Consider the following 134396-nt stretch of genomic DNA (forward strand, 5'->3'; position numbering starts at 1 on the left):
TGGAACCACAAAAGGCCCCGAATAGCCAAAGTAATTTTGAAGAAGACCAAAGTGGGAGGCATCACAATCCCAGACTTTTCCCTCTACTCAGTTGTGCTTTTCTTACATACCTAAAAATTTTTGCTTCATCTAACATCACAAATACTTCCTAGGTTTTCTTCTAAGAATTTTCTTCTAAGCTTTTTTTTTAGAGTTTTATAGTTTTAGCTCTTACATTTACAACCAATTTGAGTTATTTTTTATGTATCATAAAGATCTAAATTCATCTTTTTACATGTGGATATCCAACTGTCCCAGCATAATTTTTTGAAAAGATTTCCTTTCCATTCTGAATTGCCTTGGCTCCTTTGTTGAAAATCAATTGAGTCTATTTCTAGATCCATTTGTTTATCTTGACGCCAATAGCACTGTGTCTTGATTACTTACTGTAGCTTTGTAGTAAGATGTGAAATCAGACACTATGAAGCATCCTCACTTTTGTTTTTCAAAACTGCTTTTGCTTGTCTGGTTCCTTCAAATTTCCATAGGAATTTTAGAATTAGCTTGTTAATTCCTACAAACACTCGCTAGGATTTTGATTGGCATAACATTGCATCTTTAGATCGATTTAAGAACTGACATCTTAACTATATTGAGTTTTACAAACCCACGAATATGGTTTATCACTCCATTTATTTTGCTCTTTGTTTCATTTTTATCAGCAATAGTTTTAGTTTTCAGTATATAGGCCTTTCTCATCTTTTGTCAAACATTTTTTCTGTCCCCTCCTGTCTCGTGTCTGTCTTGTTCAGAGACTCCAATTAACCCTATATTATGCCACCTGAAGTTGTTGCATAGCATCACATAATGTTCTTTTCATTAAAAAATGTAATAATTTCTATTACTGTATATTCAAATTCATCAATCTTTTCTTATATAGTGTATGATCTGATGTTAATACCATTCACTGTTTTTCATCTCATATACTAATTTTCATCTCTGGAAGTTCAACTTGATTTTTTTAAATATATATCTTCCATATTCCTACTTAACTTTTGAATACATGGGATACGTTTATAATAACTGTTTAATGTGTTTGCCTGCTAACTCTAAGATTTGTAGTAGTTCTGGATCAGTTTCAACTTCTTAATTTTTCTTACTTTGAACACATTTCCTGCTTCTTTGCAGTTTGCAAATTTTCTTTTTAACCTATCTTTGACTGTATTAAATTTACTTTTAATAAAAATTTAATATATTTAAAGTATACAGCACATTTTAATATAAATATGTAGGAAAATGATTACTAAAGTCAAGCTAATTAACATATCCATCTCACATAGTTATCATTCTATTTCTTTTTGGTGAGATCACCTGAAATCTATATCTTAGCAAATTTCCAATATAAAATAGAGTATTATTAACTGCAGTCATCATACTTGTACATTAGGTTTCTCAACTTATTTATCCTACGTAACTGCAACTTTTTACTGATTGACCAGTATCTCCCAACCTCTTCACCCCTGGTAACTACCATTCTTCTACTCTCTTCTCTCTTTTTGTATATTTCACATATATGTGAGATCATGTACTATTTTTCTCTCTGGCTGGCTTATTTTACTTAGCACAATGTTCTCTGAAGTCTATCCAAGATGTCATAAATCCCAGGAACTTCTTTTTAAAGGCTGAATAAGGGCGCCTGGGTGGCTCAGTTGGTTAAGCGTCCGACTTCAGCTCAGGTCACGATCTCGCGGTCCGTGGGTTCGAGCCCCGCGTCGGGCTCTGGGCTGATGGCTTAGAGCCTGGAGCCTGCTTCCGATTCTGTGTCTCCCTCTCTCTCTGCCCCTCCCCCGTTCATGCTCTGTCTCTCTCTGTCTCAAAAATAAATTTAAAAAAAGTTAAAAAAAAATAAAGGCTGAATAATGTTCCATTGTATATATACGCTACCATTCTTCTATTCATCTAGTGGGGGAATAGGTGCTACTTACATAAATGGGTTAGAAAAAAGCTTAGGGTGGAAAGCTGCTCCCACAGGGTGAAAACGCCCAAAGTTAGCTAGTGAGATATTGTAATGGGATCACAAGTAATTTGTTATATGACCTGCAGGAAATTACTTTCCATCTGACACCAATATACTATTGTACTCTGATCACAAACTCCACTTGCACCCCAGACCCTTTGCTTCTTACACATACAAGTTAATGATTACTGTCTGATTGTTTTCTTCACGTTCACCATGTTCACGTGTACAATCGTGTTTTCTTCACATTCACCATATGGGTAAGATCTTGTGAGCTCAATAAATACAGAGACAAACCACCATACCCGGCCCTTGTCTCCTCCCAGACATTAGCCTCTTTTGTATTCAATTCTGCATCTACTCTCTTGCTGGACAAGAGAGAACTCCAGACTCATAGTCTGGGACACATCTGCAAATGGAAACAGGTTTTTTCCATTTCTTAGCTATCGTGAATAATGCTGCAAAAAACATGGGAGCACAACCATCTCTTTTGAGGTATTGATTTCATTTCCCATATACCCAGAAGAATTGCTGGATTACATTATAGTCCTTTTTTTTTAATGTTACTTATTTTTGAGAAAGAGATCATTAACAGGGGAGGGGCAGAAAGAGGGGGATAGAGGATCTGAGGCAGGCTCCATGCTGACAGCAGTGAGCCTGATGTGGAGCTTAAACCCATGAACTGCGAGATCATGACCTGAGCTGAAGTCAGATGCTCAACCGACTGAGCCACCCAGCTGCCCCTACAGTCCCATTTTTCATTTTTTGAGGAATCTCCATAATGTTTTCCATAATGGCTGAGTCAATTTACATTCCTACTAACAGTGTACAAGGGTGCCCTTTTCTCCACATCCTCACCAACATTTATCTTTTATCTTTTTATAAAAGCCACCCTAACAGGTATGAGACAATATTTCATTATGGTTTTGATTTGGATTTCCCTGATGATTAGTAATGTTGAGCACTTTTCATATACCTGTCAGCCATTTGTATGTCTTCTTTAAAAAAAAAAAAAGTCTATTCAGGTTCTTTGCACATTTTTTGGATCACATTTACAAAGGAAAAAAAACTTCTGGATTAAGTCTGTAAAGTTGTGTGTTTTTTTTTGTCTTCTTTGACTCTATATTAAGATGCAATTAGTTCTATGACACTCATTAATGAGAGAGAGGAATCGTACTTAAATTTCTTAAGGTTAAAACAAAACACCTATAATTAATTCATAAGAAATCCTACATTGAGGGGCACTTGGGTGGCTCAGTTGGTTAAGCTGACTCTTGATTTTGGCTCAGGTCAGGACCCAACGGTTAGTGAGTTTGAGCCCCACATGAGGCTCTGTGCTGACAGTGCACAGTCTGCTTGGGATTCTCTCTCTCCCTCTCTTGTGTTCACTCTCTCTCTCTCTCAAAATAAATAAATAGTGCACCTGGGTGGCTAAGTTGGTTGAGCATCCAACCTCAGCTCAGGCCATGATCTTGCAGTTTGTGAGCTTGAGCCCCACATAAGGCTTGCTGCTGTCAGGGCAGAGCCAGCTTCAGTTCCTCTGTCCCCCTCTCTCTCTGTCCCTCCCCCGCTCACTCTCCCTCTCAAAAATAAAAAAACCATTAAAAATAGATAAAAACTTAAAGAAATACATCCTACATTTAAAATCCTATGCATGACTATTTCATAAACATTTATTTTATTATTATTTCTTATTAATACAGTATTTGTTTTCCCTAAGCCAACCACTTTCCCCAGTTGGCCTGGGGAGGTACAGGAAGAAGACTATGCAGGGTAAATGAAACACAGGAAAAAGACCTATCAGAGGCAGAGATGGCTCCTTCATGTGCTAAAGAGGATGAGAAAGGCCACCAGCAGGTAAAATAACCCATGTCTGAGAGGACAAAGCCCAGAATGGTGTAGGAGAAGAGGTGTTGCTTCAGAGAAGGGTTTCTGGCATAACCAATGATGAAACTCCTAAACACAGTCCCATTTCTAACCCCAGAGCCAGCCACCCCCACTGTGGAAGGCTTAGATTCAATGAACTTGGCTGCACTGTATCAATGCCCTATGAAATGATGCTGGCTTGGAAACTGCACCTAGTATAAATGAGGTCAGGTGACATGGGGCTGCCAAGCTGCTGAAGCTTTCATCTGTCAGTGATTGGCTCAACAGCTGAAAAGTGTTCCTGACCAAGAAGAGAGTTGAGACAAACTTTGTGCAGGCATACATTTTTAGGGGAGGAGGGCTGTAGCAGGAAAGCTGCTCCTAGTGCAGAGAAGACAGATATAGACAGTTATTTTAGTATTTCATCTACCTAAAATAATAGGGACAAAAAGCATACACATAAATTTTCCTCAAAAACAAAGAAGAGCTAAAGATGTTGAAGGGCCACATTTTTAAATTGGATTAGTTGAGGGGCTCCTGGGTGGTTCAGTCAGTTAAGCATCTGGCCCTTGATTTCAGCTCAGGTCATGATCTCACCATTTGTGAGTTTGAGCCCCACATGGGGCTCTGTGCTGACAGTGCAGAGCCTGCTTGGGATTCTCTTTCTCCCTCTCTCTCTGCCCCTTCCCAACTTGGGTGCACAAGTGCGTGCTCTCTCTCTCTCTCTCTCTCTCAAAATAAATAAACTTTAAAAAATTGGATTAGTTGATTTTTTGCTATTGAGTTGTACAAGTTTCTTATATATATATACACGTTGGTGCTTCACCCCTTATCTCACCCCTTATCTCAAGTATTTTCTCCTACTCCTTAGGCTATATTCTCGTTTTATTAATTGTTTCTTTGGTTGTGCAGAAACTTTTATATTTGATGAAGTCCCATAGTACTCTATATAGAAAACCCAAAAGACTCCACAAAAAAATTGTTAGAACTGATACATGAATTCAGTAAAGGTGCAGTATACAAAATCGACATGCAGAAATCTGTTGTATTTCTAAACACCAATAATGAAGCAGCAGAAAGAGAAATTAAGGGGGCACCTGGGTGGCTCAGTTGGTTAAGCATCTGACTTCAGCTCAGGCCATGATCTCACAGTTTGTGAGTTCGGGCCCCATGCCAGGCTCTGTGCTGACAGCTCAGAGCCTGGAGCCTGCTTCAGATTCTGTCTCCCTCTTTCTCTGCCCCTCCCCCACTTGCGTTCTGTTTCTCTCTCTCAAAAATAAACATTAAAAAATGTTTTAATTAAAAAAAAGAAAGAGAAATTAAGGGATTATTTACAATTACACCAAGAACAATAAGATACCTAGGAATAAACCTAACCAAAGATCTGAAAGACCTATACTCTGAAAACCATAAAGTACTGATAAAAGAAAATGAAAAGTACACAAAGAAATGGAAAGATTTTCCATACTCATGGATCAGAAGAACAAATACTGTTAAAATGTCTATACTACCCAAAGCAATCTACACATTTAATGTAATCCTTATCAAATTACCAGCAGCATTTTTCACAGATGTAGAACAAACAATTCTAAAATTTGTATGGAACCACAAAGACCATGAATAGCCAAAACAATCCTAAAAAAGAAATGCAAAGCTGGTGGCATCACAATTTTGGACTTCAAGTTTACTACAAAGCTGTACCTGTAGTGTATGTAGTAGCACAAAAAGAGACACAAAGATAAATAGAACAGAATAGAAAGCCCAGAAATGGACCCATAACTATATGGTCAATCTTCGACAAAGCAGAAAAGAATATCCAAAGGAAAAAAGATAGTCTCTTCAACCAAAGTGTTGGGAAAACTGGACAGCATAATGTAAAAGGATGAAACTGGACCATTTTCTTACACCATACACAAAAATGGATTAAAGACCTAAATGTGAGACAGGAAACCATAAAAATCCTAGTGGAGAAAACAAGCAGTAGTAACCTCTTTGACACTGGCCACAGCAACTTTTTTGCAGATGTGTCTCCTGAGGCAAGGGAAACAAAAGCAAAAATAAACTATCGGGACTTGATCAAAATAAAAAACTTATGCACAGTGAAGTAAACAATCAACAAAACTATAAGGCAATCTACTGAATGGGAGAAGATATTAGCAAATGACATATCCCATAAATGGTTAGTGTCCAAAATCTATAAGGAATTGATACATGTCAACACCCATAAAACAAATAATCCAACTGGAAAAGGGCAGAAGACATGAATAGACATTTTTCCAAAGAAGACACACAGATGGCCAATGGACACATGAAAAGATGCTCAACTATCACTCACCATCAGGGAAATACAGATCAAAACCACAGTGAGATACCACCTCACACCAGTCAGAATGGTTAAAATTAACAACACAGAAAAACAGATGTCGGTGAGGATGCAGAGAAAGAGGAACCCTTTTATACTTTGGTGGGAATGCAAACTGGTGCAGCCACTGGAGAACAGTATGGAGGTTCCTCAAAAAGTTAAAAATGTAACTACCCTAACATCCAGCAATTGCACTACTATTTACCCAAAGAATACAAAAACCCTAATTCAAAGGGATACATGCACCCCAATGTTTATTGCAATATTATCTACAATAGCCAAATTATGGAAAGAGCCCAAGTGTCCAAGAACTGAGGAATGGATAAAGAAGAAGTGGTTTTTATACAATGGAATGTTAGCCATAAAAAAGAATGAAATCTTGCCATTTGCAATGATGTGGATGGAGCTAGAACATATTATGCTAATAAGCAAAATAAATCAGTCAGAGAAGAACAATATCATATGATTTCACCCACATGTGGAATTTAAGAAACAAAACAAATGACCGTAAAGAAAAAAAAAACGGAGAGGCAAACCAAGAAACAGAATCTTAACTATAGAGGAACAAAGTTATGGTTACCAGAGGGGAGTTGGGGGGTGGGGGATGGGTGAAATAGGTGATGGGGATTAGGAGTGTACTTGTGATGAGCACCAGGTGTTGTATGTAAGTGTTGAATCACTATATTGTACACCTGAAGCTAATATTACACTGTGTGTTAACTAACTGGAATATGAATATTATAAAAATTCATTGACTGTAAATGCTTGATTTAGTTTTGTGCTCTTGATTCTGTTCCATTGGTCTACACGTGTGTTTTAATTACAATAACTTTGTAATATAATTTGAAGACATGAAATGTAATGCCTCCAACTTGCTTTTTCTTTCTAAAGATTGCTTTGGCTATTCAGGGTCTTTTGTGGTTCCAAATTTTAGGTTGTTTTTTTTTTTCTACTTCTGTGAAAAACACTATTGGAATTTTGATAGCAATTTCATTAAATCTGTATATCACCCTGGGTAGTATAGACATTTTAACAATATTAATTCTTCTAATCCGTGAACATGGGATATCTTTGCATTTTTGTGTCTTTGATTTCTCTTATAAATATTTTATAGTTTTCAATGTATAGATCTTTGGCCTCCTTGCTTAAATTTATTTCTAAGTAATAATTTTGGTGGTATTACAAATAGAATTGTTTTGTTGATTTCCTTCCTTTTCAAATAGATCATTTTTGGTATAATGAATTATAATTTTTCTTACATGTTTTTTTGTATCCTGCAAATTTACTGAAGCCATTTATTAGTTCTAATAGTTTATTAATGGAGTATTTAGGGTTTTCTACATATAAAATCATATCGCTTGCAAACAGATAATTTAATTTATTCCTTTTAGATAGGATGCCATTATTAAAAAAAAAAGTCTGGTTGCTCTTCTAGTACCTCCAGTGTGAAAGTGAACATCCTTGCCTTGTACTGGAAAAGTACAAGAGACAAAACGATCAGTTTTTTCCCACTGATAATGATGTTGGTTGTGGAATTTTCATAAATGGTCTTTATCTATGTTGAGGAAATTTCCTCTATACCTATTTTCTTGAGAATTTTTATCATTAATGGATGTTGAACTTTGTCAACTACTTTTTCTGCATCTAATGTGGTTATTGTGTGGTTTTTATCTTTATTCTGTTAATGTGGTCTTTCACATTGATTTCATATGTTAAACCAACAGGTTGGTAAGTTTTGATTGGATGCAAGGCAGTGAATTGTACCTGTTGGGTATTGGGTTTTTTGTTTGTTTGGTGTGTGTGAGTGTGTGTGTGCATGTGCGTGTGTTTGTTTTTGTTGTTATTGCTGTCTTACTGAGATTTAATCTGGGATGCAGTTATTTGGAAATTTTTAAGGTTTGTCAGGCAGGGCTGGAACAGTGCTTAAATATAGGGCTAATTACTCCCCTCTACTGGGGAAACACTCTGCTCTGTAGTCTCCTTAATGTCCCACGAATAACAATTTTTTGTTTTGTTTTGTTTTTTAACTTTTTGGAACAGACATTTTTCCGAGCCCTGTGTGAGTACTGGACATCTCTAATCCTTTCAAGTAATTCTATACCTAACCTCAAGTATTTCCCTACTACATATGTGCTGATTAATAGTCAGCTGAATACTTGAACTGGAGATCTCTGGAATTTTCTCTATGCAGCTATCTTTTCCAGTACTCTGTTCACTGAATTATAGCCACCTCAACCTTTCTAGACTCTGAATTTCATCTTCTTAACTCAGGGAGTCTACCAAGCTCAGCCTGGGTTCCCCCTTTCTGTGCCACAGCCTGTAAACTATTTCAACGCAATAATCTGAAGCAACCATTGGCTTACTTCTGTTTCCCATCTCTTAGGGATCATGATCCTTTGTTTCCTGATGTCCAATGTCTTGAAAACCTGTGTTTCATGTATTATATCCATTTTTTTTTTTACAGTTTCAAGTAGAAGGTAAATCCAGTCCTAGTACCTGCTACTCCATCTTAGCCAGAAGTAGAAGTCTCAAGAAACTTCTCAAACGTTAATTGGTCTATAAGTTTCCCAAAGTTTTGCCTATCCTTACACAGGTAAATATCCTTTTCTCTATATACCAGCCCACTTCAAATAACAGGTGGCTCAGCCTGTTAAGCTTCCAACTTTGGCTGAGGTAATGATATCACAGTTCATAAGTTCAAGCCCCGCCCCTTGGTACCCTTGTCTCTCTACCCTTTCCCTGCATGCACTCTCTCTCTCTCTCTCTCTCTCAAAAATAAACAAATATTTAAAAAATTACTTCTGGAGAAACTAATCCCTTATATATGTGTAACACATTATAACACATTATAGCTAAAAACATAATTTCACATACTGAGATAACATGGTTTTCTCTGGGGGAAAAAAAATGACCGGTGTCATGCTAATAAGAAATCCATTTTAATGTGAAAAAGAAATCCATCTTAATGTCAAAACTCATAGAAAAGTTTTCTTGAGTCAACCTTTTTGGATAGATCCAAATCTCTACATGTAACAACAACAATCTCATCCAGGGCTTTAAAACGAGCATTTTATTTTGAATTTACTCACTGTGGTGGGCACTGGTACTGCTTGTCTCTACCAGGTTGATATCATACTGGACTGAACTGGCCCTCTGCAGGTGGCCCTTCCTGACAGTAAAGAAGAAACACACAAATAAAAAGCAGGTAAGTGGAAAAGCAGAGGGAAGTTTAAACTTGAAAATTTGGAGGTCTGTTTTCTTCTCCAGAACTACCTGAAACTGACAAGGCTGCCCTAAAACTGTGCCCCATTATTCAACAAATCCACCAAGTCAGGGAGTTCATTATGGGGACTTCAGATGCTGATGATGCACTTAGTTCTTTTCCTTTGAAATTGGAAAGCTATTATTAATGTAATGTTTTTGTAATGTTTTAATGTTTAGTGTAATGTTTTTGCCCTTTTAAAAGAGGTTTTCATTATTAGCCGAGACATTTGTGATATGGGGTGGCTTTACTCACTATTAATGACATTGAAAACCTCATTTTGTGCCTTTTTAAGGTTGTAGTTCATCCATCTTTTAGGTCATCTGGCCAATTAATATGGGTTATAATTGTATTCAGATGATCATGAGAGTTTTTTTTAACTACTTTTAATATTAAACAAGATTTTGAAATGTACACTTGCTCTAATTTTTTTCAGTGTCAGTGCTTAGAGTATATATTAGTGAAAATGAATTCAAAACCATTTTACCACAGCAAAATGAAATGTGTCTTCTAAAAAACCCTGATTCCTCCTCATGAAACATTACTGATTCTAGGCTAGATTTCAGCATTAGTGAGGTATCATTTTTTACCTCATTCAAAGATCACACTAATTAGTTACTAAATTTCAAAAGACCCACATTTAAAGCAATTTCAACCACTAATGGACCCAAAAACTATTTTAGTAAACAGACTTGGTTTCATTCTTGAAAGCACCACTCTGACAAATACATTTCATTTGGTCAATACATATGAGCCCAAATCATAAATGTAGCTTCTATAAGCAATAGCGACTCATTTTCAAATTAATTCTATTCTTGGCATCGTTAAGGCCATGACTCTGCTTATGTTCTCATTCAAAAATGGGAAATACAAAATTTCAAACATATTGCAACCCTATCTGAAAAATTTTCAAGAATGCTATTTTCTTTAAGAATGGTAAGGATGTGGGGTGCCTGGATGGCTGAGTCGGTTAAGCATCCGATTTTGGCTCAGGTCACGATCTCACGTTCTATGGGTTCAAGCTCCGCATCAGGATCTGTGCTGACAGCTTGGAGCCTGGGGCCTGCTTCAGATTCTGTGTGTGTGTCTCTCTCTCTGCCCCTCCCCAGCTTGCTCTCTCTCTGTCTCTATCTCTCTCAAAAGTAAATAAACATTTAAAAAAAGATTTTTCTCTTTTAATATACAAACTAGATAAAATACATTAGTTAATAACTTTATACCAACTTTGTGTTCTTATAATAATGGAATAATTCCAAGATCATAGTTTTTTAATACATTACTGAACTTGGTTTGCTAATTTTTAATCTTTTATATCTAGGTTAAATGAATAAGATTGGCTCATAATTTTCCTTTTTTTTTTTTTTTTTTTTAAGTAGGCTTCATGCCCAGTGCAGAGCCCAATGTGGGGCTTAAATTCACTACCTTGAGATCAAGACCTGAGCTAAGATCAAGAGGCCAATGCTTAATCAACTGAGGCACCCAGGCGTCCCTTGGCTCATAATTTTTTTGTTCATACTGTGATGGTTAATTTTAGGTATCAACCTGGCTGGGCCATGGTGCCCAGATATTTGGTCAAACATTATTCTGGATGTTTCTATAAGAGTGTTTTTTTTCAATTAATTTTTAAACCTATGTATTTTGAGTAAAGCAGATTGCCTTCCATGACGGGGGTGGGCTTCATCTAATCAGTCTAAGGCCTTAAAAAGAACAAAGACTGACCTCTTTTGAGTAAGAAGAAATTGTGTCAGCAGATAGCCTTCAGAGCTGAACTGCAACACTCACTATTCTCTGAGTCTCCTGTCTGCCAGGCCACCATGAAGACTATTGACATGCCAGCCTCCACAACTTAATAAGCCAATTCCTTAAAATAAATCTGTCTCTCTGCACATTCTATTGGTTCTATTTGTATGGAGAATGCTAACACACATACTAGCCATTACAGGTTACACTCTATCTCCCAGAATTCACAAATTGAAGCACTTATTCCTAATGTAACTATGTTTGGAGACAGAGCTTTTAGGGAGGTAATTAAGGTTAAATAGGTTAGAACAGCATGTGGGAATGAGAGATATTGTAGCCATTTTTGGGAAAATACAATCTGATACAATGGGTTTCTATTGAATTTTTTTTATCTGAAGTAAAACATGAGATTGCTTAAATGATATATTTTAGAATAAAATATGTAATTATATGTTTTAAAAGAGCAGTCTCTCTCCAACTTTTAATTACTCTATGGTATAAAGTAATTCAGAAAGGAGGATTTTATGAAATATAATTTTACATATATATAAAACCTTTCCTAGAATATAAACTTCTTAAGCCCTTTTGCATCTCTTTTATTATTACCCGCAGCTCCATTTTCACAAGTATTACAAGAACATAGTATTAAAAGTATTTCACAAGTATTACAGTGTGCACTTAATAAATAGTAGTAATGAGAGTTATAATACCAGATAACTCCTAAACTTATAAATTCTATATTTATTATTTTCATAAAATTCCAGAAAAAGGTGAAGACCAAAACTAATAAATGAAAGTAAACTCCACCACATTTTATTGCTTCATATGAGTAATTTTTCCTTTTGTCTTATGAGTTACAAGTCTTCCCAAATTAACTGCCTCCTTATTTGTCTCTCTCCAAGTTGATTTAAGTCTCTACAACTAGGGAACATGTCTGTCTTGTTCACTATTGTATTCTTTTTTTTTTTAATATAATGTATTGTCAAGTTAGCTAACATACAGTGTATACAGTGTGCTCTTGGCTTTGGAAGTAGATTCCCTACTATTGTATTCTTTATTCTTAGCACAATGCCTAGCACATAGTAGGCACTAAATGAAGAATTAATCCTAGATATTAACCACAGGCCTTAAATTCATATTTACAATGTTGCATAAGTTGTTTCCTTCCTTTCACATTCAAAATGTACTTTAAATAGACCTAGCCCTAATATTTAGGTGCTTTGGCATGATTACTTTAGTGAATGTGGGTCTACCTAATTAGTTTACAGAAATCAATGCTTGATGTCAGTAACAAAGAACAAATAGAGACTATTTAAGATACTTTCAAAATGACTTATTAATTTAATAACAACAACTGTATTAGAGAACTTTAAATAGAAATCACTATCTGTAAAAATATCTAGATCCAAAGGGCATATTAGTTATTTAGTAGAAAAACTACTTTATGCATTACTTTTTTCTTTTCAAAAGTATGTTTCTATTTTGGTTACCTGAAAAGGAAGTAGAGGGCTCCAATGATAAGAGTTCCTAGAAGAATAGTCAATGACACAAAAGCTGCAAACAGGTCACTTTTAGTTTGGATGCTGGAGCTTGGGAGAAAAACCTCTTCACAACGAGCTCCTGTATAATTTTCAGTGCATCTACAGAATAAAATTTTAGGTAAAGAACTGCATTCTCTGTTCCATTAACTAATATAGAAAACAAAAGGTTTTCAGCTGGTATGAAGAGTAAAGAAGACTAATTTTTCAGGTTGTGAATATAAAGTAGGCATGCTTTCCTATAATGTTCACAGAGCTACAGTTATAATAAAACACATTAGCATATGCAATCTAATCTTTCTAATCTTCCTTTTCTGGTTTTCTCAGTGCTTAGAAACTCCAGAGAAATTAAAACATATTAAGTCCTCTTATCTTCTAGATTTTCAATAATGTAATTATCTACACTTAAATTTATCTGAGATTTATTTTGTTACATCCAGTATAGATGCGGGTTTAAATGTACTTTTCTACAATATTGCTAACTGCTGATTCTCACCCTACTTATTAAATAATCATTCCCTTTCCTACTGCTTAATAGGGCCTCTGTTAACATGTCAAATCTATATAAAGAACATTTCTTTCTATTCTTCCATGTTCTACACATCTAATGTTCTACTACACTGCTTCAACATGGTTGCTTTATAATATGTTTTAATATCTGGTAGTTCTATTTCCTATAATTTCCTTTTCTAGAATATTTTTTATATTTTCACTTGCCAACCAAATATTTTATGGCAAATTTTATTTTTTTATGTAGGCTCTATACTGAATGTGGGGCTTAAACTCACAACCCTGAGATCAAGAGTCACATGCTCTACCAACTAAACCAGCCAGGTACTTCTGCCAACCAAATATTTTAAAGGCAATTACTTTCAGCTCCTTAAAACTATACGGCAAAGGACTATAATCTTTCATATTATAAATCAGTTCCTTTTACCCTATTAATATGTTCAAAGAATTATAAAACACAGAGAGTGAGGGGTGCCTGTGTGGCTCAGTCCATTCAGCATCTGACTTCGGCTCAGGTCATGATCTCACTGTTCATGGGTTCAAGCCCTGCATCGGACTCTGTGCTGACAGCTCAGAGCCTGGAGCCTGCTTCAGATTCTGTGTCTCCCTCTCTCTTTGCCCTTCCCCTACTCTCCTCTATCTCTCTTTCAAAAATAAGTAATAAAAACATTTAAAAAATTTTTTAACTTTAAAAAAAACACAGAGATTGATATGGATTAATAAGAATGACACTGTTTGGCACCAAATCAATTTCATTATTTTGTAGTTGCAGTTAAAATAAATAATGGTATACATTGTTTAATAAACCTAAGAAGTTATGGAGTAAATTTCACTTAGCAATAATTCAGTGTAAAAAAATATATGTGTATGAGTGTATGTATGCATGGGCATGTACATGTATAAAAAAGTGTGTATATGTGTACATTATATGTGTGTGTGTGTGTGTGTGTGTGTGTGTGTATTTTTCTTCTTTAAGCTGGTATTACCAAAACTAGAAATGTTGATCTATCTCCTTTCTCCCACCTTAGTGAACTAATTACTAACAAAGTTTTGATAACTAATGTGATACACTAATAATATACATAGATATAAGAAAAGATCAAGATATAGTACAAGATATATCAATCTTACTTAAATGAGATATCTTACTTAAATATGAAAGATGGTTTATTAATCCCAAACCCTACCCACTGTGAGGCGGTAGCATTATTGGTTATAGAGTATCAGTTTGAGCAAAAAAGCAGTCTCAATTCTCTCAAACTACTGTAAAGATGGAGCTGAGACACAGGAAAAAAAGGTAAGGAAATAACATGAGTGGAAAACTGAAGTGGCAATAAAATTATTTGGGGAAAACACAATTATCTAATAAAATAGAAAATACTTTTTTTTCCATAGACTGAGTCAAATAAATAAATGTGAAGAGAAAAAAAATTAATGAAAATAACTTCTTTCTCCTATAACCCCACATCCCACTCCTCAAAGGGGAATAAATAGACACACACACACACACACACACACACACACTACCTGGAATGTCAACATAGCAACTGTCATAAAAACTGATACATATATCATCACAAAATAACCAAAGGAAAGGGGCATTCCACACAGTAAAAAAACAAAAACAAAAACTAGGTTCTAAATTTAGTTGGCCAAAGTATCTCTAAAATGACCAAAAAAAAAAAAAAAAGAGGAAAAACTCCTCTAGCTTCTTTAATTTTTAAAATTAGAATTCTAAATTTAGAATTAGAAGATAAATAACAATTATTTGTGACTTCTGAAGGTTTTTAAGGAAAAGGCTTAGCTACTGAAAGAAAGTTGGTGTCATAGCTTTATTTATTTATTTATTTTTTAATGAAATTTATTGTCAAATTGGTTTCCATACAACACCCAGTGCTCATCCCAAAAGGTGTCCTCCTCAATACCCATCACCCACTCTCCCCTCCCTCCCACCCAGTGTCATAGCTTTAAAATAAGTTTAGAAATAATGTGCAAATGGGGCTCAGTTTCTACTCTAGAAAAGATAATTAGAACCCTAAAGAAATAAATCCAGAAATGAGACAGCATAATTCTTCTTCATAAGTAGGATTTCTTAAAAGCCTATAAATTCATTACTCAAATTTCTTAATGCTGCTCAAGGTTAGGTAAGATTGAACTTGAAGGAAGATGACAAACTAGGTGATGGAACTAACTAAAAATATTTTACCTGGACGATAAAAACTTTGAGTTGAAAGGAGTCAGGGGAATGGTATAATAGACATTGAGCGGTCAGATCAGGTGATAAACAAACAAAAAGGAATATAAAGGAAATCAACACTAGAGTGTTGTTCTGTGGTCTTACAGCAGGGCAAAGCAAACATATACGCTTGTGGGAAAGTAAAAACATGTTGCTATCTTTAAATAAAGCAAGGTCAAGAAAAAAAAATCCTGTTATTTTTTAACTAGTAATATTAGAATTTAGAGAAAGGCAAAGAGAAATTTAAATATTATGTTGAAGAAGTAGGAATGATTAACCTAAAAATTAATTTTAAATTTTTAGATATTTATCATACAAAAAAGTAAACACAGCTTACCAATGAGTGTGTATATGGATTATGATTTTCTTTTTAAGATTTTTTAGTTTTTTAAGTAATCTCTGCACCCAACATAGAGATCAAACTCCTGACCCCAAGATCAAGAGCTGCATGCTCTACCAACTGAGCCAACTGAACCAGCAAGGCACACCTGGATTCCACTTTTAAAGCTCAAGCTCATTTATGAAAATGTTACAACCTCAGTTACAACATAAAAGTGAAATTTCAGGCAGACATTTAACCAATTATTTTATGGGTAAAGAGGGTGAATTAAGAAGATCTAGCCAGACAACTGGTAGTACTAGTTGAAGCAAGACAGAAAGGTAAGGTATTGCACCAGCATTTTACACAGAACTGAGTACACAGAACTAGGTAGCCTTCAGTCTTTATGCAACTATATTGCTAAATTATTTCTGGACCTCATTTCTGCACAGACCACCAAGTAGCAAACAGTTGTGACATCTAGTGTCTACCTAGTGAGGGAGATCATGTACATTCTCCTGGAACTGAAAGATGAAACCTGGAATAGATATAACTCCCAAGCCCCAAATCCGGTCATGATTTGGTTTTCTGGCTGAATACCACCAATAGTCTTTCCCTAAAACCAGAGGCTATGTATGGTACATTGCACATGAAATAAATTCATTAGATTATATAGCACTTAAAGTAAGTTGTTACACATTAGAGACCTTTACCATAATAAAAGAACCAAGTTTTTAATCATGTAAACAAATATAGTGCATTTAGCTTCAAGAAAGAGTATTCAACTATGAGCTAGAAAAAACTAATTTCTTGAACCCACACTTGTGCTTGTTGGCTGTGTGACCTTGTACAAGTCACTCAAACTCTCTTAAGACTCTGTAAAATCAAAATAACAACACCTGCTTTAGCTATTTCATAGGGCTATTGTCAGAATCAAACAATGTCTAAAAGTGCTTTGAATGTTGAAACACACTATACAAATGGAACTGAAATTAGTGACTTTATAAAGACCATGTTTACATCTCATATTGGACTATAGGGAATATAATGCCTAAGAAAAATTATAGCCAGAAAAGGTTAAGAGCATGACAACCAATAAATGCTACTGTTTATTATTAGTAGTAGTAGTAAATATTTCTCAGAAACAAGTTTGTATTATAGAATAGCTCACTAACCAAGTGGAGACTCAATGTCAATATCACTTTACTTGGAATAATCTATTCTGGAAAGCAAAAGTACAATATTGGCACACGCCAAAATTGAATTACATTGACCAATACTCTGTAGCATAATAAAAGTTCAACCTGAAATCCATGAAAGAAATATGAAAGAAATCCATCAAGAAATATGAACTGACAACATGAGCTTGAACCCCTTTAGTAGTCCAGGACATAAAATAATACACAAACACGCCAACATCCTATGAAACTCCTACTGGAATTTTGGAAGCAAGAACTCAATTAGGGAAGACTAATTCATGACCTTTTCCTCTTTTATTAACTAGTGCCATAAAGGTAACTTCATTAAGTATTTACTAGATTCTTAACACTACAGATACTTAGCTAATTAATATTCAATCCTGCAAAAATTTTGTTTAATGTTATATTTATATGATTACTAGCACCACAAAAAACAAATAATTACTACACTTCATATGTGTAAGTATAATCTAACCTTAGTTAAAAGCAAAATCTATTAGACTCTTTCAAGATTGACTATTAACCAGATAATTCATATGCTGAAATGGACTACCAATTAAATCTGAATATAAATGGATAAAACATTGCATAAAGAAGAATTCACATTTGTCATTTTGTAGGGCATTGTTATAGTTTTATTGTGGAAAGTTCTACTTTTTTAGCTTAAACAAATCACTGAAATATTGAAGTATTTTATTTACTAAAACAAGCTAAGGCACAATGAATGAAGGAAACATGTGAACAAATGGTGAGCTTATAAACTGGGAACAGCTGGAATGACTTATGCTCGTAAATCACCGGACACTCAATTCAACCACAGTTCTAAGTGGACAATATTCATGCTGGCATCTTACCTTCCCAGGCTTCAGGTCTCAACAACCTTCTAATGCAGGGAAAATCTCATGCCCCAACTTGGAATAAGACAAAGAAAAGCCAGCATCAGTTCACTTCCTGACAAAAGAAGTTAAGTATTAGAGCTAGGCAAAAGTCACAATTGTCACTTTGCATGGTATTCCTACACTGAAAATGAAATCTTACTGATGAGAAATGGGAATATTTTTCAGTTGTCTTCTAATGGAAATGGTGGATAATAAAGACACTAAAAGGGTAAGGGAAATTCATAAGCAAATGCATAATCTGATACAACTTCATTATGCAACAAATAAGAAAATGAAGGAGATTTAAAGATATATATTGTCTTTCATTGGCACTGTGCTTCCTAGAACAGCAATAAGCTAACCCAAGTTAGCTCTGAAGAATCATTTCTACTCTTGGACAAATGACACAAATCACTGAGACAAACTCAGAAGATAAGGAGACCTAAGAGAGAAGGAATGCTTCCACTGTTTCATAACCATATTCCACCATGTTTGATAAGCATAGTGTCTGATCTGGAAAAATGTGAGGTTTCAAGATTTATCCTCTTATAAGTTTTGTTCTAAGCATGGTAAAATCAAGATAGATGTATCAATTGTTTCTGTTGAGTATTCTAATGAACACTATCAGAAATAAGATTATTACTGTGAAAAGTGCTAACAAAATGCATAACTAAACAGAGCAACTGTTTTATGCATTTGCAAATAAGCTTCAAAGGTGGCTATTTCCCTTTTGTAATGGTGTTCTAAAGATCAGTTTAAATCCTGACGTTTAATAAAGTATATGGTACAGTGCCAAAAGTCAAATTAAAGAGGACTTTGTTGTGATTAATATCACAGTAGCATTTGAACTTTTTTTCTTTGTACTATAACCCTCTACTAAATTTAGAGATGAAAAAAACAGAAGTCTTATCTATAAAGAGTGCCAAGACTCAGCCTATTTTAACCAAATGGCCTTCAGAAAACTTTAAAACTTTCTGTGGCTAATAAAACAACTCATAAAATCCAGATTTCTTCTGGTAACTGAGTTTAGTAAAACATATAGTGAGGCCCAGCAAAACTACTGATAGACACAAACAATATACATAATTAAATGAGGCAACATGCCAAATAAAGAAACACAATAAATGTCGGTTTTCTTACATTTTCCAATTCTAAGTGATCCTCAGTCTCAATTATTTTACTTTTGAATAAGTATCCTTTCATACATTACACGTTTGTACTCCTTAAACTGCCTCTCAAATAGAATTCAGCCTTTTATCACCTGACAAATGGTGATTCCACCAACAGTGGGAATGCTACTGTTGCGGATAGGGGACAGAACTTGGCATCAGCCAAGGCAGCAGAGACCTTCCCAGGTCTGAGCTTGTGACTGTGTAGTCAGATACTTCTTGGAATTCCCCTCTGGGAAAATCCTGGTGATCAGGCTCAGGGAATCAGAGCTTACTTAAGTCACTCGGGGTAATTATTCCAACAGATATCCCTTCGCCAATTTAAACCTTCTGTCTCAGAGCTCCACCTCCACACTGTGCAATGGTTGGCTCTGAGGTGATTACAAGATACATGAAGGAAAGTGAGGCAGCAAGGAAAGTCCTCATCCAGCTAGTGAAGAAAGACAGGTGCAGACAAACCCATTTTCCCTAACCTTGCTCCAAGAACCTAGAAAGTTCTAGATGGGTGGTTGAAAGATTAGGGGCTGGCTAACCTTATGGCTAATTGGCCAAGAAAACAAGAGCTGGAAAGGGCTGCTGCCTGAACTGTTCTCTAGTGAAAGATTCTGAAAACGACAAGAAAAAAAGACTACTAGGTACCCAGTCTTAATGTACCTCCTTGGGTTATCTGACTCTCCAGGGTGTGCTTTTCACTGTATTTGAGTTACTTTACAACTTTGTAAACTCTTTAAAACTTATACTAATGCAAATTAAGTTTGTCCAATATAACAAAATAGATTGTCCTGTGGATATTAATCGGTATCTATTTGTAAATCACTTCAACACCTAAATGTGTGTGTTGTTTGAATTCTCCCTTCAGTCAGTTGTAACATTTCACTGGTTCCTTCATTGATTAATGAACTAAGTATATCTTTGATACACATTCATTTTATATTTGTATGAAAATCATTTTTCCTTTCATAAAAATTTATTTCAGGGCACCTGGGTGGCTCAGTTGGCTAACCGTTGAACTCTTGATTACAGCTCAGGTCATGATCTCACAAATAACTTTTTTATTTATCAGCTCCTAATTTTCCCTAACATGAGAAAATTTTAATTTTTTCTAGTAATTAAACTTAATATTTTCAAATCACTAATATATTGCAAAGATCTTTTCTTCATAGAATATCTTATTATATCTTACCATAGCTTTGTTTGCTTGGTGTTAAATATCCCTATTTTTTAGTGATAAAATTGTACATTCTTTTTTATCCTGGTTTTTCCCCTCAAAAATTTGCTCAACACATATTTTTATTTCAGTATTTTATCCCAGAACCTATACCGGATGCAGGCAATTCAAAGACATAAGAGGATGGGTCTGTCCCAAGAAGCTTATATTCTGTTAAAGAGTAGCAGATACATAAATCACTAAACAAAATAAAGAGCTATAAGACAGAAATGTATCTGAGTATAATGTAGACTTATAATAGTCAACCAAATTAATATTAGCTGTCATTTAAGGCAAACCCTCAAATATTGGTGGTTTAATACAATAAAAGTTTATTTCTGGCTTATAGTATAGTCTAATGCCCAATAATGGTCAGGCAGCCCTTCTCCATCTCCTGAATCTGCTACCGAGAAAACGGCCTCCAACATCAGTGAGGCAGGAAATAAAACAGGCTAGAGTTTTTCTGGATGGTTTACAACCCTTTTGCTCATAATCACATTATCCCAGAACCCAATCACAGAGCACAACCTAACTGAAAGTTAGGCTGGGAAAAGTAGAGGATCACATAGATATTTATGGAACACTAATAGCCTCTGACAAAGGGTGTTAGATGGAGAATGGTTAAGTCTACCTAGAAAAGCTTCATGGAAAATATAATGCTCAACCTTAGAGACTCTTAACGATAGAGAACAAATTGAGGGTTGAGATGGAGGGAGGTGGGTGGGGGACAGGCTAAATGGGTGATAAGGAGGGCACTTGTTATGATAAGCACTGGGTGTTATATGTAAGTGATGAATCACTAAATTCTACTCCTGAAATCAAAATTATACTATATGTTAACTAACTAGAATTTAAATAAAATATTGAAGAAAAAAAAAAAGGGCACCTGGGGTGGCTCAAGGGGTTGAACATCCAACTCTTGATTTCGGCTCAGGTCATGATCCCAGGGTCATGGGATCAAGCCCTGCAATGGGCTCTGCACTGAGCATGGACCCTGCTTAGGATTCTCTCTCTTTCCCTCTCTCTCTGCCCCTAACCCCACTCATGTGCACTCTCTCTGAAAAAAAAAAAAAATTTTTTTTAAAGAAAATTCTTTATGTACAAAACTGTTCATTCATTCCACAAATATATGTTGATTGCTCATTATGTGCCAAAAACATCTGTAAGCAACTTAATAAGATATAAATGCAGACATTAAAATAATCACCGTGAAGAATATGATATAAACATTTATGAGATAGTGTTAAAGGAAAAAAATTGACTACACTACTGTATCTCTTCTGGTTAAAAACAATTGGAAATGAAGCACAGTGTAAGAAATGAAATGATTTGAAAAGTTATGGTAATTTGGTATGGGGATTAAAGTAAATTTCTAATTAGAAAGTTTTCAATAAAAAAGATTTAATGAAACAGAAAACAGATATGTAATTGAGAAAAATCAACAAGACTTAGTTGATTTTGAAAAGATTAATCACTTCTAGAGTGATTAATCAAGAAAAAAGAAAGAAAACATAAAGAAGACATAAAGAAAACATAAAAAAGAAAACATAATTAGGAATTAAAAGGTGACCACCACCACAGACTTTTATATAAATTAAAAAGATATTAAAGGAATAATATAAACATTCTGCCAATACATTTTGACATCTAATAAAATTGAAAAATTCCTTAAACACAACTTACCAATACTAGCACTCAAATAAATAAAAAACCTAAATTTTCCTATTTCTGTTAAAGATACTAAATATACCATTTTAAACTGTCTCAGATGGGAGGCAAACCATAAGAGACTATTAAATACAAAGAACAAACTGAAGGCTGCTGGAGCGGTGTTGGGTGGGGGGATGGTCTAAATGAGTGATGGGTACTAGGGAGGGTACTTGTGATGAGCACTGGGTGTTATATGTAAGTGATGAATCACCAAATTCTACTCCTGAAACCATTATTACACTATATGGTAACTAACTTGGATTTAAATTAAATAAAAATTTTTTTTAAACATATAACTGTCTCAAAAAGAAAATGCCATTTTCAGATGGTCTCACCATAATTCTTGTAAGCATTTAACAAACAATACCAATTTCACACAAATTCTGTCAAGAGAATAGAGAGAAAAAAGGGTACACTGTCAAATTCATTTTATAAGACTGGCATAATCTTGATACCAAAATCTAGTAAGGGTATTAGAAGAAAAGGAAATTACCAATATACTCTTGAATGAATGTGTAAAAATCGCAAACAAAATACTTGAAAATCAAGTTCAGCAATACATAAAAAGAATAAATAAATAAGGTTTATCTCAGGAGTACAAGGTTGGTTAAACATTTAAAAAACAATGCTTATTTCCAGCCATGATGGAAGAATAGATACTAAATTTACCCTCCTATCTTAACTGAAAAATAAAGACAAAAATATGAAACGATCTTGGACAACAGGTACCAGAGAACCATGATCCTTGAGAGAGAGTAATAAATGAGGTAATAAACTCTATGATCACCATAGTTTACTGGCTAGAGTGTTTCCAGGGCACAGCACAGGGAAGGATATCCAGGTAGAAACAGAGGTTTTCCTGATTTAAGAAGAGAATCTGAAGAGGCCAATGCAGTTAGAATTTACATGGCAGAATACCAGACAGAGTACTGCCCAGAGAGAGAAAAGTCCTCATATCTGCACAGGATTCCACTTAAGCCTTCAACTGAATACAGATAGCAAATACATGTTAGGAAGTCAATCAATATTGGAGGAGAAAAAACACCGGAAAAAAGCAGGTAAAGAAAAATTCATGATCTTCATACAGGGGTAGAACAGTTCATGCCCCTGATAACCAGATTAGAAAGCTGGTAAAACATGGATATCAGGTAAAGTATTCAGAATGATACTGGGTATTCAGAATGATACTGGGTATTCAGTAGTGGGTTATTATAAATTATGTCTAAATTAAACATTTCTCTAGTCTCACCTAACAAAGTTTAAAAGAAAAGCTAAAGAATCACAAGATTTTCAAGTAAATCAACAAAGTCCTAGAAAGAAAGCTCAAAATTACTTAAATACAAAACAACTTGGCACCCAACAGTATAAAATTTACAAAGACTGGTAACCAATAAAAAATTACCAGGCCTGCAAAAAAGGCAGGAAAATATAACCCATAATAAGGAGAAAAATTAATCAATAGAAACAGAATAGAATTAGTGAACAAGGATATTAAAACAGCTATTATAAAAATATCACATATGTCCATAAAGGTAGAAAGTATGAGCATGTTAAGGAGATCTATAGAATAAATATTTTTCATGTTATAAATCTCTTTAAGAGCTAATTTCTGCTTATGCAAGATATTATAACAATGTATTGTGTTGGTTTATAACATATGGTGACCTAAAGTACACGTCAATGATAGTAGAACGACCAAAAGTGGGGAAATATAGGTATACTTTTGAAAGGTTATTATAGAAGGTGTGGGAGGGGATGCTGAGTAGGGTGGGATGGGAGGGCTCCTGGAATATAAATAAATAAATACATAAATATAAATAAATAAACAAATATTTTAAAAAAGAAAATTTCTTATAATCGAAGTGGTATAGTATTAACTGAAAGTAGATTATAAGGTATATATATATTTTTAATTTATATATTTATTTTGAGAGAGAGCAAGTGGGGGAGGGGCAGAGAAAGAGGGAAAGAGAGAATCCCAAGCAGGCTCCATGCTGTCAGCCTCTGGAATCTGATGCATGGCTTGATCCCACAAACCATGAGACCATGACCTGAGCTGAAATCAAGAGTCAGACACTTAACCAACTGAACCACCCAGGCACCCCTATGATAAGATATATTCTAAAACCCACAAGCAACCACCAAAAACAAACAAACAAAACACAAAGTGAAGCGAATGTAGCTAATACAAAGGCAATTAAACGAAATCATAAAAACACTCCATCTAAAAGAAGGCAGGAAAAAAGAAAAGGGGAACAAAGAACAGAGGGGACTAGTTAAAAAAAACAACAAGAAGACAACAGATTTTAAACCTAATTGTATCACTGTTTACATTAAATGTAAATAGTCTAAACACTAATTAAAAGGCAGGTTGCCAGATTGGATTTAAAAACTCAATTATAGAGAGGGAGGGGCCCACATGGCAGAGAAGTAAGGGGATCCATACTTCCTGAGTCTCTCAAACAAAGAAGTGCTGAAGCCAGAGGACTTTGAACCCCAAAAATCTGGGAGGAAAAGAAACTGAATCTACTAGGAAGAAAATGAGACAACTTGAGAGACCATAGGTGGGTGATTACAAACTGGGGGAGATAAAATGGGCTGCATAGGCATGAAGGGGAGGGATCCCTTTCTGCAGAGAGACAAAGGGAAGAGAAAGAGTGGCTGGGGACGTGTAGGACTGTATCTGGACAAGAGAAAAACCTAGGACTGGGACTGAGAGGGATCCCATCTCTAACTGTGGGGCTTTCTTCAGACTGGGGCTGGCTCCCTGTTCACATACCTGGGGAGGAGGGGAGCCAGACCTGGGTCCGGTGGTAGATCAGGGGCGCAGTCTGCAGTAGGAGAAAGTGGTCCTCTCCTTGAAGGGCTGTGTGACAGGACAAAGCCTGCCTATGTATGCCACTCCAGGCCCCCAGGCTCGGTGGCTAGGTCAAGGGTGCAGTCTGCAGTAGGAGAAAGCAGCCCCCTCCCTGGAGTGCTATGGGAAAGGACAAAGCCTGCCTGCCTCCACCACCCCGGGCTCGGCGGTGAGGTCAGCAGCCCACTCCTCAGCAGGAAAAGGCGGTTCTCCCTGAAGTGCTGCAGCACAGCCAAAGCCAGCCAGGACTACATACCAGGCCGCACAGAAAGGTGCTTCCCCAGTGCCAGAGCACATGGAGTGGGTCTTTGAATCCTAGGCAAGCACAGGGTCAGGGGAGTTAGCAGAGTGAGAAGGACTGCTCTGTCTATGCCCATGGCACAGTGAGGATGACTCAAACGGAGTCCACTGGGTCTGGGTCTGTGGAGAAGAGACTGGGGGATCTCCATTCCCCACTGCTCACCCACCAAGGCAAGGCTACAGTGATTGGCCCACAGTGGAGGGCCAACAGGCAGGGCCCACAGTGGAGGCGGGACCAGCCTACACCAAACCAGGCCCCTCGGAACCTGGTAACCGTGTATCTACGGGAGCTGGACAGACCCTGTGAACAGCTCCTCCAGACCAATGTTGCAACATTGGCTGGATTAATTCTAGGTCAATTCTGGATATATAGATATATTCTCCCTGCCATTTCTGCTCCTTATCTCTTCCCTTCTCTAGGCTGGTTACTCTGGTTATTGGTTTGTCTAAACAGATGTATTTAATCCATTCTCTTGATACATGTTCCACACCTCCTCTTTACATTCCTTTCTCTCTCTCTGGAATAATCAAGCCATACAGTTTCTCTGGGTAACTTTATCTTCATTCTTTTCCCCCACCTCCTTCCTTATTTTCCTCTCTTTCTTTCTGGATTAAGCCTTTTAGTCTCTCTGCCTAATCAATGTTTATTTTTTCTCTGTCCCCCTCCCCAGCTCCAGTCATTTCTCTTGTATGTGCTCTTCCATCAGCACGCCTCCACCCTGTTCTTTACTTGTAGCTGGAGTTTTGGTTTTTTGATTGTTTTTAGTTTTTTGTCTTTTGTTTTTATTTGTTTGTTTTGCTTATGTGTTTGCATGTTTTTGTCTCCTGTTTGTCTGTTTGTTTTCCTTTACAGGACTACTCCAAGGAACAAATCAAAGCACACCTGGGGGAGGGTCCAAAAATCACTACTAGTAGGGAAATAAAACAAGCAAAGTCACAACAACAGAGAACAAGTAACACTCCAAAAAACATCTCCTGAAGGTCCAGGCCCTGGACAGTGTATGACCCTTCTTTAATATAGCAGTGCTTGCAGGTGCAGAGCACACATCAAGCTTTTAAAACACATAAGGGACAGAAAACTAGCCAAAATTATGAAACAGAAGAATTCTCCTAAAAGAATTTCCAGGAGAAGTGACAGCTACAGAATTCATCAAAACTGATTTAAGCATTAACTGAACAAGAATTTAGAATAATAGTCATAAAATTAATTTTTGGGCTTGAAAAATGATAGAGGACAGCAAAGAATGTACTGCTACAGAGATCAAAGGACTAAAAAAAAAAGTCATGATGAATTTAAAAATGCTATAAGTGAGGTACAAAATAAAATGGAGGCGGCCACAGTATGGATTGAAGAGGCAGAGGGGAGAATAGGTGAATTAGAAGATAAAATCATGGAAAAAAAGGAAGCTGAGAAAAAGAGATAAAAAAATCAAGGAGTACAAGGGGAGAATTAGAGAACTAAGTGATGCAATCAAATGGAACAATATCCATATCATAGAAATTCCAGAAGAAGAGAGAGAAAGGGGCTGAAAGTGTACTTGAACAAATCATAGCTGAGAACTTCCCTGATCTGGAGAAGGAAACAGGCATTGAAATCCAACAGGCACAGAGAACTTCCTTCAGACGTAACTTGAATTGATCTTCTGCAGGACATATCATAGTGAAACTGGTAAAATACAAGGATAAAGAGAGAATTCTGAAAGCAGCTAAGGATACACAGGCCTTAACATACAAAAGTGGGCACATAAGGGTAGTAGCACACCTATCTACTGAAACTTGGCAGGCCAAAAAGGAATGGCAGGAAATCTTTAATGTGATGAACAGGAAAAACATGCAGCCAAGAATCCTTTATTCAATAAGCATGTCATTCAGAATAGAATGAGAGATAAAGGTTTTCCCAAACAAACAAAAACTGAAGGAATTCATCACCACTAAACCAGCCCTACAAGAGATCCTAAGGGGGACTCTGTGAGTGAAATATTGTAAGGACCACAAAGAACCAGAGACAACACTACAAGCATGAAACCTACAGACAACACAATAACTCTAAACCCATATCTTTCAATAATAACACTGAATGTAAATGGACTAAATGCTCCAATCAAAAGACATAGGGTATCAGAATGGATAAAAAAAAAAAAAAAGACCCATCTATTTGCTGTCTACAGGAGACTCATTTTAGACCTGAGGACACCTTCAGATTGAAAGTGAAGGGATGGAGAACTATCTATCATGCTACTGTAAGTCAAAAGAAAGCTGGAGTAGCCATACTTATATCAGACAAACTAGATGTTAAATTAAAGGCCATAACAAGAGATGAAGAAGGGATTATGTAATAAATACAGGGTCTATCCATCAGGAAGAGCTAACAATTATAGATGTCTATGCACTGAATTCAGGAGCCCCCAAATATATAAAACAATTAATCACAAACATAAGCAACCTTATTGATAAGAATGTGGTAACTGCAGGGGACTTTAATACTCCACTTACAACAATGGATAGATCATCTAGACAGAATCAGTAAAGAAACAATGGCCCTGAATGATACATTGGACCAGATGGACTTGACAGATATATTTAGAACTCTGAATCCCAAAGCAACAGAATATACTTTCTTCTCGAGTGCACATGGAACATTCTCCAAGACAGAAAACCTCCATAAGTATGGAGGGTAAAGAACACCCACTAAAGGGGCGCCTGAGTGGCTCAGTCGGTTAAGCAGCCGACTTCGGCTCAGGTCACGATCTCGCGGTCCGTGGGTTCGAACCCCGCGTCGGGCTCTGTGCTGACAGCTCAGAGCCTGGAGCCTATTTCAGATTCTGTGTCTCCCTCTCTCTGACCCTCCCCCGTTCGTGCTCTGTCTCTCTCTGTCTCAAAAATAAATAAACATAAAAAAAAAAAAAAAAAAAAAAAAAAAAAAAAAAAAAGAACACCCACTAAAGAATGAATGGGTAATTAGAGAAGAAATTTAAAGATATATGGAAGCAAATGAAAATGAAATTACAACAACCCAAACCCTTTGGGATGCAGCAAAGGCAGTCCTGAGAGGAAAATACATTGCAATCAGGCCTATCTCAAGAAACAAGAAAAATCCCAAATACAAAACCTAACAGCACACCTAAGGAACTAGAAGCAGAACAGCAAAGAAACCCCGAACCCAGCAGAAGAAGAGAAATAATAAAGATCAGAGCAGAAATAAACAATATAGAATCCAAAACACTAGTAGAACAGCTCAATGAAACCAAGAATTGGTTTTTTGAAAAAAGAAACAAAACCAATAAACTTCTAGCCAGGCTTCTCAAAAAGAAGACAGGACCCAAATAGATAAAATCATGAATGAAAATGGAATTATTAAAACCAATCCCTCAGAAATACAAGCAATTATCAGGGAATACTATGAAAAAGTGTACTCCAACAAACTGGACAACCTGGAAGAAATGGACAAATTCCTAGACACCCACACACTACCAAAACTCAAACAGGAGGAAATAGAAAATTTGAAGAGACCCATAAGTAGTGAAGAAATTGAATCAGTTGTCAAAAATCTCCCAACAAATGAGAGTCCTGGACCAGATGGGTTCCCTGGGAATTCTACCAGACATTTAAAGCAGATTTAATACCTATCCTTCTCAACCTAAACCAAAAAATAGAATGGAAGGAAAACTTCCAGACTCATTGTATGAAGCCAGCATTACTTTGATTCCCAAACCAGACAGAGACCCAGCAAAAAATGAGAACTACAGGCCAATATCCCTGATGAATATGGATACAAAAATTCTCAACAAGATACTAGCAAATCCAATTCAACAGCATATAAAAAGAATTATTCACCATGATCAAGTAGGATTCATTCCTGGGTTGCAGGGCTGGTTCAATATTTGCAAATCAATCAACGTGATACATCACATTAATAAAAGAAAAGATAAGAATCATATGATCCTGTCAATCAATGCAGAAAAGGCATTTGACAAAATTCAGCACGCTTTCTTAATAAAAACCCTCAAGAAAGCCGGGATAGAAGGAACATACTTAAAGATCATAAAAGCCATTTATGAAAAGCCCACAGCTAACATCATTCTCAATGAGGAAAAACTGAGAGCTTTTTCCCTGAGATCAGGAAGACGACAGGGATGTCCACTCTCACCGCTGTTGTTTAACATAGTGTTGGAAGTGCTAGCATCAGCAATCAGACAACAAAAGGAAATCAAAGGCATCAAAATTGGCAAAGGTGAAGTCAAGCTTTCACTTTTTGCAGAAGCCATGCTATTATATATGGAAAATCTGACAGACTCCACCAAAAGTCTGATAGAACTGATACATGAATTCACCAAAGTTGCAGGATACAAAATCAATGTACAGAAATCAGCTGCATTCTTATACACTAATAATGAAGCAACAGAAAGACAAATAAAGAAACTGATCCCATTCACAATTGCACCAAGAAGCATAAAATACCTAGGAATAAACCTGACCAAAGATGTACAAGATTTGCATGCTGAAAACTATAGAAACCTGATGAAGGAAATTGAAGAAGATATAAAGAAATGGAAAAACATTCCATGCTCACGGGTTGGAAGAATAAATATTGTTAAAATGTCAATACTACCCAAAGCTATCTACACATTCAATGCAATCCCAATCAAAATTGCACCAGCATTCTTCTCAAAGCTAGAACAAGCAATCCTAAAATTTGTATAGAACCACAAAAGGCCCTGAATAGCCAAGGTAATTTTGAAGAAGAAGACCAAAGCAGGAGGCATCACAATCCCAGACTTTAGCCTCTACTACAAAGCTGTCATCATCAAGACAGCATGGTATTGGCACAAAAACAGACATATAGACCAATGGAATAGAATAGAAACCCCAGAACTAGACCCACAAACGTATGGCCAACTCATCTTTGACAAAGCAGGAAAGAATATCCTATGGAAAAAAGACAGTCTCTTTAACAAATGGTCTGGGAGAACTTGACAGCAACATGCAGAAGAATGAAACTACACCACTTTCTTACACCATACACAAAAATAAACTCAAAATGGATGAAGGGCCTGAATGTGAGACAGGAAACCATCAAAACACTAGAGGAGAAAGCAGGAAAAAGACCTCTCTGACCTCAGCCACAGCAATTTCTTACTTGACACATCCCCAAAGGCAAGGGAATTAAAAGCAAAAATGAACTATTGGGATCTCATGAAGATAAAAAGCTTCTGCACAACAAAGGAAACAATCAACAAAACTAAAAGGCAACCAATGGAATGGGAAAAGATATTTGCAAATGACATATCGGACAAAGGGCTAGTATCCAAAATCTATAAAGAGCTCACCAAACTCCACACCCAAAAAACAAATAATCCAGTGAAGAAATGGGCGGAAAACATGAATAGACACTTCTCTAAAGAAGACATCCAGATGGCCAACAAGCACATGAAAAGATGCTCAACATCACTCCTCATCAGGGAAATACAAATCAAAACCAGTCAGATATCACCTCACGCCAGTCAGAGTGGCCAAAATGAATAAATCAGGAGACTATAGATGCTGGAGAGGATGTGGAGAAACGGGAACCCTCTTGCACTGTTGGTGGGAATACAAACTGGTGCAGCCACTCTGGAAAACAGTGTGGAGGTTCCTGAAAAAATTAAAAACAGACTTACCCTATGACCCAGCAGTAGCACTGCTAGGAATTTACCCAAGGGATACAGGAGTACTGACGCATAGGGGCACTTGTACCCCAATGTTTATAGCAGCACTCTCAACAATAGCCAAGTTGTGGAAAGAGCCTAAATGTCCATCAACTGATGAATGGATAAAGAAATTGTGGTTTATATACACAATGGAATACTACGTGGCAATGAGAAAGAATGAAATATGGCCCTTTGTAGCAACGAGGATGGAACTGGAGAGTGTGATGCTAAGTGAAATAAGCCATACAGAGAAAGACAGATACCATATGTTTTCACTCATATGTGGATCCTGAGAAATTTAACAGAAACCCATGGGGGAGGGGAAGGAAAAAAACAAGAGGTTAGAGTGGGAGAGAGCCAAAGCATAAGAGACTCTTAAAAACTGAGAACAAACTGAGGGTTGATGGGGGGTGGGGGAAAGGGTAGGTGATGGGCATTGAAGACGGCATCTTTTGGGATGAGCACTGGGTGTTGTATGGAAACCAATTTGACAATAAATTTCATATATTAAAAAAAATTGGCAAAGATGAAGTCAAACTTTCACTTTTCGCAGATGACATGATAGTCTACATGGAAAACCCAACAGATCCCACCAAAAGTTTCCTAGAACCGATACATGAATTTAGCAAAGTTGCAGGATACAAAATCAATGTACAGAAATTGGATGCATTTTTATCCACCAATAATGAAGCAACAGAAAGAGAAATAAACTGATCCCATTCACAATTGCACCAAGAACCATAAAATACCTAGGAATAAACCTAACCAAAAATGTAAAAGATCTGTATGCTGAAAACTATAGCAACCTTATGAAGGAAATTGAGGAAGACACAAAAAAATGGAAAAACATTCTGTGCTCATGGATTGGAAGAATAAATATTGTTAAAATGTCAATACTATGCAAAGCTATCTACACATTCAATGCAATCCCAATCAAAATTGTACCAGCATTCTTCTCGAAGTTCAAACAAACAATCCTAAAATTTGTATGGAACCACAAAAGACCCCGAATAGCCAAAGTAATATCAAGGAAGAAAACCAAAGCAGGAGGTATCACAATCCCAGACTTTAGCCTCTACTACAAAGCTATAATCATCAAGACAGCCTGGTATTGACACAAAAACAGACACATAGGCCAATGTAATAGAATAGAGACCTCAGAATTGGACCCACAAATATATGGCCAACTAATCTTTGACAAAGCAAGAAAGAGTATCCAGTGGAAAAAATCAGTCTCTTTAACAAATGGTGCTGGGAGAACTGGACAGCAACATGCAGAAGAATGAAACTAGACCACTTTCTTACACCATACACAAAAATAAACTCAAAATGGATGAAGGATCTGAATGTGAGACAGGAAACCATCAAAACACTAGAGGAGAAAGCAGGAAAAAATCTCTGTGACCTCAGCTGCAGCAATTTCCTACTTGACACATCTCCAAAGGCAAGGGAATTAAAAGCAAAAATGAACTATTGGGACCTCATGAAGATAAAAAGCTTCTGCACAGCAAAGGAAACAATCAACAAAACTAAAAGGCAACCAACGGAATGGGAAAAGATATTTTAAATGACATATCAGATAAAGGGCTAGTATCCAAAATCTATAAAGAACTCAGCAAACTCCACACCCAAAAAACAAATAATCCAGTGAAGAAATGGGCAGAAGACATGAATAGACACTTCTCTGAAGAAGACATCCAGATGGCCAACAGGCACATGAAAAGATGCTCAACGTCGCTCCTCATCAGGGAAATACAAATCAAAACCACACTGAGATACCACTTCACGCCAGTCAGAGTGGCTAAAATGAACAACTCAGGAAACTACAGATGCTGGAGAGGATGTGGAGAAACAGGAACGCTCTTGCACTGTTGGTGGGAATGCAGACTGGTGCAGCCACTCTGGAAAACAGTGTGGAGGTTCCTGAAAAAAATAAAAATAGACCTACCCTATGCCCCAGCAGTAGCACTGCTAGGAATTTACCCAAGAGATACAGGAGTGCTGATGCATAGGTGCACGTGTACCCCAATGTTTATAGCAGCACTTTCAACAATAGCCAAAGTATGGAAAGGGCCTAAATGTCCATCAATTGATGAATGGATAAAGAAGATGTGGTTTATAAATACAATGGAATACTACTTGGCAATGAGAAAGAGTGAAATCTGGCCATTTGCAGCAACGTGGATGGAACTGGAGGGTATTATGCTAAGTGAAATAAGTCAGGCAGAGAAAGACAGATACCATATGCTTTCACTCATATGTGGATCCTGAGAAACTTAACAGAAGACCATGGGGGAGGGGAAAGGGAAGAAAAAAGTTACAGAGTGGGAGGGAGGCAAATTCTAAGAGACTCTTAAATACTGAGAACAAAGTGAGGGTTGATGGGGGTGGGGGGTGAGGGGAAAGTGGGTGATGGGCATTGAGGAGGGCACCTGTTGGGATGAGCACTGGGTGTTGTATGGAAACCAATTTGACAAATTATATTTAATAAAAATAAATAAATAAATAATAAAATAAAATAAAAACTCAATTATATGCTGTCAATTAAGAAACCTATTCAGGGCACCTGGGTGGCTCAGTCAGTTGGGCAGCCGACTTTGGCTCAGGTCATGATCTCACATTCCATGAGTCCGTGAGTTAGAGTCCCATGTTGGGCTCTGTGCTGACAGCTCAGAGACTGAATGAAGTCTGCTTCAAGTTCTGTGTATCCCTTTCTCTCTCTCACCTCTGTCAATCACATTTTGTCTCTCTGTCTCAAAATTAAATTAAAAAAACAATCTTTTTTTTTTTAATTTTTTTTTCAACGTTTATTTATTTTTGGGACAGAGAGAGACAGAGCATGAACAGGGGAGGGGCAGAGAGAGAGGGAGACACAGAATCGGAAGCAGGCTCCAGGCTCTGAGCCATCAGCCCAGAGCCTGACGCGGGGCTCGAACTCACGGAGCGTGAGATCGTGACCTGGCTGAAGTCGGACACTTAACCGACTGTGCCACCCAGGCGCCCCCTAAAAAAACAATCTTAAAAAGAAACCTATTCAAAATATAAAGACATAAATAGGTTTAAACTAAAAGGATGGAAAATGATTTACCATGCTAAAACTAATGGGAAGAAAGCTGGAATACCTATATTAATGTCAGACAAAGTAGATTTCAGAGCAAATAACATTATTAGGGAAAGAGAGAGTCATTTCATAAGGATCAAGGGGCCAATTCATCAAGAGAACATAACAATCCTAAGTTGTTTTTGCACCTAATAGCAAAGCTTCAAGATACCTGAAATATAAACCACAAGGAGAAATGACAAATAGTTAAATCTACAACTATAGTTTTAAATATCAATAGAATAGATAGAAAATCTATAGGAATACAGGAGATCTGAACCACACTATTAACCAAGTTGATCTAATTGGACATTCCACTCATTAAAATCAGAGTATATGTATTTTTCAAGTACATTTTAAGTACTTTTCAGAATATATGTATTTCAGAATACATGGAACATTTACCAAGCTAGACCATATTCTGATCCATAAAACAAATCTCAATAAATTTAAAGGAATTCAAATCCTACAAAGTATATAATGTGAATACAATAGCATTAAATTAAAGAATAAAAAGTATTTGAAAAATTCCAAAATCTCTTGAAACTAAACAACACATTTGAATAATCTAGGAGTCAAAGAAGAAATCACAAGGGAAATTAGAAAGTAATTGGAACTTAATGGAAATGTAAACACAACATGTCTAAAATAATGGGATGTAACTAAAACAGTGCTTTTAGAAAATTTATAGCACTAGATTTTTTTTTTTAGGAAAGAAAAAGTTCTCAAATCAATGACCTATGTTTTTACCTTAAGAGAACTGAGGGGTGCCTGGGTGTCTCAGTTACTTGAGAGTCCAATCCTTGATTTCGGTTCAGGTCATGATCCCAAGGTCATGGGATTGAGTCCTGCATTGGGGGCTGAGCATAGAGTCTGCTTAAGATTCTCTCTCTCTCTCTCTCTCTCTCTCTCTCTCCTTCTCTCTCCTTCCCTGTGCCCCTCTCCCCAACTTATGAGCTCTTTCTCTCTCTCAAATAAAAAAATTAAAAATTAAAAAAATACAAAAATAAACTTGAATAAAAGGGTAAAGTAAACCCAAATTAAACTGAAGAAAGGAAATATAGAAAAACAAAAAACCTAAAAAAGAAAAATCAATGAAATCAAAAGATGGCTCTTGGAGAATATCAATAAAATGTATAAACCTCTAGCCAAACTGATGATAAAAAACAGAAGACCTAAATTACCAATTACAGATATGAGAGGGGACATCACTATAGATCCCACAGACATTAAAAGAAAATGTAAGGCACCTGGGTGGCTCAGGCAGTTAAGCATCTGACTGGATTTCAGTTTGGGTCATGACATTGTCGTGGGATGGAGCCTGGTGGTTGGGCTCTGCACTGGGCATGGAACCTATTTGGGATTCTCTTTCTCCCTCTCCCTCTGCCCCTCCCCTCTCTAAAACAACTGAATAAATAAAATAAAATAAAATAAAATAAAATAAAATAAAATAATGTAAAAACATTTTTAAAAAGAATGTGCCAGTTACCAATTTATTGCCTCTCAGCTCCAAACCCACTCTTTGTAATAGTAGAGCTGTACCCTATAAACATTAATACTTTGCAAGCTGGCACAATGTTAGTAAGCCTATATTTGTCACCTTGAATTTGCTGAAAATCTTATGCAAAATTTATTTGTTCAAGCCGAAAAAGGAAGGGATTTAGTTTCCCTGGATCTGGTGCATTTATTTGGCTACTAAGGTGTGGCAGCCAGCGAGTGACTTACGGGAGACTGAGCGGCACACAACCTTCAGTGAGTCACAATGGCATCACAGCAAGCAGCTCCCAGCATGTTTTTCTGGCAATCCAGGGAGTGGTTTCCCCTTGTTGGCTCTAGCCTTAAGGTACCTCAGCAAGCTGCTTCCCCATGGAAACAGCCTCACCCTCTTCAACAAGGTCTAAATCTCAACTTGGATGAAGTGTCCTCTAAGTTTGTTTCTTCTATAGATATCTTCTTAGGCTAGAGGTAGTGACTGCTCTCTTTGTGTGTTATTCCTGTATTCTTTGGGTTTCATTATACTCTTCTTAGTAGTTAATCCCCTTTTTACAAATTTAATGATTTTTATATTAAATATTCCCTGTTAAAATTACTGTTTTGGTTCCTATCTTCTGACTGGACCTCACTAAAAACAGAATTGGCACTGGGTGTGATGCACTGGGTGTGATGCCAAGAAACAAATCTCAAAGATAAGATTTTGAGACTGATTTGCTTATGCCCTTAGGCATAAGCGCATGAATGAACTCCTTAACAACAAGAAATGGGATGCTATTGATTCATAGTATGCAGTGGCATCACAATTAATTGTGATAAAGTGCCAACTGAAGTAAGTACCTTAGGAGCTCTTGACTGTTATGGTAGTAATATGATCATAAGGACTAGGAATGGGGTAAACTGACTTGATGCACTAGGCACTTACAGAAAGAAAACAACAAGCTCAAATCCTATCTGAGAACTAGAAAGCTCCCATAGCAGCCCTAAATTAATCTATTTCTTGTAGCCACAAAGCTGATTTTGCTGAAAACCTAATGAAAAATATACTATTCAGGCTGTTGAATTACAATACTAGTTGGATTCATAGTCTTGCCAAGCTTCTTATGTGAATATCAGGGCATAGATGAATAAAGAATGAGCCCCTAAAACTTGAAATGGGGGCTTCTGGTAGGCCAGATGAAAACGACAATCTCAAATCCCCAGTCACTCTGAGACTGCCTTACCAGTGGAAGTAGTTGGCCTTCCTATATCTAAAAAACACCCTAGCTTTCCTTTGCTTAAAGAAATCTATGATAACCTCACCTAGGGCAAATGTCTGGCAAGGGGACACTTTCCTCAACCCCACCAAAATCTCCCCTAATTTCCACTAGACCAAAAACTAGGATCAGCATACTCCAGGAAATAATGTATACTCTGTAACCTAAGAGGAGACATCTTACACACCAAAATGATTATAAGATTTTGTGTGTGCGTGTGCACACACACACCCATCTATCCTGAGGAATATGTGCAGGAGTTGACTCAAAGAATGTTGGACCAAACAGGGATAAGTTTATTGATATATGTGCACTTACTAGAGATTACGGGATTTAATGTATTAGAGCCACTTCCCACTGTATGAGCTAAAAGCTTACTCGGTTAGTTGTCTGAAACTTGGATTCAATGGCCTACATTTAATAAAAATGAAACGATGTAGCTTCCATGACATGCTGTAAACAAGGGAACATGAAAGTTTAGGGTTAGAAATGCTGGAGTGGATTTATCATGTGTAATCTGCATGTCCACCTTATAACTATATTTCCCAAGAGGGCCTAGAAGGCACTCTTATCACTAAAGTGTTGGTAAATACATTAGTGAGGGCAGCACCTGTATGCTTGAAAAGCTCTGTTGCTGCTCTCCTGTATAGACCACATAGATCATAGCTGATGCCAACATGGAAGGTGAGATGACCATGTTGTCTGAACTTCCCATGATGAACTGGGTGTTTGATCATGCACAACATCAATTCATTGTCAAATGGAAATAGTATATAAGAGACCAAGTACAGGCAAATCCAGAAATAAGTTACAAGAGCAAGTAGTTCAGACCCTGACCTGTGTTGCATTATTCTTCTCAATCTATGCTTACAGCCTCTGAGAAGTACCTTATGACTAGCTAAGGAAGAAAATATTCAAATCTGGTTTATAAATAGGCCTGCACAATATGTCCACCTGAAAGTGGACAGCTACAGCATTACACTCCTATTCAGGGGTGACTCATACACAATGATGAAGGAAAATCCTCCCAGTGCACAGAACCTTGATCAGTATATTGCCTGTCCACTTTCTCTGGAGAGATGGTGAGAAGCATGGATCCATAGTTGCTCAAAAGATCTACACAGATGCATGAGCAGTTACTAAAACCTAGGCTGGATTATCAAAGAAGGAAATACCAAGGCTGGAAGATAGGTAACAAGGACAAGTAGATGGATAGATTTTTCAGAGTGGGCACACTAAAGATATTTGTGTCCCATGTGATTGCCTACCAAATGGCCTTCACTGCAGAGGGGCTTCTTAATAATCAGATGATGTGCTCTTTAATCAAAATGACACACTCTATCATTTACCCTCATTCCCTAGCTGCGCTAGTACTTGCTCAATGGGTCCAGTAACAAAGTGGCCACGGTGGCAGAGTGGAGGATGTGAATAGGCTCTACAATAGGAACTTCCCCTTACCAAAACTAATTTAGCTATTGCTACTATTGTGCCAACTGTGCCAATGCAGAGACCAACAATGAATACCTGATACAGAAGTATTTCCTGGGGGAATGGCCAGCCTCTTGGTGGTAAGTTGATTACACCATACCTTTTCCATCATAGATGAGGGCAAAGATTTGTTCTCACTGGAAAAGACACATATTCTGGATATGGACTTGCCTTACTTTTTCACAATGCTCTGCCAGTACCACCATCCATGGACTCACAGAATGTCTTATCCATCATCCATCATGGTATTACATATAACATTGCTTCTGATTATGGAACTTCATTTCACAACCAAGGAAGTACAGATCTGAGCTCATATCCATGCAATTAACTGGTTTTATACCATATGCCATCAATCAGAACCATCTGGCCAATTAGAAGTGACATGGTACCATTGGGAGAAAAAATTCTAAAAGGATGTAGTATATGCTTTGAATCAGAAATCATTACATGGTGCTGTCTCCCACACAGTCAGATTACATGGGCCTGGGAATCAAGAGGTGGAATTGATAATGGCTTCACTCACTATTACAGCTAATAACCTACTTGGTGAATTTTTTCACCATCTCAACAAATTTTGAGCTTCATGCCTATGGAGTTCAGAGATTCTAGTTCCCCTAGTCAGTTGACGCTCTTCAAGCTACTGAACCAAAAATGAAGAGGGGGTTAGTCCACTGAATGATTGATCCCAATTACCGAGAGAAAGTTGGGTTGTTGATATATGTTGTGGGAAAGGAAGACTATACCTGGAATCCAGGGAATTCTCTGGGGTGTCTCCTCTCAGGACTCTCAGCACATCTATTCTCAATAATACAGGTTAACAGCAAATCACAGCAATGTAAAAAGGCAAAAGTGTTGAGAACTCAGATCCTTCAGGAAAGATGGCTTGGGTCACCCAGCAAAAAACCTACTGAAGTTATGACTGAAGCTATGGGAAATATGGGCTGGGTACTGGAAGAAGGAACCATAGATATCACCTATGGTTTTGTAACAAAATAATTACAAAAAGGACCATAACATATATTATTTTCTGCTTATTATGTATATGTTTGGATATATTAATCATTTTCTTCTTATTATCCATCTTGCCATTACTGGAGGTTAATCTTAGCAATTAGTCTTTATATAACAGTATATTCAGGCACACTATGATTAAATTTGAGGACTAATATTGCCAACTCTGAAAACAATTATTGCTGAGTCTGGATGTCTCTTCCTTAGGAAAACTGTGAGAATTTTTTGGTGTGCAAAAGTTCAAATGTGTGTAGAAAGGGCATACAGAAGCTAAGTAGCCAAAGGGAAGATATGCCAGTTATCAATTTATTGTCTCTCACCTCTAAATCAATGCTTCTCTGTTCTGTATTTATGAAATGGGGGCTTGAATCTATAACATTTCTCCTTTGCACAATGTTAGGCCTTATCAGTGAAGAGCACTGGAAGGACACTGTAAGAAGGGGCTTTTCTTCTTGCTCCTTTGGTGTGATGACCAGTTGGAGGTCTCCCTGTGGTAGACACAGTGACACACACTGTGGAAAGTTTCAAAAATACCCAGCAGGTCTTGTTCACACACTAGCAAGCAACCTCCCCATGAGACACATCAGTAGTCCAGTTGGTGACTTTCTGCTTAACAGCCCTGGTCCCAAGAATTTATCCACCATCCAGTGAGCCACAGCTATACCCTCTCTATGAAGATCTGAATCTCCACACTGGTGGAGTGTCCTCTAAGTTTCTTCCTTCCTGGTGCTCTCCTTTAGCTTAGAGGTAGTGGCAACTCTCAGCATCTCCTATTCCTGTATTCTTTGGAGTTCTCTCTACCCCTCTTAATAGTTAATCCCTTTTTATCAAATTAGAGTTTTAGGGGGTTTTCTTGTTGTTGTTGTTGTTGTTTTAATGCTTATTTATTTTTGAGAGAGAGAAAGAGACAGCATGTGCAGGTGGGAGAGGGGGAGACAGAAGATTCAAAGCGGGTTCCATGCTGACAGCAGAGAGCCTGATGCAGGGCTTGATCTCACGAACCATGAGATCAAAACATAAGCCAAAGTCAAACACTTCACCAACTGAGCCACCCGGGTGCCCTATCAAATTAAGGTTTTTATATTAAATTAGGAAATATTAAGAATGGTTTTATACCAATGAATTCAATTACTTAGATGAAATGGAATTATTCCTTGAAAGGCACAAACTACCAAAGATTATTCAAGAAAAAATAGATAACTTGAATAACCCTGAATATACTAAAGGCATTGAATTTATATTTAAAAATCTTCCCACAAATAAAACTCCAGACACAATGGCTTCATTTGTGACCTCAACCAAATATTTAAGAAAGAATTATTACAAACCCTTCACAAACTCTTCCAGAAAAACGAAGAGGTGGGAACCCTTTCCAACTCATTGTATGAAGCTAGCATTACCGTATAGAGAGTTTATCAAGCATAATTTCATTTAGATAAGATTCTGGGCACCACAAACCAATCATGACAAAAAATTGGTCACTGTTCACTTGAGAACACAGGAATGGTAGGAATGATGAATGACAAAGGGGCATTAGGAAACTTTTAGAGATGATGGGTATGTTCATTATCTTGATTGTGCATGTGGTTTCATGGCTGCATACTTTGAGTCAAAAGTCAAACTGTATGCTTTAAATATATGCATATAAAATATACCATAAACATACCATAATGAATTGTAAAAATATTCATGTAGCTTAACACTTTAGTCAAATAAAAGAAAATCATATGACCATTTTGATAGGCACAAATAAAGCATTTGATAAAATATGAAACTCATTCATGATAATACTCTCAGCAAAGAAGATAAGGGAACTTACTAAATCTATTAAAAGATATCAATAAAAACCTATAAAATAAAATAAATCTAAATAAAATAAGCCTAAAATAAAATCTATTAAAGGATATCAATAAAAACCTATAGCTGATACCATATTTGATAATGAAATACTGAGCTGTCTTTTCTTAAAATCAGAAACAAGACAAGCATGAGCATTCCCACAACTTCTATTCAAAAGAAATACTATAGATTCCAGCCAATGCAATGCAGCAAAAAAATGAAAGGGAAAGATTGGATAGAAAGAAACAGAACTGACATTTTTGATAACAACAAGATTGTATAGTTTCTTTAGGACTACCTACATACACAACTATCATAACTAATAAATGAATTCAGCAAGATCATTACACATAAAGTCAGTATAAAAATAATTTTATTTCCATATACAAGCAGTTAGCATTAGGAAATTTAATCTTTTAAATGTCATTGAAAATATCATCCTAAAGATGTGTATATACAATGGAATATTACTCAGCGATCAAAAAGAATAAAATCTTGTCTTTTGCAACAATGCATGGATGGAACTAGAGTACTTGTTAACTAACTTGGATATAAATTTAAAAAAAGAAAATATCATCCAAAAATATTAAGATATCTATTTTTAAAAACTAGTGAAAGATATGTAAGACCACCACACTAAGACTACTAAATAGACACTAAAGAAACTTAAGAACACATAAATCAATTAAGGTACACAACATGCTCATAAATTCAAAGTCTTCACTTTATTAGTCAATACTCATACTTGACCTAAAGATTCAATGCCAACCAAAATCCTTGCAGGATTTTCTGGAAGATGACAAAGTTAATCCCTGAATTTATCTTAGCCAAAATGGTAAACCAGAAAGCCTGGTACATGCAGCAGCTCTGAATTATCTCAATCACTAATTAGATTAGGCAATCTATGATCATTAGTGCCTCTAAACATCTGCCAGTTTGTATAAGTCCTCTCTAAAAGAATATAATACAATCAAGAGCCTTAAAATATTTCTACAGTTTTCATACACAATGTCTGACACAATAAAAAAAAATAACTACCTATAGGAGTACTCAAGAAAATCTGATAAAAACCAAATAAATGTTTTTCACAGAAATGGAAGAACTCATCCTAAAACTTATATGGTTGGGGTACCTGGGTGGCTCAGTCAGTTGAGCATCCAGCTCTTGATTTCTGCTCAGGTCATGATCTCATGGTTGGTGGGACTGAGCTTGGCATCAGACTCCATGCTCACGGCACAGAGCCTGCTTGGGATTCTCTCTCTCCCTCTCTCTGCCCCTCCCCCACTTGTGCTTGCTCTGTCTCTCAAAAATAAGTAAATAAACTTAAAAAATATTTAGGGGCACCTAGGCGGCTCAGTCAGTTAAACGTCTGATTCTTGATTTTGGCTCAGGTCATAATCTCAGGACTCATGAGATCGAGCCTTATGTTGGGCTCTGCACTGATAGTGCAAAGCCTGCTTGTGATTCTCTCTCTCTTTGTCCCTGCCCCATTTCCACTCTCTCTCAAAATATATAAATAAACTTTAAAAAAATTAAAAAATAAAAAATTTTTAAAAAGTTTAAAATTCATATGGAATTTCAAGAAATCTTGAACAGACAAAACGATTGTGAAGAATAAGCAAGTTGGAGGACTAACACTTCCCAAGTTCAAAACTTACTACAAAGTGACAGTAATCAAAACAATGTGGTACTGGCATAAGACAAATATACAGACCAATGGAATAGAATAGAGGCCAAAAATAAATCCTCACATATATGGTCAATTCAACAAGGGTACAAAGAGCATTCAATGGGAAAAGAAAAAATGATCTTTACAGCAAATGGTGTTGGGAAAGCTGACATGCCAAAGGATTTACCTTACACTATATACAAAAATTAACTCAAGCACATCACATCCCTAAACGTAAGAGTTAAAACTATAAGAGTTAAAACTATAAAACTTTTAGAAGAAAACACAGAGAAAAAGCTTCATGACAGAATTTGGCAATGATTTCTTTCCCATGACAACAAAAGCACAGGCAACAAAAGAAAAAATAGACAAAGTGGACTTAAGATCTGTGCGTGAAATAACATTATGAACAGAGGTAAGAAGGCAAGCCACAGGATGGGAGAGATATCTGTAAATGACCTATCTGATAAGGAATTAATACCTGAAATGTATAGAGAAAACTCAACAGCAAAAAATAAAAAACAACCCGAATGAAGTACAGGCAAAGGACTTAAATAGATATTAGTCCAAAGAAGATATACAGATGGCCAATAACCACATGAAAAAACATTCAACATCACTAATCACTCGAGAAATGCCAATCAAAACCACAATGAGATACCACTTCACATCCATTAAGCTATTATCAAAAACCAAACAAACAAACCCCAAAAATAGTAAGTGTTCACAAGGATGTAGACATATTAGAACTCTCTGCATTTCTGGTGGGAATGTAGACTGGTGCAGCCACTGTAACAGTATGGCAGGGCCTCAAAAAGTTAAACATAGAATTACCATATGATCCAGCAATTCCACCTTAGATTATAAAAGTATTGAAAGCAGGTTGTTAAAGAGATATTTGTACATTCATGTTCATAGCAACATTACTCAGAATAGCCAAAAGGTGGAAACAGTTTAGATGTCCCTTGATGGATGAATGGATAAACAAAATATGGTGCCTACATCCAATGGAATATCATTCAGCTTTTAAAAGGAGGGAAATTCAACAATATGCTAAAACATTATGATGAAGACATTATGCTAAGTAAAATAAGCCAAACACACAAGATGCCAATTGTATGATTCCACTTACAAAAGGTACCTAGAATATTCACATTCATAGAAACAGAAACTAGAACAATGGTTACCAAAGGCAAAAGGAAGGGGAAATAGCTATTGCTTAATGGGTAATGATTTCAATTTGAAACGATAAACATGTTCTGAAGGAGATGGATAGTGGTGACAGTGGTACAATGTGAATGCACTTAATGTCACTTAACACTTAAAAATGATTAAAATGGTAAATTCATATTACATATATTTCATCACAATACTAGAAAAGATAAATAATTCAAAATACTATTAGAATTCATATAGACCTCTAAACTGAGTTATGGTGAATGCTAATCATACTTTCATATATATATTTATACTGGCATTTATATTGCCTCATTTAAAAAAAATGTTTGCTTAAGGTCATTTTCTCTTTTACTTGAAATTTATTAATAACCACATAAAAAGTTTTTAAAAAACCATAATCGCTACATAAAAGTTATTTACTGATATTGTAGGGTTAAGATAATATAGTACATTTTACAAGAAAATTTAAAATTTGAGTTTTTTGTAATCACTGGTAGCAATATGTAGATGTAATTTATTACTTCCTTCACTTATTAACTTATTATTTACTTTGCTAGGCACAATTCCTCATAATTTTGAGGAAGACCGTAAATAATTAAAATATTAATCAGTGAAGGGGCGCCTGGGTGGTTCAGTTGGTTAAGTGTCTGACTTTGGTTCAGGTCATGATCTCACGGTCTGTGGCTTTGAGCCCCGCATAGGGCTCTGTGCTGACAAGCTCAGAGCCTGGAACCTGCTTCAGATTCTGTGTCTCCCTCTCTCTCTACCTCTCCCCAGCTTGTGCTCTCTCTCTCTCTCTCTCTCTCTCTCTCTGTCTCTCTCAATAATAAATAAAAATTAAAAAAAAAACTCAAAGAGCCCCAGAATCATTCTGGTTAGGACAAAGATGGCTCACAGAAGAGCAATAAATTAGCTTACTTCAAAGACTAAGGAGTAAAGATGTTTCAGGAAGGAGACTAGCATATGCAGAGCATGGAGTCAGGCCTTAGCATGTTTGGGAACCTGCATGTAGTTTTCAGAATGTTTAGAATCAAGGTATGTCTGGAGAAGTTATAGAAGAGGATATCAAATAGACTATTATGATAAACAGCCTTGAGTGATAAGCTAAAACATTTGAAGATGTACCTTAGGACATAGGAATCCCTTGAAATAATTTGTGAATCAAAAAGACAAAGTCAGAGGTGCCTGGCTGGCTCAGTCAGAAGAGCGTGTGACTTTTGATCTCGGGGTCGTGAGTTCTAGCCCCACATTGGGTACAGAGATTACTACATAAATAAATAATAGTTGGGTATAGAGATTACTACGTAAATAAATAATAGTTAAAAAAAAACCCAAATGTACCTTTTAGAACAATCACTACAAAAGCATTGTGAATAAGACTAGGATTAAAAAAAGAAAGCTACTGCAAAACTTCAGAAAGGAAATAATACTAAGGCAACAGCAAAGAGAATAGGGTAGTAGGGATAAATTCCATAGATAATCCAGACAGGACTTGGTGACTAATCAAATGTGCTCCAAAACACGTACACACATGCACACACACACACACACACACACACACACACATACACTCACACACACACACCCCTGAAACAAAAGTCTCAAAAATAATACTTCCACTCAGTATGCACTATTTACCCTCAAATTTTCTATTTTTTCTCTTCATTAAATAAATGATGCCCACAACTAAATTGATTTCAAGACATGTTAATGAAAATAAGCTAATAAAATGTAGAATGGACAAATAAAATTCAATCACTCCAATAAAGACAGAAAAGAAGTCCAACTAACTATATATGTTTACAGACATACCTAATGGAAAATTGAAAGAAAAAAAAGGAAACCATTCAAATGTTCAACAAATGAAAGCTGACATGGCTATATGAATGTCAGATGAAATAGATTCCAAAGCAAAAAGCATTACTAGAGATAAAGAAGGTCATTATATAATGATAAAAGGGATACCTCACCAGAAGACATAACCATCCTAAATTTATATGGACTTAATAATATTGTCTCAAAATATTTTATGCAAAAATTAACAGAAATTGTGAGATGCTGAAGGTCCAAAATCACTGTGACAAATTTTGACATACCTCTTCAGGTATTGATAAATCAAGCAGATAAAAAATTAGTTGAGGGCATAACAGATTTCAACAGCACATTATAAATGCTTGATCTTATGTACATATATAAAACCTTTCACCCATCAATTAAAGAATACACATTCTTCTCTACTACACATAGGCCATTTAAAATACTATACATGAACTAGGCTTCAAAGCAGATCTCAACACCAACTGATACCAAGCAGTCCTCAATTTTAAAGTAGCTTAACATAAGAGACTCTTAAAAACTGAGAACAAACTGAGGGTTGATGGGGGGTGGGAGGGAGGGGAGGGTGGGTGATGGGTATTGAGGAGGGCACCTTTGGGATGAGCACTGGGTGTTGTATGGAAACCAATTTGACAATAAACTTCATATATTGAAAAAAAAATAAAGTAGCTTAAAAAAACCAAAGAGCTAAATAGTCAACTAAAGAAATTAGATAAGAAAAACTAGAGTATGCTGGTTTAAATAAAGTACAAAGAAGAAAAAAAAAATAGAGACAAGAGGACAAAGACCAATGTATGATAAAACTAAATTAAATTTGTAAGCTGTACTTGTTTATTGCCACTGCAGTATTTCTAATTATTTTGTTTATTTATTACCTACCCATTCACTTAAGAAAAATATAATGACTACTGATTCTGAGATGAAATTATTTCTATAAATTCACTAGCTATAAGTCAACAATTACTTAAATTTTGTTACTATGACCAACACACTCTCCTAGGTGGTGGGGTGGAGTGGGGAATATTTATAGTCCAAAAAAGGAGATGAGTATACAAAGACAAAATATAAAGTAATAAATTTCACATATTTCTCTGTTCAAAGGAGGAAGAGGTTAATTCTGATTTGTGATAGGGTTGAGAGAGGAAAAGGCCTTGAAATATAAGTAGGATTTCAATACGCATAGACAGGAAGAAAGGATGGGAGTACATTTAACATAAATAGTAAATGGTTCTAGTTAGAACACAGACCAAGGAAGAAGAGAAAGCCGTAGAAGTGTTTGGGTGGCAAACTGCAGAAGTAGTAATTAGAATTAGGCTGCAAGGAAATTGGTTAGTGGGGCACCTGGGTGGCTCAGTGGTGGTGAGCATCCAACTCTTGGTTTCCACTCAGGTCATGATCTTGTGGTTCATGGGACCAGCCCCACATCAGGCTTTGTGCTGGCAATACAGAGCCTACTTGGGATTCTCTCTCTCCCTCTCCCCTGCTCCCTCTCTCTTCAAAATAAATAAATAAACTTAAAAAAAGAGGAAAATTGGTTAGAAAATTATTTCTATAGACAATGAGGGGTTAAAAAGGTCTGAACTAGTATAGTGATATTAAGAACAAAGAGGATTAGACAGATAAGAGACATACAACAAAGGTAGAATTATGGTTTGACAACTTGACAAGGGTCAATGATAGAGTCAAAGATTCTCAGTGATAAGACAGTTGGGATGTCATTAACAGAAATAGGGAACACAGGAAGTAGTAGGAGTTGAGATGGAAATGAGTTTATCATCCTCAGACCTATTTTACCTACAGTGCTATATAAGAAAGGATGGCCCTAAAATTATTGGAAAGCAGTTACTTTTAAAACTAACATATGATATAAAATGTCTCTGCCATTCAACTTTATTTAAACCTTAGCCATTATATTCCTTCCTTCTCTCTGTCTCCCTGACTTCACTTCCTTCCAAGGTGTTGAACAACTCCAGGGTACACCATCCATACTGCACAGGGGGTGCTAATCCCACAGAAATCTTCTGCTGTTGTGCAACATAATAACTTTGCTTCCTTCCCTCTCCACCATAAAACCAGGGACACAGTTTCAACTATTCTTTAATTACTACTATTAAAGTTCAGATTAGGAAGAAATTAGATGTATTCCTCAACCCAGTGTGAGCAAAGTGGTCCATTCACTTCCATTGGTAACTTTTTGAAAATAAACTTAAAATACATTTGCCCAAAATACAAAAGCAGAGTGACAACCTAAGTGTTATAGACTGAATGTTTGTGTACCCCCAAAATTCATATGTTGACATCCTAACCTCGATGTGATGGTATTAAGTGGGGCCTTTGGGAAGTAATTAGAACATGAGGATAGAGCTGTCATAAAGGGGATTAATGCCCTTATAAAAGAGATTCCAGAGAGCTCTCTCTTCCTGCCATGTGTGGCATAATCTTCTTTATTTTTTTAAGTTTATTTATTTTGAGAGAGAGAGAGTGAGTGGAGGAGGGGCAGAGAGAGAGGGAGAGAGAGAGTATCCCAAGCAGGCTCTGCGCTGTCAGCACAGCCTGACATGGGGCTCAAACTCACGAACCATGAGATCATGGCCTGGGCTGAAATCAAGTTAACCAACTGAGCTACCCAGGTGCCCGTAATCTTCTGTATTTTTTGGTGTGCTTGTTTATTACAACTCTTTAAAAACCAGGGGCGCCTGGGTGGCGCAGTCGGTTAAGCGTCCGACTTCAGCCAGGTCACGATCTCGCGGTCCGTGAGTTCGAGCCCCGCATCAGGCTCTGGGGTGATGGCTCAGAGCCTGGAGCCTGCTTCCGATTCTGTGTCTCCCTCTCTCTCTGCCCCTCCCCCGTTCATGCTCTGTCTCTCTCTGTCCCAAAAATAAATAAACATTGAAAAAAAATTAAAAAAAAAAATATAAAAACCAAAAAATATTCTTAGTAAAAAGTCCATACAAAAGTAATCTGGTCCCTGCCCCCCAAATATCTGGCCTATAGTCTGTAATTTGCTGGCATCCTACTCTAGAAGATGCTCTTCTTTCTGTCATTGATGGCTGTGTGGTCTACAAAGCTGATCCCTTGCCAGGTCTTCCTGAAAATAAACCTGCTGGTCAAGAGATCTACCCAGATACATCTGCAAACCAGGAAGCAGGCACTCACCAAAACCCAATCATGCTGACACCCTGATCTCAGATTTCTGGCCTCCAGAATTGTGAGAAATTCCTATTGTTCATAAGCCACCCAGCATATGTTTTTTTGCTATAGCAGCCTTAGTTAAGACTCTATGTTTCTTCCCATCCCACTGAGTCTCCAAATTTCAGTACTCTTAATTCTTTCAACTTATTCAGTGCAGTATAAACACGGCTTTAGTACAGAGACAGCTTGATAGACCAAGTACTCTGACCACAATGCAATTAAATTAGATATAAATATTAAAGGATAACAAAAAAACCCCACCTAGGTTAAAGAAGAAATCATAATGGAAAAAATATTTAACTTAGAAATGAACAAATTATAAAATTTGTAAGATGCAGGTACAACGTAGTTGGAAATTTTTAACATTAAATACAGTCTTAGAAAAGAAGACTAAAGATCAATGAGCTGAATAACAAAGTTAAGGACTCACATGACCTGATTTCACTTATCATAAAGTTTCAGTTATCAAGATGGTTTGGTAATCATGAAAGATAGAAACATAGATCAATGGAATATAATAGTCCCACCATATATGATCAATTGATTTTTGACAAAAATGTAAAGGTAATTCAATGGAGAAAGGACAGCCTTTTTACCCAAGAAGCCATCACTACAATCAAGATACAAAATGTTAGTATCTTCAATGGAGTATTACTTAGCAATCAAAAAGAATGAAATCTTGCCATTTGCAACTACATGGATGGAACTAGAGGGTATTATGTCAGAGAAAGACAAATATCATATGACTTCACTCATATGAGGACTTTAAGATACAAAAAAGATAAACATAAAGGAAAGGGGAAGGGAATATAAAAACAGGGAGGGGGACAAAACATAAGAGACTCTTAAATATGGAGAACAAACAGAGGGTTACTGGAGGGCTTGTGGGAGGGGGGATGGGCTAAATGGGTAAGGGGCATTAAGGAATCTACTCCCGAAATCATTGTTGCACTATATGGTAACTAACTTGGATGTAAATTAAAGAAAAAAAATGTTAGTATCTTTTAATTATTAAATGTATTTGTTTTGATGAGTATTTTAGTTTCATTTAATGAATGCTACATGTCCTATCCCATTAGAAAGAATTCAGAATGAATACACCAGAAGATTAGGTGAAACTTGGGAGTTGTACTTTTCAAAGGCCATTTCTTTAATTTAATCCTAGTTGTATGACCTTTAGCAAATTGCTTAATTTCTCATTTTCCCTTTATTTTTCTATTTCCTTACATCTTCTCTCCCCCTTTCCTCTAATGTTTTTGTGAAATGAAAACATGAAAAATATGGTCAGCAAATGTGGAATAACAGAAATGCTCTGGATCTTGTTATGGTGGTGACAGTTTCATAGGTATAAATATTTGTCAAAATTCATCAGTTGTGTACTTTTAAGAATGTAGTTTAGGGACACCTTGGTGACTTAGTCAGTTGAGCATCCATCTTCAGCTCAGGTCATGATCTCAGGGTTTGTGAGTTCAAGCCCTGCATCAGGCTCTGTGCTGACAGCTCAGAGCCCAGAGCCTGATTCAGATTCTGTGTGTGTGTGTCTCTCTCTCTGCCCCTCCCTCATTTGCACTCTGTCTCTTTTTCTAAAAAATTAACAAACATTAAAAAATATTTTTAAAAAAGAATGTAGTTTATCATTCATAAATTACATTTTGGTAAATAAACTTTAAAAAGAAAAACATACAGGCACCTAGGGAGTACAAAGCAATTGTTGATTTGTTCCTCTATCCTCTTCCTTTTTCATTTTATTAACTTGAGAGGAAAAATACCTACTCACTATTTCCCATATGAAAACCTCTAAAAACGAATTGAGATAATTATGAGATTATTTCTCTGCCTCCTCTCCTCCACACCAAATCCCAATATTTTTCATTTTTCATATTAATTTTACTTCAATAAGATCTTAAATCTAGATTCTATACCTCTCATCTCAGTTAATGAACAAAAACAGAGTAATTCATGCACATGCCACAAAATATCTTGAAGTCCTTAAGTGTCAGCTCCACTAAAGTCTATGGACGTCATTGGTAGTATTGTGTTGTTAATTCATGTATTAAAAGAGGTTTACTATGCCCCCCTTAAATCCCATTCAACCAAATTCAAAGGAAGCCAGCTAAACAAGTACTATTTTCAAGTCCTTTACTGACCTGGCTATATACTCCCAAAGTGAATCATATTATTTAAAACAATAGTGGCTTAGACTTTTTTTTTTTAACACCATTAGAGAAACTTAATGTTTCATTTTCTTTTTAACATATCAAATGTAAGTTTTGGTACCAACACAGTTATGTATTTATGTATTCTGAACTCAAACACCTCATGTTGGGCTTTCTTATATTAATGAATTCTCTACCTGTTTTATCAGTAATATTAAACATAGACTGTCGGGGCGCCTGGGTGGCGCAGTCGGTTAAGCGTCCGACTTCAGCCAGGTCACGATCTCGCGGTCCGTGAGTTCGAGCCCCGTGTCGGGCTCTGGGCTGATGGCTCAGAGCCTGGAGCCTGTTTCCAATTCTGTGTCTCCCTCTCTCTCTGCCCCTCCCCCGTTCATGCTCTGTCTCTCTCTGTCCCAAAAAATAAATAAATGTTGAAAAAAAAATTTAAAAAAAAAAAAAAAAAAAAAAAAAAACATAGACTGTCTTCCGTAAATTGCTAAAATCATAGAGTTCACCAAAATAGATTATTTAAAAAAATCAGACTAATCTTGAAATCACTACTAATTTCCAAAGTAAACACTTTGAGCAAGATTGTGATTTGCCACATTGTTTGTTTTTAAAGTATAATTTTGTTTTATATAGAGCATTCCTCACACTTTTTCATCTTACACTTTTGATCAATATTTATCACTTCTAAAGAAGTTAGTAGCTGATAAAAAATAAAATTGCCTTCCCCCACCCCAGCACATTTTACTTACCTACAAAATGGGCTGGGAATAGTGGGTATCACATAACACATCCCTCCATTCAGGCAAAATGACCTGTGACTGGGACCACAGGGCTCTTCGTGATCTAAACATATACATAAATGAAACTAGAGAAAGGCAAATTAAGTTTTTCTAATAAAACAAGTAAAGGACTAAGTATCTTAGACTGAAGTGGCGATTCTAAAAATTAAATGAAGAATTGCTTCTCAAAATGAAGAACTTAATCTTATTCCTTATTTGATAAGCAGGGACTTCTGTCCCTTTGAGGGAAAAAAATAATATGTCCTAAGGATATGACCATTAATTATAACAGATTTATAGGTTATATTACAGACATAAGGAATCTCTATATTCATTAGATTTTTAAATTTTTTTTTTCAACGTTTATTTATTTTTGGGACAGAGAGAGACACAGCATGAACGGGGGAGGGGCAGAGAGAGAGGGAGACACAGAATCGGAAACAGGCTCCAGGCTCTGAGCCATCAGCCCAGAGCCTGACGCGGGGCTCGAACTCACGGACCGCGAGATCGTGACCTGGCTGAAGTCGGACGCCCAACCGACTGCGCCACCCAGGCGCCCCAGTATATTCATTAGATTTTTAAAAGGGGATTAGGATCTTAAAATAAATGGTGGCCTTTCTCATTTAATACTATGACTCTGCAAGAGCTTTTGTTTAGAGTTTCTCTGTTTCAAAGGTATATTTAAATTCTTATCTTTCCTTTTGGTCTCAAATTCATTAAACTATGAAAACTGCTATTGGAAAATGATTTATGTAATTGAAATAAATTCTGATTTCCAAAATTATCTTTAAATATTTCATGTATGACAATTAAAACAAAACAAAACAAAACCCAGGGATGCCTGGCTGGTTCAGTCAGTAAAGCACGAGATTCTTGATTTTGGGGTTGTGGGTTCAAGCTCCACGTTGGGTATACAGATTACTTAACAATAAAATCTTTAAAATAACAACAACAACAACAACAAACCCAAAAAGTAATCTTACAAGGTTTTGATTTGCAAGAGGATTTTAGGTAACAGCTGATAACTGAAAAGACATCTAAAGTTCTAAAGTAAAATTAAAAACCTAAGTCATTGCTTGATATACAGCAAAACTTTTAGAATATTGAAAAAATAAACTTCCATTTCTTGCATGCTTTCCCTCCCCCCTTCTTTCTCCATCCTTACGTCCTTCTTTATCTTTGACCCTTCCTTTATCCTACTTTATCTCTTTGCCTTCCTGGTCTCCCATGGTCCCTTTCCTTCCTTCCATCCTGCACCTCCTTCCCCACACCTGTTTTTTTTTTTAACTTTTTTCTTTTACTCCAAAACCATTATATAGAAAAATTTAGAAATATCTCTAGAATTCGCTGAGTCATTATATCACTATTTATAATTAGAAGAACAAATTGCTGAACACTTTATCTTTCAGCCTTTAAGAGGGATAAAACTGCACATTACTGCTTCCTAACTGTCTAGAAAATGACCTAGAATCATCTTATGTGAAGAAAATGGCATTACTCAGATTTGGCATTAAAAAAATCAGCTAGCATTCACTTGCCACTGAATATCAACAGTTGTTAAGATATAATTGCTACTGAGCCAGATGTCTCCGCCACCAGAATTTAAAATTTTTAAATATTTCTTTTACTTCAGATTTAAGAAGAATTGGTTTCACCATGACATTATAACTATAAAAGTATAAAAATACAAAGAAGAAAACAGAATTACAAAAAAATTTAGGTGGGAAAAAAGAAAGTAAACCAATCAGAACTAATCCTTCTGGATTTTTTCTTCTTTACACAATGGTGTGCTTCTTTACAATGAACAACTTTTAATAAGATAATGCTTACCATTTTTCAGGAATAATTTGGCTAACAAATAAAATCCCAATTAACATTACATCAGAATCACAGGAATCATCACATAGGGTTTTCTACTGGTATTTTACCTATAAAGAATGCTCATCTAACTTGAAGCATTATCTCTCAATCTATTTTGTTACTTTGATTTCATTTACTCCTTTTTAAAAAATTTATTTATTTAAGGGGCGTCCGGGTGACTTAGTTAAGCAACTGACCTCAGCTCAGGTCATGATCTCACAGTTTGAGTTTGAGCCCTGCATCTGGCTCTGTGCTAACAGCTCAGAGCCTGGAGCCTGCCTTGGACTCTGTGTCTCTTATCTCTCTGCTCCTCCCCCACTCACTCTCTGTCTCTCTGTCAAAAATGAATAAACATTAAAAACAATTTTTTAATATAAAAAATTATTTATTTAAATTCAAGTTAGTTAACAGTGTAGTATTGGTTTCAGCAGTAGAATTTGGTGATTCATCACTTACATATGACACCCAGTGTTTATCCTAACAAGTGCCCTCCTTAATGCCCATCACCCATTTAGCCCATCCCCCCAACCACCATCCCTCCAGCAACTCTCAGTTTGTTCTCTGTATTTAAGAGTCTCTTATGGTTTGCCTCCCTCTTTGTTTTTATCTAATTTTTCCTTTTCTGCCCCTATGTTCATCTGTTTGCTTCTTAAATTCCACATATGATGATATCACTTACTGTTTTGTAAAGTTGGTATCAGATATAGGGTAAGCTAGAATTTGTCAATTTGTAAAAAGCAACAAAATATGTCTAAAATAAAATATTTTCATGCTATAAAAAGTGATCTTTCAAAACCAAAACATTTCAGATTTCTGGAACAATTTTAGATGGGGAAAAATATAGCTTTGCATTAGCACACTTTTTTTTTGCGGGAGTGTTCAATTGCTATGTGACATACACTGACATATAAATTTACAAGAGGTTACCTGTTGGCATCTTAATTTTTAAATAGTTTCATTCTTGGTTAAAAGTTTAAGATTGAAAAACAGCACCTAAAATTAATAATTTAGGAGAAATTATCTTTTGAAGGCATTATAAAAGTCAAATATTCTAATAGCAAATATTTTAAAATGATGAAAATGAAGACATTTATATGTTAGTGACAAAATTCTTCAGTTAGTTTATCTATTTGTTTAGATACTTACTACATATCAGTAAAAACATCTGAACATAAAAAACTAAAAGATCAACATTAAAAAGTACAAATACAGTACATAAAAAAAGTATAAAAGTATATGACTCAGTATATACAAAATATAAAAGATATGACTCAGTAAATGAAACTGAGTGACCTGAATTGACTTTTTACTTTTTCATAAAGCCTATTACTAATCTGACTTTTAAACAGAATTAATCAATAACTTCCAAATTTTCAGTTTATCGAAAATGGCCAAAAATATACTATGGAAAAATCTTTAATAGCATTTAAAGGTTTGCATTTCTATAGAACCTTTAAAACTTTTATGAAAGAACTGTACTTTTACAAATTTACTGTAGATTGAACATTATTTTACCAATTTACATATGCTTTCCTTTTGAAAAATATCTGGCATCTAGCACAGCAAAGTAGCTATTAAGACGTATGTGAAGTTACCTGCTATAACAGAAACAAAGGAATTTAAAAAAACACATGAAGAGATGAAGGATACTCACTCTATGATTACAAGCTCTCAATTTCGTTTTATGAAGTGACTTACTCCTGACAGGAAGACTTTGTAACAGAAATCTCAATCAACAGCTTCCTATTAACACAGGTGTAATATCAAGGTTTCTTCCCAAAGCCTTATACAGACAAGCAAAGAAAGACAGAGACATAGAGAGAAATTAAATCTACTTAATTTGAAATAATCACTAGCTAACTGCAGGAGTCCTTTTTTCAAACAAACAGACTTACCTCAATAAAAACTTACATTCATACAAACAACAAATTTTGTTGGCTATTCAGCGTTTCAAAAGTTTTTGAATACTGCGGACTACATCTGTGCCTTGCATTTTATAACCAATTGAAAATCTGATTTATATGGCTGTAGTGTGCAGTGTGGGCAAGGTTGAGACAAAGACCAAGGTGTGCACAGAGGTCAGGCACCAGCCAAGGGAAACACCCCTTTCAGTTCTCATGTTCAGAGTTGCAAATGAAGCAGAATTTTATTTATAAAAGGACTTGTACTAAGCTGCCCTCTCAAATCACTGTCCAATTTTTAAAGTTATAAAATAAACCACATTCTTTAGACTCCTTATTTATCTTTTCATGTAGGAATAATTCAAGAGCACTGTATAAGTTTGTGGAGAAAAGGAATTTTAATTGAGAGCTAATGGATAAAGTTTCCACAGAGTATTTTTAAAAAAGAATTTCCTTACGAAGCACATGACATTTATATAAATGATGATATGAAGGACTTACAAAACTAAAAAGAGGTAATAGTTACAACAGAACAGATAACATCATGTTCAATTTGAAATGAATATAATTACTGAGCATGACTAATATTAATGGCAATGAAACTACCTGCAAACTATGGTAAAGCTATAATATATGCATTAAGCAAACCCTGAGTTTTAAAAATCATAAATTTTTTACTTTATTTTATTTTACTAATGTTTCTTTATTTATTTTGAGATGGAGTGTGAGCAGGGAAGGGGCAGAGAGAAAGGGAGAGAGAATCCCAAGCAGGCTCTGTGCTGCCAGTGCAGAGTCAGACGCTCCACAAACCGTGAGATCCACAAACTGTGAGATCATGACCCAAGCAGAAACCAAGAGCCAGACGCTCAACTGACTGAGCCACCGATGTGCCCCCAAAATCACAAATAATTTTAAAATGTTGACTAAAACTATAATTTTGTTTAAAATGAAGTACAGGCTTCTTCATCATATAATTACCTAAAGTATGCAAAGCATTTAGATGGTTATCTTCTCTAAAATAACAATTCAGAGATTACTACTTGATGTGAAACTAGTATAATTTTTATTTTAATAAGGTATTAAAATAAACTCATATAACCCCATACTCTGAAAACAAATCATTACTGCATATTATTTCTCATATTCAAAGGCAATTTTTACACAGCTACAATCTTTATATATACATATGCATACACGTATACATATATATTAATCATGTTAGTTTATTTACAGTGTTTGCATTTTAAAATGGTATTTTTATGAAAAACAGTAAACTTTATTATTTTATTTGAACTACAGAACTATGATGCTGTACACTAACATGAAAACGACTACTAAATCTTAATGTGAAAGATAATAATCTGTAGCTTCATCCATGACATTCAAGATGTATTATTCAGAGATATATCTTGGAAATTGGTTTGGTATTATTTTTGCACAATGCAAATGAACCTAACCTTTGAGTCTCTGTGATTCTAAAGTAGAAAATCTAACATTTTTCTTTATTTTTAAGTTTATTTATTCATTCTGAGAGAGAGTGCATGCGCAAGCAAGGAAGGAGCAGAGAGAGAGGGAGAGAGAAAATCCTGAGCAGGCACTCTGCACCACCAGCACAGAGCCCGAACCAGTGCTCGAACTTACAAAATGCGAGATCATGCCTGAGCCGAAATCAAGAGTCGTACACTTAACCAACTGAGCCACCCAGGCACCCCCAAAAATCTAACACTTTTCAAGATAACTTAACTCGAAATGAAAGTCTTGGTCTTTAAGAACAACTTATTTGTTCATTTACCTATCAACAAAAATGTAGTAAGTGGCCTACTCTTTTTAACAAATGACAGGTACATAAGTAATTACAAAAATGTTTTAGGCTGACTCATTTAAATCATATTTGGACTTACAAAAATGACAATTTCATTCAAATCATACTAATATATTCTCACAGACACCTATGTATGTCACTATATTAACATATACAAAAACAAAGCTTAACTGTTACCAAGAAACAGGAAAAGATTCTAAGAGGAGGTATTATTTGTGCTGAGCCTTGAAGAATAAGAGCTTATAAACAGAGATAGATGAACATTCCAGGCAGAATTAACAGCATGTTCAAAGGCAAAGAAGAAAGAATGTATTCCTAATGTACTCAAATAATTACAGGTAGATAGCAGGCCACGATCTGTGCAGAATATGTGTGTAGAGTGTGTAAGGGTTTGTAGGAAGGCAGGATGGTGGGGGAAAAGAGCGGCAGGAACAGATAATGTAAAATAAAAAGGGTCCACATGATAGACATTATCTTAAAGGCTTAAAGGATTTGTAGCAAAGGAGAGAGAAGATCACATCTGCATTCTTGAAAATTCATTTGGATGGCAATGTGGAAAATAGACTGCGACCTGCAGAGGAATGGATATCAGGCAAAGCAGTTTAGAGGCTATTTTAATAATCAAGAAAGTGAAGAAGTAAAGCAATGCGCAATGAAGATGAGAAGGAGAATTAAAGATACACTTAACAGGTACATCCAGAGAATGGGTGAGCAGTATATGAAAGAAAGAAATGAAGGCTTACTTTTGAGTATCCATGAGGGACATGTATTTGAAACCACAATGAGGTATCATATCATACCTTTAGAACGTCTATAATAAAAATGATACACAATAATAAGTGCTAGCAGGAATACGGAGAAACTGTATCTCTCATACTTTGATGGTGGGACTGTAAAATGGTACAACTTTGGGAAATAGTTTGATAGTTCCTTAAAAAGTTAAACATAAATTTACCATGAATGTATCCAAGAGAAGTGGAAACACATGTCCACACAAAGACATATATGAAAATGTAGAACGTTATTCATAATACCTAAAACTAGAAACCACTCAAATGTTTATCAACTGATAAATGGATTAAAAAATATGTTTATAGCCATACAGTGAAATGCTATTCAGCAATAAAAATGAAAAAAGTATTAGAACATGTTACAACAAGAGTGGATTTCAAAAACACGCTAAATAAGCCAGTCATGAAAGACTGCATACTGTATGTTTCTATTTATACAAAATCCTTGGAAAAAGCAAATCAATAGAGACAGGAGTAGATTAATGATTGCTTGGGACTACAGCTAGACACAGGAAATGACTACAAATGAGCATAAAGAATCTTTTTCGAGTGATGGAAATGTTCTGAATTGGATTGTGGAGAAGGTTACATAAACTCTAAATTTAATGTCATTGAATTATACACTTAAAATAGATGAATTTTATGGCATATAGATTATACTGATGGGGAAAATAATAAACCCTGACCTTGATAGGGAAAAATTATGTTATAAGATGGCCAACAGGACTGATCGGGAATTCCAGTCCTCGCCTGAAGACTCTCCTGGGTTCTTCTTCCTGCCCCGTTTGCTGCTCACACCAATTGCCACTAATGCGGAAGTAGCAGACTATAAATTGTCCCCCATGCTTACGCTCTCTGGGCTCAGATCTTTGGAGAAACCATTTCCCCTGAGCCCATCAATGTAAATAAACTTCCGATCCTCCAAGATCTCTGAGCGCCGCTTCGTTCTTCCATTAGCGATCCAGCCTCTTTCCATAATAATACCTCAACAAAGCTTTTTAAAAAATAAAGGAATATCGGGCGCCTGGGTGGCTCAGTTGGTTAGACATCTGACTTCGGCTCAGGTAATGATCTCGTAGTTCTTGGGTTCAAGTCCCATGCCGGCTCTGTGCTGACAGCTCAGAGCTTGGAGCCTGCATCGGATTCTGTGTCTCCCTCTTTTTCTGTCTCTCCCCCACTCATGCTCTGTCTCTTTTGCTCTCAAAAATAAACATTAAAAAAATAAATGAATAAATAAAAAAATAAAGGAACATAAAAACAGATTTCATGAGTAAAATAAAGATTTCCATTAGGTCATATTAAATTTCAAGTGCTACTGGGACCTATGGAAAGAAATGTCTGAAAATGCAGACCTTGCATTTAGGTTAAAATGAGGTTTGACATGAGAAATTTGGGATTCAAATTCCACAGGTGGTTACTGAAGCTATTTATGCGAATGTACTAGCTCAGAGTGTGCATGTGTCATGTGACACAGAGACCATGGATTGATCCCTGGAAAACATCAACGTTTAATGGTTGCAGAAGGAGCCCATTAAGAAATTATCAAGGAAATAAGAGAAGAACAAATGTGACCAATGGCAAGATTTTCTTAAACAGTTTCTGTTTTCAGTTTGCTGGTGTTTACTTCCATAATTCAAAACACTTATGCTTATTTCTATAATCAGCATCCTAGACAACAAAGTCCCAGCCAGCAAAGATGAGGCTTTGTTCCCTTACACTACTCTCTTCCTTTTTAATTTGAATATTTGGTAAGTTACATTATCTTTATTTCTTCTCTTGGTTACATGTGTAATTTTAAATAACATACTTCTATGTCTTAATCAATGAATTGAGTCAACTCATGGACTGACTCCTTATCATGTAAAATAAGTAACTGCAAACTCTGCTTCTACCTTTTGTCTTCCTCTGCTTCCTCATTCTGCTGTGATGGCTGTATCTTAACTCTTCATTATGAAGGTTCTTTTTTTTTTTTAAGTGTATTTATTTCATGAGAGAGAGCATGAGCAGGGGGTGGGGCTGAGAGAGGGAGAGGAAGAATGCCAAGCAGGCTCTGTGCTGACAGCACAGATGGAGTGGGGCTCGACCTCAAGAACCGTGAGATCATGACCTGAGCCAAAATCAAGAGCCAGACAAACACTTAACCAACTGAGCCATCATGGCACCCGCATCATGAAGGTTTTTAACATTTACATTCTGGTATATAACCCTAATGAAGTCTTTCATAACTCTGTCTCTAAATTTACTTTAAAAGTTGAAAACAATAAACTTAAGTTTTATTAATGTAACTATGTAAATAGTATTCACAGCAAATTCATGCAGTATGAAGAATAACATTTCCTTTTCTTGTTTCAGAGTCACATACCTGGGCCACTAATAATATTTCCAGCAGCAACACAGAATAGATTCTCTTTTCTTAAGCTGTAGATTGGTTAAAATCATGTAGCATGATTTTAATGTGCATCTTATTTGTACCAAACTATTCTTACATAGTTTGGGGTGGTTGGGGAGAGACTGAAAAACAAATGTGCTGTATCATAACATCTCAAATATTTAGCTCTTAATCATACAATTTACTGCATGTAGTCCCCTTTTATTTTCTGAGAGATTCTTTTCAAAGCTCTCCCCTACCTCCTGCTCAAATCTGGACTGAATGTTCTCTAGAACTGCTACCAAAGTCAGCTGGCATTCTAAAATTTCCCTTAAATGATCTTTTGGACCGATTCCACCTTCCTAGATCACATGTGTTCCTGTGGGTTTTACTTTATTTTCCTGCATTACCTAGTCAACTGACTTCCAAAAACAGGATTCGGTAGAAACTTTGAATTCCTGCATAACTAAGACATCTTGACTGGTCATATTACTTTACATGGATAACAACTGCCCTTCAATTTTTATATTGCTTTATTTTCTTCTAGTATCCAGTGATATAGATAGAAGTCCAATTCCAGTCTGATCATTAAAACTTTGAAGGTAACCTGTTTGGTTGTTCTCTCCCCACCCCCTAGAAGTATTTAAAATCTTCAATTTATGTTTGGTGTTTTAAACTTTTGAGACACCTGGTCTCATTTTCACACAAAAAAATTTCCCAAATAGTGCTGGACAATCATTTTTGGTCCCTTTCTACAGGAAGGTCCATATTCCTTAAGCCTTGGGCAATTTATCTGTTATTATTGTTCATTTTGATAATTTTCCCCTGTTATAAAACTCCTTTAATTTGGACATTGGACACCCTAGATTTGTCCCCTTTGGGTCTAAATTTTGTCATATTTCCTTTCATCAATGTTCTGGGAGATTTTTTTCAACCGTACCTTTCATCCCTACTACTTTTTTAAAACTTCAGTGATATTTTTAATCTCTAAAAAGCTATTTATTCTCTTATTAATTTTCCACAGCTGCTCCCATTTTAGGGATTCAACAACAATTCAAATTTCTCATAATACATTGGTTAAAAAATATCTCTAGGTTCTTTTTGGTGCCCTGCATTACATTACTTCCTTCCAGTATCAGTTTTTCTGTTTATCTTGGTCTTCTCTATTATGTTGCTTTTCCTCAAGTATCTGGTAAGACTTGGTTGTCTATTCATATTTAAAACTGCAGTACTTGGGAGCACCTGGGTGGCTCAGTCAGTTAAGTGTCTGACTTTGGCTGAGGTCATGATCTCACAGTCCATGGGTACGAGCCCCGCATTGGGCTCTGTGCTGACAGCTCAGAGCCTGAGACCTGCTTCAGATTCTGTGTCCTGCCCCCCTCATTGCCCCTCCCCCATTCACACTCTGTCTTGCTCTCTCAAAAATAAGTAAATGTGAGAAAAAAAAAAACTGCAGTACTTGATTGATTATTCTAGATAAGAGCTGTGGATTCCTCTGCTGTTCTGTAAGTAGATCTGTTTCCCAACAGACCTCCCACCTTGAGTAAGAAGTAGGATTAGGTGTTCCATATACCTAGGGAGAACACTCGACAGGCAGGTTTATTTTCAGGAAGAGCTGGTAAGGAGCTAGCTTTCCAACTGCACAGCCATCAGATGAGAGATTGAGGAGGATCTTCTTCCTAAACAGGGTGGAAGTGAATTACAGATCACAGGTCAGACTGTTTCAGTATGACCCTTGAGCTGAGAATGACTTTTATTTTTTAAAGTGTTATAGAAAACAAACACAAAAACTACAAGAGGCATATTCCACTGAAATCATAACCTTATGTGGCCTGCAAATCTTAAAATATCCACCATCTGACACTTTATTACATACAGTCTGCTGACCCCTATTCCAGAGCCAACAACCCACACTACAAGTCCTAGCTCCCCACTGATTTCACTTAATCTCTTTAGAAGAGACTTCTTTTTTTCTTGGGGGTATATACACCTGACTACACTCTCTCCAGCCTATTCTGCATGCAGGAAGCGGGGAGGGTATTATCACAGGTGTTTTATATACTTATCTTCAGTTAAGTCTTTCCCACCCTCCCTACCTTAGTCAATCCTATTTCTTACTCTTGCTCTCTGTCCTGCCTGGTAAGACTATGCCTGAAAGTCCCTCTGCGGTTTTAGGGGAGAGCAGGGTGGTAGCACTCCCAGTTCACTGCAGTCTACTTACAGCACACTCTGGGCTATGGTTTTAATCCACCAACATCCATTTTCCATCTTCCAGAAAAGTGGCCAAATCACATGTCTACTGATAACCCTTAACTCTTCCTTTCCTTTTCTCCTTGCTGTTTTAAGTTGACACCTCTTCATATCTACCTAATCTATTTTAACGGGATTTAAGAAGAAACAAGACCATGAGTCCACATGTGCTAAATCCACAATCTTGAACCAGAAAACAGTTCTCACTATTCAACTCATGATTCTGACAAACAGAGAAGAATTACAGATTAAAGAGAAGTTGGCTAGCTTGCTGGTAAAAATAACCAATAGAATTAAACACAAATATTTAATTTTACAATACTGGTGGAATTAAAAGAAATAAATCATATGGTAAATGTTATAAAGAATCAAGGCAGAACAAAAATGGTACATAAAATAAGATGACTGGAGGAAAATAAAGATATATCATTAATTTATTTATATTCATTATTAGTAAATCACCCACCGTAAAAGATAAAACCCTTAAGACTATGAACATAGAGACAACTATATGTTATTCAGAGAAAAACACCCAAAACCAAAGATTAAAATTATGAGAATATACAACAGAAACTAGGTTGTATAGAAATATCAGACAAAATGGAATTTGAGGTAAAAACAAATAGAATAACGAAAGTTCACTTTATATTAGTAAAAGGTATATTTTATAATGCAACATCGTAAACCACTGTATACCAAATAACATTAAAGTACATAAACTGAACTGTTATATATAAAGAGAAATGGATAGAAATACTACAGTAGTACAGATTTATCTACACCTCTCAGTTTTTGACAGCTCCAGTAGACATAAAATAAGCAAGGATGCAGAAGATAACAAAAAAAGTAAACAATAGCTAACTTTTGAATTCCCAAAGCTAAGTGCTTTACACTTATCTCCTTTAATTTTTACATGAATCCTAATTTAGTGATTTTAAGAATTCTTGCCAAAGATCAGAGAGAACTCACCTCTTTTTGCCAGGCCCTAATTAATTCATTAGTTCTTTTTTTTTTATAAAGTTGAAAGTAAAAAATTCCAAAATCTAAGAGACAAAAATCAGTCAAAGAGCTTTTTGCAACAAGATCCTTTTATTTCTAGTCAGGTTAATATTATGTTATAATCAGATTGCTTCCTTTGGTTTCTAAGATATCTGCTAGTGAGGTTTTTTCTTACAAATGCCTGAGCAGTTGGGACTGCCTCTTCTCTGTCAGTCATTATTAGGAGGAAAATATTAGGAGGAAAAAAAGTGGGGGAGGGGGAGTTCATCCATGGTCAGTGCCTTTGGATAAGCCCTGTTTCCAAAAGGGACAAAGTGGCAGGACCCCTTCTTTTATAACAGATCAGTTATGATATGGAATAACTTTTTTCATTTGAGACACTGAGAGGAAGACAGCTTCTATTTTCTAAAATAAATAATGTAAGTAGTAAGTTATACTTAATGTCTCCAGACAGAGACCTATATTTAAGAGGCAGAACATTTATGCTTCCATTTTTCCCCCTATTGTCACTTACATAAATTAGCTTTTGGAATGAAATTACCAAGGCTTTGCAGTGTGCTCCAAAAATCCAGTTTATCAAGCCCATTCCTCCCTACATAAAGAAATGTCATGTAGCAAATGAGTAAGAACTTTTATTCCTCAATAGATTTTCCAAGGTTATATGAGTGTTATAGAGTATTATAGAGTGTATATATGAGTGTTATAGCCCTCCAGCTGATTTTGTATGGCCTTTGAGATAAAAATGTATTTTTTTACATCTTTAAATGGTTGAACAACAAAAAAGAACATTTTATGATATGTGAAAATTATATCCTACCCATTAAAAATAAGGAATTCAATGGGGCACCTGGGTGGCGCAGTCGGTTAAGCGTCCAACTTCAGCCAGGTCACGATCTCGCGGTCCGTGAGTTCGAGCCCCGCGTCAGGCTCTGGGCTGATGGCTCGGAGCCTGGAGCCTGTTTCCGATTCTGTGTCTCCCTCTCTCTCTGCCCCTCCCCCGTTCATGCTCTGTCTCTCTCTGTCCCCAAAATAAATAAAAAACGTTGAAAAAAAATTAAAAAAAAATAAAAATAAAAAAAATAAATAAAAATAAGGAATTCAAATATAAATAGTTTCACTGGAATACAGCCACACTCATTCATTTATATATGGCTGCTTTCACACCACAACAGCAGTGTTAAGTAGGTACAACAGAAACTGTATGGCCCATAAAGCCTAAAATATTTATTCTTTGGACTCTATAGAAAAGCTGGCCAATCCCTGGATTAGAGAAATTAAGTAACTTGCTCATTAAGCAGAAGAGTCTAGAATCAAAGCAAGAATATGACTAACTATAAAACTCTGCTTTTAACTCTAAAATCAAAAAGTATACCTTGCTTAGCACTTGTAAAACATATGATTTGGTTACATATCATATCACAATCTCAATAAATTCTCTATCTGTTAAGATGCTCTGTCTGTAAGTGCAAAATGACTTAAAATTTAAAGTGATGTCATCAAAGACCCAGGATCTTTCTGGTTTTGTGCTCTGCCAACCTCTTTGTAGGCTGCCTATATTCATGGTCTCATGACTGCTATGGCAATCTGGAAATAACTAAGATGACATTCAGAGGTTTAAAAAAACTCCCTTTACCTATGTCTCTTTTAAGTAAGCAAAACTTTCCCAGAGTACTTAACAGACTTTTCCTCCAGTATTATTGGCCAGAATGATATCATTTACTCATTTCTAAACCAATCACTGTCAAGAGGAGTGGATTCACCCTGTTTGAGTTAGATTATCAAGAGTCAGAAACTTTATAGCTCAGAAGGGACCAAACATTACCTGAAACAGATGACCACTTTGATAACCAAACAAAATCTGGGTATACCAAATAAAGGAAACAATAAAGGAAGAGTGGGGGAGTGGCTATTAAGGAAGCAGTCAGTATCTACCATATATTCCTTAAGACCAGAAGTTGTACAATTTCTAATTTTAATGCAATAAAAATTAATTAAAAATTTAAAATTTTGGAAACTAACCTTTGGGAATCTGTTTTCAAAATTTTGTATCAATACACCAAACCATGCAAGATTACTATATATTACAATAGGTATCCTAGGAAGATGTTTCATAGTCCTAAATGTTTTCCTTTAGAACAGTAAAAATGAAAACTGGGTGTGAGTCTTGGCTCCACCTTTTACTAGTAATGTGGTCTTGGGCAAGCTACTTAAACTCTCTGAGCCAGTTTCCTCAGATGTAAAATGAGAATTATACAACCTATATTGAAAGAGAATCTGTGAGGATTAGAGATTATGTAGAGTGCTTGCAACAGTAACTGATATATAACCCATTTGCTAAACATGCATGTCAATAAAACAAACCTCAAAAAAGCATAAAGAAGATATTAAAAATAAAATCATAAACTGGAAGAGACAGAGAAGAGACTTAGTGAACAAATCCAAAAGCTACTCTTTGAACTAAGAAATAAAAACTCTGACCCATTACTGCACTATTTTCAAATATTGCCTCAGAAGTATCTAATGAGATAATAAAAAAAACCCTCACTCTATATATACTAAAAGAAATTAGAGAAGAACAAAATATAATTGGGAAACCCAAAGGAAATAAAACAAGAAAGTCATAGAACTAGTAAGAGGATAAAGTAGCAAACTACAAAATGAATATATGAAGAGTAAGGTATTTTCTATAGATTGGCAATAATCAGCTTGCAAATATAACTGAAAAGAGATTGGAACAAAATTCTAAAATTAATATGTGTCTGCTTTCTCTCTACCTCTAAAACAAACATGTCTTAAAGTAAAAAGTATGAATGAAAGAAAATAGTGTAATCTGCAGAACAAAAAATTAAGAGCTCTAAAAGAAAAGAGATGGGATGGCAATTATAGAGGAAATGAATGAGGCTTAAATATGTTTAGGAAGGGACTGATGTAAAAGGTAGGAAAAGTTCTAAGAATGTTCTTTGTTTAGAGGCAATGGATAAAAGAAGGGTATCCTGCATCCACTAGTAAGGAAAATAATAGGGAGACTAAAACAAACAAACAAACAAACAAACAAATGAAACAACATATAGGCAGATAAAACCTTCTTACTGAATCTTCCACTTATGTTAGCTAAGCAGTAGGCAACGTGCAAGTTTGCCCCAGGATGGAATACCGGCAGAGCCCAAGTGGCAAGAGGATTGAAGAAGGGGATGGACTACAATATGAAGAAACATCATTTAGAGGGAGGAAAGCAGAATAAACCTCAAATATGAGTAGGCATACAACTAAGAACCACCAAATGCTTAAAGAGAACCAATACCATGTGTTATATAATAAAGAATGTATTTGGTCTTTGTCCCTGGTTCCTGGGAGGGAAAGTAAATCTTTGGAATTTCCCAAGTAATAGGAGGGTCTTTGTTACTCATCAGCCCCTTGTAATCATTCTCAAGTTTATGAATTTATACTAATGAGATGATTCAAGAACCAACCACGTGATTAGAGGGTTGGGGCTGTGAGCCAGTCCAATCATTGGGGAGGAGAGGAGAGAAGGGACACTAGAGATTAAGTTCAATCACGTGACCAATGATTCCATCAATCATACCTATGTAATGACATCCCAATAAAAACCCTGGACACAGAAGTTCAGTAGAGTTTCCTCATTGGTGAGCACATGTATATGCTGGGAGAGTGACATGTCTTAATTCCACAGGAAGACAGCGTTGAAGTCCTGCATTCAGGACCCTCCTAAACCTTGTCCTATAGGTGTCTTCATTTGGCTGGTCCTGTTCTGTAATCATGTGTAGAGCACTTTCCTGAGTTCTGTTAGTTGTTCTAGCAAATTCTGAACCCAATGGGTTATGGGAACCCCCAAATTTGAAGCCAAAAGAATAGGTGGCCTGGGGAGCCCTAACTTGCAACTGGCATCTGAAGTAAGGTAGTCTTCTCAGGCAGTGTGCACAGTGGCATCAGGCATCTGTGGAATCTGACACTAACTACAGGTGGTTACCATTAGAACTGTATTGGAGAAAAGCACTATGAAAAAGATATAGTGAATTAGAAGATTAAGCCAAGTAACACACTCTGGTTCTAATGCAAAAAGGCAAAGAAAAGAAAATCATGAGAAAAAAAACCTGAGAGACAGAAGAATAGATCCTCAAATTCCAACAAGACATTAAAAGAATTCCAAATGGTATGGAGAGAGACTAGATGAGGAAGAAATAAAACTGTTATTTTTTCCTTTTGAGTGAAAATAGCTGATGCATAATTTTTTAAAAATGAAATAATGTGAAACCCAAACTGAGAGATAAGAAGGAATATGAAACCTTTTATTATTGGTCAAAAAGAGGATACAGATTTTTGTAAGCAATGATTAGATACAAAAATACATTTAAATGTGAGGTCAAATTGTAAGAGAAACAACTGGAAGACAAGGTAAAAATGCAAAGATTTCTAAACCACTGAATGAAAAAGAAAGAAAAAGAATGACAGAATAAAGAACAATTGATCAATCTAGAAAGCACAGTGAAAGGAAAAAATAAAAGAAGAAAACACAATGAATTTAAAAAGCATAAAATAGATTGGTAATAACTCTACAAAATCAATAATCATAAATATAAGGACATTAATCTCAGACTAAATTATTTTTTATTTATTTTTAATTTATATCCATTAGTTAGCATATAATGCAATAATGAGTAGAATCCAGTGACTTATCACCTACATATAACACTTGGTGCTCATCCCAGCAAGGGCCCTTCTCAATACCCCTTGTCCATTTAGCCCATCCTCCCACCCCAAACCTATCCAGCAATCCTCAATTTGTTCTCTGTATTTGAGAGTCTCTTATACTTTGTCTCCCTCTCTGTTTTTATCTAATTTTTGCTTTCCTTCCCCTAGGTTCTTCTGTTGTGTTTCTTAATTTCACATATGAGTGAAGTCATATATTTGTCGTTCTCTGACAGACTTATTTCACTTAGCATAATACACTCTAGTTCCATCCACATTGTTCCAAATGGTAAGATTTCATTCTTTTTGATCCCTAAGTAATACTCCATTGTATATATATGTATATACCACATCTTCTTCATCCATTCATCAGTCGATGGACATTTGGGCTCTTTCCATACTTTGGCTATTGTCAACAGTGTTGCTATAAACATCGGGGTACATGTGTCCCTTAGAAACAGCACTCCTATATCCTTTGGATAAATACCCAGTAATGCAATTGCTGGGTCGTAAGGTAGTTCTATTTTTAATTTTTTGAGGAACTGCCATACAGTTTTCCAGAGTGGCTGAACCCCCACCAGTTTGCATTCCCACCAGCAGGGCAAAAGGGTTCCTCTTTCTCCACCTCCTCACCAACATCTGTCATTGCCCGAGTTGTTAATTTTAGCCACTCTGACAGGTGTGAGATAGTATCTCATTGTGGTTTTGTGTTTCCCTGATGATGAGTGATGGTGAGCATTTTTGTCATGCATCTATTAGCCATCTGGATTTCTTCTTTGGAAAAGTGTCTATTTGTGTCTTTTGCCAATTTCTTCACTGGATCATTTGTTTTTTGGGTGTTGAGTTTGATAAGTTCTTTATAGATTTTGGATGCTAACTCTTTATCTGATATGAAAAGACAAAGGCTTTTAAATTGAGTAATATAAGATAATAAAACACAAAATAACACTCAACATCCAGCTTTGTACTGTTTTCATGAAACATACCTAAAAATAACTGACAAAGTTAAAAAAATAAGAGAATGGAAAAAGAATGCAGTTAAATGCTAACCCAGCCTCACACACAGCAATAACAGTATCAGACAATAGATCTCAAGGCAAAAATCATAAAAGGAGATAAAGAGGAATGGTTCATACTGATAAAAGATACAATCCTCCAAGAAAAAATAATGCATTTAACAACACTGTTTGAAATAGGTGTATTAGATAAAAATGGATAGAAATACATAAATCCTTAATCTCACTATAGGAATATTAATATAACTTACTCTCAAGTTAAAAGGTAAGGTAGAATCTAAAAAGGTAATAACACATTTAAAAAGCTTGATCCAGTAAATATCATAGATCTTTGTACCCAGAAAATTTATGTATTTTTTCAAGCAAATATGAAAGATTAAAATAGATCACTTCAATCTTATGATTGAAATGCACTGAAACCAGTTTTTTTTCCCTTTTGTCACTATGTAGCCCCTGGACAATTTTGTAGAAGACAGATTAATTCAAGCTGCAACTATACATTTGGTCTTCAAATAGTTCAGTTAAACAACCAGAAAAATCCGCATGAAAGATAAATTTGAGCAAGAAAAGGTACTGTGCATTTAAAAAAAGCTTTTAAAATTGTTTTTATTTTTTTATTAAGTTGCTTATTTTAATTCCAGTATGTTAACATACACTATTAGTTTCAGGTGGACAATACATTGATTCAACAATTCTATACATTAGTGCTCATCATGATAAGTGTACTCTTTATGTTTTTATCATTTATTTTTGAGAGAGAGATAGAGACAGAGACAGAGACAGAGTGTAAGCAGGGAATAGGTCAGAGAGAGAGTCAGAGACACAGAATCTGAAGCAGGCTCCAGCCTCTGAGCTGTCAGCACAGAGCCCAATGTGGGGCTTGAACCCACAAACTGTGAGATCATGAGTCGAAGTTGGATGCTTATCTGACTGAGCCCCCACGTGCACCAATAAGTGTTCTCTTTCTTTAATCCCCATCACCTATTTCAACTATCTCCCCATGCACCTCCCCTCTGGTAACCATCAGTTTGTTCTCTGTAGTTAAGGGTCTGTTTCTTGGTTTGTCTCTTTTTTCCTCCTTGGCTCATTTGTTTTGTTTCTTAAATTCCAAATATGAGTGAAATTCCAAATATGAGTGTCTTTCTCTGACTTATTTTGCTTAGCATTATACTCTCTAGATCCATCCATGTTGCAAATGGCCAATTTTCATTCTTTTTTATGGCCAAATAATATTCCATTATGTATATATACCACCTCTTTTTTGAGCCTGACGCAGGGCTGGAACTCACGGACCGCGAGATCGTGACCTGGCTGAAGTCGGACGCTTAACCGACTGCGCCACCCAGGCGCCCCATATACCACCTCTTTTTTATTGATTCATCTATCAATGGACACTTGGGCTGCTTCCATATCTTGGCTATTATAAATAATGCTGCAATAAACATAGAGATGCATGTATCCCTTTGAATTCGTGTTTTTGTATTTTTAGGGTAAATATCAGTAGTACAATTGCTGTATCATAGGGTAGTTCTATTTTTAACTTTTTGAGGAACCTCTATACTGTTTTCCAGAGTGACTGCACCACTTTGCATTCCCACCGACAGTGCACAAGGTTCCTTTTTCTCCAAATCCTCACCAACACTTGTTTCTTGTGTTATTGATTTTAGCCATTCTGACAGGTGTGGGATGATATCTCATTGTAGTTTTACATTTTTACAGAATGATGGAGCCACTATTAACTTCACGTGGGGAAAAAAAAAAAAACCTGATAATTTTATCAGGGTGAAATTTTATCATCCAATCATCCAAGGCTTTTACTCTAACTTCTATGATAGAAAATAAAATCAGTACTTTTTAGAAATATTAATATGAATAATCCAGATGAAAATATTCTATCTAGTTGGTAGAGAATGAAGAGGACTTTTACCCCTATTTTTAAAAATAGACACTAAAATAAAAACATTTTTACACAAAGCAATTTTCTGTGAAAGAGAACATATATAACCAGGTTTTCATTAAAGCTTTGAAATAATAAATAAGAAGAGGTTTTATTAAACACAGTGATAGATGAAATTTCATAGAACATTAATAGTAATAACACTTAAAATTTTTTTAACATTTATTTATTTTGGAGAGATAGAACATGAGTGGGGGAGGGGCAGAGAGTGACACACACAGAATCCAAAGCAGGCTCCAGGTTCTGAGCTGTCAGCACAGAGTCTGACGCAGGGCTCAAACTCAAGAACCACAAGATCATGACCTGCAACCAACTGAGCCACCCAGGTGCCCCAATAGTAATAACACTAATCTTGGTAACCCAAATTTATTTCAAATGAAAATATTAAACCTGTCTTTTCAAATATAGAAAAAGGGCATATTTTATATGATTACAAACTAAAATACCAAAAACTTAGATAATTTCCACAAAGTACCACAATCAATGCCAGCAGGAAAAAAGGAAAGAAATGAATGAAGGGAGGAAGGGAGAGAGAGGAAGGGAGAGAGGAAGTTAGTGATGGTATTATTAGGACAAAAATTTAAAATACCGATGGATAGATTTTCCTCCTTCTAAAATAGTAAACATATCTAAAGCACCTTTGCTATACTTTCTATTCTCAATTTTGTATGAACCACAACTTGTCCCTGTTAGGAAGTAAAAAGTACTAAAGCTATATTTATAAGAATAAGATTTGGGGCTGAGAACTAGAAAACTTAGAAATATGTGTTTTGCTGTTAGAAGAGACCATTACTTTCATGTTATTCTATAGTTTCAAGCCTAAGCAACTGGTTCCTAAAAGTTAGAAAGTCCTCAGGATTGAGTAGCAGGTAGTGCAATTAAGAGAATGAGCTTTGGAGTAAGGCAGCCCTGTGATGAAAACTTGGATTTGTCACCAATTGTAATCTTGAGCAAGTTGTTTAATAGTTTTCTCACCTGTAAAATGGAGATATAAGTATTATCAACCTCTTATTTCTTTTAATCCTCAAAACAAACACCTACTGTGTAAAGCCCTTAGAATAGTTCCTGATACATGAGTAATCAATAAATATTAGCTCTTAATACAACTAAATATTAGCTAATAACAACAGACATTAATATTTATTGGTTTTATGCAGGTTATACTACATCAAGAATAAGCATAGCTAGGTGATCAAATTCCAGAGATTTAAGACAGTTGGACTAGAGGAAGCTAAGCTGACAAACTGTCACAGCACAAGGAAACCACCATTCAAAAAGACACGCCCACTTATTCAATGCCAATATGAAATGCCTCCCCTAGTTCCCTGAGCTAAAATTCTACAAAACTAAAAACAGAAAATGAAGCTATAACCAAAGGCTTCAAAAAATATCCAACTCACCCAAACTGATCCAGGGGATGGTTATTTAACTTATATCTTAGGTATAGTTTGAAAAACTAAAGCAAAGGTATGAAGAATTTAATTAGACAAAATTAAGATAATTAACTTGTTTCTGGATTTTATATGTGATAACTTTTTTGCCAATGATATTTTTCATCAATTCTGAGACCAAAATAAAATTGGACTTATATTCAACAACTTTCCTCAAATAAATGGTCTAAATTTGTAAGAACTAACCCGTTATGGGATCTCCCTCTTAAACTGTATGGATTGTGGGACAAGAAGAAAGTGTAGCCAAATTATGGAAAGAGTCCAAATGTCCCTTGACTGATGAATGGATAAAGTGGTATATATACATATATACAATGGAATACTACTCAGTGATCAAAAAGAAGAAATCTCGCCATTTGCAACAATGTGGATGGAACCAGAGTGTATTGTGCTAAACAAGATCAGTGAGAGAAACACAAACACCATATGATTTCACTCATATGTGGAATTTAAGAAACACAACAGATGAACATAGGGAAGGGAAGGAAAAATAAGATAAAAACAGAGAGGGAGGCAAACCATAAGAGACTATTAAATACAGAGAACAAACTGAGGGTTGCTGGAGGGGTGGTGGGTGGAAGGATGGGTTAAATGGGTGATAGGTATTAGGGAGGGCACTTGGGATGACCACTGGGTATTCTATGTAAACAATGAATCACTGGGTTCTACTCCTAAAACCAATACTATATTGTACGTCAACTAACTTGAATTTAAAGAAATAAATTAAAACCAAGAAAGAACAGCAGACCAAGCCAAAAAACAAAAAAAAAAAGCAACTGAAAGCCTTCAATACCCCTCTATTAGTAATAGATCCAGTAGGCACAAAATCAGTAATGACATAACTAAATGCAACGGCATCATCAAATAGCTATATATCAAATATAATCAAACATCTACAGAATACTTCATCCAATAGCAGAATACATATTCTTCTCAAGGTCACATGGCATATTCACCAAGAGAGACCAAATTCTGGGCCATGAAATATACCCTAATACAATTAACAAGATAAAAACCATCAATATGTGGTCTCAGATCACAAAATTAAACTAGAAAATAAGAGGGGCGCCTGGGTGGCGCAGTCGGTTAAGCCTCCGACTTCAGCCAGGTCACGATCTCGCGGTCCGTGAGTTCGAGCCCCGCGTCAGGCTCTGGGCTGATGGCTCGGAGCCTGGAGCCTGTTTCCGATTCTGTGTCTCCCTCTCTCTCTGCCCCTCCCCCGTTCATGCTCTGTCTCTCTCTGTCCCAAAAATAAATAAACGTTGAAAAAAAAAAAATTAAAAAAAAAAAAAAGAAAATAATAACAGCTGGAAAATCCCCAAATAAATAGAGATTAAATAACACACTTCTAAGTAATATATGGGTCAAAGAGGAGAAATCTTACGAGAAATTTTAAAATATTTTTAACTAAATGAAAACAAAATTACAACTTATCAAAATTTGTGGGATGCAGTGAAAGCAGTGCTTAGAGGTAACATTTACAACATTAAATACATATATTAAAAAAGAAGAAAGAACTTAAATTCATCATCTAAGCTTCCACCTTACAAAAGTAAACACACACACACACACACACACACACACACACACACACATATCAAATTAAATACAAAGTAAGAAGAAAAGAAATAATAAAAATTAAAGCAAAAATCTGTGAAATTGATGAGGAATATAATAGAGAAAAATCAATGAAACCAAAAGCTGGTTCTTCATAAAAATCAATAAATTCATTAAGCCTCTAGCCAGGTTAAGAAAAAAAGAAAGAAGATACAAATTATGGGGCACCTTGGGTGGCTCAGTCAGTTAAGCATCTGACTTCAGCTCAGGTCATGATATCACAGTTGGTGGGTTTGAGCCTTGCACCGGGCTCACTGCTGAGAGCTCAGAGTCTGGAGCCTGCTTCGGATTCTGTGTCTCCCTCTCTCTCTGCTCCACCCCAGCTCATGCTCTGTCTCTCTCTCTCTCCCTCAAAAAAATAAACATTAAAAAATTTTTAAAAAAAGATACCAATTACTAAAATCAGAAATGAAAGAGGGGAAAATACTATAGATACTATGGACATTAAAAAAATAATAAAGGGCTATTAACAACTCTATGCCCACAAATTTAATAACCTAGATAAAATGGACCAATTCCTTGAAAGACACAATCTACCAAAGCCCACAAAAGAATAGTCCCCAAAAGACTTATCTGCATTAAAGAAACTGAATTAAGAATAACCTACCAAAACAGAAAGTTCCAAGCCCACATAGGTTCACTAGTGATTTCTGCCAAACAATTAAGAAAGAAATTATACCAATTCTATAAAATCTTGTCCAGAAGAAAGAAGCAGAGGGAATATTTTCTAACTCACTAAATGAGGCCAGCATTACCCTAATGCCAAAACCAGACAAAGACTTTATAAGAAAACGCCAGACCATTCTCTCTCATGAACACAAATTGAAAAATCCTCTACAAAATATTAGGAAATTGAGTCCAACAGTGTCTAAAAAGTATTAGACACCACAACCAAGTAGACTTTATTCCACTTACACAAATCTAGTTCAAATTCAAATATCAGTATAATCTAAAAGACAAAAATTAATGTAATCTGTCAATATCAACAGCCTTAAGAAAAATCACATGATTAAATCAATAATTGCAGGAATAAACATCTGATAATATCCAATATCTATTTATGATAAAAAAAATCTCAACAGACTAGAAGATGAGAACTTCCTAAATTTGATAAAGAACATCTATCCAAAAATCTACAGCCAACATCATATTTAATGGTGAGAAGCTACAAGCTTTCCCACTAAGATCAGAAACAAGGCAAGAATGTCTCATCTCACCACCCCCTTTTCAGTATCATACTGTAAGTCTTAGCTAATGCAGACTTAGCTTAATGTTTTAAGACAACAAAAGGAAATAAAGGGTACAGAGATTCAGAAGGAAGAAACAAAACTGTCTTTGTTCACAGTGACATGTTTGTCTATATAAAATACCCTAAAGAATCAACCAAAAAACTCTTGGAATGAATAAGTGAATATTAGCAAGGTTGTAGGATATAAAGTTAATATTCAAAACTCAACTGCTTTATAATATACCAGCAATGAACAACCAGAATTTAAAATGAAAAATGCTGGGGCACTTAGCTGGCTCAGTCAGTAGAGCGTGCAACTCTTGATCTCGGGGTCATGAGTTCAAACCCCATGTTGGGTGTAGAGATTACCTAAAAAAAATTAAAATCAAAAATGCCATTTACATTAACACCCCAATACATAAAATGCTTAGGAACATATCTAACAAAATATGTACAAGATCTATATGAGGAAAATGTAATTCTGAAGAAAGAAACTAAAAGACTAATGGAGAGACAGTTCATGTTCACAGATAGGAAGAATCAATATTGTCAAGATATTAGTTCTTCCCAGCTTGATCTAGAGATTTAATGCAATATCAATTGAAATCTCAGCAAGTTATTCTATGGGTATTGATAAATTGGTTCTAAAGTTTATATAGAGGCCAAAGACTCAGGAATAGCCAACACAATATTGAAGTAAAAGAATAAAGTTGGAGGACTGGCACTACCTAACTTTAAGAGTTACTATAAGGCTACAGCAATCAAGATAATACGGTATTGGTGAAAGAATGGACAACTAGATCAACGGAACAGAATAGAGAGCCCAGAAATACACCCACACAACTATAGTCAAATGATCTTTGACAAAGGAGCAAAGTGAATACAATGGAGAAAAGACAGTCTTTAACAGATAGTGCTGAATAACTCACATCCACCTTTAGAAAAATCAATCTAGCATAGACCTTACATCCTTCACAAAAATTAGCTCAAAATGGATTACAGACCTAAATGTAAAGTGCAAAACTTGTAGGAGATAACATAGAAGAAAATATAGATATCTTTGGTTTGATCATGACCATTTAGATACAACACTAACGGTACAATCCATGAAAAAAGGATAAGTTATATTTCACTGAAATTAAAAACTCAGCAGGGGGGTGGGGAACATCACCAAGATGGCAACACAGAAGTCTCCTGAATTTCCATCCTATCTCAGATGAACCAAATACACAGCTACACACAGATCAATTCTCTTAGTGAGAAATGCAGAAACTAGTTGAGTGATTACTGCACATTGGGCAACTGAGAAAATACCCACATGGAAACAGGTTGGAAAGGCTGAGATACATTCTCACTACAAACCCTACCCCTGGCATAACACTTTCCAATAGGAAAGGATCTCCCAACTCTCAGCTTCTCCGTGAGAAGCAAAGGGTTTGTACCACACATACAGTACCTCAGCCTCTAAGTCTGCCATGTAATGGACATGGCCCCAAATTACCAATCACTGTGAGTCAACACAGCTTGCATTCACAAGTCCTACAAGACTACAGTAAAAAAAGAAGTGGTTTCAACAGACACACAGTTTTATGTGACTATTCCCTCCTGGCTCAGTGAAAAGGGAGCAGGCAAAAACAACCAACTTGCAGTTTCTCCCTGGAGGGAGTTTGACTACGCACCTTCCCAGCTGCTGCCTGAGGTCAAACTTCGAATTAGCCTGAATCTACGCGCCAAGTGAGATCTTCCCAGGAGCCTGAATGAGCCAGGGAGCACTTCCCACACATTCTCCCTCTGGCTCACTCCAACAATAACACCAAGTCTCCAGCTTCACCCTGGAAGGAGTTTGTCCACATATAAAGTACCTCATCTTTTGCAGCTGCCACCAAAGGGACAGGCCCTCAAATCACCTAGCTGTCATAGCCAACAGTGCTCAGCATTCACAAGTCCCACATAACAATATTTTAAAAAGAGAATTTTTGGGGGTGCCTGAGTGGTTCAGTCGGTTAAGCTTAAGGCTTCAGCTCAGGTCATGATCTCACATCTTGTGAGTTCAAGCCCTGCATCAGGCTCTGTGCTGATAGCTCAGAGCCTGGAGCCTGCTTCAGATTCTGTCTCCATCTCTCTCTGCCCTTCCCCTGCTCATTCTCTTTCTCTTTCTCTTTCCCTTTCTCTTTCTCTTTCTCTCCCTCGCTCTCTCGCTCTCCCTCTCCTTCTCCCTCTCTCCCAAATATAAACAAACATTAAAAAAATTTTAAAGAGCAGTTTTCAAATGGGCATATAAGCACCTCAGGCAATATTGTCTCCTGCCCCTTCCCACCCCAGAACTCAGCACAGAGGGAGGAGACAAAATGCCATCTCACGGTTTCTCCCTAGAAGGGATCTGACTGTATAATTTCCCACCTGCTGCCTGAGGGTCCAGCTTCTAATCAGCCTTCATGTGGAAGTTGACTGGGATCCCCCCCAGGAACCTTATAGAGAGCTGGTGGTACCTCCCATCAATTGTCTTCTCTCAGCTCACTCCAACAGTAAAAACAAGTCTCCAGCTTCTCCCTAAAAGGACCTTGTCTACAAGGTGCCCTCAACTTTTATGACTGCCACCTGAGGAAATGACTCTCAAATTACCTACCTCTAGAGCTCAGCATTCACCATTCTGCAACCACACAAAACAAAGAGGTGGTTCTATCTGAGAACAAGTTAGAAGCATGCCCAGTGACTATTCTCATTGGATTACCACAGAATGAGTAAGCATAAACTGGTAGCTCCCAGTTTCTCCCTGGCAGGGGCTAGATTGCATATCTGATGTCCTGACTTCCCAAATGCTGCTAGAAGGTCACGCTTCCAATAAACCTGCATGAGGAAACTAAACAGGCAATTAGTAGCCCTCTAAGAACCTAACAGGGATATGGGCATTTCCCATACCTTTAGAACACTGACAGATCTGACACACTGATGACTACTGGGGTCACTAAAACACACACACACACACACACACACACACACACACACACACACACACACAGCAACTCAGGCAAACACAAAGGTTTGGGAGGCAACCAAGACTCAGGCTAAGCTGACTGATGAGGTTCATCTCCTACATGAGGCCAGTCTAACAATACTGGGAGAGGTGGCTATTTTACCTTATGCACAGAAACCAACACAGAACCATCAAGGAAAGTGAAGAAACAGGAAAATATGTTTGCAACAAAAGAACAAGCTAAATCTGCAGATACTGACCTTAATGAAATGGAGAGCAGTGATTTGTCCCATAAAGAGTTCAAAATAACAATAACAGAGGTGCTCAGTGAGATCAGGAGAGAAATGCATGAACAAAGTGAGAATTTCACAAAGAATACAAAATAGTACCAAACAAATCATATGGATGAGCAATAACTGAACTGAAAAATTCAAAAGGGGGATTCAAAATCAGACTAAACCAAGTAGAACAAAGGATCAGTGACCTGGAAGACCGGACAGTGGACACCATCCAATCAGAGAAAAAAAAAAAAAAAAAAAAAAAAAAAGGAGAGATGATAGTTTAAGAGACTTCTGGGACACCAGCAAGAGGACAAGAGGACACCCATTCTCAGAAGGGGAAGAGAAAGAAAAAGGGACTGAAAGCTAATTCAAAAAAAAAAAATAGCTGAAAATTTCCTTCACCTAGAGAAAGACACAGACATCCAGATCCAAGAAACCCAAAAAATGTCATAGATGGATCCAAAGAGACCCACACTGAGATACATTATAATTAAATTGTTAAAAGATGATGAAAGATTCTTAAAAGCAGCAAGAGAAAAGCAACCTTGTTACATACAACAAAACCCACATAAGACTTTGAGCAGATTTTTCAGGAGAAATCGTGAAGGCCAGAAGGGAATGGGATGATACAAAGTACTGAAAGAAAAAAAAATGGCAACCAAGAATACATCACCAAACAAAGTTGATCTGCAGCACTGAAGGAAAGATAAAAAAAGAGTTTCCTATAAACAAAAGGTGAAGGTGTTCATCAACAGACCACTCATATAAAAAATGTTAAAAGGAATCTTTCAAATTGAAATGAAAGGACACTAATAAGTAACATGAGAACATATGAAAGTATAAAATTCAGTGATAAAAGAAATTTCTTAGTTAATTCAGAATACTCTAACATTGTAATGATGGGGGGTAAATCACTTATAACTTTAGTATAAAGGTTAAAGACAAAGGTAATAAAAATAACTATAACTACTATAATTTCTTAACGGCTACACAACTAAAAAAGATATAAATTGTGACATCAGAAACAAAGTGGGAGGGTATAAAAATGTTGTGCTTTTGTTTGTGTTCAAAGTTAAATTGTTATCAGCTTAAAATATACTATCATTACTATGTTTTATGTAAGCTTCCTGTTAACCATAAAAACCTATAGTTGATTTACAAATGAGAATGAGAAAGGAATCTAATCATAACACTACAGAAAATCATCAAATCACAAAGAAAGCAAAAGAGGAAGAGAAGAACAAAGGAATTACAAACCAACCAGAAAACAATTAACAAAATGTTACTAGGAAATCTATACCTGTCAATAACTGGTTTAAAATTAAATGAATTAACTTCTCCAATCAAAATACAGACTGGCTGAATTCAATGAAAAAACTCTAACCAATCTTATGCTGTCTAGAAAACAGTTACCTAGCCTTAAGAACACATATATACTGAAAGTGAAGTAATGGAAAAAGATATCCCATGCAAATGGAAACCAAAAGAAAACAGGGTAGCTATATTTAGCAGACAAAAAAGATTTTAAGTCAAAAAAAGTGTAACAAGACACAAACACGGTAATTATATGATGTTAAAGGGTAAATTCATCAAGAGGATGTAATAATTTTAAGTATTTATCCTCCCAATATCATAGCACCTAAATATTATAAAGCAATTAAAAGATCTGAAGGGAGAAATAACCAGCAATACAATGATGAACAGGGAACTTCAATACCCAGCCTTTATCAATGGATAGATCATTCAAACAGAAAATCAATAAGGGAACACTGGACTTAAGCTACACAATTAGATCAGATGGACTAAACAAATAGATATAGTATTCCAACCAACAGCAGCAAGATACGCATTTTTCTCAAGTGCACATGGAATTCTCCAGGATATATCAGAAGTTAGGCCACCAAAATAAAAATCTTAATTCATATGAGAAGATTAAAATCATATCAACTATCTTTTCTGACCACAATAGTATGCAAATAGAAATTCAATACAAGAGCTGGTACAAAGTCACATATGTGTGAAGATTAAACAACATATTCCTGAATAACTAATACGTTATAAGTCAAAAAGAAATAAAAAATACATATCTTGAAACAAATGAAAATGGAAACACAACATACAAAACCTTATCAGATGCAAAAAAAGCACTTTTAAGAGGAACGTTTGCAGCAGTAAACACATACATTTAAAAAGAAAGCCCTCCAATAAATAACCTAACCTTACATCTCAAGTAACTAGAAAAGAACAAAGTCCAAAGTTAGTAGAAGAAAGGAAATAGCAAACATCAGAGTGAAAATAAATGAAATAGAGACTAGAATGACAGACATCAATGATGAAACAAAGACCTGTTTTTTTTGAAAAGACAAACAGGATAAAGAAACCATTTAATGAACTAATAAAAAGGAAGACACAAAATCAGAAACAAAAGAGACATTACAACTGAGAACACAGGTATACTAATGATCATAAGAGATTACTATGAATAATCATGTATCGACAAATTAGATAATCTGGAATAGATAAATTGCTAGAAAAATAAAACCTACCAAGACTGAATCATGAAAAAGTAGTCACCTTGAACAGACTGATTTCTAGTAAGGAGATTCAATCAGATTCAATCAGATTTGAATCAGGGAGATTCAACCTCCCCCCAAACAAAAGTACAGGACCAAATGGCTTCCCTGTCATATTCTATCTAACTTTTGAGGCATATATTTAAAGAATTAATACCAATATTTCTCAAACTGTTCCCCAAAAAATGAACAGGATGGAATACTTTTACAAACTCATTTCACAAGGCAAGGATTATCCTGATACCAAAGCCAGAGAAGGACACTACAAAAAAAAAAAAAAAAAAAAAAAAAGGACAGGACAATATCTCTAATGAACATAGATGCAAAAAATTCTCAACAAAAAACTAGCAAATTAAATTCAGAACCACAATAGAAGAATCATACAACCTACTCAAGTGGACTTTATTCCTGGGATGCAAGGATGGTTCAACACATGCAAATCAATAAATACGATTCACCACATTAACAAAATGACAAAAATCCTACAATCAGCTCAATAGATGCAGAAAAAGCATTTGATAAAATTCAACATCTTTTCATAAGAAAAACTCTCAACAACTTAGGTACAGAGTAAATGTACCTCAACATAATAAAGGCCTTATATGACAAGCCCATAGTTAACATCGTACTGAATGGTAAAAAGATAAAAGTATTTCATCTAAGATCAGGAACAAGACAAGGATGGTCACTCTCACCACCTACTGTTTAACTCCAGCATAGTTAACTGTGTCATATTACTTTCAGGTGGACAAAATAATGATTCAATAATTCTAGACATCACCCAGTACACATCACAATTGCCCTCCTTAATCCCCATCTCCTAATTCACCCATTCGCCAACACACCTCCTCTCTGGTAACCATCAGTTCTGATACTTCAGAAACTGTTTCTTGGTTGGTCTCTTTTTTTCCCCCATTGCTCTTTTGGTTTATTTCTTAAATACCACATATGAGTGAAATCATGTGGTATTTGTCTTTCTCTGACTTATTTCACTTAGCATAATACTCTCTAGTTCCATTCATGTTGTTGTAAATGGCAAGTCTTCATTTTTTACATGGCTGAATAATTTTCCATTGTGTATATAAAACACCTCTTCTTGAACCATTCACAACTGATGGATACTCGGGGGAATTCCATATTTTGACGGTTGTAAATAATGCTGCAATAAACAAAGGGGTGCATTTATCCCTTTGAATTAGTATTTCTGTATTTTGGGGATATCCACTAGTGCAATTGTTGGATCCTAAAGTAGCTCTACTTTAAACTTTTTGAGGAACCTCCATACTGTCTTCCAGAGTGGTGGCACCAGTTTGCATTCCCACCAACAGTGCAAGAGGGTTCCCTTTTCTCCACATCCTCGCCAACACCTGTCGTTTCTTGTGCTTCTGATTTTAGCCGTTCTGACAGGTATGGGGTGATAGGTCATTATAGTGTTGATTTGCATTTCCCTGATGATGAGTGATGTTGAGCATCTTTTCATGTCTCTAGGCCACTTCTGTGTCTTCTCTGGAGAAATGTCTATTCATGTCTTCTCCCCATTTTCTTTGAATTGTTTGTTTTTGGGGGTGTTTACTTGTATCAGTTCTTTATATATTTTGGATATTAACACTTTATCAGATGTCATTTGCAAATATCTCCTCCCATTCTGTCAGTTGCCTTTTAGTTTTGTTGGTTGTTTCCTTTGCTGTGTAGAACCTTTTTGTTTTGATGGAATCCCAATGATTTTTTATTTCTCTTCCCTCAGGAGACTTATCAAGAAAAATGTTGCTACAGCCCATGTCAGAGACATTACTGCCTGTGCTCTCTTCTAGGATTTTTATGGTTTCAGGTCTCACATTCAGGTCCTTAATCTGTTTTGTTTATTTTTGTGCATGGTGTAAGAAAATGGTCCTGTTTCATTTTTTTGCATGTTGCTGTCCAGTTTTCCCAACACCAGTTGTTGAAGAGATCGTCTTTTCCCCACTGGATATCCTTTCCTACTTTGTTGAAAAGTAATTGGCCATATAATTGTTGGTTCATTTCTGGGTTTTCTTTTCTGTTCTATGTGTCTCTTTTTGTGCCAGTACCATACTATTTTGATCACTATAGCTTTGTAATATATAATATAGTCTGGAATTGTGATACACTCCAGCTCTGCTATTCTTTTTCAAGGTTGCTTTGGCTATTCAGGGTCTTTTCTGGTTCCATATTAATTTTAGGATTCTTTGCTTTAGTTCTGTAAAAACTATTGTTTGTGTTTTGATAGGGATTGCATTAAATGTATAGATTGCTTTGGCTACATAGACATTTTAACAATATTTTTTCTTCCAATCCAAGAACATGAAATGTCTTTCCATTTCTTTGTATCATCTTCATTTTCTTTCATCAATGTTTTATGCTTTTCAGAGTACAGATATTTCACCTCTTTGGGTAGGATTATTCCTAGGTATCTCATTATTTTGGGTGCACTTGTAAATAAGATTATTTCCTTAATTTCTCTTTCTGCTGCTTCATTATTATATCTGGAAATGCAACAGATTTCTACACATTGATTTTGTATCCTGCACCATTACTGAATTCATTTATCAGTTCTAGCAGTTTTTTGGTAGTGTCTTTTGGGTTTTCTATATAGTGCATCATGTCATCTGCAAATATATAGTCAAAGTTTTACTTCTTCCTTACCAAGTCAGATGCCTTCTATTTCTTTTTGTTGTCAGATGCTGTAGCTAGGACTTCCAGTAGTGTCTTGGATAAAAGTGATGAGACAGACTGAACATCCTTGTCTTGTTCCTGACAAAGCTCTGTTTCTCCCAGTGAGTATGATGATTGTTGTGGGTTTTCCAAATGTAGTCTTGATTATTGTGAGGTATACTCTCTGTAAACCTACTTTGTTGAAGACATTTATCATGAATTAATGTACTTGTCAAATATTTTTCTGTATCAGAATTATCATATGGTTTTATCTTTCCCCTTTTGATATGATATATCATGTTGATTGATTTACAAATACTGAACCACCCTTGCATCCTGGGAATAACTCCACTTGATTGTGATAACTAAATTTTTTACTATATTATTGGATACAGTTTGCTAGTATTTTGTCAAGGATTTTCACAACTATAATCACCAGATTTATTGGCCTGTAGTTCTCTGTTTTGTGGTGCCTTTATCTAGTTTTGGTATTAGGTCACTCTCACCACTTTTATTCACAGTACTGGAAGCCCTACCCAGGGCAATTAGGCAAGAAAAAGATTTAATAAGTATACAAATCAGAAAGAAAGAAATACAGCTCTGTTTCTAGAGGACATACTATATATAAAAAGCCAACACACTCCAACAAGAAAAACTGTTGAAGAAATCAATGAATTCACTAAAGTTGCAGGATACAAAATCAATATATAAAAATCTAGGTGTGCTAGAGAGGTGGAAGATAGTGGTAGAGGAGAGCTCTAAGCTTGTCTTGTCCCACAAAAAACAACTAGATAACTATCAAATCAGCCTAAATACCCCAGAAATCGACCTGAAGAGTAACAGAACAAACTTCACAACTAAAGGAAGAGAGGAGGCCACATTGAAGAAGGTAGGAAGTACAGCGATGTGGTTCAGGGGAAAAAGGGATCATGGATGCTGCAGAGAGAAGGGAGCCAAGGCCACTGAGAAGTATGAGACAAACACACAGGGGAATGCACAAGGACAACATTTTCCCAAAAGCACTGGCTTGAAAACAAGAGGGGCTGAATTTCGTGAGTTCTTACAACCAGTGGGGCTTAAAGCCTGGAGTATTAAAGATCAGTCATCTTTGCTGGGATAGACCCCAGAGGGCACTGTGCTACTCCTGGAGCTAAGGCAGGCAAAAAAATCCAGGGGCAGATAGTGAGGAGACTGTGATCTGAAGAATGCCTAAGGACGGCGGAGGGGAGGTGTGGGGGGGGGGACATTGTTTGCTTTTCTGGGAGCACATCCCTGAGAAGCAGCATTCATGGAGATGCGTCTCCGGGAACAAAGGAGCTGGCTGGCACCATGTCCCTATACCGTCGATCACATAAATACAGAGCTACCTGCAGGAAGCAGTGAAGCGCCCACACTGGCTGCCAAACTTTCTTACACCAAGCCTCACACCACAGTGTGCTGGTGGGATGACTCTTCACAGTCAAGCTTGCCTTAGTCCCAGTGCAGAAGGCCCTTCCCCAATAACACCAGCATAAACCCCTGCCCACATCACATCTCCCGACCAAAGAGTTCGGCAGGACCTCAGTTCTGGTGTAACTGGTATCAAGTCTCATTTCACAACCAGACAAGAGCACATCTAGTTAAAACTTGTCACACTCAGACCAGGAACAAAACACTGCCCACAATAGGCAAAGATAGCATTTGTAGATCTGAAGCATCTGAAGGACGGAGCAGCTAAAACACAATAGCAGAGCACACGCAGCACACACCAGAGACACGCCCTTAAAATGCCAGGCCCTGGGCACTACATGACCTCTTCTTCATAAGACCATTACTTTTGGAGTAGGAGACATAACTGGATTTTCTTTTTTTTATTTATTTATTTATTTATTTTTTTTTTTTTAATGAAATTTATTGACAAATTGGTTTCCATACAACACCCAGTGCTCATCCCAAAAGGTGCCCTCCTCAATACCCATCACCCACCCTCCCCTCCCTCCCACCCCCCATCAACCCTCAGTTTGTTCTCAGTTTTTAACAGTCTCTTATGCTTTGGCTCTCTCCCACTCTAACCTCTTTTTTTTTTTTTCCTTCCCCTCCCCCATGGGTTCCTGTTAAGTTTCTCAGGATCCACATAAGAGTGAAACCATATGGTATCTGTCTTTCTCTGTATGGCTTATTTCACTTAGCATTACACTCTCCAGTTCCATCCACGTTGCTACAAAGGGCCATATTTCATTTTTTCTCATTGCCACATAGTACTCCATTGTGTATATATACCACAATTTCTTTATCCATTCATCAGTTGATGGACATTTAGGCTCTTTCCATAGTTTGGCTATTGTTGAGAGTGCTGCTATGAACATTGGGGTACAAGTGCTCCTATGCATCAGTACTCCTGTATCCCTTGGATAAATTCCTAGCAGTGCTATTGCTGGGTCATAGGGTAGGTCTATTTTTAATTTTCTGAGGAACCTCCACACGGCTTTCCAGAGCGGCTGCACCAATTTGCATTCCCACCAACAGTGCAAGAGGGTTCCCGTTTCTCCACATCCTATAACTGGATTTTCAAAATTAGAGAAGAAGGCAGAGACCTATACAAAATGCCAAGACAGAGGAATTCATCCCAAATGAAAGAACTAGATAAGGCTAGGGCCAGACATCTAAGTGAAGAGGTGTAAGTAACATGTCTGATGGAGAATTTAAAGCAACAATCATAAAGATACTCACTGAGCCTGAGAAAAGAATAGAAGACATCAGTGGGACCTTTACAACAGAGATGAAAGAGTTAGGAAACAATCAGAGATGAACAATGCAAGAAATGAGATTGTAAATAGCTTGATGCAATGAACAACAGGCTGGAAGAATAAGAGAAACAAATTAGTGAACTAGAAGATAAAATAATGGAAAATCATAAAGCTGAACAAAACAGAGACAGAATTGTGCAACATGAGAATAGACTTAGGGAACTCAGTGACCCCATGAAATGTAATAACATATGTATTATAGGAGTCCCAAGAAGAAGAGAAAAGGGGACAGAAAATTAATTTTTGACTACTGAAAGATTTTATTCTTACTACTCAAAATGAAGAATACTGTTTTAGTATTTAATGTCTTAGACACAGCACATTCAGAGATGTCAAAATAATGCAAATAACTGATCCATATTCATCCTTCTCAGGAGCATCCTTGTTCATTATGGCTCAGAGGTGCTATGCTCCCAGGTTCAACCCTATTTCTATACATTCTCTTCCATGGAGATCTCATCCATTCCCATGGCTTCAATTATTACTGTATTGAAAAGATTCTCATTTGTTATTTACAGCCCTAATCATTCTGATAAAGCTCCACTTTTGAACACTTAAATGTAAGTACCCTACTGCTACCTTAAAGTCAAAACACATCATTAAACCAACAAATGCTTACTGAGTCTTACTTTATACCAGGCAAGGAAAGATACACAAAAGAATTAAAACAATTTTGGGGGGTGCCTGAGTGGCTCAGTCGGTTGAGCTTCCCGGCTCATGTCATGATCTCATGGTTGATGAGTTCGAGCCCCATGTCCGGCTCTGTGCTGACAGCTCAGAGCCTGGAGTCTGCTTCGGATTCCGTGTCTCCCTCTCTCTCTGCCCCTCCCTTGTTCATGCTCTGTATCTCTCTGTCTCAAAAATAAATAAACATTAAAAAAATATATTAAAAAAAAGAATCAAAACAATTTTCTACTCTTAATTTTCTACTGAGTATATACAGTCTAGTTGATGAAAAACACAAAAACTTCAACAGTAAATGTATAGTCCTACAAAGCAGCTTATATATACCATATATACATAAATTACACAGTTAATTGCTATAGTACATTGTTATAATATTGAGAGTTCCCAATTACCCATCAGTTTACATTAATAAAAACAAAATCTCGAAAAATCCTTGCAACCTTGGAGAAAGCAAAGATTTATTAGAATATAGAAATATTGGGGTGCCTGGGTGGCTCAGTCAGTTGAGCATCTGACTTCGGCTCAGGTCATGGTCTTGCAGTCCATGAGTTCGAGCCCCGCATCAGGCTCTGGGCTGACAGCTCAGAGCCTAGAGCCTGCTTCTGATCCTGTGTCTCCCTCTCTCTCTGCCCCTCCCCTGCTCATACTCTGTCTCTCCCACTCTCAAAAATGAATAAATGTTAAAAAAAAAAGAATATAAAAAATATGAACCATAAAAAAAATTGATAAATTGACTTGATCAAAATAAAAATGTTTGCTTAACACGATTAAGAAAATGGAAAGGGAAGCCATAGACTGGGAGACATATTTCTTACATAAGTATCTGACAAAAGATTTGTATTATAATATATAATTTTATATATTATCATAAATACTAGTTAATAATTCTGCTAGTATATAGTATATATTTACATATTAAAATATGTATATATGTGAAGTATTGCAACTATTTCACATATATACGAACTATTTTTAAAAATGGGCAAAGGGGTGCCTGGGTGGCTCAGTCGGTTAAGCGTCCGACTTCAGCTCAGGTCATGATCTCACGGTTCGTGGGTTCGAGCCCCGCGTCGGGCCCTGTGCTGACAGCTCGGAGCCTGGAGCCTGCTTTGGTTTCTGTGTCTCCCTCTCTCTCTGCCCCTCGTCTGCTCACGCTGTCTCTCTGTCTCTCAAAAATAAATAGATGTAAAAAAAATTTTTTTTAAATGGGCAAAAAATGTGAAGCCATTTTAACCAAAGAAGATATATGAATAGTTAACAATCACATGAAAAAGATGCTCAGTATTATTAATCATCAGACAAAGGCAACTCAAAACCATAGTAAAAATCTACATACCTGTTAGAATGTCTAAAATGAAAAAGGCCTGTCATCACTAGTGGAAGTATAAAGGGGTACAAAGACTTTGAGAAATAGTGTGATAGTTTCTTATAAATTTAAACAAATACCTACTATGGTAGAAAGCCTTTAAGGTGAACATCAGTGAATTCCATTTCTGATATTTATGCTATTTGTCTAATCTTCTCCTCTTGAATGTGGGCTAGACTTACTGGTTCACCTCTACAGAAGAAATATGACAGAAGTGATGAGATGTCGCATTCAAAACTAGATTATAAAGACTGTAGCTTATGTCTTATATGCTCTCTTTTTCCCTTTTAGATTGCTTTGCTCTGGGGGAATTCAGCTGCCACATAATGAGGCAGCTCCGTAGAAAAGCTCATATAACAAGGAACTAAGGACTGACATCAGCCATATGTATTACCTTAGAAGTGGATTCTCTCTGTCAAGCCTTGCGATGAGCAAAGCCACAAATCACCTTGACACCTTGACTGTCCTGAGCCAGAACTATCTCACTAAGTCATTGCTGTATTCCCCACCTTAAGAAACTGTGAGATAATAAATTTTTTATTTTCAACTTCTGAGTATTTGTTATACAGCAATAAATAACTAATAAACCTAACATATCTAGAAATTCCACTCTTGTGTATTTCTCCAGGAGAAGTAAAAAACATTTCTGCACAAACATGTACATGGGTATTCATTGTTCCCAACAGCCCCAAAATGGAAAAATGCAAATGTCCATCAACAGGTGAAGGGATAAACTAATATACATCAGAGTTACTCAGAAGGTCTGTTAAAGAACAGCCTGCTAGGCTCTACCCTCAGAGTTTCTAACTCAATAGGTCTGGTATACGGTCTGAGAATTTGCATTTGTAACAATTTGCCAGGTGATGCTAGTGCTGCTGGTCTTTGACCACACTTTGAGAACCACCAGATTAGTCTACAATTTGAATGTCTATGGTATTCTGTGCTGTATAACATCTTTTAGTACTGAGTAGATCCAAAGGACACTACCAGGTTTATGAAGGGAATAAAATTCTTATAGGAAAAATGAAGAATGAATCATGTAGAGAAAAGATAAAAAAATAGAAACTCAAAAACTTTCTTCATTTACTACACTGGATTTTTCTTTAGTCTTTATAGTCTTTATATGAATATGCTTTATTTCCTTAACTAGACTATAGGTTTACTGAACCAGGAATTGCGTCTTAATCATCTTTATTCCTCTGCCTAATCTAGCCTGTTGCTTTATTAATGGTAGACATTTAACAAATATTTTTTAGGAATTTATTGTTGATGGCTGACTGCTAGAGTCACTTATAATTACTTACATTTTACTAAAAATATTAGAACTTTGAATAATTATTAAGGCATTCTCTTGAAAGAGCATATCAGTCTTTCCATATTTCATTTTAATGTATATGAGTAAGGCAAATTATCACCACCTCAACCATCACCTTCTTAAATATAAGCTATATAGAAATATGTGTTTCAGGGGCACTTGGGTGGCTTAGTCAGTTAAGCATTCAACTCTTGGTTTAGGCTCAGGTAATGATTTCACGGTTCATGAATTCAAGCCCTGCATAGGGCTCTGCACTAACAGTGCAGAGCCTGCTTGGGATTCTCTCTTTCCCCTTTCTCTATGCCCCTACATTGCTCATGCTTTCTCTCTCAAAATAAATAAACTTTAAAAAGTAAAAAATAAATAAAATAAATTTAAAAAATATTTGTTTCATGAACTCTAAAAAATAATTTTGTATGGAATGACATGGAATTCCCCAAATGAACATACCAGTCAGTGACATGCCTTTAAATCACATTTTTACAGGTTCTATAAGTTCCTCTGGTTCACCTTCTAAACATGAGAAAGAATGTTAGCTGCTACTAATCTTATCTCAAAAAAATTCATCAACCAGAAAACTTGCTGAAATTTTTCAATACCCATGATGGTTATGCCTTTGCAATATCCCAAACAGATTACAGTAGAAGAGCTAAGATGGTGCATTAAGTAGTAGGACCGTAGGCTTGCTACCTCCCCCAAGCACAGCTAGAAAAATATCAAACATTCTGAATACCCAAGAAATCAATCTGAGGACTGCCAGAACAAACTGCACACCTGGAGGGAGAGAGGAGGCTACGTTGTAGAAAGTAGCAGGTATGGAGATATGGTTTGTGGGGAGAGAGGGATTGAGGGGGCTGTGGAGGGAAAGGGTGCCCTGGTCACAGACAGAAGTGAGAGAGAGGAGCACACAGGAGATCACACAAGGAAAACACTTCCCCAAAGCCATTGACTGAGAAAACAAAAGAGACTGATTTTCATGAGTTCTGATAACCAGCAGGGCTAAAAGACTAGAGTTTTAGAGGTCCATGCTGTGGCTGGTATAGAACCTGAGGGTGCTCCAGTGCTCCAGTAGAGAAGACAGGCAGGTAACCCGAGGGCAGAAGGCTCCATCTGAGGATTGCCTGAGACACACTGAGACAGATGGTTCTCCCTTCTTGGATCACATCTGAGAGAGGTGGCATTGCCTCTCTGAAGACAAAAGAACCAGCAGGTGCCACTCCTTGTCCCTCAGCATAGGCACGGAGACACCTGCTGAGTTCCTGCCACACCAGGTCTCTCAAGTTCAAAGTTCTGGATCTCAGCAGACCTGGCTGGGATAGAGCCCAAGATGCACTGCACTACTCCAGGCAGGCAAGCAACCCAGAGACAGACTGCATGAGAACAGCCATCTGAGAACATCTAGAACTCATGATGCAAAATTGTTCCCTCTTCTAGAAGGGCTTCCCTGACAACAGCAGGCTTGAGCTCCCCTCTCCAGGGACAGAGGAGCACCCTGGCACCATTCCCCTCCTCAGCTTAAACTAACTTTGGTAAACAGCACAGTGCCAACATTGGCTGCCTAATCTGCTTACACCAACCCCCCTGTCTCCCCTGTGCTCTGCTGGTACTGCTTCTCTCCAGAAAGTGTACCTGAGAACCAGCACAATGGGCCCCTCCCCCAGAAGACCAGCACCTCTACAGGAACCATAGAGTTCTGCAAAGTTTCAGCTCTAGTGGAAATAGCATCCAGTCTCTTTTAGCAGACACTCCAGAGCACACCTAGTTAAAACTGGCCATACTCTGGCCAAGATCCAAACACTACCCACTACAGGCAAGGAGAAACTCTGCAGATGACTAACCAAATAGATTACAGTCACAATAACAAGAAATTAAACAGAAAAACATCTCCTTTGAAGATAGTGGCTTAAAACTAGCATCTTTCTTTTCTTCCTGGAAAAACCGGACTCTACTGATTACTCCAGGTTACCAGCAAATTTTGAAATCAGGTAGTATCACTTCTCAGCCTTCTGGCTTAAGACTGTAACAAGAGACAAAGAAGGGTATTACATAACAATAAAGGGGTCACTCCAACAAGAAGATCCATAGCAGTTGTAAATATCTATACACCCAATGTGGGGCACCTAACACTTAAAAAAATATATTAACAGACATCAGGGGAGAAATTGATAGTAATATAATAACAATACACTAAATCAATGGCTAGATCAGATAAGGCAACAGTGGCTTTGAACAACCAAGCAGGTCAGATGACTTCATACTGAACCATCTAAAAAGAAGAGAATCTACATTAACATGGAACATTCTCCAAGATAAGTCACATCTTAGGCCACAAAACTCAATAAACTTAAGACAACTGAAATCTGATATATCAAGCAGCATTTCTGGCCACAATGGCATAAAACTAGATAGAAACCAATTACAAAAACAAAACAAAACTGTAAAAAAACCCACAAATGCATTAAGGCTAAACAACATGCAACTAAACAGTTAATTGGTCAATGAAAAAAATCAAAGAAAAAATTGAAAAATACCTGGAGACAAATGAAAATGGAAACAATTCAAAATCTTTCAGACACAGTAAAAGTAATTCTAAGAGGGAAGTTTATAGTGATACAGGCCTATCTCAAGAAACAAGAAAAAAATTGAACAATCTAACCTTCCACCTAAAGGAACTAGAAAAAGAAGAGCAAAGCACAAAGTTACTAGATGGGGGGGAAGATCAGAATGGATATAAGTGAAATACAAATTAAAAATTATATAGAAAAGATCAATGAAATTAAGAACTGGTTCTTTGAAAAGATATGCAAAATTGATAAACTTTTAGCGAGATTCATCGAAAAAAAGAGAGTGGACTCAAACAAAATCAGAAATGATACCACGTGATTTCACTCATATGTGGAACTTAAGAAACAAAGAAAAAAGGAGAAAGAGACAAAACAAAAAGAAGGACTCCTTTAACTATAGAGAACAAACTGATAGTTACCGCAGGTGAGGTTAGGTGGGGGATGGGTGAGATAGATGAAGGGGATTAAGAGTACATTTACCTTTTTAAAAAATGTTTATTTATTATGATAGAGAAAGAGCTCATGCACACTCATGAACAGGGGAGGAGCATGGGTGCCTGAGTGGTTCAATTGGTTAAGCTTCCAACTTCAGCTCAGGTCATGATCTCACGGTTCATGGGTTCAAGCCCTGCATCGGGCTTTGTGCTGATAGCTCAGAGCCTGGAACCTGCTTCAGATTCTGTGTCTCCCACTCTCTGCCCCTCCCCTATTTGACTCTGTCTCTCTCAAAAATAAATAAAACATTTAAAAAATTGTTTTTAAACAAGGGAGGAGCAGAGAGAGAGGGAGAGAGAATCCTAAGCAGGCTCTACATTGTCAGCACAGAGCCCGATGCAGGTCTCAATCCCACGAATGACCTGAGCTGAAATCAAAAGTTGGACACTTAACTGACTGAGACACTCAGGCAACCCAAGACTATACTTATTTTGATGATCAGTATACTGTATACCTGAAACTAATATAATACTGTATGATTATGTTTACCATGGTGGAATCAAAAATTTTTAATTTAAGATACAAAAACTGAGTAACAATGAAATCAGAAAAGAAAGAAATTATAACTAATGTCACAGAAATGAAAAGGATAAAAGACTACTATGAAAAATTATAAGGTAACAAATTGGACAACCTAAAAGAGGTGGATAAATTCCTTGAAACATATGATCTTCCAAGACTTACTCAGGAAGAAGTGGAAAACCTGAACAAATTACTAGTAATGAAAATGAATTGGTAATCAAAATACAACAAAAAAACCTCCAGGACCACACTACTTCACAGGTGAATTCTATCAAATATTTAACATTTATTTATTTTTAAGAGACAGAGGGAGACAGAGCGTGGGTAGGGGAGGGGCAGAGTGAGAGGGAGACACAGAATCCAAAGCAGGCTCCAGGCTCTGAGCTGTCAGCATAGACCCCGATGTAGGGCTCAAACTCATGAGCCGCGAGATCATGACCTGACCTGAAGTCAGACACTTAACCGACTGAGCCACCCAGGTTCCCCTATCAAACATTTAAAGAAGAGTTAAAGTCTCAGAGTTAAGATGGCAGAGCACCATAGAGATCCTGAGCTTGTCTTGTCCCTGAAACACAGCTAGATCAGCACCAAACCATTTTGAACACCTAGGAAACTGATCTGAGGTTAAACGCAACAATAAGCATAATGTCAACCAAAGAACTTGGCAGGTACATGGTGCAGAGAGATGAACTGGGGAAGAGAAAGGCCGCAGAGGTTAGGGAGCTGTTTTCTTGGAGAGAGGACCAAGAGTGAAAGAAAAAGGGGGAGAATGTGGTGCACTGGGATCATGCAAGAGAAGCATTCCCCCCCAAAAGTAGCCAGAGACAAAGAGTGAAAACACTCGCAGGGGACTGAACAAGAAATCTGTTCCCCAAAACCATTGATGGGGAGAAAGGAGAGGGTTTCAATATCAACAGGATTCTATAAACAGTGGAGTGGAGAGTCTGAAGTTTCGGGGCTCAGTGCCTGACGGTGCTATGGTGAGGAAGCTGGATGGATCCCCAAGAGCAGGCAGCACAATCTGAGGGGTCCCTGTGCCACATGGGAAGAAGCAATTCCCCTGAATGGAGTGCATTTGGTAGACACCATATGGCCTCCCCACAGGCAAAGGTCCCAGCGGACCCCAGAGAGTAGCCATATTTGCTGGTATTGGAACAAATATGCCATAGTGCGGTAAAACCTGGTGTCAGCTGTGTGTTGTGACTTGCCATGATGTGTGATCCCCTGCCACTGCACACTCACATGAACGTTTTCTGGGGCAAGCCAGCACCCAGCCATTGCTCAGTGAAACATCCCCAGACAGATGGCGTGGGTCCAAGCCACAGGGTTCTCTGAAGTGTGGGGTAATCACATCTCAGATAAAACTCTGGAGGGAATTGCCATCTGGCAGATGGACAGCTTGGACATGGACAGGTAGAGGCAGGGAGTAGACAAAGACCTGAGACAGAGGAGGGGTGCTTGATCCTGGGTTGGTGAGAGTGCAAAGCTCCTGTGCCAGGGAAAAGGGAGATGAGCAAAGCCACTTCCACCTCTCCCCCCCGCACACATCTGGGCACACACATTCCCACCCCAAAAAGCTAAGCAACACCACCTAGTGGAGAATGGAGCTGTTACACAAAGCTCCACCCAACTGCACCCTCCAAGCACATCCCCCAGAAGACAAGCCCAAGTCAGTCCACCTACTTAGTGTATGGACTATAGAGTCATACTGTAGTTTCAGTTCTAGGGAATCTGGATATAACTTCATTCAGGTTTCATTCTGTTTGCTGATTCACTTATTTGTTGTTTTTCTTTGTTTCTATTTTTTGCTTAAAAATTGTTTTCATTCTTTCTCTTTCTTAGGATAAAGAGAGAAAAAATTTTTTTTCCTTTTTAAAAAAATGTTTTAGTGTTTATTTATTTCTGAGACAGAGAGAGACAGAGCATGAGTGGGGGAGGGGCAGAGAGAGAGGGAGACACAGAATCCGAAGCAGGCTCCAGTCTCTGAGCTGTCAGCATAGAGCCAGATGCGGGGCTTGAACTCACAAAATGTGAGATCATGGCCTGAGCTGAAGTCAGTTGCTCAACTGACTGAGCCACCCAGGCGCCCCTTTTTTACTTAAAAAAATTTTTTTATTCTATTTCCTTTCCTTTCCTTTATTCTATTATATAATTTTAAAAATTTTTTATTTTCTTACCTTTTTATTCCTTTCCCTTTTTTCTCTGGTCTATCAAGCTTCTTTCAACAAGAACACTGAAACACACCTAGGATCAAGGTGTCTATTTGCTTTTTTATTTTGTTTTTAATTTTTTTATTTTAATTTTTAATTTTATTAATTGTTTCTTCCTCTAAAATGACAAAATGAAAAATTCACCCCAGATGAAAGAGGAAAAAATGACAGTCAAGGACTTAACACAGATGGAAGATGTCTGAACTAGAAGTTAGAACCATGAAAATAATACTACCTGCGTTGAAAAAGGAATAAATGACACCAGAGAATCCCTTTCTGCTCAGATAAAAGATACAAAATCTAGTTGGGCCAAAATTGAAAATATTAAAACTGAGATGCAATCTCAAATAGATGCCACAAGGGCAAGGATGGACCAAGTAGAGCAGCAAATCAGCAATACAGACGATAAAGTTATAGAGAATAATAAAGGAGGAAAAAGAGGGAAACAAATGCAAAAGATCATGAACAAGACTCAGAGAACTCAGTGACTTATTTAAAAGGAATAACATCCAAATCATAAGAGTCCCAGAAGATGAAGAGAGAGAAAACAGGGCAGAAGGTCAATGTCAGCAAATGATAGCAAAAAAGTTTCCTAATCTGGGAAAGGACATGGACATCAAAACCCAAGAGGCACAGAGAACTCCCATTAGATTCAACAAAAACCGACCATCACCAAGGCGTATCACAGTCAAATTCACAAAATACATAGACAATGAACGAATTGTGAAAGCAGTAAGAGAAAAAAGTCCTTAAACTATAAGGGAACACATATCAGCAGACCTATACATAGAAACTAGGCAGGCCAGGAAAGGACTGGCAAGATATATTCAACATGCTGAATCAGAAAAATACGAAGCCAAGAATTCTTTTTTTTCCCAATATATGAAGTTTATTGTCAAATTGGTTTCCATACAACACCCAGTGCTCATCCCAAAAGGTGCCCTCCTCAATACCCATCACCCACCCTACCCTCCCTCCCACCCCCCATCAACCCTCAGTTTGTTCTCAGTTTTTAACAGTCTCTTATGCTTTGGCTCTCTTCCACTCTAACCTCTTTTTTTTTCCCTTCCCCTCCCCCATGGGTTTCTGTTAAGTTTCTCAGGATCCACATAAGAGTGAAACCATATGGTATCTGTCTTTCTCTGTATGGCTTATTTCACTTAGCATAACACTCTCCAGTTCCATCCACATTGCTACAAAGGGCCATATTTCATTCTTTCTCATTGCCATGTAGTACTCCATTGTGTATATAAACCACAATTTCTTTACCCATTCATCAGTTGATGGACATTTAGGCTCTTTCCATAATTTCAGCCAAGAATTCTTTATCCAGCAAGGCGCTCATTCAAAAAAGAAGGAAAGAGTTTCCCAGACAAACAATAACTAAAGGAGTTTGTGACCAGTGAACCAGCCCTGCAAGAATTTTAAAAGGGACTCTTTGAGTGAAGAAAAGACAAAGCAAAACAAAAAAGAACAAAAACAACAAAGACTAGGAAGGACCACAGAACATCACCAGAAACACCAACACTATAGGCAACACAATGGCACTAAATACATACCTTTCAGTACTCACTCTAATGTAAATAGACTAAATGCTCCAATCAAAAGATATAGGATATCACAATGGATAACAGAACAAGACCCATCTATATGCTGCTTACAAGTAACTCATTTTAGACCTAAAGACACCTGCAGGTTGTAAGTTAGAGGATGGAGAACCATCTATCATGTAAATGGTCATCAAAAGAAAGCTAGAGTAGCCATACATATGTCAGACAAACTAGATTTTAAAATAAAGACTGTAACAAGTGATGAAAAACAGCATTCTATCATAATTAAGGGGTCTAGCCACCAAGAAGATCTAATAATTGTAAACATTTATACTCCAAATGTGAGAGCACCCAAATACATAAATCAATTAATCACAAACATAAACAGACTCATTGACAGTAATGTCATAATAGTAGGGGACTTCACCACCCCACTTACAACAATGGACAGATCATCTAAGCAAAAAAACCAACAAGGAAACAATGGCTTTGAATGACACACTGGACTAGATGGACCTAATAGGTATATTCAGAACATTTCTTCCTAAGGCAGCAGAATACACATTCTTCTCCAGTGCACATGGAACATTCTCCAGAATAGGTTGAATATTGGGTCACAAATCAGCCCTCAACAAGTGCAAAAAGATCAAGATCATACCATGCATATTTTCAGACCACAAAGTTATGAAAATCTAAATCAACCACAAGAAAAAATTTGGGAAGATATGAATACTTGGAACTAAAGCATCCTACTAAAGAATGAATGGGTTAACCAAGAAATTAAGGAGGAAATTAAAAAGTACATAAAAGCCAATGAAAACGAAAACACCACCGTCCAAAACTTTGGGATGCAGCAAAGGAGGTCAAAAGAGGGAAGTACATAGCAATTCAGGCCTCCCTAAAGAGGGAAGGTGTCAAATACACAACCTAACCCTAACCTTACACCTAAAAGAGCTGGGGGGAAAAACCCAGCAGATAAAGCCCAAAACCAGCAGAAGAAGGGACATAATAAAGATTAGAGCAGAAAGCAATGATATTGAAATCAAAAGAAAAAAAAAAAACAGATCAATGAAACCAGGAGCTGGTTCTTTGAAAGAATTAACAAAACTGATACCCCCCACCCCCCAGCCAGATTAGTCAAAAAGAAAAAGGAAAGGATCCAAATAAATAAATTCACAAATGAAAGAGGAGAGAACATAACCAACAATACAGAAATACAAGCAATAATAACAGAATAGTATGAGCAATTAGATGCCAACAAACTGGGCAATCTGGAAGAAATGGACAAATTCCTAGAGACCTATAAACTGCCAAAACTGAAACAGGAAGAAATAGAAAGTTTGAACAGACCCATAGCCTGAAAGAAATTGAATCAGTAATCAAAAATCTCCCAACCAATAAGAGTCCAGGGACTTTAGGAGGGAATTCTATGAAACATTTAAAGAAGAGTTAACACCTATTCTTTTGAAGCTGTTTCAAACAATACAAATGGAAGGAAAACTTCTAAACTCATTCTATGAGGCCAGCATTACCTTGATTCCAAAACCAGACAAAGACACCACTAAAAAGGAGATGATTTCCCTTTTGAACATGGATGAACATGGATGTAAAAATTCTTAACAAGACACTAGACAACAAGATCCAACAGTATGTTAAAAGAATTATTCACCATGATCAAGTGGGACTTATTCCTGAGCTGCAAGCCTGGTTCAATATCCATAAATCAAACAATGTGATACATCACATTAATAAAAGAAAGGATGAGAACCACATTATCCTGTCAACAGATGCAGAAAAAGCATTTCACAAAATACAGCAAACTTTCTTGATAAAAACCCTCAAGAAAGTAGAGATATAAGGAACATACGTCAAGATCATAAAGGCCATATATGAATAAGACCCACAGCTAATATCATCCTCAATGGGGAAAAACTGAGAGCTTTCCTCCTGAGGTCAAGAACATGACAAGGATGTCCACTCTCACCACTGTGGTTCAACATAGTGTTGGAAGTCCTAGCCTCAGTAATTAGACAACACAAAGAAATAAAGGCATCCAAATCAGGAAGGAGGAAATCAAATTTTCACTCTTTGCAGATGACATAATACTCTATGTGGAAAACCCAAAAGACTCTATCAAAAAACTGCTAGAACTGATACATGAATTCAGCAAAGTCATAGGATATAAAATCAATGTACAGAAATTGGTTGCATTTCTATACACCAATAATGAAGCAGCAGAAAGAGAAATCAAGGAATCAATGTCATTTACAATTGCACCAAAAACCATAAGATACCTAAGGAATAAATCTAACCAAAGAGGTGAAAAATCTATACACTGAAAACTACAGAAAGGTTAGAAATAAATTAAAGACAAAAAAATTGAAAAACATTTCATACTCATGGATTAGAAGAACAAATATTGTTAAAATGTCAGTACTATGCAAAGCAATCTATATATATTCAATGAAATCCCTGTTAAAAATAACACCAGCATTCTTCACAGAGTAGAACAAATAATTCTAAAACCTGTATGGAATCAGAAAAGACCCCAAATAGCCAAAGTAATGCAGAAAAAGAAAACCAAAGCTGGAGACATCACAATTCTCAACTTCAAGCTGCATTTCAAAACTGGAATCATTAAGACAGTATGGTACTGGCACAAACAGACAAAAAGATCAATGATCAATAGATCAACAGAATAGAGAACCTAGAAATGGACCCACAAATGTATGGCCAACTAATCTTTGACAAAGCAGAAAAGAGGACCCAAGGGAAAAAGAGTCTTTTCAGCAAATGCTGTTGGGAAAACTGGACAGCAACATGAAGCAGAATGAACTTGGACCACTTTCTTACACCATACAAAAAAATAAATTTAAAATGGATGAAGACCTAAACATAAGATAGTAAGCCATCAAAATGCTAGAGGCAATGACCTCTTTGACCTCGGCCACAGCAACTTCTTATTTGATATATCTCCAGAGGCAAGAGAAAAAGAAGCAAAAATGGACTATTGGGACCTCATCAAGATAAAAAGCTTCTTTTCCAACTATGTGAATGGAACTAGAGGGTATTATGCTAAGTGAAATTAGTCAGAGAAAGACAAATATCATATGACTTCACTCATATGAGGACTTTAACAGACAAAACAGATGAAACAAAAATAATATAAAAACAGGGAGGGGAAAAAAATAAGAGACTCATAAATATGGAGAACAACCAGAGGGTTACTGGAGGGGGTGTGGGAGGGGGGATGGGCTAAATGGGTAAGGAGTTCTAAGGAATCTACTCCTGAAAACATTGTTGCACTATATGCTAACTAATTTGCATGTAAATTTAAAAAAATAAATTAAAAAAAAAAAGGAGAGAAAAAGCTTCTTGCACAGCAAAGGAAAGAATCAGTAAAACTAAAAGGCAACCGATGGAATGGGAGAACATATTTGCAAATAATATATCAGATAAACGGTTAGTATCCAAACCTATAAAGAACTTATCGAACTTGACACTGAAAAAAAAATCTAGTGAAGAAATGGGCAAAAGACATGAACAGACACTTTTCCAAAGAAGACATCCAGATGGCTAATAGATACCTGAAACATCACTTATCATGAGAGAAATACAAATCAAAACCACAATGAGATACCACCTCACACCTGTAGGAATGGCTAAAATTAACAACTCATGAAACAGATGTTGGTGAGGATGTGGAGAAACAGGAACCCTTCTGCACTGCTGGTGAGAATGCAAACTGGTGTGGCCACTCTGGAAAACAGTATAGAGGTTCCTCAAAAAATTAAAAACAGAACTACCCTACAACCCAGTAATTGCAGTACTAGGTATTTATCCAAAGGATACAAAAATGCTGATTTGAAGGGGCACATGCACCCCAATGTTGATAGCAGCACTATCAACAAGAGCCACAGTATGGAAAGAGCCCAAATGTCCATCAACTGCATATGGATAAAGAAGATGTGGTATATATATGTACAATGAAATATTACTTAGAGATCAAAAAAATGAAATCTTACCATTTGCAACAACATGGATGGAACAAGAGGGTATTATGTTCAGCTAAATAATTCAGTCAGAGAAAGACAAATACATGTTTTTACTCATATGTGGAACTTAAGAAACAAAACAGATGAAAATAGGGGAAGGGTAGCAAAAATAAGATAAAAACAGAGAAGGGGGCGCCTGGGTGGCGCAGTCGGTTAAGCGTCCGACTTCAGCCAGGTCACGATCTCGCGGTCCGTGAGTTCGAGCCCCGCGTCGGGCTCTGGGCTGATGGCTCAGAGCCTGGAGCCTGTTTCTGATTCTGTGTCTCCCTCTCTCTCTGCCCCTCGCCCATTCATGCTCTGTCTCTCTCTGTCCCAAAAATAAATAAACGTTGAAAAAAAAAATTAAAAAAAAAAAAGATAAAAACAGAGAGGGAGGCAAAACATAAGAGACTCTTAAATACAGAGAACAAACTAAGGGTGGCTGTGGGGTGTTGGGTGGGGGGATGGGTTAAATGGGTGATGGGAATTAGGGCACATGTTGGGATGAGCATTGAGTGTTATATGTAAGTGATGAATCACTAAATTATATTCCTAAAATCATTATTACACTATATGTTAACCAACTTGGATTAAAATAAAACTTAAGTTAAAATAAAATTTAAGTGGGGTGCCTGGGTGGCTCAGTCAGTTAAGTGGCCGACTTTGGCTCAGGTCATGATCTCACGGTCCATGAGTTCGAGCCCCGCATCAGGCTCTGTGCTGATAGCTCAGAGCCTGGAGCCTGCTTCTGTTTCTGTGTCTCCCTCTCTCTCTGCCCCTCCCCCATTTGTGCTCTGTCTCTCTGCCTTTCAAAAATGAATAAATGTTAAAAAAAATTTTTTAAACAAAATTTAAGTTAAATTTCATTGAATTTAAATAAAACAAAGAAGAGTTTATTTTTATTTTTTTACATTTTATTTTGTTTTTTATTTTTAAAAAAATTTAATGTGTATTTATTTTTGAGAGAGTGACAGATAGAGCATGAGTTGGGGAAAGGCAGACAGAGGGGGAGACACAGAATCCAAAGCAGGCTCCAGGCTCTGAGCTGTCAGCACAGAGCCCGACTTGGAGCCTGAATTTATTAACAGTGAGATCATGACCTGAGCTGAAGTCTGACGCCCAACCAATTGAGCAACCAGGCGCTCCCCAATTTTTTAATTACTTTTTTCTTTTTTTTTGTTTAACTTTTTTAATGTTTATTTTTGAGAGAGAGAGAGACAGAGTATGAGCAGGGAAGGGGTAGAGAGACAGGGAGACACAGAATGTGAAGCAGCCTCCAGACTCTGAGCTGTCAGCACAGAGCCCAACGTGGGGCTTGAACTCACGAACCGTGAGATCATTACCTGAGCCAAAGTTGGACACTTAACTGACTGAGCCACCCAGGCGCCCCTACATTTTATTTATTTTTGAGAGAGGGAGAGAGATAGAGCACAAGTTGAGGAGGGACAGAGAGAGAGGGAGTCACAGAATCCAAAGCAGGCTCCAGGCTCTGAGCTGTCAGCACAGAGCCTGATGCAGGGCTCGAACTCACAAACCGTGAGATCATGACCTGAGCTGAAGTTGGACACTTAACCAACTGAGACACCCAGGTGCCCCAAGAAGAGTTATCACCTACCCTTCCAAACTACTCCAAAAAACAGAAGAGTAAAGAACGCTGCCAAATTCATTCTACAAGGGCAGCAATACCCTGATACCAAAACCAGACAAAGACACCTCCAATGATAAATTACAGACCAATATCCCTGATAAAGGTAGATGAAAATTTCTCAATGCAATATCTCCAAAACAGAGTCAGCAATACACTAAAAAGACCATTCACCACAATCCAGTGGCATTTATTCTGAGGATGCAAGGATGGTTTAATATCTACAAATCAATCAATATAATATACATTATCAAGATGAAAGATTAGAATCCTGCAATCATCTGAATAGATGCAGAAAGAGCATCTGACAAAATTTAAGATCCTTTCATGATAAAAACTCTCAACAAAGTGGGTTTAGAGGGAAGAAACCTCAATGGCCATATATGAGCTACGTATTACAAACTCACAGTAAACACAATCAAAGATAAAAAACGAAAATCTCTTCTAAGATTAAAAACAGGACAAGGATGTACACTCTCACTACTTTTATTCAACACAGTATTAGAATTCCTAGCCAAAGCTATCAGATAAGAAAAAAATAAAAGGCATTCAAATTAGTGTAAAAAAAGGAAAACTGTCACTATTTGCTGATGACATGATACTCTATGATACTATGTGTAGAAAACCCTAAATACTTCACCAAAAAAACTGTTAGAACTGAAAATTCAATAAAGCAGTAGCATGCAAAATTAATATACAGAAGTGTATTGCATTTCTATACACTAATAATGAGTTAGGAGAAAGAATAAATTTAACCAATGAGGTGAAAGGCCTGTACTCAGAAAATAGTAAGACATTAATAAAAGAAATTAAAGATGACACAAATAAATGGAAAGATTGGAGGTTAAAATGTCCATGTTACCTAAAGCAATCTACAGATTCAATGTAATCCCAAGCAAAATACCAATAATATTTTTCACAGCACTAGGAAATTAATCCTATCATTTGTATAGAACCACAGAAGTCCCTGAATAGCCAAAGCAATCTTGAGAGAGAGAAAAAAAAACCCTGAAATATCACAATCCCAGATTTCAAACTATATTACAAAGGTATAGTAATCAAAACAGTATTGTACCAGCACAAAAAGACACATAGATCAACGGAACAAAATAGAGAGCCCAGAAATAAACCCGTGTTTATATGGTCAATTAATTTACAACAAAGGAGGCAAGAATATACAATGGGAAAAAGATGGTCTCTTCAATAAATGGTGTTGAGAAAACTGGACAACTACATGCAAAAGAATGAAACCAAACCATTTTCTTATATCATATACAAAAAGAAACTCAAATGAATTAAAGATCTAAATGTTAGACCTGAAACCATAAAACTTCTAAAAGAAAACATTGCCAGTAATCTCTTGGATGTCAGCCTTAGCAGTATTTTTCTAGATCGCCCTCCTCAGGAAGGAAAACAATAGCAACAGTAAACTACATAAAATTAAAATTTTTTTGCAGAGTAATGGAAACCATCAACTAAATGAAAAGGCAACTTCAATGGGAGATTTTTGCCAATGATATACCTGATAAGGGGTTAATATCCATAATATATAAAGAACTCATACAATTCAACACCAAAAAAAAAAAAAAAAAAAACACCAATCAAATTAAAAGATAGGCAGAGGATCTGAACATTTTTCCAAAGAAGACTTATGGATGGTCAACAGACACATGAAAAAATGGTTAATTTTTCATTGCAAAAGTCAGAAGATAACAAAATGATGTTTCAAGTGTTGAAAGAAAGACAGAAATTCCTAGAATTCATTTCCTAACAAAAATATTCTTGACAATGACACAAAGAAATTATACAAAATAGATATTTTAAAACAAAAGTTGAGGGATGCCTGGTTGGCTCAGTCAGTTAAACATCTGAATCTTGATTTCGGATCAGGTCATGATCTTGTGGTTAGTGAGACTGAGCCCTGAATCAGGCTCTGCACTGACAGCGTGGAGCTTACTTGGATTCTCTGCCTCTCCCTCTCTTTCTGTCCCTCCTCCACCTGTGCACATGCACACTCTCTCTCTGTCTCTCCCTCTCTCAAAATAAATAAACTAAAAAAAAAAAAAAAAGGTTTATAGAGAATCTGTGACTAATGGACCAACACTACAAAAAGTCCCAAACAAATTTCTTCAGTCTAAAGTTAAATGATCCCAGACTGGAGCCTGATTCCACAAAAAGGAATGAAGAGATTTTAAGGAGCGGAAGATGGCAGCGTAGGAGGATGCTGGGCTCACCGTGTCCTGTGGATCACTTAGATTCCACCCACACCTGCCTTAATAACCCAGAAAACCACCAAGAGACTAGCAGAATGGACTCTCTGGAGCCAAGCATAGATGAGAGGCCCACAGAAGAGGGTAGGAAGGGCGGAGAGGCGGTGCGCGCTACACAGAGTGGCGGGAGGGAGCCGGGGCAGAGGGGCAGCCCGCCGGCAAAGCAGAGCCCCCAAGTCTGGCTTGCAAAAGTGGAGGGGCTGGACGGAGTGTGTTCTGACAGCAAGCGGGACTTAACATCTGGAAGGTTATAAGTTAACAGCTCTGCTCGGAGAGCGGGAGGGCTGGAGGACAATGGGAGGGAGAGTTGTTGAGCCCCGGACGACAGAGCGCAGCATGGCAGGGAACAAAGGCACTTGCCAGTGCCATCACCCTCACCCATCCCCCAGCCAAAATCCCAAAGGGAACCAGTTCCTGCCAGGGAACTTGCTTGCACCAAGCAAACACCCAAGGCTGTGCTTCTGTGGATCCATCCCTCCGGTGGCGGGTCTGACTTACTCCCGGTGCCACAGGGCCCCTCCCGAAGCGGATCACCAAAGGAAAAGTGAGCTGAGCCTTCCCCTCCCGCCCCTGTGCACCTTGCCAATCCACCCCACCTAATACGCCAGATCCCCAGCACCACAAGCCTGGCAATGTGCAAGTAGCCCAGATGGGCCATGCCACCCCACAGTGAATGCCGCCCCTAGGATAAGGGAAGAGAAGGTACACACCAGTCTGACTGTGGCCCCAGCGGTGGGCTGGGGGCAGACATCAGGTCAGACTGCGGCCCCGCCCACCAACACAACTTATTGAAGACAGCACAGGGGAAGTGCCCTGCAGTTCTGCACCACTCTAGGGACTATCAAAATGACAAAACGGAAGAATTCCCCTCAAAAAAACCTCCAGGAAATAACAACAGCTAACGAACTGATCAAAAATGATTTAAATATAAGAGAAAGTGAATTTAGAATAATAGTCATAAAATTAATCACTGGGCTTGAAAACAGTATAAAGGACAGCAGAGAATCTATTGCTACAGAGATCAAGGGACTAAGGAACAGCCAGGAGGAGCTAAAAAATGCTATCAACGAGTTGCAAAATAAAATGGAGACAACTACGGCTTGGATTGAAGAGGCAGAGGAGAGAATAGGTGAACTAGAAGATAAAATTATGGAAAAAGAAGCTGAGAAAAAGAGAGATAAAAAAATCCAGGAGTACGAGGGGAAAATTGGAGAACTAAGTGATACACTAAAGAGAAATAATCTACGTATAATTGTTATTCCAGAGGAGAAGCATAGAGGGAAAGGTGCTGAAGGTGTACTTGAAGAAATAATAGCTGAGAACTTCACTGAAGTGGGGAAGAAAAAAGGAATTGAAATCCAAGAGGCACAGAGAACTCCCTTCAGACATAACTTGAATCGATCTTCTGCATGACATATCATAGTGAAACTGGCAAAATTCAAGGATAAAGAGAAAATTCTGAAAGCAGCTAGAGATAAACGTGCTCTAGCATATAAAGGGAGACTGATAAGACTACTGACAGATCTCTCTACTGAAACTTGGCAGGCCAAAAAGGAATGTCAGGAAATCTTCAATGTGATGAACAGAAAAAAATATGCAGCTAAGAATCCTCTATCCAGCAAATCTGTCATTTAGAATAGAAGGAGAGATAAAGGTCTTCCCAAAAAAACAAAAACTGAAGGAATTCATCATCACTCAACCAGCCCTACAAGAAGTCCTAAGGAGGATCCTGTGAGACAAAGTACCAGAGACATCGCTACAAGCATGAAACCTACAGACATCACAATGACTCTAAACCCATATCTTTCTACAATAACACTGAATGTAACTGGACTAAATGCGCCAACCAAAAGACATAGGGTAACAGAATGGATAAAAAAACAAGACCCATCTATTTGCTCTCTACAAGAGACTCATTTTAGACCTGAGGACACTTTCAGATTGAAAGTGAGGGGATGGAGAACTATTTATCATGCTACTGGAAGTCAAAAGAAATCTGGAAGAGCCATACTTATATTAGACAAACTAGACTTTAAATTAAAGGCTGAAACAAGAGATGAAGAAGAGCATTATACAATAATTACAGGGTCTATCCATCAAGAAAAACTAACAATTATAAATGTCTATGCACCGAATACGGGAGCCCCCAAATATATAAAACAATTACTCACAAACATAAGCAACCTTATTGATAAGAATGTGGTAATTGCATGGGACTTTAATACCCCACTTAAAACAATGGATAGATCATCTAGATACATAGTAAATAAAGAAACAAGGGCCCTGAATGATACATTGAATCAGATGGACTTGACAGATATATTTAGAACTCTGAATCCCAAAGCAACAGAATATACTGTCTTCTCGAGTGCACATGGAACATTCTCCAAGATAGGTCACATACTGGGTCACAAAACAGCCCTTCAGAAGTATACAAGAATTGAGATCATACCATGCATATTTTCGGACCACAATGCTAAGAAGCTTGAAATCAACCACAGGAAAAAGTTTGGAAAAACCTCCAAAAGTATGGAGGTTAAAGAACACCCTACTAAAGAATGAATGGGTCAACCAGGCAATTAGAGAAGAAATTAAAATATATATGGAAACAAACGAAAATGAAAATACAACAATCCAAACACTGGGATGCAGCGAAGGCAGTCCTGAGAGGAAAATACATTGCAATTCAGGCCTATCTCAAGAAACAAGAAAAATCCCAAATATAAAATCTAATAGCACACCTAAAGGAAATAGAAGCAGAACAGCAAAGACACCCCAAACCCAGCAGAAGAAGAGAAATAATAAAGATCAGAGCAGAAATAAACAATATAGAATCTAAAAAAACTGTAGAGCAGATCAATGAAACCAAGAGTTGGTTTTTTGAAAAAATAAACAAAATTGATAAACCTCTAGCCAGGCTTCTCAAAAAGAAAAGGCAGATGACCCAAATAGATAAAATCATGAATGCAAATGGAATTATTACAACCAATCCCTCAGAGATAAAAGCAATTATCAGGGAATACTATGAAAAATTATATGCCAACAAACTAGACAACCTGGAAGAAATGGACAAATTCCTAAACACCCACACACTTCCAAAACTCAAACAGGAGGAAATAGAAAGCTTGAACAGACCCATAACCAGCAAAGAGATTGAACCAGTTATCAAAAATCTCCCAACAAATAAGAGTCCAGGACCAGATGGCTTCCCTGGGGAATTCTACCAGACATTTAAAGCAGAGGTAATACCTATCCTTCTCAAGCTATTCCAAAAAATAGAAAGGGAAGGAAAACTTCCAGACTCATTCTATGAAGCCAGTATTACTTTGATTCCTAAACCAGAGACCCAGTAGAAAAAGAGAACTACAGGCCAATATCCTTGATGAATATGGATACAAAAATTCTCAATAAGATACTAGCAAATCGAATTCAACAGCTTATAAAAAGAATTATTCACCATGATCAAGTGGGATTCATTCCTGGGATGCAGGGCTGGTTCAACATTCGCAAATCAACCAACGTGATACATCACTTTAATAAAAGAAAAGATAAGAACCATATGATCCTGTCAATCGATGCAGAAAAAGCATTTGACAAAATTCAGCATCCTTTCTTAATAAAAACCCTCGAGAAAGTTGGGATAGAAGAAACATACTTAGGGGCGCCTGGGTGGCGCAGTCGGTTGGGCGTCCGACTTCAGCCAGGTCACGATCTCGCGGTCCGTGAGTTCCAGCCCCGCGTCAGGCTCTGGGCTGATGGCTCAGAGGCTGGAGCCTGTTTCCGATTCTGTGTCTCCCTCTCTCTCTGCCCCTCCCCTGTTCATGCTCTCTCTGTGTCCCAAAAAAATAAATAAACGTTGAAAAAAAAATTTTTAAAAAGAAGAAACATACTTAAACATCATAAAAGCCATTTATGAAAAGTCCACAGCTAATATCATCCTCAATGGGGAAAAACTGAGAGCTTTTTCCCTGAGATCAGGAACACGACAGGGATGTCCACTCTCACCGTTGTTGTTTAACATAGTGTTGGAAGTTCTAGCATCAGCAATCAGACAACAAAAGGAAATCAAAGGCATCAAAATTGGCAAAGATGAAGTCAAGCTTTCGCTTTTTGCAGATGACATGCTATTATACATGGAAAATCCGATAGACTCCACCAAAAGTCTGCTAGAACTGATACATGAATTCAGCAAAGTTGCAGGATACAAAATCAATGTACAAAAATCAGTTGCATTCTTATACACTAATAATGAAGCAACAGAAAGACAAATAAAGAAACTGATCCCATTCACAATTGCACCAAGAAGCATAAAATACCTAGGAATAAATCTAACCAAAGATGTAAAAGATCTGTATGCTGAAAACTATAGAAACCTGATGAAGGAAATTGAAGAAGATATAAAGAAATGGAAAAACATTCTGTGCTCACGGGTTGGAAGAATAAATATTGTTAAAATGTCAATACTACCCAAAGCTATCTACACATTCAATGCAATCCCAATCAAAATTGCACCAGCATTCTTCTCAAAGCTAGAACAAGCAATCCTAACATTCATATGGAACCACGAAAGGCCCGAATAACCAAAGTAATTTTGAAGAAGACCAAAGCAGGAGGCATCACAATCCCAGACTTTAGCCTCTACTACAAAGCTGTCATCATCAAGACAGCATGGTATTGGCACAAAATCAGACATAGACCAATGGAATAGAATAGAAACCCCAGAACTAGACCCACAAAAGTATGGCCAACTCATCTTTGACAAAGCAGGAAAGAATATCCTATGGAAAAAAGACAGTCTCTTTAACAAATGGTGCTGGGAGAACTGGACAGCAACATGCAGAAAGATGAAACTAGACCACTTTCTTACACCATTCACAAAAACAAACTCAAAATGGATAAAGGACCTGAATGTGAGACAGGAAACCATCAAAACCCTAGAGGAGAAAGCAGGAAAAGACCTCTCTGACCTCAGCCATAGCAATTTCTTACTTGACACATCCCCAAAGGCAAGGGAATTAAAAGCAAAAATGAACTATTGGGACCTCATGAAGATAAAAAGCTTCTGCACAGCAAAGGAAACAACCAACAAAACTAAAAGGCAACCAACGGAATGGGAAAAGATATTTGCAAATGGCATATCGGACAAGGGCTAGTATCCAAAATCTATAAAGAGCTCACCAAACTCCACACCCGAAAAACAAATAATCCAGTGAAGAAATGGGCAGAAAACATGAATAGACACTTCTCTAAAGAAGACATCCACATGGCCAACAGGCACATGAAAAGATGCTCAATGACGCTCCTCATCAGGGAAATACAAATCAAAACCACACTCAGATATCACCTCACGCCAGTCAGTGTGGTCAAAATGAACAAATCAGGAGACTATAGATGCTGGCGAGGATGTGGAGAAACGGGAATCCTCTTGCATTGTTGGTGGGAATGCAAACTGGTGCAGCTGCTCTGGAAAACAGTGTGGAGCTTCCTCAAAAAATTAAAAATAGACCTACCCTATGACCCAGCAGTAACACTGCTAGGAATTTACCCAAGGGATACAGGAGTACTGATGCATAGGGGCACTTGTACCCCAATGTTTATAGCAGCACTCTCAACAATAGCCAAGTCGTGGAAAGAGCCTAAATGTCCATCAATGGATGTCCATCCAATGATGTCCATTCAATGATGAATGGATAAGGAAATTGTGGTTTATATACACAATGGAGTACTACGTGGCAATGAGAAAGAATGAAATATGGCCCTTTGTAGCAATGTGGATGGAACTGGAGAGTGTTATGCTAAGTGAAATAAGCCATACAGAGAAAGACAGATAACCATATGTTTTCACTCTTATGTGGATCCTGAGAAACTTAACAGAAACCCATGGGGGAGGGGAAGGAAAAAAAAAAAACGGTTAGAGTGGGAGAGAGCCAAAGCATAAGAGACTCTTAAAAACTGAGAACAAACTGAGGGTTGATGGGCGGTGGGAGGGAGGGAAGGGTAGGTGATGGGTATTGAAGACGGCATTTTTTGGGATGAGCACTGGGTATTGTATGGAACCCAATTTGACAATAAATTTCATATATTAAAAAAAAAGAAGGAATGAAGAACACTATGTGGCAAACATATAGGCAAATACAAACTTATTTTTAGCAAAAATAATAAAAATTGATGGTAAGATTTATAATACAAGTAGAAATTTATGCCAGCAATAACTTAAAGAACAGCAGAGAAGAAATGGAAATATAACATAATATTGTCACACATCTGAAATGATTAATACTTCAAGGTAAATTGTGACAATGTAAGGATGCTTATTGTTGTCACTGGAACAGCTAAAAAAAATTATACACAGGTATAGCTAAAACACCAATAAAGGAGATAAAATGGAATATTTTTTAAAAGACTTGCTTAAACAGGGGCAGCTGGGTGGCTCAGTTGTTTAAGTGTCCAGCTCTTGGTTTTGGCTGAGGTCACTTTCTCATGGTTTGTGGGATCAAGTCCCATGTCAGACTCTGCTGGCAGTGCAGAGCCTGCTTGGGATTCTCTCTCTCTCTCTCTCTCTCTCTCTCTCTCTCTCTCTCTCTTTCTGCCCCTCCTGTACTTGCACTCCCTCTCAAAATAAATAAATTTTTAAAATTTAAAACAACAACAAAAAATCTTGCTTAACCAAAGAAGGCAGAAAGTCAGAAAGTACGAATCATAAAACAAAAAACAGGTGGGAGAAACAGATATTAAAGAGCAAGATGGAAGACTTATGCCCTCTCCTATCATTCTATCATTAAGTATTAAGGACAAATGGACTAAATACCTCAAATAAAAGACATAGGTGGTCAGACTAGATAAAGAGGAAAAAGAGAACATACAAACAAACTACCAATATCAGGAATAAAAAAGGCAACATTATTACAATGATTCATACATTTTAATAAAAGCCTGCTATGAATTATTTCATGCCATTATATTTGATGACTTAGATGAAACAAAATTCCTGTGAAAGTAAAACTTTCCAGGAGTGCCTGGGAAGCTCAGTTGGTTGAGCCTCCAACTCTTAATTTTGGCATAGGTCATGACCTCACAGTTCATGAGATTGAGCCCACATTGGACTCTGCTCTGAGAGTCCAGAGCCTGCTTGGGATTCTCCCTCTCCCTTTCTCTCTGCCCCTCCCCTTGCTTGCATGTGTGCTCTCTCTCTCTCTCTCTCTCTCTCTCTCTCAAAAAAAATAAATAAAAATGTTAGAAACAAAAAACAAAAAAAAAAAACTTTAAAAAAAAAGTAAAAATTTCTGAAAGTGGCATAAGAAATAGAAATCTAGGGGTGCCTGGGTGGCTCAGTCAGTAAGCATCCTACTTCAGCTCTGGACTTGATCTCACAGTTTGTGGGATCAAGCCCTGGGTTGGACTCTGTGCTGACAGCTCAGAGTCTGGAGCCTGTTCCAGATTCTGTGTCTCCCTCTCTCTTTCTCTGCCCCTCCCCTTCTTCTGCTTGCTCGCTCTCTCTCTCTTTCAAAAATAAATAAACATTAAAAAAAAATTTAGGGGCACCTGGGTGGCTCAGTTGGTTAAGCGTCCAACTTGAGCTCAGGTCATGATCTCACAGTCTGTGAGTTCGAGCCCTGCATCAGGCTCTGTGCTGACAGCTAAGAGGCGGGAGCCTACTTCAGATTCTGTGTCCCCTTCTCTCTGTCCCTCCCCTTCTTGCACTCTGTCACTCTCTCTCTCTCAAAAATAAATTAAAAAATAAAAATTTTAAATCTTCCCACAAAGAAAATACTATGCCTTGATGATTTTACTGGTAAATCTCACCAAATATTTAAGGAAAAACTGATAACAATTTTATACAAACTTGCAGAGAATAGAGAAAAAATACACATCTCACAACTGATTTTACTGAAGCCAATATAACTCTGACACCAAAACTTGACAAGAATATTAAAATAAAATTACCATTAATCCTCATGAACATGAACTGAAAAATTAAAAATCCTAAGCAAAATATTAGCAAGGTGAATTCAGTGATATGGTAAAAGGATAATTTATCATGACCAGTGGAATTTATCACAAGCATGCATGGTTAGTTTAACAAATATGAATCTGTCATAGACTCTAAGTCTAAAGTTCTTTCTTGGCCAGCAAGAAAGCAGATGCAGAATTCAAATGAGAGAGATGGCTAATGTCCGGGAAAAGACAAGAGTCCTGATTAAGGGTCCTCGCTCCATTTTTATTAGGATGAGCAAGGCTTACAAACATGGTGATGGACGTGCACAAAGAGACAATAAATGTGTGAACATTAACTCATGGATGTAAGGGGAAGAGGGTCTTGAAGATATTAGGGTTTAGAGGTTTGGGTTAATACAAAACAAAATCCTGGCACTGGGCGGATGGGCAGATGGTTGTCAACAGCAGACAGGAGGCACCGTGTCTATTTATCTTAGCTAGCCTAGGGGTAAGACAGAGCATGCAACCTCAGGGTTAACAAGGCACCTTTCTTTGTAAATCAGCTCCAGTCTGGGCAGCTTCACCTGCAGCACAGCAGTCTATAGCCCTATTTACCTGTTTCCCTAATTTGGCCCTTCCTTCCTGTGAAAGCAGCTTTCTGCTGTAGTGATAAATTGGGGGGCGTTTTTGCCCTGAATACCTAATCTTGCTTACCTCATATACCTTTGTATTGGGGGCCTTTGCCCCCGCTCTATTCTGGGGGCCTTTGCACCCCCTACTCTATTCTGGAGGCCTTAGCCCCTCTTTTCCATCCTTATTTGCCTAATCTTGTTTACCCAAACTTGGGTGTGAGCATCCTATGGCTTTGTAATTCTTTATGCCTTGTTAACCCATAGGTGCAGGCTCAGGGAATTCCTAAGCTTATTCCCCACATGAATTAATATAATTCACCACAGTAACAAAATAAAGTAGAAAAAGCATACCATCACCTCAATAAGATACAGAAAAGGCATTTGATAAAATTCAACACCTGTAGAAAAATATCCACAAACTAGAAAAATTTCCTCAATCCAATAAACAGTATCTAATAAAAACCTAATATTAACATCATACTTAATATTGAAATATTGAAAAATTTTCCCCTAAAATTATAAGTAAGGTCAGGACATCCAATCTTACTACTTCTATTCAACATTATACAGGTCTCTACCAGTGCATCAGGCAATAAAAAGAAATAAGGCATAAAAACTGGAAAGGAGGAAGTACAGCTGTCATTATTCACCTGTGACAAGACTATGTATATGAAAACCCAAAATAACCCACAAGCTACTAGAATAAGTAAATTGAGCAAGATCACAGGATACATGGTTGATATACTAAAGTCAATCTTACTTCAGATTAACATAGTAGCTTATCTCCAAAAATGGCCCACACTAATTCCTCTTTCTCTGTATGCACACGTTATTCTTTCATAAATAGGTGGAGTGTTTCTCCCCATCTTGAATCTGGACTGCCTGATGACTTCTCTGACCAATAAATACAATAGAAGTGAGTCTGTACTAGGTCTGGATAAGTCTTTAACTTTAGTCCCCTACCTCACATCGTATTCAAAAATTAATTTGAGATGGATCATAGGCCTAATTGTGAAAGCTAAAACTATAAAAATTCTGAAAGAAAAATTGGAGAGTGTCTTCACAGCTTTGTGAAGATTTCTTAGAACAATTTTTAAACAGGGTAAAAGATTTGGAAACGATAAAAACGTTTTTTCGAACAGCCAATAAGCATATGAAAAAGTGTTAATGTCATAAGCTATCACAGATATGCAAATGAAAATTGAAATGGGACATCACACAACCTCAGAAAGGCCAAAATTAAAGGAACTGATAATATCAGGGCAACTGAGTGGCTTAGTTGGTTGAGCATCCAACTTTGGCTCAGGTCATAATCTCACAGTTCGTGGGTTCGAGCCCTGTGATAGGCTCTGTGCTGACAGCTCAGAGCCTGGAGCCTACTTCTGATTCTGTGCCTCCCTCTCTCTCTGCCCCTCCCCCGCTCACACTATCTCTCTCTCTCTCTCTCTCTCAAAATTAAACATTAAAAAAATTAATAAGAAAATTTAAAAAGAACCGATGATAGCAAGTGTAAGGAAGCAGAGCAATTGGGAGCTCTCATATATTACTGGTGAGGGTGTTGAATGGTATAACCATTATTGCTGTTTTTAATGTTAAACATTCAATTAACCTATGACCCAGGAATCCTAAGTATATCCAAGAGAAATGAAGGCCTATGTCCACAAAAAGACTTGTCCAAGAATATCCACACCAGCTTTATTTTTAATAGTCAGAAACCAAAAAACAATCCAGGGCCCATTACCAGGAGTATGGGTGTACAAACTCTGGTACAGTCATACCAGTGAATAATGTTCAGCAATTTAAAGAACTGACACAAATAATAACATAAATGAATCTCTAAAACATAATAATACTAAGCTTAAAAAGCCATATACAAAATGGTATAAACCAAATGATTATATTTAAATGATATTCAAGAACAGGCAAAGTTAAGAGTGGGTGATAAAAACAGTGGCTGCCTCTGGGAGCAGGGATTTGACTGGCAGGAATTTTCTAGGGTAATGGAAATGTTCTGTATCTTGACTGAAGTGGTGGCTACACATTCTTCAAAATTAATTAAGCTCAATTCTTGAGATCTGTACTCTTTATTGCATATAAATTACACCTCAGTAAAATTCTATTAGTATAAAAAACAAATTCATCAAGAAGTTCCCAATTGATAAATTTAAAACCCAACACATTGTTAAAGAACAGCTAGTTATGGTCACTCACTATAGTACTAGCTGGCTAGAAAGTCTGAGCCCTAACTATTCTCTTCCATTTCTGTTAATTCCAAGGCACCTGGTGAAAGGAAACAGTGAGGCAACGCTGGCCTCACTTCGTCAAAAGGGAAACTGGAAATGAGATCTTTCTTTCAAATGCCTTTTATCATACTACATGGACCTTTCTGTACTCAACTACATAAGAATAGTTTCCTTATACCAAGGCTCTTATTTTAGCTTTTGTGGTATAAAAATACAGAAGACATTTCTGGGGCACCTGGGTGGCTCATTGGTTAAGCATCCAATTTCAGCTCAGGCCATGATCTCGCAGTTCATGAGTTCAAGCCCTACATCCAGCTTTGTGCTGACAGCTCAGAGCCTGGAGCCTGCTTCAGGTTCTGTGTCTCTCTCTCTCTCTACTCCTCCCCCATATTCTCTCTCTCTCTCTCTCAAAAATGAATAAACATTAGGGGAAAAAAAGTTTCAGGGATGTCCAGAGAAAACAGAGTAGGATTCTAGGCTCACCTTGTCCCAAAGTTACACCTAGAGAACTCCCACATCAGAGTAAATAAAGCAGAAAATAACCAGAAGTCTAGAAGAACAAACTTTTCACAGTTAAATGTAGAGAAAATGCCACACTGAAGAGGGTATGAAGCGCAGAAATGTGGTCAGGAGCCAAATTAACCCATGAAACTCCAGGGGAGGTAGGGGGACGCCAAAGGTGTGGAGAGGGGAGAGGAGTAGATCCCACATCAGGCACTTAGGTCCCAAGCCGGGAAGACTAATTCCCATAACATTTGGCTGTGAAAAACAGAGGGGCCTAAGTTCACAGGTTCTTATAATCACTTTAAGGTTTTATTTTTAAGTAATCTCTGTACCCAGTAATCTCAAACTCAACCCCAAGATCAAGAGTTGCACACTCTTCTGACAGGGCCAGCCAGGTGCCCCTGGAACTTAAAAAATCAGCATTCATGGGGCCCCTGGGTGGCTCAGTTGGTTAAGTGTCTGACTTCAGCCTGGGTCATGATCTCATGGTTCGTGAGTTCGAACCCCGCATCAGGCTCTGTGCTGACAGCTCAGAGCCTGGAGCCTGCTTCAGATTCTGTGTCTCCCCCTCTCTCTGCCCCTGTAATGCTAACATTCTGTCCCTCTCTCTCAAAAATAAATAAACATTAAAAAAATTTTAAAGCAGCATTCAGCTCTAGAAGAGCTGGGAGGGCAAGAGGAAACTGAGTCCCAACCCTTAAAAACACAGCACAACAAACAGCCTCACTGAGATACAGCATATAAGCAGCAGCTTGAAAAATGCTTGGGGTACACAGGAAGACTTATTTACTAATCTCAGCTTGTGCAGGGCAGGGATCCTTAGGAGACTTCTCCAAGAACAAAAGAGCTGGTGAACAGCATTTCTCTCCCTGCCCCTGTCTAGATACACGACACATGCAGGAACCAGTGTAGCATTACCACTCCCCTAGCTTGCTAACAGCATGCACCCATCTTGCTCTTCTGCAGACCTGCCCCCTGCATCCCAGCCTGGACCCTGCAGGAGTTTTCCCAGGTAGCTGCAGGTCCCCTGCCACAGCAGACCACCACAATGCTGGCTGGCAGCACACACTACACACCACATTCTCCTGCAGATAACAACTTTCTAATGTGACCTTGGCAAGAGGCCATCCAAGGCAGTGCCACAAGCCTGGCAGAGTATGGCAGCCCTGACAGGATCCACCATCACTCCAAAATGACTCCTGTACTGGGAAAAGAGTAAGATAACCACACACACCAATCCAACTGCAGCCACAGCAGTGGGCCAGGGGCAGATGTCAGGTCTGACTACAGGTCCCTGCCCATCAGTGAAAGCTTCTCAGGGGGTGATATAGGGAGTTCAGTTATTACAGCTCTGGCAGACACCTGGTCCAACTCAATTCAAGCCCAAGGCGGCCTCAGACTGGCCCACTAACAACACAGGGATCAAACCCTGCCCACAACAGGCTAAGAGAACCACTACAGTTGACTGGACTGAAGACAAAGGTGGCTCGGCCACAAAAGAAGGGCATAAAACACACATAGAAGACAATGGTGAACAGAGGACACTGTGGTGCAGGACACTGTAGGACTTCTTTAAAAAGCTACTACTTTTTGGGGCGCCTGGGTGGCGCAGTCGGTTAGGCGTCCGACTTCAGCCAGGTCACGATCTCGGTGCGTGAGTTCGAGCCCCGCGTCAGGCTCTGGGCTGATGGCTCAGAGCCTGGAGCCTGCTTCCGATTCTGTGTCTCCCTCTCTCTCTGCCCCTCCCCCGTTCATGCTCTGTCTCTCTCTGTCCCAAAAATAAATAAACGTTGAAAAAAAAAAATTAAAAAAAAAAGCTACTACTTTTTAAAATTTTTTTTAACGTTTATTTATTTTTGAGAGAGAGAGAGAGAGAGAGAGAGCATGAACAGGGGAGGGGCAGAGAGAGAGGGAGACACAGAAGCTGAAACAGGCTCCAGACTCTGAGCTGTCAGCACAGAGCCCAACGCGGGGCTCGAACTCACGGACCGCGAGATCATGACCTGAGCTGAAGTCGACGCTTAACCGACCAAGCCACCCAGGCGCCCCAAAAAGCTACTACTTTTAAGAGCAAAAGATGTTGCTGACTTTCCTAAACCATAGAAACAGACTCAGTGAATTAGACAAAATGAGAAGACAGAGGAATATGTTGCAAATGAAAGAACAGGACAAAATCATAGCAAGGGAGCTAAACAAAATGGAGATAAGTAAAATACCTGATAGAGAATTTAAAGTATTGGTCATAAAGATACTCACTGTACTTGAGAAAACAGTGGAGGACCACAGTGAGATCTACAACAAAGATATAGAAAACATTAAAAAAATACCAGAGATGAAAAATTCAATAACGGAAATTAAAAGTATGCTAGATGGAATAAAATACTAGAGGCAGCAGAAGAATGGATCAGTGACATGGAGGACTGAGTAACAGAAAGCAATCAAGCTGAAAAGGAGATAGAAAAACAAATAAAAAATGAAAATAGACAACACAGGAAACAACAGATATTGGCAAGGATGTGGAGAAAGGGGAACACCACTTACACTGTCAGTGGGAATGCAAACTGGTGCAGCCACTCTGGAAAACAGTATGAAAGTTCCTCAAAAGTTAAAAATGGAGCTACCCTCCAATCCAGCAATTACACTACTAGGTTTTACCCAAAGAATATAAAACACTAAATCAAAGGGACATACATACCTCGATCTTTATAACTAGTATTATCTACAATAGCAAAGAGCCCAAATGTGCACTGACTGATAAATGGATAAAGAAGATGTGGTATATATATATGCAAGAGAATATTACTCAGCCATAAAAATGAATGAAATCTTGCCATTTGCAATTATGTGGATGGAGCTAGACAGTATTATGCTAAGCAAAATAAGTCAGTCAGAGAACAAGAAATACCACATAATTTCACTTATATGTGGAATTTAAGGAACAAAACAAACAAGCATAGGGAAAAAAGAGAGACAAACCAAGAAACATACTCTTAAGTACAGAGAACAAACTGATGGTTACCAGAAGGGAGGTGGGTGGGTGGATGGGTTAAATAGGTGATTGGGGACTAAGGAGTATACTTGTGATGAGCACCAGGTGTTGTATGGAACTGTTGAATCACTATATTGTACACCTGAAACTAAAATTACACTGTATGTTTACTCACTGGATTTTAAATAAAAATTTTTTTAAAAATGAAAATAGAGTAAGGGACCTCAGAGACATCCCATCAAGCATAATAACATTCATGTTATACAGACCCCGGAAGAAGAGAGAGAAAAGGAGGCAGAAAATTTATTTGAAGAAATAATAGCTGAAAATTTCCTAAATATGGGGAAGAAAAAGACATCCAGATCCAGGAGGCACAGAGAGCCGTCAATAAAATCAACCCAAGTAGGACCATACCAAGACACAAAAATTAAAATGTCCATAAGTAGTGATAAAGAGAGAATTTTATTTTATTTTTTTTTAATTTTTTTTTAACGTTTATTTATTTTTGAGACAGAGACAGAGCATGAACGGGGGAGGGGCAGAGAGAGAGGGAGACACAGAATTGGAAACAGGCTCCAGGCTCCGAGCCATCAGCCCAGAGCCTGACGCGGGGCTCGAACTCACGGACCGCGAGATCGTGACCTGGCTGAAGTCGGACGCTCAACCGACTGCGCCACCCAGGCGCCCCAAGAGAGAATTTTAAAAGCAGCAAGAGGGGCGCCTGGGTGGCGCAGTCGGTTGAGCGTCCGACTTCAGCCAGGTCACGATCTCGCGGTCCGTGAGTTCCAGCCCCGCGTCGGGCTCTGTGCTGACTGCTCAGAGCCTGGAGCCTGTTTCCGATTCTGTGTCTCCCTCTCTCTCTGCCCCTCCCCCATTCATGCTCTGTCTCTCTCTGTCCCAAAAATAAATAAACGTTGAAAAAAAAATAAAAATAAAAGCAGCAAGAGAAATCAGTCACATACAAGGGAAACAAAATAAGGCTTTTCAGCAGAAACTATGCAGGCCAGAGGGGAGTGGCATGATATATTCAAGGTGCTGAAAGAAAAAAACCAGCAACCAAGAATACTCTATCTAGCAAGGCTATCATTCAGAATAGAAAGAGAAATAAAAAGTTTCCCAGAAAAACAACAGCTAAAGGAATTCATCACTACTAAACCAGCCTGATAAGAAATGTTAAAGTCGACTCTTTGAGTGGAAAGGAAAGACCATAAACAGGAGTAAGAAAAGTAGGAAGCACAAAAGCAGTAAAAGTAACTATATGTATAATAATCAGTCAAAGGATTCAAAAAATAAAAGAAAAATGTGAAGTATGATACCATGCATCTAAAATGGGGTGGGGGTGCGGAGAAGAGTAAAAACTGAGTGCTTTTAGAATGGGCTCAAACGTATTATAGACTGCTATATGCATAAGATGTTATATATAAACCTAATGGTCAAAGCCATTAGTCAAAACCCAGTAACAGATATGCAAAAAATAAATAGAAAGGAATCTAGTAGAACTAAAAAAAGGCAGCAAACCATTAGAGAAGAGAACTACAAAAACAACCATAAAGCTAGTAAAAAAAAAATGGCAGTCAATACATATCTATCAATAATTACTCTGAATGTAAATGGACTAAACACTCCAATCAAAACACACAGGGTGATGGAATGGATGAAAAAGCAAGACCAGAGACTCATTTCACACCTAAAGACACATGCAGACTAAAAGTGAAAAAAGATGGAAAGTATTTATCATGCAAGTGGAAGTGAAAGGAAAGCCACAGAAGCAATATTTATATCAGACAACATAGACTTTAAAAACAAAGACTGTAACAAGAAACAAAAAGAGACACTATATGACCACAAGAAGATAAAATAATTGCAAATATTTATACACCCAACATGAAAGCATCCATATACATAAAGCCACAAATAAACATAAAGGAGGGACTTTAACACCCCACCTACATCAATGGATAGATCATCCAGACACAAAAACAAGGCAAAGTGGCTTTGAATAACACATTGGACCAGATAGATCTAACATATATTCAGAATATTCCATCCTAAAAAGCAGAAAACACATTCTTTTCAAATGCATTTAAAATATTCTCCAGACATGTTAGGCCACAAAACAAGTCCCAACAAATTCAGAAAGACTGAAGTCATACCATGCACCTTTTCTGACCATGCTATGAAACTAGAAATCAACAACAACAACAAAAATCTGGAAAAACGCAAATAAATAGAGATTAACCACATGCTACTAAACAATGAATGCATCAACCAAAAAATCAAAGAAGAAGTAAAAAACAATTAGAGACAAATGAAATTGGAAACAAAATGGTCTAAAATCTTTGGGATGCAGCAAAAGCAGTCCTAAGGACAAAAGGTTACAACAATACATGCCTACCTCAAGAAGAAAAATCTCCAATAAACAACCTAACATTACACATAAAGTATATAGAAAAAGAACAATAAACAAACCCCAAAGCCAGAAGAAGGAAATGCTAAAGATTAGAGCAGAAATAAATGATATATTCTCAAGGGGCCAAGATGGCAGAATAGCATGTAAGGTTTTTTTTTTTGCATCTCTCATCCCTGAAATACAGCCAGATCAACACTAAACCAACCTGCACACCTAGAAAACTCATTTGAGGATTAACACAACAATCTGCACAACCTGAACCACAGAACTCAGCAGGTATGCGGCATGGAAAGATGAACTGGGGGAGAAAGTCACAGAGGGCAGGGAGCTGTTTTTGCTTGTGAAGACAGGAGAGAGATTGGGGGGCAGGGAGAGTAACAAAAGCAACCCCCCACCCCCACTGCCTGAAAGCAGCTGGAGAGAAAAGAGTATGCAAGGGACTGAACAAAAAAGGGATAAAGGAGAAAAGAGAGGGTTTAAATTCCATTAAGACTCTATAAACAGGGGGAGAGCAGAGTCTGAAACTCCACAGCTCAATACCTGGAGGTGCTCTGGCGGGAAGGGCCAATACCCAGGAGCAGAGAGCAAGGTCCAAAGGGCCCTTGGGCCAGAAAGGGAGAGGCAGTTCCCCTGCTGGGAGGACATTTGGTAAAGGCTGTGCGGCCACTCCAAAGGTGAAGGGCCCAGAGGACCCCTTGTTTCAGCAGGTCCTGTGTTCCAGAACCACATTTGCTGATACTGGAACAAAGATGTTAAGGGGGAAGCCTGGTGCCAGATATGTGTTGTGATTAACCATAATCCCTGAAACACTGCTGCTACATGATTGTGTGAACTTTTTCTGGGGTGGGCTGGCACCCAGCCACAGTCTCTGGGCATCGGCAGCAGCACGGTCTCATGAACATTCCTGGGGGTGGGCCAGCACCCGGCCATTGCTCAGTAAGACCCTCCCCAAGAGGGTCAGAATGGGTCAAAGCCACAATCCCTCAGAAGTGAGGGGTTGGGAAACACAGCCGCATCTGAGATAAAACTCAGGAGGGAGGTGCTGCCTGGCAATCTGACAGCTTGGTCATGGACAGCGTAAAAGTGAGGAGTGGTAGGAAGCTGGAGACAAAGGAGGGGTGCACAATTGCTGGTTGGGGAGAGCACAGGGTTCTGATACTAAAGACTGGGTAGTTGGGTGATGCCATTTTCACCCCTCCCACTCATGCACATACACACCTACATGCGCTACAACAATCCACCCCAGTAAGCTAAGCAGCGCCATCCAGTGGAGAACTGAGCTGTTACACTAAGCCCCACCAAACTGGGCCAACCTCGCTCTTCAGGAACACCACGAGTCTCTCTGCCTGCTTAGTTTATGGACTGTAAAGCACTTCATAGTTTGACTTCTAAGGGAAACCAGTATAATTTCAATCATACTTCAGTCTTTTTGCTGGTCCATCTATTTAATTATTTTCTTCTCTTAATTCATGAATACAGAAAGAGAAAAAAATTATATTTATTTTTAATTTTTATTAAAAATATTTCTCTTTATTTTTTCTACTATATTTTTTAACTTTTTGTAAATTTTTCAAATTATATTTTTTTACTTCCATCATTTCATTTTATTTCATTGTACTCATTTTTTCAAATTATCAAACATTTCTTTTTTTTCTTTTCTCATCATTCCCTTTTTTCTCTAATCTGTCAAGCTCCTTTCAACAACCAGAGCAGAGCACACCTAAGAAATAGCATCCTTTACTTGATGTTTTTGTGTTGTTTTTAGTTTTTAAATTTTAATTTCTTTCTTTTTTTTTTTTTTTTTTTGCAGTTTTAATTCCTTCTCTTCCTTCAAAATGACAACACGAAGGAATTCACCCCAAAAGAAAACAGAAAGAAATGACAGCCAGGGACTTAATCAACACAGATACAAGCAAGATGTCTCAACCAGAATTTAGAATCACAATAACAAGAATACTGGCTGGGTTGAAAATACATTAGAATCCCTTTCTGCAGCAATAAAAGTTAGGATGAAATAAAAAATGCTATAACTGAGCTGCAATCTCGATGGATGCCATAGCGGAAGGATGGATGACACAGAACACCAAATCAGTGATATAGAGGACAAACTCATGGAGAACAATGAAGCAGAAAAAAAAGAGGGAGACTAAAGCAAAAGAGCACGATTTAAGAATTAGAGAAATCAGTGACTCATTAAAAAGGAACAACATCAGAATCATAGGGGTACCAGAAGATGAAGAGAGAGAAACAGGGATAGAAGGGTTATGTGAGCAAATCATAGTGGAAAATTTTCCTAACCTGGGGAAAGACACAGACATCAAAATCCAGGAAGCACAGAGGACTCCCATTTGATTCAACAAAAACCAATCATCAAACAAGGCCTGTCATAGTCAAATTCACAAAATGCTCAGGCAAGGAAAGAATCACGAAAGCAGCAAGAAAAGTCCTTAACCTACAAGGGAAAACAGATCAGGTTAACAGCAGACCTACCACAGAAATGTGGCAGGCCAGAAGGGAGTGGCAGGATATGTTCAATGTGCTAAATCAGAAAAATATGCAGCCAATAATTCTTTATCCAGCAAGGCTGTCATTCAAAATAAGAGAGATTAAAAGTTTCCCAGACAAATAAAAATTAAAGGATTTCATGACCACTAAACCAGCCCTGCAAGTCATTTTAAGGTGGACTCTCGGAGGGGAGAAAAGATGAAAAAAAAAAAAAAAAAGACCAAAAGCAACAAAGACTAGAAAGGACCAGAGAAAACCACTAGAAACTCCAACTCTGCAGGCAACATAATGGCAATAAATTCATATCTTTCAGTACTCACTCTAAACATCAATGGACTAAATGCTCTGATCAAAAGACATAGGGTAACAGAATGGATAACAAACCAAGACCCATCTATATGCTGTTTTCAAGAGACCCACTTTAGACCTAAAGACACCTTCAGATTGAAAGTAAGGGGATGGATAACCATCTATCAGGTTAATGTTTGCCAAAGAAAGCCAGAGTAGCCATACTTATATCAGACAATCTAGACTTTAAAATAAAGACTGTATCAAGAAATGAAGAAGGGCATTATATCATAATCAAGGGGTCTATCCACTAAGAAGACCTAACAATTGTAAACATTTATGCACCAAATGTGAGGGCACCCATGTATATAAATTAATTAATCACAAACATAAAGAAACTCATTGATAATAATACCATAATAGGAGGGGACTTCAACACCCCACTTACAGAATTGGACAGATCATCTAAACAGAAAATCAGCAAGGAAACGATGGCTTTGAATGACACTGGACCGTATTGACTTAACAGATATATTCAGAACATTTCATCCTAAAGCAACAGAATACACATTCTTCTCCAGTGCACATGGAACATTCTCCAGAATAGACCACATATTGGGACACAAATCAGCCCTCAACAAGTACAAAAACATCGAGATCATATCATGCATATTTTCAGACCACAATGCTATGAAACTCGAAATCAACCACAAGAAACAATATGGAAAGGTAACAAATACTTGGATACTAAAGACCACCGTACTAAAGAATGAATGGGGTAACCAAGAAGTTAAAGAGGAATTTAAAAAGTACATGGAAGCCAATGAAAATGACAACACAACAGCACAAAACCTCTGGGACACAGCAAAGGCGGTCAGAAGAGGCAAGTACATAGCAATTTGGGCCTCCCTAAAGAAGGAAGAAAGGTCACAGATATACAACCTAAACTTACACCTTAAAGAGCTGGAAAAAGAACGGCAAATAAAACTCAAAACCAGCAGAAGACAGGAAATAAAGATTAGAGCAGGAATCAATGCTATCAAAACCAAAAAAACCCACTAGAACAGATTAATGAAACCAGAAGCTGGTTCTTTGAAAGAATTAACAAGATTGATAAACCCCTAGCCAGTTTGATCAAAAAGAAAAAGGAGAGGACCCAAATAAATAAAATCAAGAATGAAAGAGGACAGATCACAACCAACACAGCCGAAATAAAAACAATAATAAGAGAAGATTACAAGTAATCATATGCCAATAAAATGGGCAATCTGGAAGAAATGGACAAATTCCTAGAAACATATACACTACCAAAACTGAAACAGGAAGAAATAGAAAATTTGAACACATCTATAGCCAGTAAGGAAATCGAATCAATAATCAAAAATCTCCCAAAAAACAAGAGTCCAGGGCCAGATGGCTTTCCAGGGGAATTCTACCAAACATTTAAGAAAGAGTTAACACCTATTCTCTTGAAGCTGTTCCAAAAAATAGAAATAGAAGGAAAACTTCCAAACTCTTTCCATGAAGCCAGCATTACCTTGATTCCAAAATCAGACAAAGATCCTACTCAAAAGGAGGACTATAGACCAATTTCCCTGATGAACATGGATGCAAAATCCTTAACAAGATACTAGCCAACTGGATCTAACAATACATTAAAAAAATTATTCACCACGACCAAGTGGGATTTATACCTGGGATGCAGGGCTGGTTCAATATCTGCAAAACAATGTGATACATCACATCAGTAAAAGAAAGGACAAGAACCACATGATCCTCTCAATAGATACAGAGAAAGCATTTTACAAAATGCAGCATCCTTTCTTGATAAAAATTCTCAAGAAAGTACAGATAGAAGGATCATACCTCAAGATCATAAAAGCCATATGTGAAAGACCCACCACTAATATCATCCTCAGTGGGGAAAAAGTGAGAGCTTTCCCCCTAAAGTCAGAAACAAGACAGGGATGTCTACTCTCACCACTGTTTTCAACATAGTATTGGAAGTCTTAGACACAGCAATCAGACAACACAAAGAAATAAGAGGCATCCAATCGGTCAGGAGGAGGTCAAACTTTCACTCTTCATAGACGACATGATTCTGTATATGGAAAACCCAAAAGATTCCACCAAAAAACTGCTAGAACTGATCCATGAATTCGGCAAAGTCACAGGATATAAAATCAATGTACAGAAATCGGTTGCATTCCTATACACCAATAATGAAGCAACAGAAAGAGAAATCAAGGAATTGATCTCATTTACAATTGCACCAAAACCCGTAAAATACCTAGGAATAAATCTAACCAAAGAGGTGAAAAATCTATACACTGAAAATTATAGAAAGCTTATGAAAGAAATTGAAGATGACACATAAAAATGGGAAATTATTCCATGCTCCTGGATAGGAAAAACAAATATTGTTAAAATGTCAATACTACCCAAAGCAATCTACATAGTCAATGCAATACCTATCAAAATAACATGAACATTCTTCACAGAACTAGAACAGACAATCCTAAAATTTGTATGGAACCAGAAAAGACCCCAAATAGCCAAAGCAATCTTGAAAAAGAAAACCAAAGCTGGAGGTATCACAATCCCGGACTTCAAGCTGTATTACAAAGCTGTAATCATTAACACAGTATGGTACTGGCACAAAAACAGACACTCATCAATGGAACAGAATAGAGAACCCAGAAATGGACCCACAAACATATGGCCAACTAATCTTTGACAAAGCAGGAAAGCATATCCAATGGAATAAAAACAGTCTCTTCAGCAAATGGTGCTGGGAAAACTGGAGAGCGACATGCAGAAAAATGGACCTGGACCACTTTCTTACACATTACACACACACACACACAAAACCCAAAATGGATAAAAGACTAAACGTAAGACAGGAAGCCATCAAAATCCTCGAAGAGAAAGCAGGCAGAAACCTCTCTGACCTCGGCCGCAGCAACTTCTTACTCAACACCTCTCTGGAGGCAAGAGAAACCAAAGCAACAATGAACTATTTGGACCTCATCAAAATAAAAATCTTCTGCCCAGCAAAGGAAACAATCAGCAAAACTAAAAGGCAACCGACGGAATGGGAGAAGATATTTGCAAATGACATATCAGATAAAGGGTTAGTATCCAAAAAACAAATAATCCAGTGAAGAAATGAGTAAAAGACATGAATAGACACTTCTCCAAAGAAGACATTCAGAAGGCCAGTCAACACATGAAAAAATGCTCAACATTACTCATCATCAGGGAAATACATATCAAAACAACGAGATATCACCTCACACCTGTCAGAATGGCCAACATTAACAACTCAGGCAACAACATATGTTGGCGAGGATGTGGAGAAAGAGGATCTCTTTTGCACCACTGGTGGGAATGCAAACTGGTGTAGCCACTCTAGAAAACAGTATAGAGGTTCCCTAACCCTACGACCCAGCAATTGCACTACTATGCATTTATCCAAAGGATACAGGTATGCTGTTTTGAAGGGACACATGTACCCCAATGTTTATAGCAGCACTATCAACAGTAGCCAAAGAGCCCAAATGTCCATCGATGAATGAATGGATAAAGAAGATGTGGAGTGTGCACACACACACACACACACACGCACGCACTATGGAGTATTACTCAGCAATCAAAAAGAATAAAATCTTGCCACTTGCAACTACGTGGATGGAACTAGAGGGTATTATGCTAAGCAAAATTAGTCAGTTAGAGAAAGACAAATATCATATGGCTTCACTCATATGAGGACTTTAAGATACAAAACATATGAACATAAAGGAAGGGATGCAAAAATAACATAAAACAGGGACGGGGACAAAACATAAAAGACTCTTAAATATAAGAACAAACAAGGTTGCTGGAAGGGTTGTGGGAGGGGGATGGGCTAAATGGGTAAGGGGCTTAAGGTATCTACTCCTGAAATCATTATTGCACCATGTGCTAACTAACTTGGGTGTAAATTTTAAAAAGTAAATTATTAGATAAGAAAAAAAAGAAAGGATATAGAAAGTAAAACAAACAAACAAACAATACAACAGATCAGTGAAACCAGAAGTTGGTTCTTATAGAGATCAACAAAATTGACAAATCTTTAACCAGACTCATGAAAAAGAGAGAAAGAGAAGACTCAAATAAGAAACGAAAGAGTAGAAACAATAATTGACACTACAGAAATACAAAGGATTATAAGAGATTATTATTAAAAACTATATGCCAGCCCATTGGACAACCTAGAAGAAATGGATAAATACCTAGAAACATATAACCTACCAAAGTTAAGCAGAAAGAAACAGAACGTTTGTCCAGACTGATTACCAGCAAGGAAATGGAATCCCGACAAAAAAAATCCAGGACCAGATGGTTTCACAAGTGAATTCTAGCAAACATTTAAAGAATTAATACCTATTGTTCTCAAGATATCCCCCAAAATGGAAGATTCCAAATTCATTTTATGAGGCCAGCATTATTACCCTGCTACCAAAATCAGATAAAGACACTACAGAAAAAAGAGAACTACAAGCCAATGTCTCTGATGAACATAGATGCAAAAATCCTCAACAAGTATTAGCAAACCAAATGCAATGATACATTACAAAAATCACTCACCAGGATCAAGTGGGATTTATTCCCAGATGCAAGCATGGTTCAACATTCACAAATCTATCAACGTGATACATCACATCAACAAGAAAGGATAAAAACCATATGATCATTTCAATGGATGCAGAAAAGCATTTGACAAAGTACAACAACCATTCATGGTAGAAACGTACAAAAAAGTAGGTTTAGAGGGAACATACCTCAACACAATAAAGGTCATCTATGAAAAATCCACAGCTAACATCATATACAATAGCAGAAACCTGAGAGTTTCCCCCTAAGAGCCCGAACAAGACAAGGAGGTCCACTCTCACGCTTTTATTCAACATAGTACTAGAAGTCCTAGTTACAGCACTGAGACAAGAAAAAGAAATCAAAGGCATCCAAATTGGTGAGGAAGAAGTAAAACCTTCAATATTTGCAGATGACATGATACTATATATAATAGAAAACCCTAAAGACTCAGGGAGCCTGGGTGGCTCAGTTGGTGGAGTGTCTGACTTTGAATCAGGTCATGATCTCACAGTTCATTAATTTGAGCCCCACATTGGGCTTGCTGCTGTCAGCACAGAACCCACTGTGTATCCCCCGTCTCTGCCCCTCCTCTGCTCATGCTCTCTCTCTTAAAAATAAAAAAAAATATTTTTTTTTAAAAAAAAAGAAAACATAAAGATTCTGCCAAAACTGCTAGAACTGATAAATCAGTAAGGTTACAAAATATAAAATCAATATACAGAAATCCATTGCCTTTCTAGACACTAATAATGAAGTAGCAAAAAAAAGAAAATAAGCAATAGTTCTATTTACAACTGCATCCAAAATAATAAAGTATCTAGGAATAAACTTAACCAAGGATGTAAAAGACCTGTACTTTGAAAACTATAAGATATTAATGAAGGAAACTGAAGACAATGCAAATAAATGGGAAGATACTCCATGCTCATGGACTGGGAGAAGTATTGTTAAAATGTCCAAACTTATATAAAAAAAAAAAATGTCCAAACTACCTAAAGCAATCTACAGATTTAATATAATCCCTATCAAAATACCAATATCAATTTTTACAGAACTAGAACAAAAATCCTAAAATTTGTATGAAATCACAAAAGACCCTGAATAGTCAAAGCAATCTTGAAAAAGAAGAACAAAACTGAAGGTACCATAATCCCGGATTTCAAATTATACTACAAAGCTGTAATAATCAAAACAGAATGGTACTGGCACAAAAAGAGACACACAGAACAATGGAACAGATCTGAAAGCCTAGAAATAAACCCAGAATATATGGTCAATTAAGCTTCAACAAATGAGGCAAGAATATGCAATGGGAAAATGACAGTGTCTTCAACAATGGTGCTGGGAAAACTGGACAGTTACATGCAAAAGAATGGAACTGGACCACTGTCTTATACCATACACAGAAACTCAAAATGGATTAAAGACCTAAATGTGAGACCTGAAACCACAAAAATTCAAGAAGGGAGCAGTAATTTCTTAGACATCACCAGTAGCAACATGTCTCTAGATATGTTTCCTAAGGCAAGGGAAACAAAAGCAAAAATAAATTATTGTGATTACATCAAAATAAAAAGCTTCTGCACAACAAAGAAAACAAGCAACAAAACTAAAAGACAACATATTGAATAAGAAAGGATATTCACAAATGAAATTTTGACAAAGGGTTAATATCTAAAATATATATTAAGAACTATACAACTCAACACCAAAAAATAATCCAACTAAAAAAGGACATTAGACATGAGCAGACACTTCTCCAAAGAAGACATACAGATGGCCAATAGACACATGAAAACATGTTCAATGGGGCACCTGGGTGGCTCAGTAGGTTAAGCACCAGACTTTAACTCAGGTCATGATCTCACAGTCTGCAAGTTAAAGCCCCACATTGGGCTCTGTGCTGACAGCTCAGAGCCTGGAGCCTACTTCGGATTCTGTCTTCCTCTCTCTCTGCCCCTCCCCTCTCACACTCTGTCTCTCACTCTCAAACATAAAAAAAAAAAAAAAATTAAAAAAATTTTTTAAAAGAAAGATGTTCCATATCACTTATCATCAGGGAAATGCAAATCAAAATCACAATTAAGATATTACCTAATATCTGTCAGAATGGCTAAAATCAACAACATGAGAAACAAGTATTGACAAGCATATGGAGAAAAAGGAACTCTCATGAATTATTGGTGGGAATGCAAATTGGCGCAGCTGCTGTAGAAAACAGTATGGAGGTTCCTCAAAACATTAACTATAGAACTATCCTATTATCTAGTAGTTGCACAACTGGCTATTTACTCAAAGAATAGAAAACACTAACTTGCTCAACAGGATGTACACACCCCTATGTTTATTGCACCATTATTTACAAAAGCTAAACTATGGAAGCAGCCCAAGTTCTATCTATTGACAGACAGATATCGATATCTAGATAGATATCTATCAATAGATCCATCAATAGATGCATGGATAAACAGGATGTGGTATAAAGACATACAGATGGCCAACAGACACATGAAAAGATGTTCATCATCAGAGAATGCAAATCAAAACTAGAATGAGATATAACTTCACACCTGTCAGAATGGCTAAAATCAATAATACAAGAAACCACAGGTGTTGACGAGGATGAAGAAAAAGGAACCCTCGTGCACTGCTGGTGGGAATGCAGACTAGTGCAGCCACTGTGGGAGACAGGATGGAGGCTCCTCAAAAAGTTAAAAATAGAACCACCTAATGATCCAGCAATCGCATTACTGGGTATTTACCCAAAAAATACAAGAACACCAATTCAAAGGGATACATGCACCCCTATGTTTATAGCAGCATTATTTACAATAGGCAAGATATGGGGGCAGCCCAAGTGTCCACAGACTGATGAATGAATAAAGATGTAGTATATATACATGATGGAATATTATTCAGCCATTAAAAAGAATGAAATCTTGCCATTTGCAACAACATGGATGGATCTAGAGAGCATAATGCTAAACAAAAGAAGTCAGAGAAAGACAAATACTATATGATTTCACTCATATGTCAAATCTAAGAAACAAAACAAAAAAGCAAAGGGAAAAAAAGGAGAAAGAGAGAGAAATCAAGAAACAGACTCTTAATTGTAGAGAACTGATAGTTACCAGAGGGGAGGTGAGTGAGTGAGGAGATAGGTAATTAGGTGGGGGATTAAAGAGTGCACTTATAGTAAGTACGGAGTAATATACAGAACTGTTGAATCACTATATTGTACACTTGAAACTAGTATAACACTATATGTTAACTACATTGGAATAAAAATAAAATTTAAAAAATTCCAAGCAAAAAAATAAATAGAAATAAAAATTTCATATATATTATACGGGCCTTACCAATAATCTCGCAATGTAGATTATTGTCATTTTAGAGAAGGAAATGGAATCTAAGAGAGGTTAAATGGATTGTCCCAAAACTACAGCTTGTCAGTGGCAGAACCACAATTTAAACTTAGGTCCGCCACATTTCAGATGGCACTCATATCATTCCTCATTGATTCAAAATATATTTTTGAGGGGCGCCTGGGTGGCTCGGTTGGTCAAGCATCTGACTTCAGCTCAGGTCATGATCTCGCAGTTTGTGAGTTTGAAACCCGTGTCAGGCTCTGTGGTGACAGCTCAGAGCCTGGAGCCTGCTTCAGATTCTGTGTCTCCCCCTCTTTCTGCCCCTCCCATGCTCATGGTCTGTCTTCCTCTCTCAATAATAAATAAATGTTAAAAAAACTGAAAATGTATTTTTGAATGCCTAATACAGACAAGGTACCCTAGTAGGCAGAGAAAATATAAAATGATGAACAAATCCAAAAAGGTCCCTGCCTCAGGAACCTCAAAGGCTATGAGTCATATGAAGGAATCATACACATATATATAAAATTGCAGTTGTCAGGGGAGGTTTTCCTGAAGAAGTCAAGATCTGAAGAATGGGCGGACGTTAACTAAGCAGCCTCTTATACGTGGAATTATAAAGAATTTGCCATGGTAAGTACACCATGCATATTTATTCTTATGAATTTATGTATGAATGTAATATGTAATTATATTCTCTAAATACCAGATATAAAATATACAAAATTCTTTTAAATCCCAGTTACAGAGTGTATATGAGATCCTCTTCCTCTAAATATAATTGGTATTAGAAAAAAGCCATTTAAAGTCAGTCCACATAAGACAGGTGAAAATTTGGGGCACCTGGGCAGCTCAGTCAGTTAAGAAGCCGACTCTTAAATGGCTGACTCTTGCTTTTGGCTCACACTTCGTGAGATCAAGCCCCGCATCAGGCTCTGCACTGATAGCATGGAGCCTGCTTGGAATTCTCTCTCTCTCCTTCTCTCTCTGTCTCTCCCCCATCGCTTGCGCTCACATTCTCAAAATAAATAAATAAACTTTAAAAAAAGGGATGAAAATTTCACATATAGTGGTAAGAATTTTGATCAGTTTATCTTATATTTAACAAATTTCAGTTATAATTGCAATTAT

General features: G+C 37.2%; 1 protein-coding gene and 1 pseudogene across 1 annotated transcript; both read right to left on the reverse strand.

Annotated features, from left to right (window-relative positions):
• Positions 1 to 3817: 3817 nt before the first annotated feature.
• On the reverse strand, positions 3818 to 4219 carry LOC115515966 (annotated as a pseudogene).
• A 5086-nt stretch (positions 4220 to 9305) lies between these two features.
• On the reverse strand, positions 9306 to 62286 carry NRG4 (neuregulin 4). The gene is made up of 6 exons (XM_032593502.1): positions 62160 to 62286; positions 55359 to 55487; positions 54632 to 54697; positions 51815 to 51908; positions 12717 to 12866; positions 9306 to 9393 (listed from the first exon to the last, which is right to left on the reverse strand). The coding sequence occupies exons 3-6, from the start codon at positions 54639 to 54641 to the stop codon at positions 9306 to 9308; spliced, it is 342 nt and encodes a 113-aa protein (XP_032449393.1). The 5' UTR covers positions 54642 to 54697; positions 55359 to 55487; positions 62160 to 62286.
• Between the last annotated feature and the right edge of the window lie 72110 nt (positions 62287 to 134396).

Source organism: Lynx canadensis, chromosome B3 (assembly GCF_007474595.2).
Source record: "Lynx canadensis isolate LIC74 chromosome B3, mLynCan4.pri.v2, whole genome shotgun sequence".
In the NCBI taxonomy this organism is placed as follows: domain Eukaryota; kingdom Metazoa; phylum Chordata; class Mammalia; order Carnivora; family Felidae; genus Lynx; species Lynx canadensis.

Bases quoted from the DNA above. Each gene is read 5' to 3' on its own strand.
- NRG4 (XM_032593502.1), bottom strand. The intron at 12,867-51,814 runs GTAAGTAAAATG...TTTATTCTGTAG, and splicing joins ATTCCCAGCCCATTTTGTAG to ATGCACTGAAAATTATACAG. The intron at 9,394-12,716 runs GTAACCAAAATA...CTTTACTGTCAG, and splicing joins GCCCTCTACTTCCTTTTCAG to GAAGGGCCACCTGCAGAGGG.